Genomic DNA, 132,237 nt, shown 5'->3' with positions numbered 1-132,237 from the left:
TTTTAATCACTCTAATTTATTTTATAATTAATTTTTGTGACATGACATTTATTATTATTATTATTATATATATATAATTAAAAATAAAATAAATAAATTTGAAAACTAGAGTGATTAAATTAGGATTAATTTAAAAATTAACTAATTAAGTAAAAAAAATAAACTTTAGTGACAAAAATAAGAGTGAGAAGATAGATGAGTGAATAATGATATAAATTTGTTCATAAAAAAATATGTCACATGCAAATCATCCGTTAAGTTTGTAACAACGAGGTACTAAAAAAAACTAAATATTAGATACGATTTTGAAAAAAAATAAATTTTAGATATTAAAACGAACTAAAATTAATAGTTTACAAAGTAAAAGTGTAATTTACCCTTATTTAATTCAGAGAAAACATAAACTTAGGGTCAGTTTAGCAAGGCTTTTGAAAAGTGACTTTTAAAAGTGTAGTAAAAAATAACTTTTAAAAGTGTTGTTTAAAAGTGCAGTTTAAAATTTGACCGTTTAGGATTGTTGTTAAAAAGTGAATTTGAAAAGATAAAATGTCCATTATATACATTATTTTGTAAATTAAAAATATAGAATTTAAACTATATTTACACATATATAAAATATATCAACTTAAACTATAATAAAAATATAAAAAATATTTTAAGGTAACTCATTAATAATATTTTTATAAAAACGAAAACACAACATATGGAGGAGTCATTAGAGAATGATAACCCCGTAAAAAGGCTATAATTCAGGCATGCCATTGCATTTAGGTTCATATAGTTATGTGGTGGTTATGTTTTACAGTAGCATTTTAATGACAAAACTGATATTGCTTGAAGGGAAATGTCTCGTTTCGCTGATGATGTGCAGGTGAACGTAGCTAAAGGAGATGTGGAGAACTGCTGAAGCTGATGGAGATGGAGAAATGCTATAATATTTTGGAGATAATTATGGGCTCAGAAAAAGACAAAAAGACTTATATTTTGCTGCTATGTTATCCAAGCCACACGTGAATGTCTTGCCAAGCTGTCCTTTTTGGGACCACATGCCAGCCTAACCTACCCCTCACGTGAAGGAAGTGATATCATAAGGTATAAAGGGAATTTTTAGGTAAAAAACCCTAAAAAATTCCCTAGTATAAATAGTTAAAGAAACCTTAAATGAAGAGAGCTTTTGGAAATATGAGATAAAGGAGAAAAGAAAAGGTGGTTGCACAAAACTTTTATTTTTCCCTTTTCTTCCTTCTTTCGTGGTGACCTCCATAGTCAATATTTAAAGGGCTAGCAAGCTAGGTCTTTGAGAGAAGCTAGCTTGCTAAGGCAATTCACAGTGGTTCAAGGAAGCTCACCATAGCTCACGTTTTTTTGGAGTTTCCTCTTGTTTTAAAATATTGTTATATTTATTTAAAAACTCTCATTTTTTCTAAAATTAAAAAAAGTCGCAATCCCTAAAAATCTTTAAAATCAACCTCAAATCCCTAATATACAACATCTTCAATATTGGGTTAGTGACCAAAGTGTTAGATTTTAAATTTCAGTGACTAAATTAGATAAATTAAAAAATTCAATGATTTAACTGAAATATTTGGTGTAGGATGAATTAGCAAATGAAGGAAGAAGAAGGGGTAAAGGAGTCATTGAATAAGGAAAATAATTAAATATTATTTGGGATTATTTTATAACCCATGTGGAGCATGTTTTGGGAAACAAAGGTTTCCAGACAATTCTCTCATCTTCTTTTTCTTCTCCAACGTGAAGCACCCAAGCCAAGGTAAGTTGGATTTCTTTTGGTTAATCCTTAAAATTCAAGTGTGGTTTTGGTTAAGGAAGACTTAGGAAACATGATGGAGATGAAAAAGGTCATAAAAATTCAAAGATTTGTAAGTTATGAAGGATTAAAGATAAAAATGGATAAGTGAAATTTTGAATAAAGATGTATAAATGAATGTAGAAGCTGAAATTGACTTGTCATAGGTGTGAATAAGAAGTTATAAGTGTTAAATCAAAGTTTGGATTACATGAAAAATTTAATAAGATTCCTAGTTTTAAGAATTTGGATGAGTTATGGGAGATAATAAGGTGTTGGAATGATATACGTTAATAAAAATGGTTGTAGTTGAGTTTGGTGGTATGACAGGAGATTATATGATGAATTTTCGGGTGAAAAAAGTATGTTTGTGGCAGGGTGTATCGATACACTATGAATAGGTACTGATACACTAAGATCAAATTTGAAGAACAACTTCATAGTGTATCGATACATTAAGGAGTGTACATATACCTGTGAATTTTGAAGCTAATTTGGGTACCGATACACCCGTAGTGTACTGATACACTCCTAAAGGGAAAAATTAATTTTGGTTTATTAAGTTAGGCCAAGTTATTAGTATTGAATTATATGGTTAAGGCTTCTTATAATTGCCTTGAAAATTATATTTATGTATATTTTGAGCCTAAACAAGTTCCGGAACAATTGATGAGGAGGATCGATTCGGGAAAAGACAAAGAGATCTAGGTGAGTGCAAATCTAATTTGTACTTATTTTTATAGAACAAACATTGGCTTGCGATGAGCCAGTGACAGAGTAACTATAGTAAGAAGTGACTCCTAAAATGTTTTATACGGACTAGCAAGGCGTGCCTACGCCTTAAATGAAGACCTCTTCTGCGATAGCTCAGAATGAATAAGTCATGCCCACACCTTATGCGAAAACCTCTTCTGGTCTTGTCAACTTCTTGAATTCCGATTTTTCTTCCTTAATTTGGGAATTTTGTGAAGATCGTTCTATTCATTGGATTTTTAACTTGTTTAATCCAAATCTTTAACCTAATCCACAAAATACGAAATATAATCAAAATCCATTATTTAATCAATCTTAGTTATTCAAATATGAGGAAAATATCATAGAATATATGACTAAAATGCATTTTATCATATGAGTACATGAAAATGAGAATATGTGTCACATGGTATTTTATGTGATCATGATTGGTGTGAATACATTCATATGTGGCAAGATATGTGGAAATGAACTACATGATTACATGTTTATATGATACAAGTGGTGTGAACTATTATAAATTATAATGCCCATGTTATGTGATATGAGATCTAGTGGTATAGTTGGCATGTCAAGAGTTGAGAGATTATCAGTGGTCATTCAGGACATAGTGGTCTTCCGGGACAAATATTCAGTGCCCCTAGTAGAAATTTATTCGAGCTGTGGTGACAACATTGTGCACAACCTCAGTGTACTCACATACCTCCTATTCTCAATAATGTACATGAGCATTCAAAGATAAATAAAATGAATTTTTTTTATAAGAAGTTAAAGTTCATTTATGCATATCATATTTATATATATTACAGTGTGGTACATACACGTACATTGCAATGTCATAATAGATTGATGGTAGTACATGTTCATGATTTTATTATTATGTGTTTATTATTATGCCTCATTAAGTTTATGACTTAGCGTGTAAGTGATTTACACATAGGTACCAAGAAACAAAAAGAGCAGAAATAAGAGTGGCAAGGACAGCTTCACTACTAGAAGATCAGATCAGAAGTAACGGATAAAGTATGTATTTTGTTGTATATAGTGTGTTGGCATGTAAGAAATGTGTTGGTTACGAATGCTCTGATCAAGTTTGTATTGTTTTGGTCAACTTATGTAAGTTAACAACTTTTATTTAACGAAAGTTTTAAAATTTCCTTGATTTTCTTTAAGAGTCAAAGTTTGAAAAGTCAATGTGACACCTCAGACTCGTATCCGGGTCGGGTACGGGTTGCGGGTGTTACATAATCTTAATCCTAAATCCCCAAATCCTAACCACGATCGATGTCGTTGAAGGCATCGATGTCGCTGCCACCACCACCTCAACTAACGTCGTCCTTGTCGTCGCTCACGCAGTCGGATCGCACAAATGTCGTGATTATTTCCCCAAATGTCATGTTGTTAATTGATTTAAATCGCGCCATCGGTGGTTGTTCGTTGCGTGAGTGGTCGTTAGTGGAGGCGTAGTTGGGGGTAGGTTCAATTGACGGCAACAACGACGGTAAAGGGCAGTGGTGGTGTGGCTATAGAAATTAAATTTAGGGTTTTCAATGTTTGGGGAGTTTTTTAAAGATTTTTGAAGATGTTGGGGTTTTTGTAAAATATAATTTTAAGATTTTTTTTATTTTAAATAAAATTTTCAAAAGTACCTAAACGTGACATATGTCTTTTAATGATAGAATTTAACGGTTGTTATGTCCTAGACACCTAAAATGATAACATGTGTAACGTTAGGTATCAGGATGAATCTAAAACAATTTTAGGTATCTATTAGGGAATAGTGGTATAGTTTAATCACTTATTTTCTAATTAATTCTTTTAAAATGTGATTTTAAAAAAGTAAATATAATTAGTTTTATAACTAATAAGTTAATACCCTAAACTAAAATAAAAAACGCTTATTTTTGTCTCATCAATATTAAATTTAAAATTTAAAAAAAAAAATAACAATGTTAACCTAAACAAGCAAAATTAAGTAAAAAAAATTGAAATTTTATTTACAAGTCGTGTATTGTTAAACTTCAGAAATTCACACCCAATTCTATGACTATTTTATAAATTGGAGAACTTAACTTGTGTGAGAGTTTGCTCCTTGAGACATGTATGAATGCAACTTGACTCTCAAGCAACAAGCATGTTGAAGTTCAAGGGATAGGAGAAAAGCAGATATAATTGCTTGATTATATACGCACACTTACATTAATCAAAATGTTTTGCCCATGCTACACCCGATATTGCTTCTGTTGTCATAAGTAAACCAAACTACAACGGTCCAAAGCACGGTCCCGACTATTACAAACAATCCTTGTTCATTGCTTCACATTCTCCATCAGGCGACCCTTTCCGGTGATGGACATCTAACTGTAAACCAGTAATATCGGACATAGCGTCAAACTAGACCCTTTCAACTGGCGAAACGGGTTGATGTTGGACGTATCTAGCAGCAGTCTCAGCTTCTATAGGGTTAGGAGTGTTTATTCTTTCATGTAGTATGGTTTCCCCCAAAGTTCTTTCTTCAGAGGTGGCAACTGGTTCTGATTCTGAAAGCTCAGTGTGTTTCCTACTATCCCAAACTGCTATACAAATGGAGAATGCTTGCATAAGAGAAAGCGAAGAATCAAACTCAACTGAATAGATCCCGTCCTTGAAAGGGGCCAAGCTGAAAAAGGCTTCTTGTCATGAGCTCCTCCCTGTTAGTTATAATTAGAACACAGAGAGAATCCGGTAAAACATTTTCAATATAATGCAGTGGACATGTCAGTTTAATTAGCATAAGATCAAAAAACATTACCTGTGAGAAAAGTTCGAAACTAGACCGCTGACTGAATTGGCTCTTATTAGAAAGAACCCCAAGTTTGCAACCTAAATCCCAACCACCACAATCACATGCTCCACCTGATTTCCATCGTTGGATCAGTGATGAAGGTTCGCCTTTATTTGGCAAGCTATGTACACCACTTGGAAGTATGACTGTACCACTAATGTCTTGACTGCCCGCAGAAGGGCCATTTTTCCCAGAGTCAAATTGAAGTTTCATCCCTGGTTGAAGCTCTTTCAATGTAGCCTCACTCAAGTTGTTACGCTTATCGATCAGATACCTGTCTCGGATTGAAATTTTTCTGTTCCTCTTTGGGATCTTGACAACAATAGCTGCCTGCTCATCACTTGACTGGAAATCGGATGCTTGTGGATTTGCCTGTCCTACATCAAAGGCAAGAAGAACAAATTCTCTGATGCTAAATTGATCCACATAGTTTGGCCTGGACATATGAGAAAACTGAGAACCAGAGACCTTCATCTGGGCAACAACATTAGGGACATAATCCTGACCTTTTCCCTGATTTATCCACCTTCCATTCTTTTTTCTGACTTCGTGAATAGCAAAGAACGTGTAAATGCATCCATAATCACCCTTCCCTGAGGCACTTAACATTTTCACCGTAGCTGCGAGAATATTACTCTCGTTATCAACAGCGAATGTGAACAGAGGCAACCCATTCTTAACTTGAACTCTGAAAAGTGCTTGAACTGCTGAAGATCCACACTTTTTGTTCTGTGCTGAATCATTTGCATTGCTTGTGCAATGACTTGACGTATCTGATTTCACCTTGGTAGACTGCACAGGGAAAGCTGAATGTCTAAGCTGTTCAGATGACTTAAAGGTACCATCTGGTAATATTGAATCCTGTAATTGATAGGTAAAACTGCGACAATTAACTGCCTTCGGTTTCAGAAGTGGGTCTAATAATCTTCTCAAAGGGCTGGACCTGCCTCTGCTTTTAGCATCGAGTTTGTCACCACAAGAAGTATCAACACCAGAAGAAGCAGGATTCTGATGATTTTGTAAACCAGTTTTGCCAGAACTACATGTTAAGCCTGCCTGAGATATTGAAGAACCCTCTTTGGACCCAGAAACTTTGTCTGCCTTACCCTTGCTGAAGCTAAAACGACGGAAAGGTGAAGTGCTTCGTACTTTTTCATATGCAAGCTTGCTTCCTTTTGGGTCTGATCCTTTGCCTGCCTCACTTGCAGATGGCTTTGCGGGTGTTACATTTGACTTTCTCTCCTCAAGATTTCTGCTTCTGGAAGAATTAGTTTCAATCCTTGTCACACAAGGTATAGAACCAGATCTGTCTGATAGAATGTTGCTACCACTTGCATCCAAACCCATCACTTTATTCTGTAAATGTCTACCGCCATCAAGCTCACAAGGCAATGGACCCGGACAATGCAAATTGGAGCTGACTGCTGCATGTTGAACCTCTTTAGATGTTTCAAGGAAGGTCCTCTGACTAGGTTCTGTTTCTTTTTTTGTTGACTTTGTTTTCAAATTAGAAAGGTCACCTGCTCCTGAATGATTCATTTTGGGAAAATCTCTTGGCAAAAGGACAACTGTGTTTCTTTTTTCAGTGACATTTAGTTTATCCCCGTTTGGAATAACTTCTTGAAACTCCTCAGCTTTCTTCATAAGTTCACCAACTTGGTTCTTCATTTTCACCTTGTCATATGATGCAGCATTATATTTTGCCCCATTTGACACCATTACACTTGCTGGACTGATCCTTGGGACAATTTCTCTTCTGTTGCATTTTTCGAGCTTCATTCGTGGATTAGTTTTGCAAAACGATATATCTTCACTCATGAACTTTCCCTGAGCTGCAAAGCCGATGCTCTCAGAAGCCTTGATTTGTTGAAACTTTCCAACACTTTCCCTGGAAATTTTGTCAAATGGCAAATGGCCTTCTACAGTGACTGACATCGGATGAGATTGTAGGGAAGAATGTTGTAAGCTTTGACGGGCAGGAGACCAACTATGACCTCTGCTTGAATGTGCCGGTGATTCATCTGTTGAAAACGATGAAGACGTGTTGCTGCTGGGTGATGAGATACTACTTCTATATAACATCTGTTTATGGCTACACTGCCATTTTTCAAGGCGCCCCCACTGAAGGACACCAACATTTAAAACTTTTTCTTGGGGGCTTGCTCCACTCTCCAGGTAACTTGGTCGATTTGGCATATACTTCACAAGCTTATCTTCTTCATTTGCCTTGATATCATCATGTTGTTTTTTGTGGTTCGACGAACAATCAACTGACACCTCTTTTCCACGTTTCAGAATCTCATTCTGAAGATCAGCATATGACAACCTGCCTTGCATATTTCCCCTATGGCTTGCTTGGGGTAACATGGTCTTTACAGAAATTCCAAAGGATTAATCTCTTGAATTCTTCCTAAGCTCTAAATGACATTCCATGGACTGGACTGGATAGGTCTTAATCACTTCAAGTCCTTTTAGACGCTCTGTTCAAATTGAAGCAGACCACTGTGGAGATGAAACAAACATTGGGAAAAAAATATATATTACAATCATATCATAAAATTGAAAACAATTAGTGTATTACAATCGGTTCTCGAAACAAGCGAGACTTTTAAAGTTTGGCAACTGCAGCAACCAATGGAACATAATTCCTAAAGCAGCAAGCATTGATTCATTCAAGTCTTAACATTAATTTACCAGATTATCTAGTGAGTACTAATTCTCGGTAAAATACACTTCCAAACAAACAAAATTTACAGTAAAATACACCCCAACTGAGAATTTCCACCAAAGGATTCCCAAAATAGTTAGTCTTAAAGAACGAAGATTCTCAACTTTTTCTGAGCTCAAAGTTGACAAACTAATAGAAGATGATGAAGACAAGAATGAAAACGAAACCATAGAATCTTGATAGATGTAGTTTGCAAAGAAATCGAGAGTGAGTGGTCCATGAGAACAAATAAAACAAAAGATAAAGCAATTCTTCAGATAAGGTACATATGAAGAGTCATCATCAATTCCACTTAAGTTTAATAGAAACGACAAGTTCGCCTAAAGCTCAAGCAAAAGAACAGGCACAATCATTCTTCAATTCAAATTTCGAAACACCAAGAGCCTCTTTCACTGCATTAAATTATTAGAAACAAATTCTTCTGTTTGAGGAAAAGTACAATTCACTCTACGAGTACAACAGTTCTTGCAAATATTAGATTTAATTCGTGGAAAAGGAAAAATAAAAAGGGAAGAAATCCATGTTTAATGTGTAAAGCATTCAAAACTTTCAGTCCGAGTGACTGGGAGGAAGACAAATACCAGTCCGAGTACAGGAAATGCATAACGAAACGGCGGTCAGTAACGGAACACGTGAACACCTTGATGATGAAGAAGAAGAAGAAGAACGTCGTGTCGGCGGCGAATTGGACAGTGAGAACTACAAAGAAAACTGGCGAAATAACAGGAGATCAGCGGCACAAAAGAGAGATATTAAAACCTGAAGCTCAAAGCAATGGTGAATCTTCTCGTAAAAAAAAGTAAATTTTCAGAACTAAAAGAAAAATCCCAAGTTCCTAATCCCTCTTTTAGCTTTTTTACAAAAAAAGAATCCAAAAGCTCAAGGCCGAAGCATGGAGAGAGGCCTGCAAACTGCGAAGGAAAGCTAAAAGGAAATACTTTTTTTTTTTCATGCAGGAGAAATTAGAAGTCAAAGTGACAGGGGATAGCTCGGTGCGACAGATTAAAAAAAATTAAAATAAGATGTTATTGATTTTGTTATTGTGTTAAATAATAAAATCAGTAAAAATTATCGAAAATATTATTAGGCGTTATCGATTTTATTATTATTAGATGTTTTTTATTAAATTTTTAAAAAAAATATCAAAAATATTATTAGACTTAAAAAATAACCGAATTAACATAATATTTTAGACAATTATCGAAAAATTTTAAATAATTTTTATTGATTTTATTATTTAAACGATAACAAAATCGATAACAATTTAATTTAATTATTTTCAAGTCTGCCCTACTATATAACTTTTCAAAGTGACAAGGAAGTGGAGTTAGGGAGGGAAATTTTGTATTAGTGTTTACGGAAAAATAATTATTTTCTTGATCGGACGGTTGAAATTAAAGATTTCAATAAGAAAATGGTCACATCAGATGATTAGATCGGAAAGACGCGGGACGAGGATCTGTTCAAGTGGTCCCCAGTCTGCAGAGTGTATAAACTCAAATATATTATCCTTCTTCTTTTTTTCCAACAACGGATACTTAATTTGATATAATGATAAAAGAAGGTGTTTAATTTGATAAAATAAATTAGTGGTCCCAATCTAATACATTATATATGTTATAAATAGGGTCCACGACTGATAGTGTGAACGGTCTGATGGATTGATGTTGAGAATCAGGAGCAGGATATGGCGATATGCTGTGACATCTTTTACGATTCTAATTATCTCCCTGTACACTTGAAATGTTCAATTTATTTATTTTAAGAGTTCAAGTGTATCTAAATAAAATTCCAACTTAAACCACTAAATTCCATCATGAAGAACCATACGTGAGAATTAGTAGATCTCCCTTCGGGGATTAAACCACTAAATTCTAAATGAATTTAAAACGGAAAATAAAACCAGATGAAACAATTGATAAGTACAAGGATATATTAGTAATAAAATGATACCGACAAAAAAAGGCCTTGACTATTTTGGTACATACTCTCCTGTATCAAGAATAGCATACATAAGAATGATACCGGCAATTGTCGTTTTATAAAATCTATAAGTACATCAAATGGATGTTAAAATAACTTTCTTGAATGGGGACATTGACGAAGAAATTTACATGGAACAATCTGAGGGTCGTGTAGTTCTAGGTCAATAAAGGAAAGTCTGTAGGTTGGTAAAGTCTTTGTATGGACTTAAACAAGCACCAAAACAATGGTATGAGAAGTTCGATAGTGTCATGATGACAAACGACTTCAAGATAAATGAGTGTGACAAATGTGTATATGGCAAAACTACAAACATAAGATATGTGATTTTATGTTTATATGTTGATGACATACTTATTGTTGGGAGTAGCAATTAAATGGTAAAACGTACCAAAGACATGTTAAATTCGAGATTTAACATGAAAGATATGGGATTGGTCGATACGATTCTAGGCATCCAAATTAAAAAGTCATCTGAAGGCCTTACTCTAACATAGTCACGCTATGTGGACAATATCCTTGATATATTTAACAAGGATAATTTTGATATTGTCATAACTCCAATAGACTAATGTGTATATTTGTCTAAAAATCAAGGTGAAAGTGTTCACTAGGTGGAATATGCAAGGGTCATAGGCAACTTAATGTATCTCATGAACTATATGAGACCAGACATTGCTTTTATTGTGAGTAGTCTAAGCAAATTCACAAGCAATCCATGTGAAAATCACTGGAAAGCAATAAAAAAGATATTGAGATATCTTAGATATACTCGGGATTATGGGTTGCATTATTCCAGAGATTATGCGGTCTTAGAAGGATACTTCGATGCTAGTTGGATATATGATATTGAATATACCAAAAGTACAAGTGGATATGTATTCACTTTAGGATGAGGGGTAGTATATTGGAAATCCTCAAGACAAACGATTATAACTATATTCACAATGGAATCTGAGTTTGTAGCTCTAAATAAATCCGGAGAAGAAGCATATTGGCTTCGAAAATTTCTTGAGGATATTCTAGAATGGGCAAAACATGTGCCTACAATATGTATATACTGTGACAACCAAGCAACAATTGCTAGAGCACATAATTTTATGTATAATGGTCAATCGAGAAATATGCATCGTCGACACAACACCATTAGGCAACTGATCTCAAATAGAGTTATCTCTATTGATTATGTAATATTAAAAAATAACATCACGGATCCGCTAACCAAATGGTTAAATCGATATCAATTTGAGAAAACATCTAAAGAAATGGGACTAAAGCCCACGAAATTTAACGAGGTTATGTGAAGGAAAACCCTACCTTGTTGACTAGATATCCCAAGATCTAGGTTCAAAGGGACAACCTAATTGCATAAACCGTGTACGGTCACTGTTGGGGTTTCTTATCACAAGTCTATTCATATGATGTAAACAGTGATCAAAGTGGTATAGGCTAAGCTAAGCTTTTAATTACCATTGTGTACCGTGGTAAGTCGAGCAACATAAGTCATCTATGTGAGAGTGAAGTGGAGCCGCTTCAAGGATAATATCGGGCATAATTCTTTCAAACTCTTATAGAACCAGGTGATGCCCATGACTTTAGGGACATACCCATGAGAACTAATTTTTTGTCAGATGGTAGTTATGTGAAGTATGTCATCGTTTTCACAAACGACAAAACAGTTAAAGGACATCGCGTCTATTGCTTAACTAGTAAAGCAAATATACTTTCACAAGGGAATGTTCAAAGGAAGAAACATACCTATCCTATACAACTATCGATCATAAAGGCTATCACCATATCGAGTCAATTTTTTTTTGATTAAATCATCAATTTCATTCATGTGGGGGATTGTCGAAAAAATGGTGAATTGCATTGATAGATTTAATATTCATATTAAATTCGGGAAATATATGTTTAATATTTATATTTAAACAATATTATTATCTATTTAAATTTTGATATAAAAAGAGTTTTAGTTGGAGTAAAACTCTCAGGTTTAATATTATAAATTTAAAAAATATTATTATCTATTTTTAGATATTAAATAAGTTTTAGTTAGAGTAAAACTCTATCAAATTCCCTATAAATGTTGAGCAATTCTCTCAGTTTTTCATATCTCATAATTCAAGAAGTATTCTTTTCTTGAAAAATATTTTCTCTCAATCTTATAAAATATTATTTTTATCCTTTAGTTTTCCGGTGATAGTTAAAAGCAAGAAAAGTTTGTGATCTCTACTGTTGTGTCATTGTAGTTGATCATTAAGTTGTTTTATCTTGGGAGACAGACGACCAAAAGATCTCAAGCACTTAGAAGTGGCCGAAAATGTAACACCCCAATTTAGGGGCTAAATTTAAGAAATTATACAGTAGTGAATTTAATTGGTATTTTTGGAAGAAATTGAGGATTAAATTGTAAGATTTCAAAGTTAGCATACCGTTTTAAGAAATATAGGAAATTCAGTGGCTAAACTCATGATTTGACCATTTTTCTTTAGGAGTTAATATAAACCCCCACTTCCTCGTGTATTTCTGTAGAAATACACTCATAATTCCTCTCCCGGTCAACAACTTTCAACTCCGACCTACTTGCCGTCCGACCTCCGATCGACGAACCAAAACCACCATCGTGTTCGTTATCGACCGAGAAACAAAACCCCTCAAACCTTTCATCGTGAATCATCGCCGTTCGTCGTTAATTTCAGTCGGAAGTGTCATCGGTAATAACTCGATTTTAGTTGGTTTTTCGTCGATTCACGACGATCCGGTCATTCGTTTACGACACCTCCCGCACCATCGTGTTCCTTGCATCGTTTCGAGTCCACCGGTGTTCTCCGTTTCTCTGTCGTCACCGGCGCGTGGAGGGGTGAGACCGTCAAAGTTTCTGACGTTTCGAAATCGAGCTTTCCGCCGTTCAAAATTGTGAACCGAGCTTGGTAAGTGTATCAAAATCTCTTAAAATAACTTTTAGGAATTTTTCCGGGAATTTGCCGACACTGTAGCACTGTTCACGCGCCGCACAAGCCACCCCTGAGAGTGGGCATCGTCTGGGTGATAATTTTGTAATTAAATTGTGTTTGGGTGCTATTTGTGTAAAATTCGAGTGTTAGTTTCGTAAATATTTGTAGAATGTGGTTAATTTGGTAATTGATTTCTGTTAGGGTGATATTTGTGTAAAATGGTTGATTGTTGACCGTTGACTGGTGTTGACCAGAAGTTTGACCGGCTTTGACCGGGCATTAAACGACCTTTGACTTTGACCGATTATACCTATCCTGATAAATTTCGACGTTCCAAATCCGATTCCGCAGTCAGTTTTTCAAAATTCAGACCCGAAGGCCTCGAAAATACCACTCAAACCCGTTGACTTTGACAAAAAATTCAACATTTTTAAAAAGTCATATTTTATGTTTTGGACGTCCTGAATCTGAATCCGAAGTCCGTTTCACCAAATTCATAACCGGTAAGCTGTTTTCACTGATTTATCATCCGATTCGATCCATTTTTCAGAATTAAGCTCCGTTTTTATGTAATTTCTATTCATATGGATTCGCGGAAATATTGGAAGATGATTTTAAGATCGAGGGCGTTCGAATAGAATTTTTAAGGTCGATCAGTATGGCACAGAAATCGAGGAAATACTTTACTACCTCTTTATACTTTATGGAACATGTGAATAATGGTAAATGCATGAATAAGATAATGTTGGTCTCATTTATGTAGTTAATTAATTTATACACTCGATCCGAATACAGTAGAGATTTGGTAACTGATTATGGTTCAGAGGACTTTTATAAGAAATTGAGGAATTGTTAGAATTAAATTTCAAGTTATGTGTTTGGTAATAAAGAAATCAATCTAGATCTGTATCTTATAATTTATTTCATCAAAGGTCAAATGTTAAATGTACTTGGATGGAAAATTATGATAATACTCCGGTAAGGTAAAAATTATGAAAATACCCTTATATTATAAAAAGACAAGATTTGACCATGGAAGTTGGATAAGAGATTTTTGATCTGATGAAACTATTGATGTGCATAAGAAATACTAGTTTTGGTTGGAAAATATAGATAATCGATTTTTAACTATGAGGATTTGAGCAAGAATCTAGGAGTCTGTTAAGGGAATCATTTCAAGATCAGAGAATGTCCGGGAGAGCAATTAATCATAGGATCTCTAAATTATAATTATTTTCGTTAAGAACTAATATCGAAATTATCTGGTTAAGAAATTATGAAAATGCCCTTGAGATGTAAAATAGTTTGAGTTGACCCTGAATGAGAAAGTACTTTGAGTATTTGCACTTAACTCAATAAATTACAGATTTAATTGTTAAGATACTATATTTGTACAGAAAAATTCATGATATTCCGTTTGTAAAATCTGAGAAGGCACTTGACCCGAAAATATCTGAGTAAAGAGTAAATACCTGAAGAATAATTTATCGAGGGTATTTTGTTGTCAGGATTATTCGAAAGGACTGAAATAAATTATAAGATTGAATTTAATAATAAGATCGGACGTAAGGAAATGATGGAAATACATTGGATCTATAAAATGGCCAAAATACCCCTGGAATGAAAATGACTCAAGAATGTCACGAAGCTCAGGAATGAATGGATATACTCAAGCTCTGAAATGAATAGAAAAACGTTGAGCACCAAAATGACCAAAATGCCCTTATGACCTAGAATAAGTAAATGTCTTTGATTAATTAAGAAATCCAAATAAGCATGGATGTTGTGCTACCAGTAAAAGTTATGGAACACAGCTTAAGTGATCAACTAACACTAGTGCTATATCATTACCTAAATGATATTAGTACGACTTGAATGTTTGTTCATCTTCTCAAATTTGGATCGATGATAATTCTGGAAGTACTTGGCTCAGTTCAACTCTAGAGCGTATACAGTACTAATAAGTGGGTATTCGTAAGTCAAATCAACCATAAATTCCAGAATAACTTTATTATATGAATAAATTGAACTGAAAGGAAGTACAACATGTATTTGAAATTCAGAAACGTCTGAATTATTCTGGAAAACTCTAAAGTAACCGGGATAGACTTGCTTACTTAACGAACTAAGTATCCTCAATAACTGAGGAATAAATAGGTGATTGGATGAGTTTGGAAACACTGTTGAACTTACATGATGAATTGTCCTTATGGGTTATGAACCATGAATCAAGTACGTTCATATTTCTTGATATCGTTGAAACGTGGAAATGAAATAAAGACCGTTGGAAAATCTATTCAGCGATGATTATGGGGGATGATCTATGGATCTGCATTATGGTATTAAATAGTGAATACACTTGAAGGATAATGAATTAACTTGTTGACATGTATCAATTTGGGAGTTGTGTAACTCGAGTTGTTTGATAACACGATCGATAGTCATAGATTGTAAATGACTTTCATCTTCGATTCAATATTTTCATCTAAAATCACTTCGGTCATGTTTGAAAACGCAAGTAACACAGAAGGAAAAGATTCTGAATACCTCATTTGGTTCAATTAGGCTGAAATCCTATGAATTCAAAGTATATTCCTGAATACCCCTGATTGTTTGGGTAATGGAATCACTCGTAATAAATTGGAATTTAGAATTATTATGTATAAAGGTTCCTGAACGTTTTCCTGATGCACATGGAAACTTAGTGGAATTCTAAAGTATCAATCTGAAATGTCTGTTTAGATCGATTAGTAATCAATTCTCTTCAATAGGACCTCGTTCCTGGAATATGATCAAATTGCATAAGTTTTCTTCTATCCAAACTGATGACTACAAAATGCCTCTGATAAATATTGGTATTTCTCTACTGTGTTCCTTATATTTTAATAAATTATTTTATTGTTTTAACATGTGGTATACTGAAATCTATGGTTACTGTTTTATGGATGCACCGACTTAACGGTGATGGCTTATGGATTTGTATCATTGTATGAACTGTATCTTAGAGATACATATTTGTAAAGTACAACTCTGATCAAGCTGGAAAAATTTTATGGACCTAATGTGACTCTTAGGTAGGCTCTGCGGCCCTGAGATCATTCTCGGGTAGGCCCTACGGCCCTAAGATGTGTTCTTAGATAGGCCCTACAGCCCCGAAATCTATCTTGGGTAGGCTCTCAGGCCCTAAGATGTTCCCTTAGGTTAACTCTTTGTAAGATGGTTTTAAAATACGAGTTTAAAAAGCTCCACTACAGTTTGGTTTATGGGATTTTACTGAACTATCTTTTGATTAGTGTACCTATTATGATTTTATCGTACTGATGGAACACACTAGACATCCTATTCGACCTCATGAAAACATGACTGTATGAAAGGTTTCTTATGAACTGACATGACTTCTATTCGTTGAACTACCAGTGGAACTCCAGATTATTCCGAAAACCGGTATATGTTTGATTAAATAAGAAATGATATGGCTTTCCATTTATTGGCATGTCTTGCAGCAGCATATGGTAATTCTGTATTACTGAATTTTCCGAAGCTCACTCTATTACTCACCATTACAGGTTAAAAGAATTGTACCAGTGCGTCTATCGAATTCAGTAAGGGAGCTCTTCCGGCGTTGTTTACAGAGTATGGTACATGTGATTAGGGGGCATGTAGATTGTATTTTATTTTTATATCAGAGTCTGATAAACCCGTTTTATTTCTGAAAAATAATAAATCATTGTATGATTTTACATGTTTTAAGAAAAATTTTAAAGTTTTTTCTATTTCTACGGTGGGTCGCTCCGGTGGCCCAAATGTGATGCTCCAGATCGGATCTGGCTATCTGCATCGGTCTTAGGGGGTTACAGAAAATTTGTCTTAAGGAAACTGTGCGATAGACCTCAAACTGATTCTGATCACAAGATCAAATATAAAAGAGTTTTTTTTTACTTTTTAATTCTCTTTTACTTTAAAGAATTTGATTTCTTTCTTTAACTTTTTCTCAGGTTCCATTTTGTCTCAGATCGTTACTCTAGTTAACATAATCTTCATATCAAATATAAGAAAGGCTGTGAAAATCTAGTTGATGACCATCTAAGTTGACTTCATATCTCTTAATTCAATGCACCAGTTCAATAAGAATTACCCGAGGAACACCTATTTTTGACGTACAGATTCTATGGTATGTCGATATGGTTAATTACTTGGTCACTGAGGTACTTTTATCCGATTTAAACAGTTTTGAGGTAAGCCGTATCAAACGAGAATCTCAATTTTCTATTTGGAATGATCTATATATTTGGAACATTGCCTCGATTAGGTAATTTGTTGTTGCGTTGCCGAAAGCGAGGTAAATTATATCCTTAATGTATGTCATTCTTATTCTTGTGGATGACTTTGGAACGAAAAGAATCGTGCATAAAATTCTTGAATATGAATTTTACTGGCCTAATATTTTTCGTGATGCATATGTGTTTTGTAAATCTTGTGAAAAATATAAGCATGTTGGTAAGTTAAGTCGTTGTAATGAAATACCTCTTAATCCGATTCATGTTTATAAGATATTAGATGTATGAGGTATTGATTACATGGGTCATTTTGTTTCATCCTTTAGTAATTGTTATATTACTCTTATTGTTGATTATATATCGAAGTGGGTGAAAGCTAAAGCTACTCGCAATAATGATGCTAAAACTACAACAGATTTTCTAAAATATTTTATATTTTCCAAGTTTGATACTCTGAGAGCGATAATTAGTGACCAAGGAACGCATTTTGTTAATCGTGTCATCGAGACACTTAAAAAGAAATATGGAGTCACTCAACGAATCGCCACGGCTTAACACACTCAAACTAATGAACAAGCGAAAGTTTCAAACCAAGAAATCAAGTCGATTCTTGACAATATGGAGTCGCTCAACGATGCCCTGTCGCTCAACGATGCCCTGTGGGCATACGTACCGCATATAAAGTTCTCATCGGCATGTCCCCATATCGCCTTGTTTTGGGTAAATCGTGTCACTTACCGGTTGAATTAGAACATAGAGCATACTGGGTTGGTTAAAGAATGTAATATGGAGATGGATGTAATAGGCGAAGAAAGAAAATTGCACATTCAAGAGTTTGAAGAAATTCGTCGCAATGCTTACGACAAAGCTCTAATATATTAGGATAAAACTAAAGATTTTTATTATCGTCGTATTTCATTTAAATCTTTCAATGTTGGTGAAAAAGTGTTGCTTTTTAATTCTAAATTGAAAATCTTTACAGGTAAGTTGTGAACGAAGTGGTCAAGACCCTTTACCGTGACTCAAGTATTTTCCCATGACATAGTTGAAATTCAAGACTATTCAAGAATTTGTTTCAAAGTAAATGTTCAACGGTTGAAGCTGTATTAAGAAAATAATCAAGCGTGTATGATCGAGGAAACTATTTTAAAATAGCATGAATCAATTCGTCGAACTATAAGACGTTAAATAAAGCGCTTGATGGGAGACGATCCATTTCATTTTCTGTTTGCTTATTTTCTATTTATGTTCAATTTTATTTTGTTTATTTGATTTTTCTATGCGTTCGTTTTATTTTATTTTGAATTTTTAAGTACACTAGGAAATTTGATCGAGCTTAGAACCATGACCATGGAAGTTGTCGAACATAAAACCATCGTGCGCCACAACCAAAGCCAAAAGCTCAACATTAGCACATTAGCAAATCCCTTAGGACTCCACTTGTTTTTCTCAACTCACTATTCATCTTTTATTTCTTTTCCTAAAAATCGAATTCCCATCGATTAATATACCACATGCATGTATTAAGTAGCTAATTTTCTTATTGTTAAAGAAAATATATTTATTATGGGTTTAATTAATCATTATAATTGTAAATTTTTATTATAATTTAAATTTTTTTATTTTTTAACAAAATTAATTGCATCTGTAAAAAGAAATGATTAACGAGTAATGAGGTGGGAAGTGGGAAAGAAAGTAAAAGTTTGACAACTAAAGAGATGAATTTGGGTTGGGATTGATGGTGATCGTGCATTTTTCTGATTGCAGATGCCATGGTGATCATCATCAGGTGAATCCCTAAATTACAATATATATATATATATATAGGCCAGTCAGTGAGTGCGGCCACCATTGAAAAGAAAAATCACCGACAGTGGCCCATGTGTTGTCCGAATATCGAAGCACCATCATCCTTTCTTTCTTTCTTTCACCACTCCTATTATGTATTTTCTTTTCCTGCATAAAGACAGCGTGGAAAAAGAATAAAAAAGGCAGGCCAGGGATCGTCAACATTTTCAACCTCACACATAGCTGTATGTATGATTCTTTGTTGACCAAACACACACACACGGAGACGAGGAAATGCGTTGCAAGAGGGGAAATAAAGGGTTACCTTACCTTCTCTAAATATCGTTGTGTGGGAATTAATGGGCTTTTGAATTTTATTTTTAATGTAATTGAAAATTGATTTCTAAAAAAAACACGTGAATATGTGGGGGTATAAACATTTCGAAGTTCAAAGAGCAGGTTTGCTCTGCACTTTGATTATGTTCTTTGTCTGTCTGTCTGTCTTTTTTATCAACGAAACCGCCTCATTTCAGGTGGAGACCTAAGTTTCATGCCGTTGATTTATCATTAAAAAAATTAATACCTTTTCTATTCGGCTTCAAATATTTTCACGAGAAAACTCTGACACATTGTATTGACTGAAAACGGACACCGGAAGCCCATGTGTTAGGTCTGACTTCCCCGTGAGGACAAAATAATGCAAGCGGCATTACTGGAGTGGACAAGTGGTATGTTCTCGGAGAGTTTTAGGTTTTGCTTATTCGGGGAAGCAGATCAATAGATATATGTTCCGTCTTCCTGCGAATATGTAATGAATGAAGAAATCCATCCTACTGGTGTTCTTTCTGGGCTTTAATTATTGCAGGATTGGATTGTCCTCGTTTAGTTTAGGGATTCGAGGATATCAGAGGAGATGTGCCAAGCCCAGCCACATGAAAGCCATACTCGTGGAAGAACATAGTTATGGGTTCAATTTTCTCTTTTTTCAAGTCTTCGGCTTGTCTGTGTATAAAGCCCATATGGAATAACGAATATTGAGGAATGTACCAGAAATAAAGTGACGTGGCAGGCTTGTCTATAATGTTCTAGAGAATGATTTAATCCTAAAACAGATTAATCTTCTCTACACTAGAATGCTTGAGAAGGCAACCACAAAGATGATCTTCTGAAGACTAGAATTCTCTTCAAGCCCTATAAAACCCTCATCGCAGCTGCTTCAACGACTCAGACAAGCAAAGCAAGACTAATCAAGACAGACTCAATTTTCCCCGATAATCTCGGTTTTATCTCCTGAAAATGTCACTGATTCCAAGCTTCTTTGGCAACCGACGCAGCAACGTCTTTGATCCATTCTCTCAGGACATATGGGATCCCTTAAGGGACTTTCCTATGTCTACTTCGTTCATCACACAAACCCCAGAGACCTCGGCTTTTGTGAACACCCGAATCGACTGGAAAGAAACCCCGGAAGCGCACGTGTTCAAGGCTGATGTCCCTGGGCTCAAGAAAGAAGAAGTGAAAGTGGAGGTTGAAGATGATAGGGTGCTTCAGATTAGCGGAGAGAGGAAGGTGGAGAGGGAAGACAAGAACAACACATGGCATCGCGTGGAACGTAGCAGCGGCAAGTTCATGAGGAGGTTCAGGTTGCCCGAGGATGCTAAGATGGATCAGATCAAGGCTGCCATGGAGAACGGTGTGCTTACTGTCACTGTTCCTAAACTGCAAGTGACGAAGCCCGATGTTAAAGCTATTGACATTTCTGGCTAAGTTTAATGTCTTCGCCACGATGCATTACTCTAGTTACTTTCACAAGTTGAGTGTCTTTAACTCTGTCGGATCAGAGTTTAGTTCCCCACGTGTGATATATATATATATAAAGAGTAATCGGAATAAATTTCGGAATTTTAACTAGAAAATGCTCCACTTTGCATTATTAGTTACGTTTTCTCAACGTGTAAAGTTCTATCCATTATCTTTTATATAAGCTTTCCTCGAGACTTCTTCCCCTTTGATCACCGAAACATTGCTGATAATTAAATCCCGATTGAAGCACAAATACTTTCCGGGGTTGAGCTCCATCGGCAATGGCTCCAGCAAATCTGCTAAAGCCTTATGGGCCAACACTTTCTTTGAGGTTGGCCATTTCTTCAATAATTTCCTTGAAATCTTCAGGTAACGATGAACCTGCCCTGAGCCCTCTACAAGAAAGGCTCTTTACTGTTCCTCGGCCCCTTAGCCGTTTGCCACGACACAACTCCTGATTCACGGAAGCTTTTATTTGATTTGTGTAATTGAGGTTTGTGGCAGCAGTGATGGTTCTCACATGATGCTTGTAAAGTATCTTGCTCTTGTCACATGATGCTTGAAATTAATAACGTATTTTTTTAGCTGTATATTAAGATTGCTGTATAATAGAATATAACTGCTTGTTACAATCATCTTCATCTCTAAGAGATTTTTTGGAGAGGGATTTTGCTGCTGATGTTGACTCAATATGACATTTTATATCCATGAAAATATACTTGCCAAGTTATAAGCTGGAAGTTCTATAAGCAGTTTTAATATACGATTAAATATATATGTTATCTATTTTGTTATTATTTTTTTTTAATAAAATCAGTAAAAATTATTTAAAATATTATTATTTTTATCTAAAAATATTAATGTTTTTTTAACATTTTCGATAAAGTGTAATAATAACAAAATCGATAATATTTTATTGGATATATTAATAAAATCGATAAAGTGTTCTATAAAAATAAAATTGATAGAAATAATAATATTTTTGATAATTTTTACTGATTTTATTAAAATAATAATAATAAAATAATAATATCTTTCTTTAGACGTATATTAAAATTTTCGGTCAGTCAAACTTTCCCGTTATAAGCGTATCTGGTGTCATATGCTTTCCGATAAAACATAAAACTATAAAATCAGAAAAAGATTTGCTAAAATCCAGGCGGAATTGTTCAAATTGAATTAAGATCAACTGTTTACATTTATCAATGAAACAATATATTATCATTTTGCTTATAAAATAATTTAGCTAACCCTATTCCCTTATGTAATGGGGTGAGAGGGAGGTAAGGTAGTAGACTGTCCCCAACGTCAGATTGAGAGTAGCTTCCGTGGAAGACCTGCGACAGTCAGAATTATAAATTTTGCTTATAAAAAATTCTCTCAAATAAATTCATCCAAATATTGTGTAAGTATAATTTTTAATAGGGTAAAGTATAAAAATAGTCATTTTAATTATAAAATATTATTTTATTATATTTTCCTACTATTAAAAGTTACAAAATAATCCTCTAACTATAAGACGTTTTTCTAAATTTTCGATTATTAAAAGTTATAAAATTGTCACTCATTGCGTATTTTTTTGTAAAAAAAATGATGACAATTTGAACAAGACATCAACTTATTAACTAAGATATGATAGTATTTTAAGATTTTAAGATCATGTTATATCAAGTCTTAATCAATAGTTAACTTCGTACAGTCAGAAGACTCGATAAAACAATATTCGAAGATTATTTATATACTTTACCTTTTTTAATATTATGCAAATACTTTCTTTTAATATTATTTTATGTTTTTTTTATAACCATTAATATTTGATTTATTAATCAACTAATTTGAATTTTACAGTAAAGTCGATCATTTCATCCCAGTTACTCTGTTTGTAATCACCAAAATTCGAACTCATGATTTTACTTAAGAGATTCAGTGTCTCATCTTATTAGATTAACTCGTTGGTAAAATACTTTATGTTGGATAATTATTTTTAATAGTGACCACTCACATAATAATTAAAATTATATATATATAACTTGATTAAGAAGGAATAATTAAATAAGCAAAGCCAGAGAGACTGTGGACTAAGGCAGGAAACCATGAGAAAACTTGCATTTGGTAGTTGGGTTACATTCACTTCTGCTAGGGATGAAGTGAGAGAGATAAAACAAGACAGTCGTTATTTTAAAAATTATAAACTATTATATATATTAAAATATTATTTATGTTTATTAACAATATAATTTAGTTCTTTAATCTTCTATAAATTTTTGAAAAATAGATAAACACCTAAATTATTAATTTTTGATATATTTCAATTCTTTAATTTTTATTTTTTAAAATTTATATCTAACATATAATTTTTTTATTTAAATTTAAAAATTTAACAAGCTTAATACTTATATAATTTTTTCATTTAAATTTAAAAATTTAACACATTTAATATTTAAATTATAAATTTTGACATATTTCAATATATAAATTTTAAAAATTTTAACGAGATACTAAAATAACCTTATTTAAAGTATAAATAATTATACCAACAGAAATTAATTCAAATGATACTAGAGATTTACCTATTAAAATTAAATGTGCGACCTATCAGTCTAAATTAATCAAAATAAAATTTTAAAATTAGAGGATAATAAAATAAATGTGAATAATTATTGATTTACATTGACAAAAATTATTCACTGGGGCTTGATATTTGCAACTTAATTAGAGGGATAACCCATAGAATTTGACCTACTATGAACAACAATCTCCCTAAGTTATAAGCTGTGGATTTCCGATAGGTAAGAAGCAAGGCCGATTCTGATTATTTTTTTTAGGCTCGGGGCGAAAATAAAAAATAAGCCCCTAATATAAAAATTTAAAAAAAATATATAATATAAAAATTTTATTAGATTTTTTTATTAAATTAAAAAAGTAATTCATTACAATATAAAAGATGTCAAAAATATATTTAAGAATACAAATACTTATAAAAAAATATTACATTCGATCATTTTATGCAAAACCATTGATGATAGTATCAACATCAATGCTTTCCAATATATTTTTCTCAATACATAACATATCATTTGAAAAATAAAAGAACGGTCTTACCTAAAATTTGAAAATATATAAAATTAAAAGAAAGAATTTGAAAATGTGGTCTACCTAGAATTTTAAGAACAATCTTCAATAGGATTTAAGCATCATAATTGATAATAAACAATTGTGACTTTACGTGTGAGAGAAATATGATGAATTAAAAAATGAGAATAATAATTTTCAGATGAATCAACATGAAAGAGAAAAGAAGCATGCTAATTATATTTAAATTTTTCTTCTCGTCAAGTTTTGAAAAAAATAATGTTAATAATTTTTTTTATTTATATGATAATCGAGAAAGAGATTTGGTGAATTGATATTGAGAATTTGAAAAGACCAAAATTAAAGAGTTCAATTGAATTTTTTTTTTTGAATTTTAAGAAAGAAATATTAAATTATAATTTTATGGAAGAATAATTTATTAACGTTAATATAAAATTCAATAAAGATAATTGACACCTTAATAAAATTCATGGGCCCTATTATTTTATTGGGTAAATTACGTGTTTAGTACTTAAATTATCAGTTTTGGTCTGTTTTATTACTTAAACTTTCAATTTTTTCAAAATCATACGTAAAGTTTAGTTTTTGTTTCGTTTTAGTATTCGCCGTTAAAAAACTTTAGTCTTTTTATTTCATTTTAGAACATATTCAAAATTTAATGTTAAGTTTTAAATTTTTTAAAATTTTAGATACTAAAACAAACAAAAACTGATAGTTAGATACCTAACCCGTTAAGTACGGATACTAAAATAAAATGAAAACTAAACGTTAGATATGATTTTAAAAAAATTAAAAGTTTAAGTACCAAAATGGATTAGAGCTAATAGTTTAGGTACTAAATTTATAGATTAATCTATTTTAATTTTTAATTTTTTTTAATTTATTATAAAAAATAAAAAAATTATACTAAAAAAATTTTATTTTCTAGGCTCTAGGCAGGCGCCCCTCCTGCCCTGACTAAGGCTGTAAATGGGACGAGATAGATCGCGAGCTACTTGAGATCGACTGGATCATGGCTAGATAAATACTCGGATCAAATGGACTCGACTCGAGCTAGAGCTTGACTTGAGTTCTTAACAAGCCGAAACGAGCTACTCGATATTCGACTCAAAAAGCTCGTGAGCAGCTCGAAAAAATGTTATATTATAATTTTAGATTTTTTAAAATTACATTATTAAAAATATATTAAAAATGCATTATTGATAATTATAAAATTTTAAAAATATATTTAAAATTCTTTATCTAATGACAAATATTTAATATATTTCTAATGATAATATTTTTAATAGAGAAAATAACATCAGTGACAAAAAATGTCTTATAATATACGATTTTAACAATGTTTTTTTGGATTTGCCAAAATGACCAACTAAATCGCAATGCGATCGATAATTCGCAATGCGATCTCCGGTCGTGGTCGTGGTAATACGTGTCTTCGACACGTCCGCGCGAATACTATCTTTTTAGAGAAAATTCTTAAGAAACAAATGCAATACCGTCGTTGCGATTTTGGACTATCGCAAAGAATTTAGAATAAATCGCAACGCGAACTTCGACTATCGCAACGAATTTGGAATAAATCGCAACGAATTTAGAATAAATCGCAACGCGAACTTCGACTATCGCAACGAACTTGGAATAAATCGCAACGTGAACTTGGACTATCGCAACGAATTTGGAATAAATTTGGACTAAATCGCAACGAATTTGGAATAAATCGCAACGCGAACTTCTACTATCGCAACGAACTTGGAATAAATCTCAACGCGAACTTGGACTATCGCAACGAATTTAGAATAAATCGCAATGAATTTGGAATAAATCGTAACGAATTTGGAATAAATCGTAACGAATTTGGAATAAATCGCAACGCGAACTTCGACTATCGCAACGCGAACTTGGACTATCGCAATGCGAATATGTAAATCGCAATACGATAGTCGAAGTTCGCGTTGCGAATCTGGAAACTGATTTGCGATACCGGAGATCGCGTTGCGAATTATCTATCGCATTGCAATTTAGTTGGTCATTTTGGCAAATCCAAAAAAAGTTGGTTAAAATCGTATATTATAAGCATTTTTGGTCACTGAGGTTATTTTCTCTTTTTAATAACTAATTTTTTAAATTATTGTTATATTTTGAGGTTTTGATTTAAATATCATAAATATCAAGGGTTTGAGTATTTAATATCAAGATACTATATTGTACTTACCTCATAAATCGTTACCAAGTCGATTAATTAATGTATTTGAAATGAACCCTAAACCCTTAATCTAATTATGTGATAGGGGTTAAGTTATGCATATGAAGGTAATATACAAATTATGCAAAATGATGTTATGTGACTTCTAAATAAATCATTCACATACTTATACATAAACATATCAACATGCAAAATAAATATACACAACTTGCTAACTGATACATGATTTTATCATATCTTAATGATGACTATCGACACCGTCATTGCTTTTAAGCAGTGACTCACCAACATAATATTTCAAGAACTGATTCGACGATATAATGTAAACGGAGATTTGATGTACAAATACAACTAAAACGATGGGATCATAGTGTTCCATAGGAAGAAATACATCTAGAACAACCATATTGGCTAATTGTTGTCGTGTTGGGGCCTTTATGTCGAACTCCCGAAAATGTCGATTTCAATTTACATATATTTGGAGTTTGTTAACAAAGATTCAATAAATTAATTACTAAAAAAAAACTAATTGATATGTCATATCTTTGTCTACATGAAATAGACAATTCGGTTGCTTCATAATTTCTTGTCTCCTTAGTTTTAATATTCGAACTGGAAAAAAAAAATTTCTCATACAGACTGCAATCTGCAGGGCAGAGCAGATTAGGAGAATCTGAATGATTTTTTTGTTGTTGGCAATCATATGATTTCAGTTATCAAAATATGAGTTTAGTTTTGGTTTGAGCCAACAAAACATGTATTAAGATTCCTTAATTACATGCTATAACTGTTGGTCTTAAACTTTAGTTATTGGAACAATCTTAATTGTTCCATTGATAAAAGAACTCGATCCTTTGGCTTTCAGCTCTGTACCTAGTACAAAAATGGAAGCTTTTTGGTTAAAAGAAGGGGGGGGAACAAATTGAAATGCATGGACTGAGTATTGACCTTAGCCAAAATCAGCATGTTACAATGGTTACTAGCCAGGTAATTGTGATCCTTCACGTCTGTTCTTCTGGTTGCATCATGGCATTCAGCGAAGTTTAATATACCCCGAGTTATATATTTGAAAATTCTTCAAACAACACCACTATGGCCCATTTCCAAGGCTCATGTAAGTGCCCTACACTCGTTTGGCTACTGCGGTTCCTTGCGACAAACTGCCAGCCTCACAAAAGCAATCATGCTCCCTAAAGATCGATGATATTCTTTTCTTCAAAGCTTGATAATGTGACCATTTTATGTGCACAGGCAATGATGTTCTGTTGGTTGTAATTAAGATGTTGGAATCAACAAAAACAAGCTGCAGTGATATCAAGGCTTGATGAACGGTGCACATATACTGTATAATGGTATCTTTGAGTCATGATGAGTGCTGTGATTAAATAGATGTTTTTTTCCCTAAAAAAACAAGAGATTGTTTTGCATATACAATGAACACGATACAAAAATTGCATGCAGAATCAAAGTTTGTTTGAGCATTTTCATGTTTATATTTTCTTCCTGAAATCGAGATGAATTTGTAAAACTGAATAGTTGTTGATATTTGCACATATATTCATCTTTCATTAAGAATATATGAAGGTTACCTGTGTGGATGTGAAGGGATTAATATTCCATATGTTGGAAGGTTTGACAGTATTTTACAGTTATGAGTCGATGCGACTGAAAGAAGAAAGAGAATATATATATATGCGTGTGGGTTAAAGGATTGTTATTGACAAGAAAAGAATTGAATTTTTTTTTCTTGTGATTATTTATCTTCCTTAACCCATGAAGTTATAGCAGGAAAAAAATAGAGAAAAGTCAATCTTCAACCGGCTGTTTTCTATTTCAGGGCCATCAAGTTAAAATTTGTTGGCTGCCTAATATCCACATCATAAAGATTTAAAGAAACAAGACGAGAAGCAGCTTATAAAAGAAGCAGGATTGAACGTGGAAAAGCATACTTTTTGAGCTCAAAATGGGGCTTCATTGAGCTTGAGTTTTAAGCTTTAATTCAATTCTTGAATTTTTTTTTTTTTTTTGAGTTTGAGCTTTTTTAAGTTTAATAATTTTTAGTTTGCGATTTTAAACCCTAGACCCGGGGCCAGCCCTGGTAAGAAGGTTCCAGAAAGTTAATGAAAATGAAGGAACCACTTGCATTAATTAATTCAAATTTGACAGTTTTAAATGCGAGACCCTAATTCGACATCATTCAGCAACAAGAAAATGAAATTCATGCTTGTTCATCTCAAACAAAACACAAGAAAAACGTAAAGTCAAAACAGAAACTTGAAGCAGCAAACAACTTTTTACAAAAACCCTTCAAACAATTGAGTTATTAACCAGAAATGACAATGGATTTGACATCAGGTTTCTTCACTTCCACCTTAGGAACAGTGACTGTGAGAACCCCATTCTCCATGGAAGCCTTAACTTGATCCATCTTCACATTCTCCGGCAGCCTAAACCTCCTCGAGAACTTCCCACTGCTCCTCTCCACGCGGTGCCAGGTGTCGTTCTTGTCTTCCTTTTCAATCTTCCTCTCACCACTGATTTGAAGCACCCTGTCATCTTCAACCTCAACTTTCACTTCCTCTTTCTTAAGCCCCGGAAGATCAACCTTAAAGACGTGAGCTTCAGGGGTCTCCTTCCAGTCGATGCGGGTGTTCGCAAATGCAGAGGTTTCAGAGGAACTTGTTATCGCGAGGGAAGAAGGGAAAGGGAATTCCTTGAAAGGATCCCAAACATCAAGAGAGAACGGATCGAAGACGCTGCTCCTTCTGTTAACAAAGAAACTTGGGATCATCGCCATTTTCTCTTGCACTATCGAAACAAGGATAGACACGAAAGCTGAACAAATGGAAAATCTAAAGTTTTCGACGCTTATTATTTCTTGTTGCAGATTAGCTACGACATGTTGGGTATTTATAACCAGCTGGAGAGGGATCTAGTAATTTCTCCAATTTTCCTTTGGATTTTTTTTATTTTTTGCCTTTCTGGACCTAAAATCTAGTAAGTTCGCGGACATTAGAGAATGGCCTTGAGTGGTCTGGATTCTTCGTTATTCAAATGGGCTTTCCTAGATTAAATAAAATTATAGATACAAAAATTATATTATTTTTTATTGAATTTACTCTCTCTCTTATTTTATTTATAATATTTTTAATTATTTTTATTTACTCATTAAATTTTTAAATCGGTCATATTTTGATCATTTTAAATTATTTTATTATTACTTTTTATATGATGTGGTATTTTTTATTATTATTAAATATAAAAATAGTTTAAAATAAATAATAAAATAATATTTATTATTATTAACTTTAAAAAGACTTAAAATAATTATCGTCCATCATCGATCACTGTCCACCATCGTCGATCTTCAAAATTATTTTTAAATTAAATACTAATAAAAAAATAAAATATTATACAAAATTTGTAACATCTCCAACCCGTATCCGACCCAATACGAATATGAGGTGTCACATTGACTTTTCAAACTTTGACACTTGACCAAATTCAAAGAAAATTTAAAACTTTCATTAACATAAAAGCGGTTTATTTACATGAAATGACCAAAACAACAAAAAATTGATCAGAGCATTCATAACTGACACTTTTCTTACATGTCAACAATATACACGACAAAATACATACTTTATCAGTTACTCCTGATCTGATCTTCTGGCAGTGCTGCTGTTCTTGCTACTCATATTTTTGTTCTTCCCGATTCTTGGTACCTACGTGTAAATCATTTACACACTAAGTCATAGACTTAGTGAGGCAATAAATAAACATGTAAATATGACAATAAGTTCATGAACATGCATTCTTTCCATATGATCATGACAACTTTATTTGCATGCATCTATTTCACTATAATATATATATAATGATATCATGTACACATAACACATATATTCTCATGCTAATTTCACTTTAATTTATCTTTGGATTGCCCATGTACATTATTGAGAACAAAGGTATGCGAGTACATAGAGGTTGTGCACTATGCTGTCACCACAGCTCGTATAATTCCCTCAAGGGGCACTGAATATTTGTCCCGAAGGACCATTATGTCCCGAAGGACCACTATGTCCCGAAGGACCACTGATAATCCCTCGACTCTTAGTATGCCAATTATACCTACAACTATCATATTAAATAACATGGGCTTAATTATAAATACATTTATCATTTCATCTCTTTCATCACTGTCCATATAACCACATAAGTCACTTCATCTGATCATTTCCATTATTTCATATACCTGGAAGAATTCTCTGATAATAACATTCATTCATATAATTTCATGTTAATCATGAATGAAGAATGCATGGAATCACTATAACATTAACACATATGTATGTATGAGTGTATATGACTATGGAATCATAAATTCAATGATAAGAGATAGACTTATCGCAAGTCTTATCTCAATTCCATTTCATCTAGGATATACACTCACCTTAGCCTTGCTTTGGCTCGATTCTAATCCTTCGATTGTTCTGGAACGAGATTACGTTCTAAATCTATATAGTAGTACATTGATACATATCAGTATACTAATTGATATATTCTAAACTATCACTCCTTAGGCTAAAAAGAAAGCCATTTTTATCTTTTAATGAAGGTATGCATCGATGCATCCCTTGACGGGTGCATCGATGCACTATTTATGCATCGATGCATAATTCTCATTCGATGTTTGTATTTTAAGCAGGTGCATCGATGCACTCCTTATGCATCGATGCACTCCCTATGCATCGATGTTCATTTAATTGAGAGTGCATCGATACACATTGAATGTGCATCGATACACACAACCCAGAAATGACACTTTGAGCACGAAAATCCCTTCCTGATCCTCTCAACTCTTCATATATCACCCCTTTTTATATTCTTAACTTTTATACACCTATTTAAACTAATTAATACTCATTCAAAATCTCTTAACCTTCAAAATCCATTTCTCCCCATAGAATTTAAGAATTTCACTCAAATTCTCACATGTTCTAAATCTGATTCTACCACTTCATATTTCTTAATCAAGTTGGTGGCAAGTCAAATTCAACTCTCAATTCTCATTATGAGCTTTATTTCGAAATTTCATTCAAGAACTCTTAATCTTTAATTCTTCCTACGTCATTCATCTTGTTGTTTTAAAGCAAATTAAGCTTTCCTTAAGCTTAATTATCATCTCAGGAGCAAAACCAAACTTAAATCTCAACTAATAAACAACTAATAAGAATTCTTACCTTTGCCTTGGTTCATACGCACAAAGAAGAAAGGAGGAGAAGAGTTATTTGGAAGCTTGGATATTTGCTTCCTCACATACACGTGGCCTCCATATATATATATATAACCAAATAATTATTTTCCTTGCAAATGACCATTTTGTCCTTCTATTCTTTCTTCCTTGCAAATTAATCTTATACCAAATTACATACTGCTCAATTATTCTGCTTTAGTCACCACATTCTGAAGTTTTACAATTTAGTCAATAACCCGTATTTTGGGATGTTACAAAATTAATAGTAAAATAATTCAGAATGATCAAAACATAAATAATTAAAAAATTATGTGAATACATTAGAAAATTTGAAAATAGAATTAGTCAAATAAGAGAGAAGATAAAATTCAATCGGAAAAAATATATTTTACCGAGATGTTTCATAGATTGTCAATCCGTGGGAAGGGTTTGGCAGAACAGTTAAAGTTATTATTTTGAATATATAATTTTTTATATTAATTATAATATTTTGTATAATTAACTTTAAGTAAAATGCATATTTTATTTCACAGAATGACATATTTTCAACAATGTCCCATTACATATTTCCTGAGCAACTGCTAAATCTGTTACAAATAGAACATACAATATCAATATTTGGCCAGTTCTAAAATTCTAATGAACTTCTCCATACCTATATTCGTAGTCTTCGTTTTGAACCAACGTAATATGTAGTGGTGTAATCTTTGGAAATTACACGCACAGAATAAAACTCTAGTGCAGATTTAGTCAAGGTAGTTGGGATGCCACTTTTCAGTTTCCTATAACAACTGAACTTTGATTTGTTATAACATAATACAGAGAAAAAGGAAAAATCTAGAATTGAACTTTGATCGTCAGAACTTGCAACATAATATTAAACCTTGATATCGTATTCCTGGTTGCTGCACCGATGGCTATGGTGTTATTCAGGTTCTTACTAGTTTAGTCTAAAAGTTCTTTAGGGATATCAGCACCCTCAAGAACAACCTCCATCTGAATCTCAATTTGACAATGAAATTAGATAACAATTAGCTTTCATTTGACCAATTCTTAAATCATTGTTAATGGGAAATGCTTTCTTACCCCTTCGCAAGCGCAATATTAGGGATCGCCAATAGATGCGCATTCATCTTCTACATGAAAATGACAGAAAAACAGATAAAAAATACATAATAGGATAATGATAGAATAAATATATATTTTGATATCTCAACTCACCTTCAAATTTTAATTTGGTGCTTTAAACTTTTTTTTTTTAATTTAATTAGATACTTTTTAAAATTTAATTTATACTCAAAGTCAAACTTTCCCGAGTCGAATTAGATATCTGAGCATAACTTTTATGTTCAAATTTACTCAAAAAGATTTTAGATGCCGAATTGTAAGTTGAAGCCAACCTCGGGTTCCAAAAAATATATATATTTACTCATGAAAATTTGAGAAAACAAGCGAACTATTCCTAACATGCATGGATCAACACGATGAACGAATTGGAAATGACGAGACAATCGACAGCCCAACGAACGGCGTGAGCTATTCTTGTGTTTGTCAATGGCCACAGCTGTCTGTTGATTGGTGGTGCATAGTCGTCCGATGAAAAGCAAGGAACCATATCTGTAGACACTAAATTTTTGTCTCGTTTTTATTTTTATTATTTTATTATTATAATTATTATAAATATTATTATTATTATTATATTTTTATTATTAATAATAAATAATTTTATTACATTTCATGCCCAAAATACAACCAAATCCGGAGGCCCAACAGAATCCCAACTCGAGCCAGTCCAAAGAAAACCCTAAACCCAACAAGAGTTTCATCATCTCAGCCTCAGTCGCCAATGATCTCAGCCGTTGGATTTGAGAGATCCAACGATCCACAGATGGTTCCAACAAATGAAGCCCTAGGGTTTCATAACCCTAGGTTATCATCTCGCCGCCGCCGCTTTCAGAAGCCCACCGCCGCTCCACTGCTAGATGGTTCAACCACCCACTGTCGACATTTCAGCAGCCCCACGTCTACTCCTTCACTGCCACAATGCCTCCGACGAAGCCTCTAGAAGCACCACGACGCCCCCACGTTGAAGCCCTATGGTGAGTTACCACCATAGCTATGGTGACTCACCAAGCTTCCACCCTTGTGACCGGTCCGAGAGCCACATCGACGAGGCTATAAAAGCTATCGCCGAACCTGCAAAACAAAAAAAAAACACAACACCAATAGCCACGACAAGAGAGGAACCCACAACAACCACCGATAGAAAACAAAAAACGGAGAGAAACAGGAAGCCAGAGAACCAACAACAACCAAAGACCAAACAAAAAAATCGAAGAAAAGAGTGAAAATCTTACCACGGAGGAGAGCAAACGTCACCTGAAACCACCAAAACCTGAAGGTATTATCGTAGATCTACTCCGATTAGGAGCTTTTTAGGAGAAAATAAGGTTTGATTCGGTATTGGGGTCTTTAGCGCTTCATTTTGGTATAAGGTTGTATAGCTCACGGTGGTCGGCGGCGGCGTAAGACGATCGATCGTCGATCGGTTTCCCTCCGATGAGGGAAATCTATATTCTCTCTCAATTAGAGAGAGAATGAAAAGAGAAGAAATGAGAAGAATGGCCTGAAGGGCCGGCCATTCGAGGTTTATATACCCCTCCCAAACGGTGTCGTTTTGGGTAGGGGGTATATGTGTAATTTACGCTTATAGGCAAACCTTTTATGTAATACCCATAGCTTTGTAACTTTCTATTTCAGTCACTAAAATCAATTATTGAGCATTTCAATTCGGTATTTGAATTTTATTTTCTTTACATTTTAGTCCTTACCCGTAATTATATATCTTTAAGGTAAAATACCAGATTTAGTCCCTTAAGTTTTAAATAAATTATATTTATTTCCCGAATTAATTAATATAAGTTAAATCACGCTGTAAATTTTAATATTTTACGTTTTAATCCCATAGTTTTAATTTCTTTTATTTTAGTCATTATTTAATGATAAATTTTATTTTTTTACCATTTTAATTTCAATATGTTCAAATTATTAATTATTGTTTTATTCATATAAATATATATATTTGATTAAATGATAATGTTTATTTATTTTTAAATATTAACTAGATGTCATATTCTGGTATTTTAAAAAAATAAAAAAATATCTTATTTATAAAAATATATATTTACTTCATTTTTATTATTTTTAATTATTATATTATTCTTAATATTTATTTATTTTTGATATCAAAGAAATGGGCTGTCTTATTATATTTTTTAAATAAATAAATATTGTATTTAAACAAATGTATAAATAGTTATTTTAATTTTATTCAAATTATTATATTTTCTTCATTTTATATTTATTTAATTTTAGTCATATTAATATATGTATATATATATATATATATGAAAGATTAATAAGTATTATTTAATTAATTTCACAAATTAATTAAAAAAATAATATTTGTTTATTTTTTTAATATTAAGAAAGAACGATCTTAAATAACTAGATGTCCTATTCTGGTATTTTAAAAATAAATAAATATTCTGCTTAGAAATTTATATATTACTTTATTTTATTATTTTAAGAAAAATTATTATATTCTTATTAATATCTATTTATTTATTAATATTAAAGAAATGAACTATATTAAAGCAACTAGAAGTCATTTTCTAATATTTTTTAAATAAATAAATATTTTATTTATAATTTATAAAAAATATTTTAATATTTTCTTCCTTATTATTAATTGAATATGAAAAGATCATAAATTAAATTAAATTCGAATTCTTAAATTTCCAATAATAGATATAATTTATAATTAATGGGTACCAATTTTGAGCGTTATAGGGGTGCTAATCATTCCCTAAACGTAACCGACCACGAATCCTGTTTTACTAATTTTTTTTGATTATACGCACATCAATTTATCTTTTAAATTATGTTTTCTTAAAAACTATTTTAATAGATTGTTTCTAGGTATTTGACCTACCAAACCCAAAAAGGTTAATGACGACTCCCAAAATATTTTTTTAATCAAAATCATTTATTTATTCATTTTATTTTTTTCCGTCAAATAAAAATTTATACCCGAACAAAAACCGATTACGACAATATAAAATATGAATACTAAGGCATGAGAGCACTTTCCATTCACTGCTGCGAATAACCGCACTCAACGATTTCAAATTCATACAATGGAGTTAAATAATTACAGATTTGCAACGACAAAAAGTTACTCACTGGGACTATATCTTTGAAGCTTTAGTTACTTACAGGGATCACCCGTAGAATTTGACCTTACAGGAACAACAATCTCCCATGGTTATAAGTTTTAGAATTTCAATAGGGAAGAAGACTACAGAAAGAGAAAGAGAAAGGTAATGAAAATGAAAAAACCATTTACATTTGTTAATTCAAACTTATAGTTTTACAGCCAGACCCTAATTCTAACATCATTCACCAACAAGCAACAATAATAGTAAGCTCTTGCTTATTCATCTCAAACCAGACACAGGAAAAACGTAAAGACACGACACGCCAAACTTGAAGAAGCGAACAGACTTCCGCAATATTAACAACAAAACCCTTCAAACACTTTTGAGTTATTAACCAGAAATGTCAATGGATTTGACATCAGGTTTCTTGACTTCCACCTTAGGAACAGTGACTGAGAGTAACCCATTCTCCATGGATGCCTTAACTTGATCCATCTTCACATTCTCCGGCAGCCTAAACCTCCTCGAGAACTTCCCACTGCTCCTCTCCACGCGGTGCCAGGTGTCGTTCTTGTCTTTCTTTTCAATCTTCCTCTCACCACTGATTTGAAGCACCCTGTCATCTTCAACCTCAACTTTCACTTCCTCTTTCTTAAGCCCTGGGAGATCAGCCTTAAAGACGTGAGCTTCAGGGGTCTCCTTCCAGTCGACGCGGGTGTTCACAAAAGCAGAGGTTTCAGGTGAACGTGTCGCGAGGGAAGAAGGGAAAGGGAAATCCTTGAAATGATCCCAAACATCAAGAGAGAAAGGATCGAAGACGCTGATCCCTCTGTTGCCAGAGAAACTTGGGATCATCGCCATTTCTCTTGCACTATCTGAACAAGGATGGACACAAAAGCTGAACAAATGGAAAATCTAAAGTTTTCGACGCTTATTATTTCTTGTTGCAGATTAGCTACGACATGTTGGGTATTTATAACCAGCTGGAGAGGGATCTAGTAATTTCTCCAACTTCCCTTTGGATTTTTTTGCCTTTTGGACCTAAAAATCTAGCAAGTTCACGAACATTAGAAAATGGGCTTGAAAGGTCTGGATTCTAATGTTGTTCAAATTGGGGCCCAGACTAATTTCCTATATTAGATAAAATTAGAGATATTTCATTGATTGTCCAGACTTGAATTTTTAGGGTAAATTACACAAGTAATCCCTTAATTATAGGAAGTTATTTTATTATTTTTTATTATTAAAATTTACAAAATAACCCTCTTATAGAGTATTGTTTTGTTGAGCTCCTTGATATTAAAAATTATAAAATGATCATTTGACTATTCATATATTCCAAACTTATCTTTTTTCGTTAAAAAATTAACGACGTTATAAGTTGAACATTAACCTACTGATTGAGATATGATAAAATATGATTTTAAAATCTCAAACGACTATTATATCTTAGTCAACATGTTAACGACTAATTAAGAAGATCGTTAAAATTTTCACAAAAAATGACAGGTTTGAAAACATGAATAGTTGAGTGATTATTTTGTCACTTTTAATAGTTGATTAACTCAACAAAATAATGTCTTACAATCTAAGATCATTTTATAACTTTTAATAGTCAGACGACTCAACAAAACAATACTTTATGACTAAAGGATCATTTGTATAATTTATCTTTTTTTATTTAAATCATTTTGGAACATCAAGTTTGACATCTGCCTAAATAGTTGCAATTATTGTTTTACACATATATATTTATGTTAATTTTAATATTTTGTATAGCTAATTTTTAATATTTTTTTAATCATTAACAATAACAAAAGAGTATATTTACTAAAAAAATTAAGAAGATAATCTTAAGTTTATTTTCAACCATCTAACAATTCTAAATCATAATAATTTTTTTTAAAAATCACATTATATAAGTGAACCTTAACTCTCGCTATATATATAAAATATAAATTTAATTGAAATTATATCGAAGTAAATTTTATTATACCATGTTCTCCAAATTAAATTTGACTTGATTATGTTAGGTCATATACATACATGCATATGAATGATCCTCTTAAACAATATAAAATTATTTTTGTTTTACATAGATTTATGATTGTTAGATTTACTGGAATATGTCAATCTCAACCATCAGTTTTCACTCATCTAATAATCCTAAATCCGTGTAAAACTAAAGAGTTTTACATTATGTAAGTGAATTATAACTCATATACATAAAAGCATAATTTACTTACATTATGTAAAACTAATAAATATTACACTAATTTATAACCATCATATTTAAATAAATAAATGACTTAAATTTAATTAAAATTTATAACTCATAAATAAATATCTTTTAACTCAGAGTAAAACAATATCTCCTTTTACCTCAATCTCAAACTTCAAATCCAACCCTAAAATCCACACCTCAAACTTAAATCATTAACCCTAAAACTTAAATATTAAACCCTAAACACCAAATTTTTTTATTATAAATTTTAATTAAATCTAAGTCATTTGTTTATTTAAACATAATGACTTAGTGTAAAGCTTATTAAATTTATATTGCGTAAGTAAATAATATATATATATATATACCAAAAATAATATAATTGAAAGATAAAATTAAGCTTATTTTTATTGTAGATGAATCAGTGTGTTAAAGTAAAATCATCATAATTAGTGGTATCTTTAAAATAAACGTTTCATAGAAATTGACAAAATCTTTTAAATTTTTGTACACTCAAAATGGCTGTCATTTTTTCCTATATATATGGGGTAAGGGGAAGTAAGATAGTAGGCTACCCCCAACACCAGGTTAAGAGCAGCTTCCGTAAGAGACCTCCGAATTATGAAATGCCCTCTACCAACTGAGCTGGATGGTCATTTTGTACACTCAAAATCTAAAGTGAAAATGAAGAAAAAAAATGCGTTTGCAATATATGTCAAATACAAATTATAAATATAGATAAAATTGATCATCAACAACAGCTAGTCAAAGTAAGATATATATCCATCAATATTCAACAAAGAAAGAAATATATATTTATATCAATTATTCATTCATCTATTATTTAAACTATTAATTTTATCTATTTTAATATTTAAACTTTTAATTTTTTAAATCATACTTAAAATTTAATTTTTATTTTATTTTAATATCTTTTTAAAATATAAAAAAAATTAAATATTAAAATATACCAAAATTTATAATTTAAATACTAAACGATATATTAAAATAAAACAAAAACTTACATCATATATAATCATCACCACTTTAAAATCAATAATTTAAATACTAAATACATAATTTACCCTAAGCATCACCATTTTTTTTTCAGTTTCCAAGATTCAACTTCGTGTATTTTGATTTTTGGGCAATTCTAGTAATAGATTTTCCCTTAAAATTCTGACCAGATCACGATGACATTTCTTTCTACCCTTTTCCAGGTTTGTGAAAATTATATGTTTTTTGTCCATACTTTCAAGACAAGAATCAAAACGATCATCAACGCAAAAACATTCTAAAACCCATTGTAGTTTAACATGTACAAAGATTTTTCATCAACTTGAAAACTTTCTACTATTGATACTTCGTCTTATTTAGCACAACAATCTGGACTTTGTGGATCTTGTTCTGCGTGTTGTTCATCAAGTGGCTGCATCATTAGTTATATGGGAAAAATATATGGAGTTTGCTGATTGCGTAGGGGGTCTGTAATCGAACTTGATCTTCCAAGTTTCATCTTCTTCGAAAATAATTTGGCTATGAGCAGACTGGATATGTAATTTAAAATCCGAACGGTATAGAGATAATTTTGCACGGAAAACATAAGTAGTTCTGCCATTATTTGGAAGACGAAACTGAATCCAAAAACAGAGCAATGAAAATAGATGCTTACTTTTTACTGATAAGAACTCACAAACCAAATTTCAATGATAACACCAACCCATTCACGAAAAGGGAATGTAGACTCCACTTTATTTACCCAAACACAGACATGTCAACCTTACAGACAAGCAAACGTAGAGAGAGTATCATATAATTAGAACGTTAACAAAAAAAACCCTTGCAAGTTTTAACTCTTAACCGGAAATGTCAATGGATTTGACATCAGGTTTCTTCACTTCCACCTTAGGAACAGTGACTGTGAGGACCCCATTCTCCATGGAAGCCTTAACTTGATCCATCTTCACATTCTCCGGCAGCCTAAACCTCCTCGAGAACTTCCCACTGCTCCTCTCCACGCGGTGCCAGGTGTCGTTCTTGTCTTCCTTTTCAATCTTCCTCTCACCACTGATTTGAAGCATCCTGTCATCTTCAACCTCAACTTTCACTTCCTCTTTCTTAAGCCCCGGAAGATCAGCCTTAAAGACGTGAGCTTCAGGGGTCTCCTTCCAGTCGATGCGGGTGTTCACAAAAGAAGAAGTTTCCGGTGAACGTGTCGCGAGTGATGAAGGGAAAGGGAAGTCCTTGAATGGATCCCAAACGTCGAGAGAGAAAGGATCGAAGACGCTGCTCCTTCTGTTGCCAAAGAAACTTGGGATCATCGCCATTTCTCTTGCAATTTCGAAACAAGGTTAGAAACAACACACAAGAACTGAGCAAATGAAAACCTTAAAAGTTTTTGCGAATTGTTCAGAGAATACAAATCTACCTTCCTGGTGTTGAGTAACTAGGATATGTTGGGTATTTATAAAAAAACCTGAAGATGAATCTAGTATTTTCCCCAACTTTCCATTTTTGTCTATATATTTCACGAGCGTCACAGAATTCTCTTGAATTATCCAGATTCTACCGCTATTCAAATTGGGCCCAAGTCCAATTTCTTAGCTTAGATTAAATATATAAAGGTGTTCGGGTAAAGTATACAAATAATTTTTTAATTATATGATATTATTTTATTAAATTTTTTATTATTAAATATTATAAAATGATCTGTTAATTAGAAGAAATTATTTTGTTAAATTTTTTAATTATTAGAAGTTACAAAATAATCTTATTATTTTTTATATATTTCAAACTCATTATTTTCTGTTAAATAACTATTATATCTCAATTAATAAGTTAAAGTTTAGTTTAGAACGCCGTCAAATTATTTTAATAAAAAAATAAATTTAAAATATATGAATAATTGAAATATTGTTTTTTATTTTTAATAATTAAAAAATTCAAGAAAGCAACTATATATATAATTAGGGATAATTTTATAATTTTTTCATGAATTTTTTTTGTACCAACATCCCCTTCTTAAGGCCATCGAATTTTCGCTGCTTGTAAAAGGAATATTCAGCCATCTCCAAATCAGTCAACTCCCTTCTAAGCATCTTCTCGCAAACAAAACCATTCAAAACCCCACCAGTGAGATTCAAAAGCTGTTGTCTTTCAAGCTGCCCTCTTTTTGCTTAACCTTCTTAGAGATTTCAGCAAAATGCACTCTATTTAGCACCTTAAACTCGCCCTTATGCCTCTTCAATTTAAGGAAGAGAGTCTCCATCGGATTCCGACTCAGAGACAAGGACTGGCACAAGTCACTAACAATCTACTTGAAATTCGGATGCGAGGCCGTGAAGTTGAAGAACTTGAAAGGCGTAGGCTTATTGGTCGATAAATCCTTGTCCAACCAAACTAAAGCAGGACACACCCGAAACTAAGAACTTAATATGTGAGGCTGGAAAAACAGTCAGCCAATTTATGTTAACCATAACACTATCCAGCTTTCGGGTCAAAAAACCATCAGATTGGAGATTAGACCAAGTGAAAGTCGGTCCTATATAAGGGTGATCTTCCAAACCTAATATCTAAATCCACTCTCGGCGTCTATCCGCTTCTGATAAGTTCAATCGTTTCAATATCTTTCTATCTGTTCTTTGTTTGGCTTTATTTTCTTTGGAATTGATTGATTTTTGGATCTTCTAAATCCGGGCTTGAGAGAGAAGAGATAAAGAATATAGAGAAAAAGAGGGTAAAATGGCGCATAAAGTAGATCATGAGTACGATTACCTTTTCAAGATTGTGTTGATCGGAGAGTCTGGAGTTGGGAAATCAAATATTCTCTCTAGGTTCACTAGAAACGAGTTTTGTTTGGAATCTAAATCCACTATCGGCGTCGAGTTCGCTACTAGAACCCTCCAGGTTTTTCATCTTTTCATTCGACTCATCTTTTAATCATTTTCATGTATGTTTCTTAGTTTCATTTCTTTTATTCCTCTAAAAATGATTTGTTTTACGAAAATTCTGTTCACCTTTGATGTTTTGAGGTGTGTGTATACTTCTGATCTGATTTAGTTCCGGAAATTTTTGCATGTTTAAGTTGATTGTTATTAGTGAATAGAAAGTCATCTTAATAGATACTGTCTGACGAATCCGATTGCCGTCTCTACTCTCTCTTCCTATTATTGTAACTTGGTATTTTTCATTTTGAATGATTTGTACTAAGGTCAGAGAAAAGGTTACTGGATAGTGGTGATTGCCGAAGGTGATTTAAGTTGTACCTTGGAAGTTCATTCTGAATGATTTGTAGTAATTTAAGAGAAAAGATTACTGGATAGTGATGATCATCAAATGTAATTTAAGTTGTACTTTTACACTGAAAGCCTGAAATCAAATGGTTGAGTCAAGGATTGTCGCGTTTTTGTTTTTAGGAACTGATTGCATGTAAGATGTGTTTGGAAGTTGATCAATTTAAGGTGTTCTTTAGATCACTCTTTGGATTTGCTTGGCGGTATGAAGGATGGAAATTTTGTTAATCAAATTGTTATGATTCATAACAGATTCTCCATCCTTTAAAGTTAATATATTATCAAAGTAACAAATATTGTATTTAATGAAGTGGTTGTCGACTTTAATCACCATTTCAAATATATTGGGTTAGATACTACATCTAGTAAGCTTAAATGGTGCCCTCTCTTGCAAAATCTTGGATTAGCAAAGCAACCTCAGCCGGAAGGACGAGAAGGTTTTTTTATTAGTGAGAAAACATCTTGTCTGCTATCTTTCTTTGTCTCCATTATTGTACTCATCCAAGTGATTCTTATGCTGTTTTATTCTCATTTGTAATAATAGGAAGTTGGTGTAGATATATATTATGGTCATGACATAATTGAGCATTTGGCTCTGAAAACCACAACAGTTTCTTGTGTTTTCCAGCCTGTCATATTAGATTCATTAGAACCTTCTTTGGGTTCTTTGTTAATTAGCAAGCATGGTGATGTAGTGTAGTAATTGATTGATGGTTCATATGTTGCTATTGTTTTCCTTTATACAGGTCGATGGAAAGACTGTTAAGGCACAGATTTGGGATACGGTAGGTCAGGAGAGATAAAGAGCTATCACTAGTGCTTACTACAGAGGAGCTGTTGGTGCAATTCTGATATATGACATAGCGAAGAGGCAAACCTTTGATAATGTTCAAAGGTGGCTTCGCGAATTGAGGGACCATGCAGATTCTAACATTGTTATCATGCTGGCTGGAAATAAATCTGATTTGAATCATCTCAGAGCTGTTTCTGAGGAGGATGGTCGTGCTAAGGCCCAGAGGGAAATCATTCTTTTCTCGAGACGTCGGCACTGGAAGCAACCAACATTGAAAAGGCATTCCATGCTATATTGAATGACATCCACCATATCTTAAGCAAAAAGGCGTTGGCAGCGCAGGAAGCAGCAGCTAGTACCGCAATTCCCGGCCAAGGAACTACCATTAACATCAAAGATACATCGGGAAACATAAGAAAGGATGCTATTCTACTGAAAAAGGGTGACTGACATATTTGAGAAGGTAAAAAAAATATTTTCTAGGAAGTAGACCGTTAATTGTTTTTTGTCAATTTTTGGCTTTGAGAGACGCTTTTAGAATACATATTCATTTACTTAATTGTGATAAGAAAGCTTGTGATGTTTTGGACAACCACACAGTTGTTAGTAGCAATAGAATGGAAAGGCCTGGTTTTACCTTGCACTTGTTCTCAACATGTGCTCTCTGAAAAATGGTGACTTGGAATTATAGGTGGGAAGTTGATATTAGAAGTAAAGAACCCTGAGTGGTCAGGAATTCGAATCCTGACGTTTGCGAATGGAGCAAACTGGGTTGGAAGAGTTGCCCTCGCCTCTGCAATACCCGATCTGGATTAGTCGGTCAATATATCAGATACTAGTGATTAATTAAAAAAATCGAATTTGAAATTCAAACATAGAATATAAAATGATCAGAGATGATAATCAAAATGAGTGGTAATCAATGGAATGTCTACCACTAAACTTTTAGATTTTTTAATAAAGTATGCCAAATTTAATGGAACAAAACATATTTTAAAGATCACACCTTAATTAGATAAGATCAAACAAAGCTTTGCTATATTCACTCAAAATATTGTTTGATTGTTGTCAATGCCGTTTTTAATTGGATGGCTTAGATTCATTTTATGGTTTAATTAGTTATTTGTTTGCCAGTTAAATTGCCATAAAATATTACCAAACATTTTTCAAAACAAATTTGCGATTAGTGTATTGAAATTATATACAATTACAAAGCAAAATTAATTAATTTATATGATTATATTCTATACTTGGTTGGCATTAATAAATAATAAATCGGCCAAATATGAAGTTACTAAAAGAACTTCAACAAACTAACGATAACAAAAGAAGAGAGGGGTCTTTTCGAAATTTTATCATAAATAAAAACTGCTTTTAGTTTTACCTGAGGCCTAACGAAGTGCGGATTTATGGACTCCGACGAAAATATTTTCGAACATATAAAATTTTAGGCTTCTCCGCCACATCGGAGTTTCAGTCAGTCAGCCACTCGCCGCCGCCCTTATTTTAATTTATTTTTTGCATATATTGTATTAGCAGTAAAAAGGCATTAATTAAGAAAGAAAAGCCAGGCGTCCGACTCTTTCCTTTTCTAAGAATTCCTAAAACAAAATCAAAATTCAGGAGAGAAGAGTAGGGAATTTGGAAATTTTGTTGTTATTGGAGATTTTTTTTTATCATTATTATTTTCCCCAAATTATGGGATCTGTTTCAATGGAACCTGCGGTTTTGGATGATATAATACATCGCTTATTGGATTTAAAACAAACGGGGTCAGGGAAGCAGGTGCAGCTGTTGGAAGGTGAGATCCGTCAGCTTTGCACTGTTGCAAGAGAAATCTTTCTTCAACAGCCTAATCTTCTTGAACTTGAAGCTCCCATCAAGGTCTGTGGTGCGCCTTTATTTAATTATTGTTGTCTTTTTCAGTTGAAAAATCGTGAAAATTGATGGTTTGGGTCTATGTATGTTTAATGTTAGGGTTGGGATATTCTGAATTTTTAATGTGTGAGGCAAAAGTTAAAAACTTATACGAAACGTTCCTCCTTTTATATGGAAATTTGATTAGATTAGGGAAAAGTTTAAAAGATTTCGGGGGAAATGTTTTCTTAGCTTTTCGAACGATTATGTTTGTCCATCGGGCTGCATTGAGGATATACTTGATATCTTTGCTTGAATTGTATTAATCCAGAATTGATGTTCTGGGTGCTGTTCTTGGTATGATTGGTTCTTATCCAGATTTTTTTTCTCTTAATATGAGGTAAGATGGAAGTATGGGCTCAATTTTAGCTTAGAATAAGGTTGAAAACGGGGTTGAGTACGTAGTTTCTTAGCTATTGATCAACTCTGTGACACATAACTGCATATGATCTGAATTTGATGACAGATTGAAGGTGTGAATTGTAACCGCTTTTTATGAATCGTTTAGATTTTCGTAGGATTTTAATGCTACAGGTGGGGTGGGGTCTGTCGTTAGCTACAGTTTAAATACAAGAATGTTTTAGACTGGCTGAGTTGCTTCCTTATATCCTGGTAACTTGAGGAGGCTTTGGGTTGTTTCTGCATAGTATGGATGGGGAAACCAGATTATTTATGTTAATCATCAATGAATGCTCTAAATATTATTGATTGTTGAAAGTGGAAACTATTTTTTAGTATGCTTTCACATGATGAACGAATAGAGGATCATGAAAACGATAAACCACATAAAGAAGAAAGGAGATCTATCATTTATTGAAGCCTCCTTCATTTTAAATATCCATTTTAATTTTTAAGGTCTTAGTGTTTGTTATTCTCTTTGAATTCATTTAAAATGTAACTTCCTTTAAGTATTGAAAACTGATGAAGTAATATTTGTTTGGTACTAGGTTGTTCCAATTATGCATAGATAAAGAAACTCAAAAGAAATGTTGGAATTCACATTCATTTCATGTGGAAGTCACAACTACATTGAAATACTATAGTGGAGAATTCACATTCTATTTTGAATATTAATTCTGGAAATCTGGCTTCCTAAGTTTGACAATTGGCCTAAACTTTTTGAAAGAAATTTGAGTAGTCTACGATCTTTTGTTTTCTTTTTCCAGGTGACATTCATGGGCAGTACTCTGATCTTCTGAGGCTTTTTGAATATGGGGGTTTCCCCCCTAATGCTAATTATTTATTCCTGGGGGACTACGTTGATCGTGGCAAGCAGAGTCTAGAAACAATATGCCTTTTGCTTGCCTTTAAGATCAAATATCCTGAGAACTTTTTTCTTTTGAGAGGGAATCATGAATGTGCTTCTATTAACCGGATTTATGGCTTTTATGATGAATGCAAACGAAGGTTCAATGTAAGACTTTGGAAGTTTACCGAGTGTTTTAATTGTCTTCCAGTGGCTGCTGTAATAGATGACAAGATATGTGCATGCATGGCGGCCTTTCCCCGATTTAACACATTTGGATCAAGTTAGGAGTTTAACGTCCAACTGATGTTCCCGATTCTGGTCTGCTTTGCGATTTACTTTGGTCAGATCCCGGTAGTGGCATAAAAGGCTGGGGTATGAGTGATCGAGGGGTGTCATTTACTTTTGGCCCAGATAGAGTCTCTGAGTTCTTAATGAAAAATGACATGGACCTTGTTTGCCGTGCCCATCAGGTTAGGGAAATTTGCTCCGTTCTTCTTTATGTGTGTGGATTGTGTAAGCAAAGCAACGAACCATGATGCTTCTCTTTCAGGTTGTTGAAGATGGATACGAGTTCTTTTCTGACAGACAGCTTGTGACAATATTTTCCGCTCCCAATTATTGTGGCGAATTTGATAATGCTGGTGCAATGATGAGCGTGATGAAAGCCTAACGTGCTCTTTCCAAATTCTTAAGCCTGCAGATAAAAAGTCCAGTCTCGTTTGAGGGACACTACTGCTGTCTCTGTTCCTGCATTGAACAGACGATGTAAGTTTCATCTCACTTTTATTAAAAAGTGTATCATGTAATTCTACCCACAAATATTTTTCACATTGATCGTCCAGTTGACATATACATGTTTGCAGACTGTGCGCTTTGATTTGTTATCTTTAGCCACCATTTCTTTATGCATTTACATTGTTTATAAGATTTTTCCATGTATTTGACCTTCTGAGATTCTCATTTGAGAACCTAATCAGTGTTTTGTTTGTTGACTCTGACACATCTGCTGCAGTTTTGGTTGTGATTTGAGGAAGAAATGTTCAAAGTTTAGGATGCTGGTGATGATATTGCAGGTCCTTGAAGATAATGTCATAATGAAATATTAAAGGGGTACAGGCTATCTGTTTAAAGCTATTTTATAACCATATGAAATCAAAAAGATAAAACATGGTTGACAATGAATTCGACCAGTGAAATCCTTTGGCATTTTTGTTTCATTTTCAATATTTTCTTCTTTTCATTGGAAAGGGAGCAAAATTGGAGGAACTGATGCTGATTTGGGGGGACGGAAGAAGCTAAAACGTTGAAAAAGATTGTCAACTATTTCATGTCTTTGATTGTACTTAAAAAAAATTCTACGATTCAATTTTGTATTCAAATAAGCCTTTATTTTCATTGAAATGCTTTTTTTTTTTCAAGATGTGTCTCGTTATTTTCATTGAAATGTTATTTTTTTGTTAAAGGGTATATGTTGATGTCATTACGGGTCCGATTTAGTTGTTTTATTAAAAAATTAAAAAATATTATAATACAAAAATGTTACCAGAACTAGGGATGGGCATGGGTCGAGTTTGGGTCCCGACCCGAAAAATATATACCTTTTACCCGATCCGAATCCAATCGAATTTTTGATATAAAATTCGACCTGATTCCACACGAAATAATAAAAAATATTATTTTTATTCAATAAAAACAATGATTTAATTGAAAAAAATAATATATAGAGGGATATTATTGTAATTATTCCTAAATATATGTAAGGTTGTAACACCCCCAACCCGTACCCGACCCGGATATGAGTCAGAGATACTACATTGACTTTAAAACACAACTCTTAACAAATAATAGCAAAATATTTGAACTTATATTAAGAAAATACGATAATATACATATTGTAATATAAGTTTACCAAAATATTCATAGCATACACAACTTAACCCTTTAATTACATGCCAACTGCCATTTACATAACAAAATGACCTACTGATTAAGTTGCTTCTGATCTGATGGTTGCAGGAGTAATGTTGTCAAGTTGCTTCACCTGTCTCGTCTATTTTCTCAGATCCTACGTGTGAAACACTCACACGCTAAGTCATCGACTTAGTGAGGCAATAATAATAACAAGGCAATGTAATGAAAATGTCATGATCATATGAAATAAGATGCAAACATGTACTTAATCAATGTAGTCTACATCATCAATATCCATACCTGTAAGCGTATGACTTTAACATTCATGAATTTGTATTAATAAGTTTATTGGCCCATGATAGCATATTGAGAACCTAAGGTATCTGAGTAATATGAGGTTGTGCACTATGCTGTCACCACAGCTCGTATAAATGCACCGAAGTGCCGCGTAGAATTGCACCGTAGTGCCATATAATGATGTCCATAAGGACCACATAGAATTCCTTAAGAATCATATACATATACTAGGGATCAGTATGTGTCTTTCCAAGACTTCACACATGTTCCAAAGAAATACATATATCCCGAAGGACCGCGTAGACCCTCTACCCTTGGCATGCCAACTATACCTATAGTTCTCATCTACATAACATGGGCTTTACATTTCACGTAGTCTATATCGCGTAGACATGTAAATTCTTACCTTTTCACATAGCTCATAACTTTTCCCACATATTCATGTCATATAATGCATTTTATATGAACTCATGTCATGTCTCATAATACAGAATATGCTCATGTACCAAGATATAAAATCTAGACTTATCACAAGTCTAAAATGGAGTATATTTATATAATTATGCTATGCATATGCACTCACCTATATTTCTTTGCCTTTTCCTCGATCGATCCTACTTGTAGATTGTTCCCGAACTCGTGTAGGCTCGGTATCTACATAAACATAATTTCCAAGATGATTATCAGATGTCTATGTCTTGAAATTAATCTTTAATAGCTTACCAATTTAAGGAATTAATAGTTTAGTCTTTCTTTCTTTTCTCTTTTCTTTTTTTTTATACATGGGGGAATCGGTTCCCCCCTGGGGGTATCGATTCCCCTCTAGCATTCTAGAAATTTATATTCGTTGAGGGGGTATCGGTTCCCCTTGAATGGGTACCGATTCCCCTAGCCCAGAAATCCTATTTTGAGCTCGGAAATCATCTCATTTCAGCTCAAACATACATATTTCACTCTCTTTAATACTCTTAGCTTTCATACACTTACTTAAACTAATTATTATCCATTCAATACCTCTAAACTAAAAAAAACTAATCATCCATATAGAATTGAAGAATCTTACTCAAATTCCAACTTGTTCTAATTTCAATTCTATTACCTCATACTTCTTAATTAACTTATTGACAAGTCAAAAATCTTATTCAAACTTCAAAAACTCATCCATATCAAAATTTCATCTAAAAACTCATTTTCCAAATCTATCTCTAAAACACTTATCTTGTTGTCTTAATGTCATATAAGCTTTCCTTTAGCTTATATAACATCCAAACTTCAATTTCCAAGCTAAAAATCAAAGAAACTACCAAGGTTCAGATTCTTACCTTTACTTGCAAGCTTCACGGTTGGAGAAGGAAGAGAAGAAGAGAAAAGTCTGGAATGCTTATCTCAAATGCCCACGTGATTTATAATATCACCCTAAGGAATATTTAATTATTTCATTTACTCAATTACTCTTTTGCCCTCTTAATTCTCCTTCTTTATAATTCAATCCTACACCAAATAACTCAAATAGATCATTAAACTCTTCCATCATTTTACTTAAATCACCAAATGTTGAAACTTTGCAAATTAATCACTAACCCGGCATGGAGGATGTTACAAATCTCTCCCCCTTAAGAAAATTCGTCCTCGAATTTTCATTGCACGAACAAATGAGGGTATTGATGTTGCATATCTTCTTCACGCTCCCACGTTGCTTCTTCTACTTTGTGATTTCTCCACAACACTTTGACCAAAGGAGTAGTCTTGTTCCTCAATTGCTTAACTTCATGTGCTAAAATTTGAATCGGTTCTTCCTCATAAGTCATATCCGGTTGTACCTCGATCTCTTCTGGATTTACGATATGGGAAGGATCAGATCTATATCTTCGAAGCATTGAAACGTGAAAGACATCATGTATATTTTCCATCTCAGGTGGTAAAGTTAGCTGATATGCTACATGTCCTACTCTCTTTACAATCTCATATGGTCCAATAAACCGAGGACTCAATTTTCCTTTTCGACCAAATCTCAACACCTTCTTCCATGGAGACACTTTTAAAAACACTTTATCTCCAACTTGAAATTCAATTTCTTTCCTTTTTAGATCTGCATATGATTTCTGTCTGTCTGCTGCAGCTTTGAGATTACTCTGAATTATCTGGACCTTTTCTTCTACTTCCTGAATCAACTCAGGACCAAGCACTTCTTTATCTTTGAGCTCATACCAGTTCAAAGGCGTACGACATTTCCTTCCATAAAGAGCTTCATAGGGAGCCATTTTAATACTCGACTGATAACTATTGTTGTAAGCGAACTCTGCCAGCGGTAAATACTTTTCCCATGATCCTTTAAATTCCATTACGCATGCTCAACATATCTTCCAATATCTGAATAGTTCTCTCTGATTGCCCATCAGTCTGAGGATGAAAAGCCGTACTAAAGTTTAAACGAGTTCCCAACGCTTCATGCAAAGATTTCCAGAATCTATAAGTGAATCGAGGGTCTCGATCAGAGACTATGGAAACAGGTACTCCATGCAATCTAATAACTTCTCTAATATACAGCTCTGCATACTTTTCCATAGAGAAATCCGTTCTAACCGGAAGAAAATGCGCTGACTTAGTTAATCGATCAACAATTACCCAGATTGATTCTCTTTTGTTCGGAGTCAAGGGTAACCCCGAAACAAAATCCATCGTAACATTTTCCCATTTCCATTGAGGAATGAAAAGCGGTTGCAATAATCCTGATGGAACTTGATGCTCGGCTTTGACTTGTTAACATATCAAACACTTAGACACAAATTCGGTGATGCTTCGCTTCATCCCTGACCACCAAAATCGATCCTTCAAATCCATATACATCTTGGTTCCACCCGGGTGCATCGTTAACAGACTGCAATGAGCCTCTGATAAAATTTCTTTCTTCAAGACGTCATTGTCGGGTATTACAATTCTTCCTTTACAATATAGATTTCCATCTGACTTAATCTCAAAGTCTTTAATCTCTTTGTTCTTTACTTGTTCAATTCTTTTCAAACACATTTCATCTTTACTTTGCAATTCTCCTATTCGTTCCAACTATGCTGGTTTAAGGGTTAATTCTGCACAAAGACCACCATCTCCCGTTAAAGATAATCTTGCATCCATAGCTCGTAAAGCTGCAAACGTCTTTCTACTCAGAGCATCTGCTACCATATTAGCCTTTCCGGGATGATAGTCAATTATCACATCATAATCCTTTAAGAACTCTACCCATCTACGTTGCCTCAAATTCAATTCTTTTTGAGTCATCAGGTACTTCAGGCTCTTATGATCCGTATATAAGTAACAACGCTCCCCATAAAGATAATGACGCCAAATCCTGAGAGTGAATACTACAGCAGCCATTTCTAAATCATGAGTGGGGTAATTCCTTTCATGTGGTTTCAACTGTCTCGATGCGTACGCTACCACCTTTTCTTCTTGCATTAATACACACCCCAACCCGTTATGGGATGCGTCACTGTATACTACAAAATTCTTGCCAGATTCCGGTTGAACCAATATCGGAGTTTCTGTCAGAATTCTCTTTAAAGTTTCGAAACTTTCTAGACATTCAGAAGTCCAAACAAATGGTACATTCTTTCTCATTAGCTTTGTTAGAGGCAGCACAATCATCGAAAAATTCTTAACGAATCTTCGATAGTAACCAGCAAGTCCAAGAAAACTCCGAACTTCAGACACATTCTTAGGAACTTCCCAATCCATTATAGCTTTAACCTTCTGAGGGTCTACTCTAATCCCAACTGCCGAGATCACATGCCCTAAGAAAATTACTTCGTCTAGCCAAAATTCACATTTAGACAATTTCGCATAGAGATTTTTATCCCTGAGAATTTGCAAAACTAGCCTCAAATGTGTGCTGTGCTCTTCAATGGACTTCGAGTAAACCAGTATGTCATCAATGAAGACAACAACAAACTGGTCCAGATAGGGCTGAAAAATCCTGTTCATGAGATCCATGAAAGCAGCAGGTGTATTCGTTACTCCGAATGGCATTACGATGAATTCATAATGACCATATCTCGTTCTGAAAGCTGTCTTCGGAATATCTTTCTCCTGGATCTTCAATTGATGATAACCTGAACGTAGATCGATCTTCGAAAATACCGAAGCTCCTTTTAGTTGATCAAACAAGTCATCAATGCGCGGAAGTGGATACTTGTTCTTAATGGTCACCTTATTAAGCTGTCGATAATCAATACAGAGACGCATTGATCCATCCTTCTTCTTAACAATAACACCGGAGCTCCCAAGGTGACACACTTGGTCGAATAAATCCTTTTTCTAACAAATCTCGCAATTGATTCTTTAACTCTTGCAATTCTTTCGGAGCCATCCGATAAGGTGCCATTGCAATTGGAGCGGTTCCTGGCATTACTTCAATTTGAAATTCTACCTCTCTATCCGGAGGTAATCCTGGCAATTCAGCAGGAAAAACATCAGGGAACTCTCGAACTATTGAAATTTCCTCTAACCTTTTCTCTTGAGCTCTTGAATCAATCACATTTGCAAGAAAACCCTGACATCCTTGTAGCAATAATTTCTTGGCAGAAATCACTGATATTACCCTTGCTAAAGGATTACACATTTCACTGATCACATTAACTTCTATTCCTTCTGGACTCTTCAGGGTTACCTTTTTCAATCTACAGTCGACATTCCCATAATAATGAAACAACCAATCCATTCCCAGAATCACTTCAAACTCGTCAAAGGGTAATTCCATCAGATTAGCAGGGAATTCAATTCCCTGAACCTTTATGGGACACCCCTTACAGACTTTGTCCACCTGAGTACTATGCCCTAACGGATTAGTTACTATCATTACATTACTCGTAGCTTCTATAGGAATCCTCAACTCCTTTACTAACTTACTTGTAATATAAGAATAATTAGAACCCGGATCAATCAGCACCAATACTAATTTATCATACAACTGAAAAGTACCTGCTATAATATCAGGGTCATCAAGGTCTTCACTTGTCTTTAGATTGTATACCGAGCAGTGGATCGAACTTCAGGTTGAGCAGAGAATTCAGACGGGTTCCTTCCTCTGCCTCTTCCTCGTCCTCTTTGTGAGGAAGAACCAACTCTTCCAGATGGTGCAGGCTCACCAACAATCAATGGACAATATCGGATAAAATGTCCGGCATCTCCGCATCGAAAACAAGACCCAACAGCCATACGACAAGCCCCATAATGGTTTTTCCCACAGTGTTGACACTGTCTCCCTTGACTCGGAGTAGATCTCCCAGCACCAGATTCCACTGACTGCGTCTGTCTAGGTCTTGCCTGACTTGCTCCCCTAGCAGACGATGCAACTGATTCTGATCTAGTTTGTGAACGAAATCCCGAGTCTCTTCCCCTTTTTGTTGGTACTGAGCTAGAAGAAGTAGTCATCCTCTTTGATGTCTGAACTCTTGAGTCCCCAAATCTTTCATTCTGAGCCCTTTCAAGAGCTTTTGCACGATTGATCACCTCCTGGAACGAGGACAAATTTAATACTATCAACATTTCTTTAAGTCTAGGGCGCAAGCCCTCCACGAACCATTCGCAAGCATCTTTTTCAGTAGGCACAAGCTCAACTGTAAACCTGCTCAGCTTATTAAACTCACATTTGTACTCATATACAGAGCGGCTCATCTGCTTCAAATTCATAAACTCCTGCTTCATTTGTCGGATAAACTGATCTCCAATATACTTGTTTTTAAATTCTTCTAAAAACAAAGACCAAGTCAACTGGTCGGTTGACATCCTCATGGTGATGTTCGTCCACCATATCCTCACCTGACCCCTCAATAAAGACACAGCTCCATCTAATTTCTCCACTTCGGAACATTGGAGACCATCTAACATGATTTTCAAATCATTCAACCAAAGATCCGCTGACACTGGACCTTCCTCAGCTTCTCCCTTAAATTCGGGAGCTCCTAAACCTCTCAACTCTTTTGCTACATTAATTCTTTGAGTTAGTGGAGCAGAAGGTTGAAGACGCGTCAGAATAGCGTCTAACGTTCTGAAGAACGTATCTTGATCTTGCACAGGCACTCATTGAGATGCCTGTTCTTCACCTTGCCTGGCTAGGGCAGGTGAATTACTGCTTTCAGCATGCCTATCTTCTCCCGCTTCACTTCGGGAGCTATTATGTCCGTACATCTAATAAGAATAAACACATTGTTCTATTAGCAAAACAACATACTCATACTATACCAGATCAGAAGTTCTCATTATTTGTTGGCATGTATTCCATTTAAAGACTCTATAGACTCTGGTTTATGCCTAGAATCGGCTAAACCATAGCTCTGATACCATTAAATGTAACACCCCCAACCCGTACCCGACCCGGATATGAGTCAGAGATACTACATTGACTTTAAAACACAACTCTTAACAAATAATAGCAAAATATTTGAACTTATATTAAGAAAATACGATAATATACATATTGTAATATAAGTTTACCAAAATATTCAGAGCATACACAACTTAACCCTTTAATTACATGCCAACTGCCATTTACATAACAAAATGACCTACTGATTAAGTTGCTTCTGGTATGATGGTTGCAGGAGTAATGTTGTCAAGCTGCTTCACCTGTCTCGTCTATTTTCTCGGATCCTACGTGTGAAACACTCACACGCTAAGTCATCGACTTAGTGAGGCAATAATAATAACAAGGCAATGTAATGAAAATGTCATGATCATATGAAATAAGATGCAAACATGTACTTAATCAATGTAGTCTACATCATCAATATCCATACCTGTAAGCGTATGACTTTAACATTCATGAATTTGTATTAATAAGTTTATTGGCCCATGATAGCATATTGAGAACCTAAGGTATCTGAGTAATGTGAGGTTGTGCACTATGTTGTCACCACAGCTCGTATAAATGCACCGAAGTGCCGCGTAGAATTGCACCGTAGTGCCATATAATGATGTCCATAAGGACCACATAGAATTCCTTAAGAATCATATACATATACTAGGGATCAAGTATGTGTCTTTCCAAGACTTCACACATGTTCCAAAGAATATACATATATCCCGAAGGACCGCGTAGACCCTCTACCCTGGCATGCCAACTATACCTATAGTTCTCATCTACATAACATGGGCTTTACATTTCACGTAGTCTATATCGCGTAGACATGTAAATTCTTACCTTTTCACATAGCTCATAACTTTTCCCACATATTCATGTCATATAATGCATTTTATATGAACTCATGTCATGTCTCATAATACATAATATGCTCATGTACCAAGATATAAAATCTAGACTTATCACAAGTCTAAAATGGAGTATATTTCTATAATTATGCTATGCATATGCACTCACCTATATTCTTTGCCTTTTCCTCGATCGATCCTATTGTAGATTGTTCCCGAACTCGTGTAGGCTCGGTATCTACATAAACATAATTTCCAAGATGATTATCAGATGTCTATGTCTTGAAATTAATCTTTAATAGCTTACCAATTTAAGGAATTAATAGTTTAGTCTTTCTTTCTTTTCTCTTTTTTTTTTTATACATGGGGGAATCGGTTTCCCCCCTGGGGGTATCGATTCCCCTCTAGCATTCTGGAAATTCATATTCGTTGAGGGGGTATCGGTTCCCCTTGAATGGGTACCGATTCCCCTAGCCCAGAAATCCTATTTTGAGCTCGGAAATCATCTCATTTCAGCTCAAACATACATATTTCACTCTCTTTAATACTCTTAGCTTTCATACACTTACTTAAACTAATTATTATACATTCAATACCTCTAAACTAAAAAAAACTAATCATCCATATAGAATTGAAGAATCTTACTCAAATTCCAACTTGTTCTAATTTCAATTCTATTACCTCATACTTCTTAATTAACTTATTGACAAGTCAAAAATCTTATTCAAACTTCAAAAACTCATCCATATCAAAATTTCATCTAAAAACTCATTTTCCAAATCTATCTCTAAAACACTTATCTTGTTGTCTTAATGTCATATAAGCTTTCCTTTAGCTTATATAACATCCAAACTTCAATTTCCAAGCTAAAAATCAAAGAAACTACCAAGGTTCAGATTCTTACCTTTACTTGCAAGCTTCACGGTTGGAGAAGGAAGAGAAGAAGAGAAAAGTCTGGAATGCTTATCTCAAATGCCCACGTGATTTATAATATCACCCTAAGGAATATTTAATTATTTCATTTACTCAATTACTCTTTTGCCCTCTTAATTCTCCTTCTTTATAATTCAAGCCTACACCAAATAACTCAAATAGATCATTAAACTCTTCCATCATTTTACTTAAATCACCAAATGTTGAAACTTTGCAAATTAATCACTAACCCGGCATGGAGGATGTTACAAAGGTAAAATTATATTTTTTTCGGGTTGAGTCGATAGGATATTTTCACCATAAACCCGAATTCGACCCGACCCGAACATCGCCTATAAAAAACTTACCCGACTTGAACCCGATTTTTTTTTTTTAAAAAATATGACCAGATTGGGTCAGGTCGGGTCGGAACCCGTCGGCATCGGATCTCACGCCCATCCCTAACCAGAACAGTATTTATTATTATTTCAAAATATAATTTTCAGTTTTTATGTTTTCAAATTGAATCCACATCTATTGATGTGGCATTAACAACCTCAATTCAACCAATATCTTAACATAAATACAAACGGATACAATGGGTTGAATAGATTTTTGTGAACAATAGATTTAAATACCTTAATTTAAATTTAAATGATTTTTAAACATCACTTATGGTATCCAAAAATAGATCCATGTAGCGAAATAAGAAAATTTAAGCACTAACGGGGGGAAAAGGGTCAAATGCCGTTGTTTCTGGAATCTGAATGAAAAGTTTGGTAGGGTTAGATCCATACACTTAAACAAGTAGCTCTGTTAATGGCAATACTCTTATGATAATGAGTTAAGCCAATCAAGTAAAACAAGCGCAACTCTCTTATACAAGTTTTCTTAGAGCTAGATGAACGTGTATCTTTTAATCAAGGCAAAAAAAACCATAAACTAGTACAAGGGCATTGGACCCCAATAATTAAGAGTTTTAAAAAAGGAAAATGGCGAAAGACAACTCATTCCCTGTTTGTATCTTGACAGTACTTGTCAGACAAGGAACCCAAAGCTAAATGAACAAATGATTGGGTCCTTTGCCACTTCTTGCAGCCATGAAATTCATAAGCTTTTGTTTTTGTGTCCCAGAATCAAAGAACGAAGAAGCCAAGCGAGAAGATTCAGATGCTTCTTTTAACAACAACAAATCCCATGGAAGTGGGAAAAAGGCATGAGATGTCGATAATAATGAGCATGGGGTTGTCACGTTGATTCCATCGTAAGCTCTCTTTCATATTGAATGTAATTTTTTAATAATAAAAAAAAGTAATGATAATAAAAATGTAACAGAAAAAGGTTTATCCATAAATAAAGTGAGAAATAAACTACAATACATTAGAATAATGGAATATTAAACATATTTGAAATATTTAAAAAATTATATAAATATCAACAATTTCTATAACATATAGTTAAAATCTCTCAGTCAATACACACTAAGAGCAAAATCTTTCTCCTCTATATAAAAAACTGTACAAACAATACATGGGGCGAAGCCGGGCAAAAAATTAGAGCTAACAGTGAATTTTAATTTTTAGAGGGACCAAAGAGTAATATCTACTTATTGTTTTTAAAATTTTGAAGGATCCTTACGGTTATTTTATCACTTCTCGAGTCTCTCCCATTTTCACTAGCAAGTGGGAATGTAGAGATGTTTGTGCTTGGTAGGTTCGTTTTTATACAAGCATATGGGTTAATTATATACATATGTCAAGATTAGTTCAGAATTGGGGTATGGGAACTCTTTCATATGACCCTAAACATGAAACTACATTGTTTTGAAAAATATTTATTGTTCTCTAGCATCTTTAAAGACATTTTGCAATCATCTTCTATTCGCTCACTGCACTCTAATCTCTTGTCCAATCAGACTTGGAAAGAGCTCATTAAATGTAGAGAAAATAACCAACCCTTTCCTTCAGGTTTCACTCCCGATGAACCAAAATCACGTGAATAGGGGGGAGAAAAACACTGAATTTTCTTTTTATTTTCCTTTTTTAGTAAGAAAAACAGTGAAATTTCAAACGACCATTACGTGGCTCTCCTTAGATCCACCACGACTACGCTAACATTGTCCGTACTATGCCTAGCCAACGCCAGCTTTGTCAACAGCATGGACGCGTCAGCGCAGGCCTTATCCGAGATCTCTCCTCCCATCACTGACCCTCCAACCGCCTCCCCTTCCACTCTTCCCGCCGACAACAGCAGGGCGTTTAAATCACAGTTTCCCCCCCTTAAACACATGCGCGTCACCCTGCATGCAGTATCATTCGACACGACGTCCCATAAACCGTCACTAGCCAGAATTAAAAATTCGTCCTCCGCCGTCCGCTCAGCAACCGTAACCTCCGGCTCACAAATCACGTACGGTTTCAAGTAGTTATCACCTGTGGTGTAGACAATGCTTCAAGTGAGCAGGGTCGGATTTTAAAAGAGAATGAAAGCCTACTTTAGTGTTCTAAATTTTACCTATGGCTCTGGACATAGCGAGGACTCCCAGAACTCGAGGACCATCCCAGAAAATGACCCGACCTCCCGCTTCTTCGATCCGGTTCAGCTCATCCGGGCGATCTGGCTGTTTACATGCAAGAGAGAAAAATGAGCTTTATTTAGTTATTTATCATGGTACAATAAAAGATACTCCCAATTCAAAATATTTTTTTTCTTCAAAATTTAGTTGTTGAAACAGCCGGAAAAAATCCCACCATCGGATTCAGATTATCTTGTTCCCGCATGATAAGCATAGAGGACGGTGCACTTAATACATGCTCTACATAAAGCTGCTCCGCTGCCTAGAGATTAGATGGAATAAAAACCATTTTCCAAGAAAATCTTATTTCTTAAAGCAATTTGTTTGGCTAACTAGAAATATGGTGAAAGCCAAGAAACATTTTCTTGCAGAATTTCTTAAGTTCTAAGCTGCTAACTACCGTGCGAGTTAACCTTGTGATCAGACGATAAAGGAACAGGCTTTCCGTTACGACACAAAACAGCTCTCGAATCACCACAGTTGGCAAGAACTACTTTATCAGGCGTTAGGATAGCGACAACGGCAGTAGATCCAACGGCATCACACTCGGGAGACTGTAACTCGCATCGGCAATTAGCGCCATCCATGCTCTCGTTCCAGTTTATCACTTCCTTATCCATGCGCATGAAGCTACGTTCCATTGCTCCTTTCCATTCCTTCTCACTGGCCAGCTCCAGCTCTTCTTTCACCAGCTCGTGTAACCGCTCTTTGCACCTCATTGCCACCTTACAACCAAGACCGCCAAACGATACTCAATTTTATCTTAAAAGAAAGAAACATTTGATTATTTTAAAATTTTAAGGTTCCTACGTGAGAGCAACCGTGACCGTCATAGACTCCAAAATAGTGGAAGCCACTGCCGGCGTAGTCCTGGCCTTGGCGGTGGAAAGACGGACAAATTGCGACGGCGTCTTCCATGTCTCTTCTCCTTCCACAAACCGAAGCGACGCCAAACTTAGGATGCAAATCGGAATCGGTCACAGCATTCAGTAGCGAGGGACTCGAGTGACTTTTAATTATCGTTCCGTTCGTTTCCGATCTTCCATTTGTAGGTTTAACCGTTCGTTTTTTCCTCTCCTCATTGGAAGCAGGAATTCCATTAGCGTTTTCACAGTCTAGAAAAAATGATGTCGCGTAAGCTTGCATCTTCTTGCGTTTCCTGCTGTTTTCAGCTTCCGATGCAGCCACGTCCACGATTTTAATTCGTCTAAGCTCCATTCGACGTCTCCTTGCTGCGCGTGAACTCGACTCGTACAGTATTGTTGCTTCCCCTTCGCTCGCCACACTGCAACAGATCTCCGCCATAAGAATAACTAAGACCACATCATCATTGATGTCAAAACAATCAAATTTTATTCCTTAATACTCTTCTTTCTATTTTTCAAAAACGAAATCAACGTAAAAATGAATACGAAAAATGAAATGTTCCGATATATTCACAGAGAAGCATTTAAATTAAACAGAAGAAGCTTTCGGTTCAGAAAGAAGCTGTTTCTTTGGGCTGCCACTGCCAGACTGCCCGATGTATTCTCGGGCAGACCAGAAAACAGGCAGTACTCTAATTTGGAAAGGAGCTCATCTCCACCGCTGATCTCACATCCGTATCCACCACGTGTTCCCCTAATCCAATCACATCTCAACAGCGCTCTACAAAGCAACTTCCTTGCCTGACACGCATGTGGTCCTACCCCAAACACTTTTTTATTTTCTTCTTCCTTCAAATATATTTTTTTGGTTAATCACGCGAGTATGTAGAATAAATTACTATTATTCTAACTCAATTTATTTTATTCATAATTATTAAAGAACAATTAATTTTATTTAAATTACCTAATATCTCATCTCACTAAATTATTTTATTGATCAATTTTAACTTTTTTAGAGATATGAAAAGAAAATAAAAAAATGTTTATTTTTAATAAATTGGAGATGCTATCCACGTGTCCCCATCGTGAATTACGAGATTGAGCATGATTTTTTATCTCTCTCTCAAAATTCCAATTTTATTCCAGTAACGGCGTCGTGGCCCAATCAAATTCATTCACGTACCAGTTGCTGATTTTGACTTATGGGTCCCAGTGTCCATATTTGACGCCTAAAATCTTTTGGGTCCTTAAATAGAACACGTGTTTATACCCGACCCGGATTTTGAAAAGAATTCCCTGGGAAATGACCCTTTACCTTACACAAGTTTCAAAAGTAGAAGCATATTTTCAAGTAGGCAGGCGGCAGCAACAAAATCACAGAAGCTGGATTCTGCAGGAAACGTGGGAAACGATGATTGGACAACGTGTTATGCGAAGAGGAAAGTAAGGTAGAGCGGGGACCACAAGTGAGGGAGAAACCCTTTGGAGAGGGGTACACGCGTAAAATGATACAACCGAAGTGAGTTGCAGTTTGAGTTGCCAAGTGATTGTTGGGGGGTGTGGAAAAAAATTAGGTAAATAGCGAGCCGGTTTAACTAGAGTTGAGTTAAATAGAAGCAAGAGTAGGATTGTTGGGTTTGGTTTGGTTTCATGGCTTTAACGTCTTGTTTGGAATTCAAAGTTGAAACTCCACAAGCACTTTCTTCAAGGGATGCAAAAAATACCTGCCACCAAAGAGGCCAGAGAGCATGAGTTATGAGAAGAGTTGTTTCGTCTTTCTTTCGGGAAAGTTTAAAGAACCACGCTTCAGTTTAACACACGATGAAAAATATTATAAAAAATATTATATTTTTATTTTGATTGGACGAACTCGGTTGAAAAACGATCGAAAATATTATAAAAAATATAATATTTTTAATTGAATTAAATCTAAAATGTTAATTTCTTCTTAATATTTTTTAGTTGAAAATCTTTTTTATAATATTTTTATTGATAATTAAAATATTATTTTATATAATCAAAAATATTAAAAAGTTAACATTTTTTAGATTACATTCAATAAAATTTTACATTCAATAAAATTTTACATTTTATAATATTTTTAATAATATTTATTTATTTTTCTTATTTGTTAATCTTAAATTAAATTATCATAAGACACTACTATTATTTTCGTATTTTCTCTTTGGGAGGACAAATGGTGGTGACGTGTGGGTAAAAGCGTTTGAAATGGGAATGGATACTTGGAAAGAAGATGATGACACGTATGGGGAGAAGTAGGAATAGGTAAAAGTGGGGAAAATTGAGGAAGGAAACGAGGGTTACGTGGTGATGGTAATAGCGCTTTTTCTTACGTTTGGCTTTAACTATAGTTTTTAGAATCGGATCGGTTAACGAATCGATCATGTTACCGATTCACTAGTTTAATCGGTTGAATCGGTCTGATCGGTCGGAAAAATCAGACGACGTCATAATTATTTAAAAAATTAAATAAAAATAACAAAAATATTTAATAAAAAATAATTTTTTTATATCACAAGTCATATTCAAAACAAGTCATAACATATATAAGTTAAAAACCATAAAATCAAGTGAAACAAAATGATTCAAATTAACTACAACGTAATATTTAAGGTAAAACATATTAAATAATAAATATAATTATATAACTATAATTAAAAAATAAATTTTGGGTTAAAAAAATCATAATAAAATGATATTGTTTGGTTTAATTTTTTTAAAAACAATCCCACATGGCTAAGAAACATAGAAGAGCATCCCAAAAGTCTAAAGAGTAAAAATGTTAGAACAAAACAATCTCACATTGCTAAGAAACATAGAAACGCATCACAACTAACTTCTATAAATAATAGAGGTAATTTGACATTTAAAATCATGGAGCCTTTTGGTGAGCATTGAGTGAACTATTCTTTCACTTCAATCAAGCTTCTAATTTTTTTTTTTAAGTTCAAGCCTTTTTGAGTTCAAGTTTCAATATTATATTTCGAGTTTGAGTTGAACTTGATAATTTTTAGCTTGTGAGTTTAAGTTGAGTTGAGCTTACTTTTAAAGTTTTCAAGTTCGAGTCGAGCTCAGCAATACTCGAGTTCGACTTGGCTCGTTTAACAAACGACGTTGTTTGGTTTAATTTAAAAAAAACAAAAATCTAGGTTTTTCCCAGTTTTTTTCGGTTTTCAACCGGTCCGGTTCGAACGGTTTAGCGGTTCTGGCCGGTTCACTAATAGCGGTTCAATCGGTTTAGATTGAACCGGACTAAGCAACGGTTCCCGGTTGAACCGGCCGATCCGGTCCGATTTTCAAAACAGAGGCCTTAACCACAAGATGATTAAAAAATCGGTGAGAACTGGGGATTTTATGGATCTTGCATTGCATGTTATAAGGGGTTTTCATTTCAAGGTATGGGAGGGATTATATTAATTCATAAATTAACAATGGAACTTAAAATGTGTTGAATTTTGATTTTTAATAAATGTCTATCTTCTTCATTTCTCAAATACCACATATATATGATTTTACAATACCTGTTAGAATATTCTTATGCTGGCAACAATTACACCAGACTTGTCTTGCTGGCACATCCTTCCTAACAACCAAATAACAACCTACTTGTTATACATTGCTATTCACTAAATAGTTAACATTCTCCCTACAGTCTATGGACTCCAGAACTTCACAATAGACTTTGAGATTGCAGCGAAACAAAGAAAAATAAGCACAAGACAAAGACTTAGTGAATCCATAAGCTTTTTGATGTTGAGCAAGAATATAATTGACCCGAACTTTATCACAACAACCTTTTCCCGAATGAAATGGAGGTCTAATTCAACATGTTTTGACCGAGAATGCAGAACAGGATTGACACTCATCGCTATCGCACTCGTATTATCACTCCAAACGACGGGAGTGCTTGAGGGCGAAATTCCCATATCTGTCAACAAAGCTTGAATCCAAACAACATCCGCCAATGCACGATATTCAGCCTCATTAGTTGATGAGTGTTCAAAATCATTAATCTTTGCTCGTTATTTCTTCGATTTTATGGAATTATTGCTGCTGAATTGGTCGTGTTATGCTTGTTTTTGTGCATTTCCTTACTTTCTAGAATTAGTGACAAAACGTGTTCATTATGTATATTTTTTTATTTGGTCACGGCTGGAGACATGGGCACGACTCTAGGCACGACGCGGTCTGACGTGACAATTTCTAGAAGGTTCAGTCAGCGACGGTTTCTAGAAGACTTCCTCTGCACGCCTTCTGGAAGATGGACGATCAGAGTTGCATTAGGAGACTAGTTTTAAGTTTGAATTTAAATTAAAGAAAACAATTATATTAGGATTATTTTATTTTATTTTCTTATTTATCCTTAGGCTTTGAGAGGCTATAAATTCCCACTTGAGGTAAGCCTAAACTCATAACTCAAATTACAATATTCTTTTCTCTCTAGTTTTTATAAAAGCTTTCTCTTTTTCTTTTCAAGTTTTTTTCATTTTTATTTTATTTTCAAGCTTTGTTTTTAATAGGCTAAGTATGACTTTGGTCATGCTTAACTAAATTTTTCATAAGCCGAGAGTTGAAGCGATGACTCAATTCCAACGGGAGAATTGAAGCATACCCCTAATATCTTCGGAATATCTATTTCAATCTCTGCACTTATTTTTCAAAATCAAAGCAGTTTTCAAAATCAAAGATTGACTTTGGTCAAGAGGTTGCTGCGATTAAATGTGTGGGAGGAAGATTCAACTTATAGAAAGCAAATTCGACTTCCTGGGAACATATTTGGCGAGATGGCTTTGCCAATAGGGAATTGAGATCATAATTGACAGTTATTGAAGTAACAATCCGAGTCGGTCGCCACGAACTTAAACGGTAATTGATCTACGACAATTGATATTGATAGAATCAATTCCCGAAGCTGGAATCAAAGATTGCCTTGGGTATTCGGTATACAAGATAGAGTCACGGGGATTACCCTTGTAGACAAAGTAACCGACGTGAATCCCAGAGGAAAAATCTTATTCGATGATCTAAAGGAAATTGAGTCAAAGTGAAGCTTGAGGTTATTTTTACCGTATTTATCCACAATATTATCTTATTTTTATTTAAATTTCTTTTATTTATTTAAATATCTTTTTACCAAAACCCCCATTTTTACTATTTTCGCCTGGTTAGAACCATTTAAACATAAATTTGTGATTTTTTTAAGTCCTTAAGGATTCGACCCTTATTTCTCTATACTATATATTTCCTTATTTATTAATTGAGAAAAAGTAATTTATTTTGACATCGAAAATGACAGTTGTCAGTAGTCGACTGAGAGATTGACCGTTGACGCTTGGAACCCCAAGACACGAGATTATCTCCAAGAAAAACATAAAACCCGGATATCGAACGACGATCATCAACATTGCTTGCCCAACCGGCATCCGCAAAAGCTTCTAAGTGTAGACCCAATCTTGTCTTTTGAAACTCTAGACAATAATCAATTGTCCCACACAAATAACGCAAAATGCGTTTCACAACCACTCAATGTTGAGTGCGAGGCACATGCATGTACTGAGCTACACGGTTAAAACTATACGCAATTACGGGTCGCATATGATTTAAATATAGAAGGGCTCCAACAACGCTCCTATATAGTTAAACATCTTGTAATGGGCTCCCTCCATCTTTACTTAGCTTCGGAGATACGACCATCGGTGTTGGAACTGGATGAGCATCACGCATGCCAATACGTTCTAATAATTCGAGAATAAACTTATTTTGTTGTAAAATAAGAGAATGAGTCGTCCTCTGAACTTTAATCCCCAGAAAATAATTTAAGTCCCCCAAATCTTTTAGAGATAATTCTTGACTCAATTGCGATATAACGCTTTCAACTTCAGTCTCATCTTGCCCCGTAACTATGATATCATTGACATAAACGAGAACATTGGTGAAAGACTTCCTTAAGCAATGAATGAACAAAGAGGCATCAGTTTGTGTCCCATAAAACCCAATTCGACCAAGAAAAACACATAGTTTCGCATACCAACTTCGTGGTGCTTTTTAAGTCCATACAATGCCTTTTCAAGTTTGCAAACAAGTCGTGTGCCATAAGCAACAAGCTGTTCAAACCCGGGAGGTTGCACCATGAACACCTCCTCTCAGTCCCCATTAAGAAACACATTATTCACGTCAACTTGTCATAATTTCTACCCATTCATGACAGCTAATGACAAACTAACCTTTATTATAGAAGGTCTGATAAATGGGCTGAACGTATCATTAAACTCTTGCCCCAGAATTTGAGCGAAACCTTTCGCTACTAAACGAGCCTTATACCATGCAACAGGCCCATCAACATTTTTCTTGATCCGAAACATCCACTTACATCCTATTTCCATTCAACCAGGAGGTAGAGACATCAACCGCCATGTACCCTTATCAATTAGAGTATTATATTCAGCCATGACAACATATTTCCACACAGGGGACATCAAAGCTTGTTCAATAGAAACTGGTTCTTCATCATCAATTACAACTTGAACCGAGAAGACTTTGGGTTTAAAGATCCCATCATTGCTTCTCGTAACCATAGAATGAACATTTGAAGAAGAGGGACAAGAAACAATACCAGGAAGAGCAGTTGAAACAACCATGTTTGAATTATTATCGTGGGAAGTCATTTGAAGAATTGAATCTGCAGCAACAGTTAAATGCTCAGGAACACGTAAATCACCAGAACCGTCAGTTCGTCTAGGAGAGATTGTGTGTCTCGCGGACCCATCCAAATTATCACTGGACGCAACTTCAGCAGGATTCAGCGGTTCGTTCACTCTATGACATGTGATACTGGTACAAGAAGTAGATGACTCATTTTCGCAATGGTGCAACGTTGAGAACTGTGGGACTGCTTGATTACTTAGCACCTTGTTGATGCCATATACGACATCAATACTGGCAGGCAGTTGGAAATCATTTGTATGAGATAGATGAATAGTAGTAGCTTGACCTGCAAACCAGAAAACATTCTCATCAAACTGCACATGCCGAAAAATATATATTCGACCTCCAAGTGCAAGACAAAGATAACCCTCTTGTTGAACACTATATCCAAGAAAAGTACATGCTTGTGATCGATACTCAAATTTGTGAGATTGAAACAAACGAAGGCACGAAAAATATCTACAACCAAAAACACGTAAATGTTCATACTTGGGGCGACTACCAAACAACTTATTAAACATTGTTGTCTCGAGAAGCACCTTCGTAGGTAGCCTATTAATGAGATACACCGTAGTGGTTATAACATAAAACCAATATTTTATGGGTAATGAAGCTTGAGCAAGCAACGTTAGCGATGTATCAACGATATGTCAATGTTTTCGCTCAACAACACCATTCTGTTGAGATGTGTGAGGACACGTGAGTCGGAGTCGTACCCCATCCTCTTAAAGAGCCTTGGTATACGGACGCAACTCACCACCCCAATCACTTTGAACTGCTTTAATCTCTCGGTCTAATTGAACCCGAATCATGCGTTGAAACAAGCGAAACGTATACAAAGCTTGAGACTTCTCCTTCAACAGATACACATACATAAACCTTGTTGAAACATTTTAATATTTCGATATAACAAATTAAGTTAAATGGATTTTAAGATTTTCAAATTAAGTTAAAGTAATTTTAAGATTTTCCAAACGATTTTCTAAGTATATTCGATATAACTATTCGAATATCAAAACATTACTCCAAATATTTCAAAAATCATTTTTGATCCTTACTTAAGTGTAAAATTAAGTTTTAATCATAAAACAATTTCAAAATAATCTTACAAAGTATTTCGAACCAATTCAAAGCCAAAAATTCCAGATTGCTCAGAGGGAACCGATTCCCCCCCATAGGAGGAACCGATTCCCCCCTGAATGGTTTGGCTCCGAGATTTCCAGAATGCTCGGAGGGAACCGATTCCCCCCCAAGGGGGTACCGATTCCCCCCTGTTCAACGGTCGAAATATTTGAATTTTACACTTAGGGAACCGATTCCCCCCACACTCCAAGCTGTTTTATTAAATGTTTTCACACTAAAACGGCTATAATATCTTCTCTAATTATCCCCAACGTTCAGAAGTGATCCAAGGTGTATTTAAGCAAGCTTAGAAGCCATTGATCAACAACAAGAAACATCAAGCAACTAGAATCAAGAGAGAATCAAAGAGAAAGCATCAAACCTCAAGTTTGAGCATTTCAAGCCCATTTTCATTCAATATTCATTTTGCTTTCAAGAACACTTTTTGTGCTCAGTTGTATTCATCTTTGAGTGTTCTTTTCTTTGTTCTAGAATTGTGCAAACATCTTACCTTGTGAGGTTTTCTTGTAAGTTTGCAAATTTGTAATCTTCTCTTTGAGAAAAGAGTGTTCTCAAGAGTTGGGGTATACTCTTGAGGGAATTGTAAGGTTATCTCTTTGGCCTCAAAAGAAAGAACAAATTAGTGAATTTGTTGGAAAATCCTTAGTGTGGATAGCTAAGGTAGTGGACGTAGACTTTGTTTGAGAAAGTCGAACCACTGTAAATCGCTGTGCAATTACTTTCAATTTTCTGCAAAAGCTTCCACAAAATTTTTATTGCCAATTCACCCCCCTCTTGGCCAATTTCGTCATTCGATTAACTCAACAATTGGTATCAGAGCCTAACTCATTTGAAGGTTTAATCGCCTCTTGAGTCGATCCGGGAAGAGTTACATCGATTACAAAGTCATCAATGGCCTCCACTTCAAACTTCGACTCCGGTCTCGATTCGATGCCCGTCAACAAGCCTCCTTTCTTCAATGGAGCTAACTATGCCTATTGGAAGAATAGAATGATGTACTTCATTCAAGCAAGTGACATGGGAGCATGGAATGCTGTAGAAGAAGGATACATCAAACCTCTCACTCATCCAAGGTTGTGGAGTGAAGGAGAGACAAGAATATTCCAGCTCAACTCCAAAGCCATCCATATTATTTTTTGTGCTCTTGGACCAGATGAATACGGAAGAGTTTCATCGTGTACAACCGCCAAAGAAATATGGGACAACTTCAAGTCACACATGAAGGTACAGATGAGGTAAAGAAATCAAAAATTAGTATTCTAACGCATAGCTATGAAAATTTCAGGATGAAACCAAATGAAGACATCAAAGCTATGACGGATAGATTTTCAACGATTGTCAATGGTCTCAAATCATATGGAGAGATCATCTCAAATGAAAAGCTTGTGAGGAAGTTAGTCTACTCCCTCCCAAAATCATGGCAATCAAAGAAGACGGCAATCATCGAGTCTAAGGACCTATCGTCCTTAACTCTTGAAGAACTTATCGGTTCACTCCTCACTCATGAGATGATGCTTGAAGATGAGGTGGACCTTGATAAAGTTGAAGAGACACCAAAGGAGAAGGAAAAGAAGAAAAACATTGGAGTTGCTCTCAAATCCACAAAGATGAGAGTGATTCTAATGATGATGATGACGAGGAAATGGCATTGTTTGCCAAACGGTTCAGAAAAATGATGAGACCTTACCAAGGAAGAAAATTCAAACGAAACGAAGGCCTCAAAATGAACCAAAAGAGAAGGACCCAATCATTTGCTATGAATGCAAAAAGCCGGGGCATGTCAAATATGATTGCCCACAATTGAAGAAAAAGGGTCAATCAAAGAATAAGCACAAGGCTCATGTGGCTACATGGAGCGATGAAGAAGGTTCCGATGAAGAGGAACAAGAAGTAGCAAACTTGTGCTTGATGGCATTCGGGGAAGATTCTAAGGTAACCTCTAACTCATCTGATTTTGATGATTTATCTTATGATGAGTTATTTGAGGAGTACAATGGGTTGGCTTCGGATTATGAGAAATTGTTTTTAAAATATAAAAATGATGTTTCAAAATTGAAAAATGAAAACAAACTCATATCCAAAACCAACAACGATCTTGAAAGTAAAATCAAAAATTTGCAAATCAAACTAGAAGAGTTTGAAAAGAAAAATTTAGATTTGCAAAATTTACTTTCAAAGATCAATGATGATCATCAAAAGAAAATTGATGATCTTAAAACTTCTTTTGATAAAGTTGGAACAAAACATTTTGAAAAAGGTGAAAATTCAAAATCCAACTTTGTTAGAAAAAGTTTTAGAAACTACAATCATAGAGGTCCCCAAAGAACCTCTAATGGAAAAATCATTAGAAGTGTGTGGGTTCCTAAGAACTCATTACTACTAAAGATAAAAATATCCTACACAAATGGATACCTAAAGGGACTAGGATTTTGGAAACTAATGAATATGGACCCAAAAGAATTTGGGTACCAAAAATCAAAAATTATTCTATGTTTGTAGGGAAAGGAGCATTGCTACAAGGCACGGGAAACAAATTCAAACTCATGGTACCTTGATAGTGGATGCTCAAGACATATGACCGGAGACAAAAGCCGGTTCATTGAGCTTAACGCCAAAAATGGAGGAGAAGTGACTTTTGGAGACAATTCAAAAGGTCACATTGAAGGTATTGGTACAATAGGTAATACCTCTTCCATACAAATTAAGAATGTTTTATATGTGAATGGATTAAAGCATAATCTATTGAGTATTAGTCAATTATGCGATAAAGGATTCAATGTCTTATTTGAAATTAATGGTTGTAAAGTCATTGACATTGCATCTAATCGGATTATGCTTGTTGGTCATAGAATAGGAAACATTTACATGGTGCATTTAGATTCTATTGATATGACTAATTTATGCCTAGTTGCTAAGGATGAGCATGATAGTTGGTTATGGCATAGGAGACTAGGTCATGCTAGTATGAGTGTTTTGCAATGGCTAATTCAAGGTGATTTAGTTCGAGGGTTGCCTAAGCTTAAATTTGATAATGATAAAATCTGTGATGCTTGTGCTAAAGGAAAACAAAAACGAGTTTCTTTTAAATCTATTAATGATGTATCAACTAGTAGAGTATTACATTGATCCATTTAGATCTTTTTGGGCCAACTAGAACTACTAGCTTGGGAGGAAAACAATATGCATTTGTCTTGGTAGATGACTATTCTAGATACACTTGGGTTCTATTCTTAAGTACTAAAGATGAAGCATTAGAAAATTTCATCACATTTTCAAAAATAATCCAAAATGAAAAAGGATACTCTATCACTAGTGTTAGAAGTGATCATGGAACTGAATTTGAAAATATTGGATTTATTGAGTTTTGTAATTCTAATGGTATTAGCCACAATTTTTCAGCACCTAGAACCCCTCAACAAAATGGAGTTGTTGAGAGGAAAAATCGAACTTTAGAAGAAATGGCTAGAACCATGCTTTGTGAAAATAATTTGCAAAAATATTTTTGGGCGGAAGCCACAAATACCGCTTGTTATGTTATAAATCGAGTAATGATTAGGCCAATTTTAAAGAAAACTCCATATGAAATTCTCAAAAATAAAAAGCCTAACATTAGCTATTTTCATCCTTTTGGATGTAAATGTTTTGTTTTAAACAACGGTAAAGAAAATCTTGGTAAATTTGATGCTAAAAGTGATGAAGGAATTTTTCTGGGTTATTCCTTAAACTCTAAAGCTTATCGTGTATTTAATAAAAGAACTTTAGTTGTAGAAGAGTCTATACATGTTGTTTTCGATGATAATCCCCTTCCGAGGAAGGATTCTTCTGTTAATGATGATGTAGGTATTGTACAAGCAAATGACGTTAGATATGACGTTGGAGAATCATCATCAAAGGAAGAAACAAAAGATGAGGAAACTCATGATCCCCTCGAGAATCCAACCATTGAAGAAAGGGAAGTATCTTTTCCAAGAGTACAACTATGTCAAAGATGGTGAAATTATAGGTGATCCATCAAAAGGGGTAACTACTCGATCTTCTCTTAGAAATATCTGTAATTATGTTGCATTTATTTCATGCATAGAGCCTAAGAACATCAAAGAAGCAATTAGAATGTTATTAGCATTTGCATGTTTCAATGAATTTAAATTATATCAAATGGATGTTAAAAGTGCATTTTTAAATGGTTTTATAAAAGAAGAAGTGTACGTGGAACAACCTCCAGGTTTTGAAGATTCAAATTTTCCGGATCATGTTTTAAAATTGACAAAAGCTCTTTATGGTTTAAAACAAGCTCCTAGAGCTTGGTATGAAAGATTGTCAAATTTTTTAATTGAAAAAGATTTTTTAAAAGGAAAGGTTGACACTACATTGTTTTTAAAGAGAAAAGGTAAAGATTTATTAGTAGTTCAAATTTATGTTGATGATATAATATTTGGTTCTACTAATGATGTTCTTTGCCAAGAATTTTCTAAGCTAATGCAAAGTGAGTTTGAGATGAGCATGATGGGGGAGCTCTCATTTTTCTTGGGACTCCAAATCAAGCAAAGAAAAGATGGCATCTTCATTAATCAAGCTAAGTACGTCAAAGATATGCTCAAGAAGTTTGGACTGGAAAATGGGAAACCTCATAACACTCCAATGAGCTCTTCAACAAGCTTGACTTAGATGAAGGAGGTAAATGTGTAGATGTTAATTATATAGGTCAATGATTGGCTCTTTGCTTTATCTAACTGCAAGTAGACCGGACATTATGTTTAGTGTTGCTTATGTGCTAGATTTCAATCATGTCCTAAGGAATCACATTTACTAGCTGTTAAGAGAATCTTTAGATACCTTAAGGACACTCCTAGTTTAGGACTTTGGTATCCTAGAGACTCTAGTTTTAGCTTGCATGCTTTTTCTGATGCGGATTATGGAGGATGCAAATTAGATAGGAAAAGCACCTCCGGTAATTGCCAATTCCTTGGAAATATGCTGATTTCTTGGTTTTCAAAGAAACAAAATTGTGTTGCATTATCTACCACTGAAGCGGAATACATTTCAGCCGGTAGTTGCTGTGCACAAGTTTTATGGATGAAACAACAACTTTTTGATTATGGAATTGAAGTAGGTACTATTCCTATCAAGTGTGACAATACTAGTGCTATTTGTCTCACTAAAAATCCCATCCAACACTCTAGAACTAAGCACATTGAAATAAGACATCACTTCATTAGAGACCATGTCACTAAGGAAGATGTAGTTCTAGAATTTGTTGATACTTTGCACCAATTAGCAGATATCTTTACAAAACCCTTAGACAAGGAAAGATTTTGGACACTTAGGAGAGAATTAGGTTTGACCAACCTATCTTCACTTAGTGTTTAAAATAATTTTAGCACTTTTAATAAAGCTTAAAAAATGCTTATAATAATAATATTGATTGCATTCTTGCTATTAGTTAGGGGGAGTTTGTGATTCTTAATGAAAATTAATTTTATGTTCAAAAATCAATTAAAGATTAATTTAATTATTTGAACATAATTAATGTTTGATATATGAGTTGCCAATACCACTAGAAAAGATTAATTTAGCATTTTGTGCTTAAAAATTCGGATTTTAGCATTTTGGTGCAGAGGGAATCGATCCCCCCCATGAGGGAACCGATTCCCCCTTTGAAGGGGAACCGATTCCCCCCACAGGGGAATCGATACCCCCCCTGGGGTTCTGCTAAAATCGGGCAGAATAACCCCAAACTCTCCAAAAACCCTCTTCCTCTCTCTCTCTTCGCCGTTCTCACCCTCTAAACCCCTCAAATCTCCATTTTTGCCTCAAATCAACCATATTAATCGGAATTTGCTTCATAAATCATCTTCCAAACCTGTTGGAATCATTAAAATCGTGCAAACAACATCTAAATCCCCTCAATCTTCATATTTCAAGGTAATTTTTTCTAAACTCTTTATTTCATTATTTTTGAACATAGGATTAGTTTCAATTAGTTCTATGTTGAAATAGTGATCGGGCATTGATTATTTAGTGATTAGAAACTAGATGTTACAACTAATTTCATCAAAAACACAAGAATTTTTCAAATTTTTTTTAAAAAAAAATTTCGAAATAATAAAAAAAAAAATTGTTATTTTTCAAATTATTGTGTTTTGATCAAAATTATATTGTTGTTATGAAAAACCATACATATATTGTTTCTCAAAACCATATTTTTCAAAAGTTTTTCAAAAACTTTGCCCATTAGGATTGATTTAGAGAATCTTGAAATATTGAGGACTCATTGAGTTTTGGGATTAATTGAATTGCATACACTTGTTTTAAAATTGCAGGTTATTATATCTATTCCGATTTCCTTCACCATGTCAAATCCTAAACGTCCTAGGTCTTCATCTAGTCGTTCCAGTCGTCAACCAAATCCACCTCCAAATCCTCATTCTATTCCAATTTCTAATCCCAATCCCACTGATCCTAACTTGACTATCCAAAATTCGTGTTTCAATCATCCTGGGTCTAGAAATCACCGATATTGGTATTATCAGTATTTCGATTCTTACAAAATCCGGGAAGAACGTATTCCTTCTCGTCAAGCTATGTTAGCTATCAATTTTAAATATCTTCCCATTTTACAAGAATGGAAATTTGATAAACTATTTGATCTTGAACCCATCGTTTACCATCAACTTGTTCGTATATTCTACTCTAATGCCGTATGTGTTAAAAACCAAGCTGAAACCGAAACCATAGGAATTCGTTCCTACCTTCTAGGACAATTCTTATATATTGACCCGGCATATATAGCCAATACTTTTGGATTAGATAATGATGGTATTTCGAATGAAAAACAAATCTTAGGTTCTCGTTATAAAAGAAGAGATAGTGCGAGTGTCTTAGACCTACATGAGCGTTTTCTTCATCTAATGATTTCTTGGTGGTTTCGACCATCCGGAGGTCGTTATTCTACTCTTAGAGCTTTGGATCTTTGGTGGTTACATTGTTTCGAAAACCGTATTAAAATTAACCTACCTCAGATTATTTTTGCTGAAATTGTTGAAACCGTAAATCTTGTTCCTAACAAGAAACACTGTTCATCTCTAGTTTACGGTTGCTTTTTGAGTAATCGTTTTCCAAAGCTGGGCTTAGAGTCGGTCTAGATGCCGTTTTTCCTCTTAAGAAACAAATAAATCTTCTTTCCTTAACGAGAGCGGGATGGGTAAAGGACAAAGAAATCGGTGAATGGGTTCGTTCTTCTACTCCGGGAGCTAGCTCTTCACAAGCTCCACCCGAAGCTGACGAAGATCCCAAGTTTGACCAATTAATGAGGGATATTGATGAAGCTGAAGAAGAACCTGAACTACCCGAAGAGCAGCCCGAGGAGCAAGCACAACAAACGCATCAAATGCCTCCATATTTTCAATCCTTTATGGAGACATTCGATTTCCGATACGCTACCATGGACTCGCGTTTTTCCTTTATAGAGTCTCATTTATCCACAATGGGAGCTCAACAATTAGAGATTCTTCGGGAGATGCGTGCAAACAATGAATCAACCAACGCTCGTATAAATGAACTCACACACGAGATGGCCGCTATGCGAGCCCGTTTTCCTCCTACCGATCCGGATGCTTGATTTTATGTTTAGCTTTAAAACTTTGAACAAAATGAATATTGTTTCAACATTTTGAATTGTTTGATTTTGTGGATTGTTGGATTTTGGATTTATGAATGGTGTGAACTTATATGTTTGGTGTGTTTAATTCATTTCTGCATTATTTACATTATCATTAGCAATATGACCAATTTTGCCATATCACATTATTTATGAATATTGATTTATGAAACTAATGGCTAACCTCTCTTTTGATTGTGATCTTAGCAGCTTAAGCTTATAATTAATAAATCAATTGGCTAAATGATTTTCAAAACCTTGTTTTACAATGTCTTTTTGATTTAACAAAAAGGGGGAGAAGAATAAGTGTTTAATGTTTTACATGATAAATTTGAAGAAGTGTTAAAGTAAGGGGGAGTAATTTCAAAACTTGATTTCAAAAATCTTAAAATTACTAAAATGTTTTTGTTATATCAAAAAGGGGGAGATTGTTGAAACATTTTAATATTTCGATATAACAAATTAAGTTAAATGGATTTTAAGATTTTCAAATTAAGTTAAAGTAATTTTAAGATTTTCCAAACGATTTTCTAAGTATATTCGATATAACTATTCGAATATCAAAACATTACTCCAAATATTTCAAAAATCATTTTTGATCCTTACTTAAGTGTAAAATTAAGTTTTAATCATAAAACAATTTCAAAATAATCTTACAAAGTATTTCGAACCAATTCAAAGCCAAAAATTCCAGATTGCTCAGAGGGAACCGATTCCCCCCATAGGAGGAACCGATTCCCCCCTGAATGGTTTGGCTCCGAGATTTCCAGAATGCTCGGAGGGAACCGATTCCCCCCCAAGGGGGTACCGATTCCCCCCTGTTCAACGGTCGAAATATTTGAATTTTACACTTAGGGAACCGATTCCCTATGAGAGGGAACCGATTCCCCCCACACTCCAAGCTGTTTTATTAAATGTTTTCACACTAAAACGGCTATAATATCTTCTCTAATTATCCCCAACGTTCAGAAGTGATCCAAGGTGTATTTAAGCAAGCTTAGAAGCCATTGATCAACAACAAGAAACATCAAGCAACTAGAATCAAGAGAGAATCAAAGAGAAAGCATCAAACCTCAAGTTTGAGCATTTCAAGCCCATTTTCATTCAATATTCATTTTGCTTTCAAGAACACTTTTTGTGCTCAGTTGTATTCATCTTTGAGTGTTCTTTTCTTTGTTCTAGAATTGTGCAAACATCTTACCTTGTGAGGTTTTCTTGTAAGTTTGCAAATTTGTAATCTTCTCTTTGAGAAAAGAGTGTTCTCAAGAGTTGGGGTATACTCTTGAGGGAATTGTAAGGTTATCTCTTTGGCCTCAAAAGAAAGAACAAATTAGTGAATTTGTTGGAAAATCCTTAGTGTGGATAGCTAAGGTAGTGGACGTAGACTTTGTTTGAGAAAGTCGAACCACTGTAAATCGCTGTGCAATTACTTTCAATTTTCTGCAAAAGCTTCCACAAAATTTTTATTGCCAATTCACCCCCCTCTTGGCCAATTTCGTCATTCGATTAACTCAACAAACCTCAAATAAGCATCGACAAAGGATATATAATATCGATATCCATTTGAGACCACATGAGGTGGTCCCCATAGATCGACATAAACCAATTAAAACTGTTCAGTATATACTGTTTGAAAAGCAGAAAACGGTAGAGAGTGAGATTTCCCAACTTGGCAAGCAGTGCAAATTTTATTATTAACCAACGATAGATTAACATTACAATCTTTACAAACTTGTTATAACGTATTACAGGAAGGGTGACCTAATCGTCTATGCCATAAATCAAAATCAACTACGCCATGAACAACATTACATTGAGCTGACACATTATTATGAAACAAAGTAGAATTAAACTCATAAAGTCAATCTTTCTTTCGGCCTTCAAGTAACACCGCCTTCGTGTCCTCATCACGCATCACGCATCTACGAGCAAGAAATTCAAGAAACACCTTATTATCACGAGTAAGTTTGGAGACGGAAACCATGTTTTTGGATATACTAGGAACAAGGAGCAAGTCATTTAATCGTAAAGAGTGAGTAGAAGTAACCAAGATAGATTGACCGACCTTAGATATTGATAAACTACTACCATTACCCACAAGGAGCTTACTCGTGCCGATATACTTTTCACCCGGAACAATATTAGCCATATCCGAGGTTACATGATGAGAAGCCCCGGAATCTACAAACCATTTCCCGGATAGGCGAGAGCTCGCAGAACCTCCAATACTAGATTGTTGTCCACATTCAGCCATCATAGTAGAAATAATACCATCCCAAGATCCTTAGTGAACACAACCACACCTATGAGTAGACGCAACCATACACACGGTAGCAAATAGAGAATTGTTCGGTGCCATGGCCTTGTGAGTAGTAGAAATCCCACGAAAGCTTTGGTCAAACCTATACCAACATCGGTCCACTAAGTGGCCAACTTTTCCACACAATTGGCATTGAACTCGGGGTTTAACACGACCACAACCTCCCTAATACGAACCAGAGGAACCCAGATTATGCCCAGGTGCTTTGACCAACCCCGACCCTGAAGAATCATTCATCATCAATTTTGCCATATTAGCACTAATAGAGAAACTGTCAGCTTCCTCAAAACCACGTTGTTAAACCTCTGCATCAATTAGAACTGAAACTACTCCATCTAAAGTGAACGGCTCCCTGTTGGGAGTGATGACAACAACAACAAAAGGACGATATTCAGACTACAATCCATTCAAGATCGTCGCCACTTGTTCATACTCGGACACCGGACTTCCACAAGCCGCAAGAGCATCACACAGCTCTTTAACCTGAGAGATGAAGTTACGCACACTCATCTCCCTTTTTTATATAGCTTTCAACCGATAATGCAGGTTCATTATTGTTGTCGTATAACTGCTTGCAAAGAACTTGGTAACAGTGGACCAAACTTACACGGCGGTGTAATCACCAACCATGTGCGGTAGAATCGAGGGTGATATCGTGGATAACAGCCAAGAGGCAAGCGCACTGTCCTGAGCAACAAACACTTCATAATCTTCATTCTCAACAAATGTCCCATCTTCTAAAACCACCTTCTCCGACATAGGAGTAACCGTACCGATAAGAAACTTCTCGAGTCTATGGCTCCTCACAGCTAGAAGCATTTGTTGTTTCCATAACAAGAAGCTACGATCATCCAAGACTACACTAAGTCTTTTGTTAGTGAACGCCTTTTGAAGACCCGCCGATGAAGTTTCCTTATTAGCCATGGCACGAGGAAGAGACGACGAGAAAACCCAACAAAGAATTAGCTACTGGAATGAAACCCTCCAGACCTCAAGGCTACTGATACCATGTTGAATTTTGATCTTAATAAATGCCACATCTTCTTCATTTCCCAAATACCACATATATATGGTTTTACAATACCTGCTAGAATATTCTTATACTGACAGCAGTTACACCAGACTTGCCTTGCTGGCACATCCTTCCTAACAACCAAATAACAACATATTTTCTATTCATTGCTATTCACTAAATAATTAGCAAAATGTTATTTTTATTATAAAACATTATAATAGGTTATATATATAATACGTCATACAAAACAATGTTATATTAAAAGTATTTCAGTTATAAAAAATATTAAATAATAATTGAAAATCAATATTATAATAATTGAATAAAAATATTATATTATGAAACTATCTTTAATTATATAAAAAATCAATTACACGGAATCTGAATATTTAAGTCATCCCCGCCAACTGCAATTCCACTGAAACTAATGCGGGCGACAAGAAAACGTTAGCTTTAGCTAATCTTCACCTTTAACAATCTAGAAAGGATGGTAGTTAACTACCTTAATTATGATGCTTTGAACCTGATAGATTATATATCAACCACATTATATATCAATTTTTAAATAGAAAATGCAGTGCATTTGTCTTTCATTTGCGTGTAAAGTAAAATTGAGTCAGTGAAATAATACAGAAAGTAAATGGTTTAAAAGTTGACAAAATCCATCGTAAATTGTTTTTATTTTTCAACGGATGGGAGACCATTAACAACACCCTGCAACCCGATCGGTGTTTAAATTATCTTGTTTAGTTTTCAAAGGTTTGTTATTGGGAAGAAAAACCCATTTGCTGACACCATCAGCACAAATAATTTGTCCGGCCCGCCCGTTATGTAAGATGATGCTGGAAGGCAAAGGAATGCTACCAAATGGGCAACCTCTTCCGGCTCTCCAAGTCTCCCCAGCGGTGTTCGAGAGATGACAGCTTCCATGAACTTGCTGCTACTCAGAACCTGCAAACAAACACTGCCATTCAATATCGACGGCATATATATATATATATATATATATATATATATATATATATATATATATATATATATATATATACACACACAACGGCAGATGCAAGTAGGGTTTAAAGTAGATAAATGCTCATTCTCAAATTCTAATTTATTTTGTTAATTATATTGTATCTACTTTAAGATTTTATCTGTGTTTATCCGTAAATAAAAATTTTAATATCTTAATATATATATATATATATTCAATTTCAAAAATATTTCTGTCACCGCATATATATGTATGCTGAATAAATCAAGACATTACTGGTTCGGTAAGTGGGGTTCTAATGAACCATGAAGCAACACAATTGGTCCTGATGTTGTCTTTTGCCCACTCACATGCCAGTTCAATTGTCAATTCGTTCATTGCCCCTCTTCAAACATATTCCTAGTTACAGATACAGGGTTTAACTTCAACTAATATAATATATATATATATATATATATATATATATCAATCTATAATACATGATCTATTTACCTTTAGTTGATCCATGGATAGATCCAGAATTGAGTGAGAATACACCAGCAACAGAAGAAACAAAAACAATGGTTCCAGATCCCGATGCTCTGAGAAGAGGATGAGCAAGTTGGCAGAAGTGGAATGCCGACTCGAAATTGGTACTCAACAGAGCCGACAGTTCTTCACTTGTATATTTCTCCGTTGGTTTTCAAACGTTGGTCCCAACATTATTTATCTGCAAATCTCCAGCTCATGAAAAACTTGTTTCTTGAAGGGGGAAAAAAACGAAATTTAGCTTACAAGGATGTTAAGCTTGGCATTAAACATGGAGGAAACATTGTTCATCAGAGTTTCCTTTTCAGCTGGAGAGGTTGCATTACAGACCGAACCAAAAACTTGTAAACCCTTCATCTTCCACTGTTGCAAGCATTGATTCAGCTGACCTTGGTTGCGGCAGCAGGTGTAAACTGTCGCCCCCAGCGCTCCCAGTTCTTCCACAATAGCCAACCTATAACGCCATTTACCATTGTTGCGGAAACACAAATATTTCTACTGATAAAACAGGCGACAAGGATCTCATCATATCTTTATATATATAGAGAGAGTGAGGGTTAAAAATTCCTTTAGTGCCACCGGTGACAAGAGCAGTTGTTCCTTTGAGAGACCATTGGCCTAAACATGTTGAATCCTTTACCATGAATCGTTGTCTGTCTGTCTGTCTCTGTCAACAGCTTGATGAGCACTACCGAGGATGAGTAGTTGAGTACTATGCTTTACATTTTAATTTTTGCAAAACCATTACGAGGCTCGTTGACTTAACTCTTGATATATCTAACACTACGAAGATTATATATAAGACCAATAAATTTTGGCAAAAATTTAAAAGTTTGTATACATTTCTGTTAACCATTCATGATAGATGATTTATTTAAAATCAAATTTAAAAAATAATGATTTAATTGACAACTTTTTTAATAGTTAAAATAAAATTGACACCATAGTGTAGTGATTATATAGATACATTAATTATACTTTAAATATATGTATTTATTTCCTTTTATGTGCATTGGAGTCAAACCTGCCAAAATAAAATCAAGGTGCATGATTAAATCTATTAACTAACAAATGATCTGTAAACTAATGGCTAAAATTGATAGACACCTTCAATGGTAGTTATCAAGGCCATAATACAAATAATAAATGATTGAAGTTCAATGGGAGGAGAAAACGACCAAAACAGTAGCATCTAAGCTCAGACTCTATCTGTTAGACAACTAAGCATAACTCTCTCAAAGATACTTGATGCCGAGTAAGTTGACTGACAAAATACATATAAAACAGGGGAAACGAGCATCTAAGCTATTATGTTGGCGAATGAAGTCAATGCCGATCATTACGATAATCAGTAGCATCATTGTGAAAATATAATCAGGATATTACTTGTTCCACCTGTGCAACAGTACAGTATTACCCCTTTTGTCCACTTACAACCCAAGTTCTTTGTGAAATTAAAATTTTTCAGAAGATCAACAATAAAAAAAATATATAGAAAACATCTAAATTATATAAGAATTTGAAATTTATTGTTCCATTGATGCTTTCAGTCATCATCGATATTTATGGTTTCTTGCTGAAAGAGTCCACCAAAAGCCTTCCTCATGTAACACCCCCAACTCGTATCCGACCCGGATCCGAGTCCGAGGTGTCGCATTGACTTTTCAAACGTTTTTCTTTACAAATTAACTCAAATTTAACTTCACATTTCAAGAAAATGAATATTTTACATTAATTAAAATCAATTGGTTTTACAAAACATATCAGAGCATATATAATTCAAAACATTAATTACATGCCAACCACTTTCAATAAAACAACATGCATATGTTTCAAAACTCTTCCTGATATGATCTTCGGAAAGAAGAGGCTAACCTGTCTTGCTCCTCTGTGCTCCTTAATCTTCTTGAAACCTATGTGTGAAACATTCACACGCTAAGTCTATGACTTAATGAGGCAAAATAAAACTTATAACGAAACTCTAACTAATTAACAATGCATGAAAATTTCATATCAATGATATCACACAAAATAATATCACATCAACATAGAGTCAATTGTATACATCTACATATCTTATCTTTATTATATTCATTCATATTTATGGGTCATATATTTTTGTACTTAAATGTAACACCCCCAACTCATATCCGACCCGGATACGAGTCCGAGGTATCGCATTGACTTTTCAAACGTTTTTCTTTACAAATTAGCTTTAATTTAACTTCACATTTCAAGAAAATGAATATTTTACATTAATTAAAATCAATTGGTTTTACAAAACATATTAGATCATATATAATTCAAAACATTAATTACATAACATATTTTATATTCTCATATTATCACATAATAGTATTTTTTACATAAATTATATAGCTCATACAAGAACATACCAACACCTATAATCATGCATACATACAAATCATGTCATTTACATATCTATATTCAGGACTTCATGCACTATAATTATATGAAATAGACTTACCGCAAGTCCAATTTTCATATAATCCTATATCAAAATAATATCAAAATAAGATGTACTTACCTGGCCTCACTAGTCAATATCGATCTCTTATCTCTTTCTCGATAACTACTAATTGGTCAACTCGTCCGAACTTTGCTCTCGATCGATCTCTACACGAATACACAATCCAATAATTGTCGGGATTCAAATTACTCTAAAATATTCTTACGAATATAAACTAACCAAATCATTACTTCTTAATCCCAACTTAAGTAGTATCAGTACTACTGTTACAGTACCGATACCCTCATGCTTGTAGTATTGATACCCATTTTCGATTATGTAATTTTCATATCAAGAATGGTGTGGATACCTCCACCTTATTATCAATACCTCATCAACCAGTACCAATACCACCCCTTTATGTATCGATACTTCTTAAAAGATTTCATCCAACAGTATTGATACCCCAAGCTCAATTTCTAATCATCTTTTCTTTAAAGTATCGGTACTGGATGAACAATACCGATACCCCATGCCCAAAGTACACTTCTTTAACCCGAAAATTCATCAAGACTTATCTAACTCCTTACTTTAAACTCCTCTAATTACTTTAAACTCAAATATACTTCCTCAAACCATCTTATATCACTTTAAAACATCTAAACATTCAATATCTTATTAGAATTCTTGAAACTAAAAATCTTGCCAATTATTCAACTTTGTAATTCATCTCATTTAACCTATTTAATCTCTTACTATAACTGATGACAAGTCAAATATGACCTCTGAATTCATTAACAAGCTTTATTTCAACAACTCACTTAAAAACCATTTTTCTTCAATCACCCATAATTTGAAATTCTTTTAGCGTTAAATCACCCTAAGTTTCCCTTAAGCTTTCCTAACATCTCAAGAATAAAACCAACTCAAAAATTACAAGAATTAATCAACTGAAAGCATTCTCAACTTTGAAAATGAACTCACGTTGGAGAGGAGGAAGAAGAAGCTCTTATTCTCCATACTTTTTCTTTTCATTTCTCATTTCCACGTGTTATATCCCTTAAAAAAAGAAAATAAAAAAAATCTTCTCTTAGAAAAGACCATAATATTCTTATTACTTTCTAATTTTACTATTAAATCCAACATCAAAATTTTCCAGTTAAGTCCCTGAACTTTTCAATTTTTTGAAATTGAACACAAAGTTTTCAAAATTTCTATTTTAGTCACTAGCCCTGATTTTGGGATGTTACACCTCACTTCTGTCTTCTGATCTGCCTCTTTTTGCTTGGGGAAAAACGATAATGGAGCTTACTTGACAACAGCTTTGTTGGACGACAACGTTTCAGCCTTTGCTCGTCCCCTGACAGTGGCAACCTGCCCTTCATCAGAAGGCTTTTGAACAGCAGTTGATATCTGGGAACTGAAAATTTCCCAAGAAAACCCAGCGCTAATGTATTTTGCTTTACTCAAGATGCCTTCCATGGATATCCCTGCACCCTATGCTTTCTCCTCAACTTCTTCAGCTCTACTAGCAGCCCTGCTTTGTTTCTCCAAAAGCTTTTTCGCTTCTTCTTTCAGCCTCTTTTCCGCATCGGCCTCATCGCGAGCTTTCTCAACAAATTCTTTTGCCTCTTCTTCAGCGTTAGCCTTTGCATAGGCCTTCCTTCTTCCATCCTCAGGAATAGCACTTAAAAACAAGACGATAAATAATGCAAATCAGGACATGTTTCTTTCCCATGCAAGCTCATATACTCCCTAGCTATATATTTACCTGAAAAGCTCATATACTCCCTTCAATGGCGCTGATGGGCTCGCGAAAACAACAACAACCTATCTCATTTAGCAAACCACCAAGATATATATGTGTAGAGTACAAATGTTTACGTATAAATCACAATTAAATTTACATCTCATATACCTTGTTTTCTGCCACGGATGTGTTGGAGAAAACATCCACCACCAGGGATGCTATCTGAGATTTCGCGACCTGACCATAATTTTTAGTAGATATTGAGCAGTAAGACAATACAAAAACTGTGACCAAAGAAAGATAGTTTTGCAATGAAACATATGAAACTGTATACATTACATTATATCACATACTTTGTAGTCATTTGCACCAATGCTTCCTTCAGCCAACACAACAACATTGTAAGAACTCTCTGCTGTGTAATCTTCTGTCAGGGTTATCTTTAAGAACGTGTAGCTAACGTCGGTTTCGATTACTTTTTGCAATAACTCGAGCAGATTCGGAGGTTGAGATTGAGAGAATAGGTTGTTGAAGAACGATGTGAGGCTGTCAAGCACATTATAAGTCGAAGCAGCGGCTCGGTTACCATCGTAAACTATTGCCACATGGCCAACGCCGGCTAGTTGAGCAGCTTGGATCACTTGTAAGGCATCTGATCTGCATCTTGGAAGCTGGATTCTACACCATTGAGCCGCTTTGATTCTTGGTTGGATATGATCTGTAGTGACAAAAGATTAAGTGTACAGAGAATTAAAGTTCAAGTCTTTGCATGTTTACTGTTGCGAACCTTGTATTCGACTGCAAGACGAGCCAGTTCTTGAGAATCACCAAGCTGCGACACCCCAGCCCGGACAGTGAAACCCTGGCGCAACAACGTTTGTGAAATCCGAATACCAGCCTGTCCGGTTGCTCCCGCAACGAATACGGTGACGGGATCTTTTCTTCTCAGGTTCCCAAATGATAAACCCGTGGAAGGTTTGCTCACAATTGGAACCAAAGTTTTCACATCAGGGACCTTCCCGAAATTGAAACGAAAAGGACTAGAATCGCCTGAATCTTCAGCTTCGTCTTGTTGATCAGGATTGTCTTTATCTTTTGCAAGCTGAAATGGAGACCTTTTGGCGAACACTGTGAACCTGGGGTTGTTAAGTGTTAGCCTTGGCCGAGGCGTGGTGGTTAAGAGAAATGAAATATATAAATTTTATCTGATGAAATAAATTCGACACCAATTGTTGAGTCGCACTTGAGATATTATAGGTTGAAAACAACCACTCGAAGTTGACACGTGCATCACCAGTTTTTTTCGATTTAAGCTTTCACTAAACAGATAAAGCACAAATTATCGAGAGAGGTGGGTAAGGATGGTTACTCTTCTAAATTTTTTTATTTTTTTTTATATATTTTTATATATTTTTTTGTTTTCTGTTGAAAATTTATTTTTATTTCTTTAAAAATTAAAAAATTACGTTTTCCACCTAAAATTTTATATGTTCTCCATCTCTAACATAAAACTTTAAGTTCGTTCATGAGATAAAACATAGGCCACTGCATTTACGACATTAAGAAAAGATAAAAAAATGGATGATAAAAAAAATAAGAAACCATTGATGTATGCCTGTTTGGGGAAAATTTAGAGATGATATAAAATTAATTAAGGAAAGGAAGATATTTTTATAATGACTGGCATTTATGATTTTGTTTTAATCTTTTACATTTTGATATCAAATTGTTAAAATAAAGGATTAAAATGTTTTTTTTAATAAATCAACATATAAATTTTATTTGGTCTGTGTATTTTTAAGTTTTTTAATTTAGTGTTGAAAATATAAAAAAATCATATCAAAGTTATTTCCATATGTAGTTAATTTTATCAAGAATTATATAATAAATAAGTACGTAAAGTATATCATCTTTTTATTTAAATATCTAACATATTTTTTTTTCAAAATACGTATATAAAGTTATATTTCGGTCAAAATAGGTAATTAAAGTATTTTTTGATTAAAATAAGTACTTAAATTATTTATTTTTTCAACTAAATACCTAAAATATTATTTAATTAATCTCACATATCAACTTTTAAGAACTTCAATGAAAAAGTTTAGATAACTACTTTTGAAATAAAATACTTTAATACTGATTTTGTCCAAAAAGATAATTTCAAATATTTATTTTGGTCAATAAATACTTAAATAACAAAATATTTACATTAAGTAATTATATATGATATAAACCTTGTATTAATTACTGTAAAAATATTTATATTTCTTTAATTAAATTTATGAAAGTAACAAAACCAAAAGTATATATGTAAAAGTTCTTTATTTGATCATAAGCGCCGGTACTGAGTTTGAGCGTCTTTATAGACAAAGCGCGTGCCCACAGAAACATTAAAAGAAAAAAAGAAATAAAAACAACACTGAGCGAGCTCTTGAGTTGCGCCACGTGTGCACACTCCTTATAAACGGATGCAAACCTATTTATATTGCACTCTTTTAATCTCCTTTTCTCATCCGTCCCTCTACCCAGTCCCCCTTTCTGTTAATCTCCGATTCACCAAAGTCCAAACCCTAGCTTCCCTTTCTCTAATTTCACCCCGTTGATCGATTTTTCAACCCCTCACTTCCCATGATTCTTTTCTCTTTCTCCTAAAAGATTTTACCAGAAATAAGAGAGAGAATCCAATAATTTATTTCTTTGTTAGAAAAAAGAAGAATCCGAGCTAGATAGACGATTCGGCAAAAAATGACGTCGTCAACGACGAGCTCGGTTTACATCAACGTCATCGAAGACGTCATGAACAAGGTTCGCGATGAGTTTATCAACAACGGTGGACCAGGCGAAAGTGTCCTCAATGAACTCCAAGGAGTAAAAAGCCTTCTACATTTGCGATTTATTTGATTTATTTATTTTTAAAATTCTAGGGTTAGATTCGTTGTTTTAGAAATTAGTAGGCTCGGGACTCGTTATGTGGATAGATTTGATCTGATTGAAAACGTTAGGGTTTGTTAATAATCTTTTCTGAAGGAAACTGATCTAGTTGAATTGATTGTGTTGGATATTGGGTTTTAGCTTTGGGAGATGAAGATGATGCAAGCGGGAGCAATCGTTGGTCCAATAGAGAGATCTTCAGGTCAGAAGCAACCTGCTCCCGGCGGCCCAATTACTCCGGTGCACGATCTCAATGTTCCTTACGAGGGGACTGAGGAGTACGAAACTCCTACAGCTGATATGCTTTTTCCTCCGGTAACGGGCTCTATCTTGACTGCTTTTATGAGTTTTAGTTGCGGTGATAATTTTATGTTGTGATTTTCTTATAAGGATTTTTTAATTACGTAGACTCCTTTACAAACACCTCTGCCTACACCACTGCCTACTCCACTGCCGGGAAGTGCAGATGGTTCTATGTATAACATACCTACTGGAGGTAGTGATTATCCCACACCTTTGAATGATAGAGGAACTAATGCTGATGTAAAAGGTGGAAGGCCAAGCACTTATATGGTATGAAATGCTCTTTAACCGCCACTTTCCTTTAGGAAACCTTGTGCTATGGTAATTTTCTACTTGCCACTAAAGAAAAAAGTAGCTGTTTGGCTTGTTTTAGATTTATAACTGATATTTTCTTTTTGTTTTTCTTTCCACAGCAATCTCCTTCTCCTTGGTCAAATCAAAGGACCTCACTAAGTGTTGATGTTAGTGTTGGTTAGTATGACGTTTACCAGCAATCAGTTTGAATGCACATGGGTTGTTAACAACAAATTCTATTTTCTTGTAGCTTACGTGGAAGGACGGGATGAGGCGGACAGAGGAACCTCAGATCAACCCCTGACACAGGTAACTCCTGTTTTGAGTAACTTTACAACTGCATAATGACATTTGAATAATCTGGAAACTACGTCCCTCAACAATCCTTGTTCCCATGTTGAAACGTATTGGTGATTAATTTTAATACTGGAGGAAATACCAGGACTTCTTTATGATGCCTCCTGGAAAGAGAAAACGTGAGGATTTTTCTACACGGTATAATAATGGTGGTGGATATATACCACAGCAAGATGGAGCTGGAGATTCTACATCTGAAATTGCAAAGACAGAGGTTAGTTCTGTAGTTTATTTACAAATCTATGTTCATTTTTCACTGTTATATCTGTATGTTATATCTGGTGAAAATAGTAATATTGAAACGAGAATTGTAAGATTAATCTGATTCATTTGTACTGCTCATTGTTCTTCTGTGCGGTGGCTTTACGATCTTTTGGTCTAATACTGGTTCTTTGGTATTTGACTAGTATCTTTTATCTAAACGGAGAATGACAGAGTGATAATTTGATAACCAATGCTTGACACAGATCAAGATCTTCCTGGAAGTTCTGTTTCTGGATGGTATTGGGGTTATGACTATTCTGTTTAGGTACATGTTTTCCATTATCACTTAACAGTCATTAAATGTTTTCTGAACAGTAAAGAACGTTCTCAAAGATTGAATGGATGAGTTCTTTAGTGTCTTTTGGTTGACCCAGAACGCTCTCAAACGTGGGTATGGGATGGGTCTCTGAGATATTGTAATAAGATGTAGTGGCATTTCTCCACTTGTAATGATTTCCTGACCTTTTAGTCTAAATTGTCTTATCCATTATTGCTAGATATGCTTCAGACAATTTATTACATTTTGTCTCCACATTCTGTTCTCGTTTGATTACCTTTATCTTATTAAAAATGGAAAAGCCAACTTAGTTCTGGCTCCGAGCTGTAAAATGAATATTTATAAGGTAATTTTATCATTCTAATTGAGGTCATTATGATAAGATGAGGTTGGTTTCCTTTGCTTATAATGATCCTGCTGCATGTTAGCCTAATTTATTTCCTTCATTATTGTTGGATCTGGTTGAGGCACACTGTCCTTTTTTCTATTCTTTTTTTTTTTGATCCCTCATTCTTTTATTTTTTTTCCTTACATTCTCTCTTCATAAAAAATGCAAAAGCAAATGTAGTTCAAGCTCTGAGCTATAATTTGGTAAATATTTATGATGAGAATTTGTTATTCCAGAAGGGTACTTTTATACCAAACCGTTGTTGGAATGTGTGAGTTTGGATTTGTTGTGCACCTTTCTTAATAATGTAGTTCTAAGCTTTCAGGGAAACAAGGCTTGTAATTTCTTGGGTAGACATGACTCAGCAACCAATGCAAAAAGCAAGATCTTAGCACACTTAGCTACATCATCATCAAAGATTCCGCAACTAGATGGACCAATTCCTGATCCGTTTGATGATATGCTTTCTACTCCCATTGTAAGTATCATATGCTTTCTTAGGTCAATTCCTAATCTTGTCGTGCATTCTGCAACTTAGTGTTACTTTTACGTGTATGGTTTGGAATGGACATTTTCTCTTCGTTTCTTATATATGTATATTAGTGGAGAATTCACTAACTTACAGCTCTCGCCTTTCTATTTTCTTCTCTTACCTTGAAGATTTACAATTATCAAGGAGTTGTCAATGAAGATTACAACGTAGCGAACACACCGGCTCCAAACGGTAAACTGAGAATGGATGGGCTGCTTGTGCTTCTTTTGGCTGTACCTCACCCTTCCAACCCCTTCTCTCTCTCATCTAGACACCTTGTGTATTGGATGACCAGCTTTCCTTGTTTCCTTGACAGACCTTCAGGCTGCCACTCCTGCTCCTGTTGCCCAAAATGATACAGTTGATGATGATGATGATGAACCTTTGAATGAAGATGACGATGACGATGATTTGGATGATGTAGACCAGGAGGAGCTGAATACACAGCATCTAGTTTTGGCTCAATTCGACAAGGTGCATTTTAGCTTTTGTTGCTGCATCCATCATCCCATCATCTTTGTATTTATACAAGTTATGGCAGTCTCATTTGTCTTCTATGCAGACGATGAATAAACAAAGATGTTATATATTTTTATTTTTAGGTGACTCGTACCAAGAGCAGATGGAAATGCACACTGAAGGATGGCATCATGCATATAAACAATAAGGACATCCTCTTTAACAAGGTGTGCTTCGTATATGTGACATGTTATTACACTTTGATGCTTTCTGGTTTTTGGTCACTGTTCCTAAATCCAACCTTTTTCTTTTTTCTCTTTTTGCAGGCAACAGGGGAATTTGACTTCTGATTTTGTTAGCGAAATTCCTTTCACCATTATATCGTAGCAGTTACTTTTAAAGAGCAAGTCAAAGGGTGTTTCGTAAATTTTTCTTTAATTAATATCAAAGTGAGAGGTTAATGGTGGAATGACATGTGGTTCTTTATATTTAATGCCTTCCTTTGGTTGGATGGTTGGCATATTGTACATACAACGTAGAGCCTTTTCAGCCTAAGAATGTTAGTATATGAGATGCATGATGCATCATCAAGTTCTAAAAATATTTCTGCAATGAAACCCCCAATTTCGCTTATCCTATAATGCTTCTTGCTTTTGGCTGATAAAAAATACAGATGATGCTTGTAGTGGTGGTAGGGCATGGAGATTACATTGATTGAAACAATCACAGATTGTTTATTTGTTTGGGGTGGTGGCATTTACCGAAAGCTGAAACACCATAGAAGTGCAGGGCATAATCTGCTTGCATGTTATTGCTAAGCAACAACATAGGAAAATGGAGATGGTTAAAACTCCAATCAAGTGAAAAATCAATAATGATCTCACTGTGATGGAAAACAAATCTGATGATAATATTTCTTACAAATAAAAAAAGGCAACAGCAAATCACTCATCACAGTATTTGACTATGAAGAAAGATCCCCATCCATCAAGACATTATCATTTAAGACAAAACTAGCAAAATCAAGCTTTAAAGTTTGGGAGAAAAACACAAATGTACATATATATGGTGTATAAATGCAAAACAAAAACATCACTGTGCATCATTGACAAGAACACATCTGTTTTGAAACAAAGCAAACAAGGCGGAAACCTCCACATGTGCCGCCCCAGCTGGTTCTTTCCAGGCAAATACCGTTGGGACTGGTATTGCAGCAGCTTTCCTGTGGCTATCATCGATTGGAAACATGAAATCATCGGTCTGTGGGAATAGATTGGGTGAAGCGAGCGGTGTCAGCAAGGGAATTGGAGTCGCAGCAGAAGCAGCGGCAGCGGCTTTAGCAGTCCCAAAATTAGCTTCAACCTGATCAAGCTGGAGTGATGCAGGCGCATGCATCTGTAGCCTGGTGGGCGGCTTCCCTTCTTTGCTCTTTTCCATTCCTATAACTTGTTTCTTACACTCCTCCATAGTTGATACTTTCCACAGAGTTTGAGAGAATGGCAACTTGGAGAGAAACAATGAAAAAGGAGAAGATATGGGATTGACTGAGTGAATCAATGGCCTTAACTTGGGAACCGGGAAACATGGGCTCGTTTTTATAGGGTAATCTCAGGAACATGCAGTTACGAACTGATGGGCAACGGTCACTTACTCATAATTATTTATTTATGGGTCGGATTATTTATTTTAGCGGCTAATATTTTTTTTTCCCATAAAAAAAGGATTGGTCCTGGTCAAATCTGACACTCGATCGTCGTCCCCATAGGAAAGGTGAAAAATACTAGTTTTCCCTTCTGACCGCAACAAACAAACAAGTAGCTTTCGTTCCTAAACTGAAACCACAGTTAAAATGAAAATCGGATACAGCTAATAGTAGAGTTAAACAACTTTTTTAATTTATGTATTGGTATTAAACAAAGATGAATTACATTAACAAATTTGCTGTGGAAATGTTAGCTAATTTAAATTCAAAAGTCGTTTCATTCCAAAGCCAAATTGTTTTATAGAAGATCCTTTGTCACTTTGGGAATAGAAAACTCGTTGTTCGTGTAATTTTTTTATAGGCCAAATCAGATAATTAGTGAGATTCAAATATGGATTCTCATTTAGTTACTAATGAATACTCAACCAAGTAAATCAATTTATGTTAATTATTTATTTAACTTTATCTTTTATAAGTCAAATGGGTCGTCGGTGAGATTTGAATCTTATTCTCGTGCTAATGAATTCTCAATTAACAGAATCAACTCATGTTGGTGATCATAAATTTTGTGCCTTAATTTTTGACAAACACAGAAAACATTACTTTAAGATGATTTATTGATGGGGTATTTATCATTAAGTTAAATGTACAAGAGGTTTCTAAATTGTGATATTTGTTTTAAATTGATCCTTAAACTTTAAAATATTATATATTAATCCTTAAATTATTATTCTCATTCTAAATTTGTCCATAAATTTTAAAACATTTTGTATCAATTCTCAAACTATTATTATCATTCTATTTTGATTACTTCATTAACTATATTAGTTTTTGAATGTCTTGAAAATTGAACATATGACCTATAAAAATTACTTTTTTTTAAAGTCTTGAGATTTTTATTAAAAGTTTCCATGCTCAACTCATGGGACCTTAAAAACGTATTAGTTTTTTTTATAACTAATAGAGTCAATGACATGTTAATGAAAGATTAACATGGAATGATACTGATACTTTAAGGATTAATATAAAATATTCTAAAATTTAAGGACTAATTTAAAATAAGATCATAATTTAAGAATTAATATAAAATGTTTTAAAATTTATAAACCATTATGAAATGGAGGTCATAGTTTGAGGGTATATTAGCTCATACCATTGCCAGTGCTCAAACCTAGTGTTATAGTATCAGAACGATTATTGGTAAAGAAATAAATACGATCGAAAAAGAAAAAACAAAGAAAATCAAGATTTACGTGGAAAACCCAATAGGAAAAAACCACATATAGAGGAGAAGATTTTCATTAATATGAAGGAAAAAAATATAAGAGGATTTTGGTGAAAGATAAAAAAACTTGATTTCTAACCTTTTACCCTTAGTATCTATTTATAGGGATAAATACTTGATTACAAAGGAGAACTAAATAAAGTAGAAATCTACTTTAATAAAGTTATCTACTTTTAATCAAACTAGGATTATTACTTTTCCAAATTTAAATATGAATTAATTTATAGCACTTTGAATTCGAGTCAAACTCTAACAAATCTCCACCTTGATGTGAATTCTGAAAGTGCGAAGGTTTCGAGACAATACATCCAAATTCAATGAGGCACCCAAACTCAACAAAAAAAAATCTTTACTTCAACGAACACGTTCTCCACCTCTTCCACAACACCCGTAAAGGGGTTATCTTCAATAATACACATCGACCGAATCTAAGCTTTTTCTAAGATTGGATTTAGCCTTCAGATCAACATGGTTATCATAAGTGCCAACTTTGCTCACAAATGTATTACCACGATCAATGTCATGCATAACACGATCCCAATAATCAATGATAATTCCTATCTTCAAATTTGTTACGCCCACGAAATTGAACTATTTTTTGCTTCACATAATTGTTCTGCCCACGGTTATCTTGTTTAACAAAAAATCTTCTTTTGCTAAATTTAGTCAAGACATTTTTATCAATAACAACGTTATTTGACAAGGGGGAGAAAACATCACCTGCATTATCTAAAACTATTGAACCTTGTTGAGCATAAAACTTAGAAGTCTTTCTATGCCTTTTCATCATAACAAGAGAGCCCTTGCAAATCTTCATAGCTCCACCTTCATTGAAGAATTTGCACCTTTTTGAAGATAGGGTACCTAAAGAAATTAGATTTATACTCAAATTTGGAACATGTCTCACATTACCAAGTGTTCGAGTAATCTCATTGAACATCTTAATCTTGATTGTGCCAATACCTGCAACTTTACAAGAGACATTGTTTCCCAAAAATACATCACTTGTAAATACATCTTTTACGTCGCAAACCAATCACAATTATGACTCATATGAAAACTGCTACCAGAGTAAAGTATCCACTCATCACTTGTTATAGAGTTGTCGTCAACCGTAACTAGGAGTTCTCTGTTATCGCACTCCTCTACTACACCGACCTCACCAGATTTTCTAGAGTTTTGCACTTTAGCTTCTCTCTTAATTTTATTCTGTAACTTATAACACTCTGATTTAGCATGACATTTCTTTTTACAAAAGTGACAAGTTTTTCCTCAGTTTTAAGATTTTGATCTGCCCTTCCTTCATTTATAGAATACTCGCCTTTTCTTTCATGGTTTGAGCTAGTTGATCCATGCACCATGAGACCCTCTACTTGGGGCTCGAAACCAGATACAAGATGCTTCATCTTGTCAAACGAGTGCAAGTCATTGTACACTTCTTCAAAAGTGAGTGTTTCACGAATGTACAAAATTGTGTCTCTGAAATATGAGTAGGAAGGAGGTAGTGAACACAAGAGGATCAATATGAAATCTTCTTGATCATACTTGACATTTTCCTTGAATGCGGTAAGATACTCTTCAAGAGACGAACCTTCTGCCAACTTGAGCGAATAAAGACGTTGCTTTAAGTGCAACTTACTGGTCAACGATTTTTGCATTTATAGTTGCTCTAATTTCGCCTACAAAAAAGCAACTGTTTTTTCTTTCAACACATACTGCAATATTTGATTTGATAAGTGTAAAGGGATTTGAGATAGAGCTTTATGATCCTTATGCTTTTCTTCGTTCATCCAATCTGACAATGTTTTTTTTATCAAACTCTTTCAAAGTATTACCTAAGTCCAATTGTGCAAGGACATCCCGAATCTTCATATGCCACAACGAGAACCTAATGTTTTGATCCAACAACAGAATATCATATTTTATTATTGCTATAATCTTAAACCCAAAGCTCTCATACCAATTTGTTATAATATCGGAACGATTATTGGCAAACAAAATTAGCTTTATCGATCAACCGAAATAGCCAAGAGGAGGGGTAAATTGGCCTTTAAAAACTTTATGGTGGAAGCTATCAAAAATTAAACTTTTGCACAAGGAATTTAGAGTGGTTCAAATTTCTAAACCAAAGTCTACATCCACTACCTTAGCATCCACACTAAGGATTTCTCAAATCCGTTAGATTTGCAAACCTTTAAGGATAAGACATAACCTTACAAACACTTCAAGGTTTATACCCAAAACCTTGAATACACACTCTCTTAAAGAGTAATTACAAATTTAGCAAACAAAAGAAAAAAACCTCACAAAGGCAAATGTGTTTGCACAAATTAAACACTCACAAAAAATCACACTTAGCAAATTTAGCAGTGTGGCTCAAGAGTGTGTTACAAAGAATTTGACAATTTTTGTTCTAAAACTCTATTGATGTTGGTTTGATCTTGCAATTGACTTTCTTGTTATTCTCCATTTGAATCTTGGTCCCTTTTATGTAAAAGAATTTGACAATTTTTGCTCTAAAACTCTATTGATGTTGCTTTGATCTTGCAATTGACTTTCTTGTTATTCTCCATTTGAATCTTGGTCCCTTTTATGTCTTCTAACATCAATCTAGCCGTTTGGAGCCTTTGAGGATTGATTAGAGCCGTTGGAATAATTAATTTTGAGCATTTAATGTTCACCTGCACATTTGGTATCGATACCAGGATGTTGGCATCGAGACCGAGCATCCTAACAGTCAAGTTTATAGCCGTTGAACCTATGGTATTTTTACTGTGTGAATCGATACTTTACCACCGATCTTGATATTAGGACCATGGTCTCGAGACTATAAAGCCTTCTGGGATTTTGGTTTCGAGACTGGCATACTGGTCTCGAGACTGACATATTGGTCTCGAGACTGGGAGAGGTTTTGGTTAAAATAAAAGTGTTTTGAGCTTTAAAACAATACTATAATTTGTGAAATTTCAAGAACACGTATGATTATTTTTCACACTTAAAAACACTTTAAAATAATTTATGACAAATTATTTACAAAATTGTGAAATGCAATTTTTAACAAAAATCATTTAAAAATTCATGTTATATCAAAAATAAAAAGTTGGTTCAACACAAATAAATACAATCAAAAAGAAAAAAAAAATAAAGAACACCAAAATTTACGTAGAAAATCCAAAAGGAAAAAACTACGGGCATAAGAGAAGAATTTCACTAATATAAAGAAATAAAATATAAGAGGATTTTGGTTAAAGAAAAAAAAACTTAATCTCTAACCCTTTACTCCTACTATCTATTTATAGGGATATAAACTTGTTTACAAAAGAAAACTAAATAAAGTATAAATTTACTTTAATAAAGTTACTTATTTTTAATCAAACTAGGATTCTTACTTTTTCAAATTTAAATATTAATTAATTTGTGTCACTTTGAATTCAAGTCAAACTCTAATAAATATCCACCTTGATGTGAATTCTGAAAGTACGAAGGTTTCGAGACAATACACTCAAATTCGATGAGGCACCCAAACTCAACAAAAAAACAATTCTTCACTTCATCGAACATATTCTCCACCTCTTCCACAACACCCTTAAAGAGTTTTGAAGTTCTGAAGGAATTTGTTGATGCAGATTTCATTAGCGATTTTAGAGACATACAAGATAAATTTACTATAATGAGTTTTCAATTGCAGTGACAATTATTTCAGTGTTACTTTAATGTATATTGAGTAAGAATTGAAGTTGTTGAAGATTTTGACAGCGATGCTTCAATGGATATACGACTTACATAAAGATTGAAATTGTTGAAGATTTGAATACCAATTTTTGATGGAATTTAAGTAAGTGGAGAGATTTGTTATATTTTGACCTAAATTATAATTGATAATTGAGTTAGATTTTATTGTAATTATACTGATTGAATATTTCTTGGTAATTGACTTTATTTAATAAAATAAATATTTATTTTAGATAAGAATTATTATTCCTTCTTGGTGATTAAGTATTTGACTCTATAAATAAAGATTATGTTTAAAAATGGAGAAATATAATCATTTTGAGATCTCTGCAACTTTTGAGATTTATGTTGCAAAGATAATTTTATAGGGATATTAGAAGAATATTTGGGATATATCGAGTTTTGATATTTATACTTAGTTAATTAATTGTCGCTCCTCGAATTTACCAATATAGTTAATTAATTCCCTATAAATCATCAGCTGCCTGTATTGACTATTGAATTCAATAAATTTCTAGCTTTTATTTTCTTGAAAACATCAAATCAGCTACGAAAATTGAAAAAGAAGAAGAACAAATTATGATTATGTACAAACATTTACATTAAAACACCTCAGCGACCTATATGAAGAACTGAATCTGTACTGGACAAGGAATTCAGAGAAAGACCCTTTCCTACTGATGAAGAAAACGAAAATACACTATCAGATGCTAAGTTATTTGCTGTGGATATGTTAATTTCTGTATTTTGAGGTACGATTTCAAGGATAGAAGATGATATGTTTTGGGGTATACTATCCAGTGGTATAACAGGCAACGTAGCATCTCCTTCGAGATACTGAACCACTTGTTTAATGGTGGGTCTCAAATCTGATTTGGTGTTGGAACAAAGCATGCCTAGTTTCACAACTCTCTCCATCTCCTCCACCACGTAATTGCCGTGTAACCTTGGATCAACAGCATCAACAATGGCGTCTCTTTTAAAGGACCTATTGACTACATCAACTAGAAAAAGGTCTTCCGGTGGCTTATTAGGATCAAATGGCTTCCTCCCGCAAGCCACCTCTAGCATAAATGCCCCGAAAGAAAACACATCGGCTGCTTTAGTAGCCCTTCCGATTCGGGTGAGTTCGGGATCCATATATCCTAAAGTTCCTACTAGACGAGTTGTTTGCGGATCACCATTGCGATCATACAATCTGGCAAGACCGAAATCTCCAAGCCGACCGTTTAGATCGGAATCTAAAAGAACATTACTGGCTTTTATGTCTCGATGAAGAACAACTTGTTCCCCTTCTTCATGGAGATAAAGAAGAGCCGATGCCACCCCTTTGATGATTTGAAACCTCTGAAACCAATTAAGGGTCGGTTTGTGAACGCTGAAAAGGAACTTGTCTAGGCTGCCATTTTTCATATGCTCATAGACCAAAAGGAGCTCTTTCTTACGCCTGCAGTAGCCGAGAAGCGGCACCAATTTCTTATGCCTTAGCTTTCCCATGCTAACAATCTCTGACACAAACTCCTTCATCCCTTGATTTGATTCATGTGATACTTTCTTCACTGCAATTCCTTCATTTGTATAAGGAAGTGTACCTTTATAAACTTTCCCGAAACCTCCGAATCCAAGAAGTTGCTTGTCTTTGAAGCCTTTGGTTGCTATATACAGTGTCTTGTAGGAGAACCTATGAGGTCCATATTCCTTTTCCCAATCTTCATGCACTTCCTCATATTTTTTCCTCCTGTAAACATACGTTGCTCCAATGATTACTAACAGCAACAAAACAGCCGCGATGATTGAAATCAATCGAACCGTATTGCTTCGTCCACCATTTTTGGGAAGCTTCGGCATCTCGGACACCTCAAGGCTTTGTGCTTCTCCACTTCTGTTGAAGCTCCATCCCAGAATATAATGGCTACTGCTGGTGCTTTGAATTGAACCCGTTGCAGCAGAGAAACCAACATACATGGTATCCATTAGGATATCAGAAAGATCGATTGATGTCGACAAGAGAGGCGGGTTCGGTTTCGGGACGTTGTCTGGTGCCAAAGTTACATTGAGTAGTTGTTGATGGCCATTGTAGTCTATCCACACCTGAATAGGATGTCCACTTTTGAGGTTCAAGCTTATATTCCTCCTTTCTTCATTGGAAAAATATCGTGCTGTAACTTGCTTGTTCGATTTCACGCCATTCAAATCGATTCCTACATGATTGTCATCTATATCACCCATGTCAATGCTGTTGATGGTATCAAACTCGACCGCAAAGAAGTGGTTGGAGGAATTCCCATTGGTTGACTCATCAACCAGTCCTAGATATTGGATTGGAGCAGCATGGCTGAAATCCGTAGATTGGGAGATGACAAAGGCAATGCCATGGCCAGTAGCATCTCGTGGACCAGGGACGATGGCAAGCACGAAGTTGGTGGAGAAGGAAAGAGATGGAAGTGAAGTTGAAGAAGAAGAAGAAGTGTTGAAGTTTATAGGAGAAGGGTAGAAAGCATGGCCAATTTGCATTACAGAAGAAGTGGTTAGCCGCAATAGACCATTGGAGCGGATTTCGGCACTCCCATCACGATGGAGATTAGCATGTCGGAAGCCATGATTATAAATGAAATGGTGAGGCTGTTGAGCCATGGCCAAGGAAACCAGAGCCAGGCATGAAAACAGCCACAAACGAAACGATATGAAAGCAGCAACCATCGTTCCAAGAATGAATGCTGAACCTTTATGACATGGTTACCTTTTTATTTATTTCCGTGGGGCAACAACGGGAAGCAATGTCTAAATAATCATTTTGTCTTCGGCATCGAGTGATTTAATAAGAACAATATTATAGAAATACCCAAAACACAATGTGAAAATCATGCACATCATGCATACGCCAGACGTCATCTTCATCTAAAACACCGGGTCAAACTGGCCATATACTTTTAAAATTTCAGAGTTATTGAATTTTATAAGATTCTCTCTCTTTTTTTTTTTTTAAAGAAAGTCAGCTGATTATTAAATTTTCTCTCTCTAAAAGTTTTTCTTTGGTGGTTGGGAAAAATATGATAAACTACGTCATCTAACTATTCATGTGATTATATATTGGTCCCACAACTATTTTTTAAATCATATATAGTAGTATATTTTAGTTTCATTTTGATCATCGGTCGTAAAAAAATTAACTGAATTACTAACGTGACAATGTTTTTCAATGATGATGACATTATCTTATGATTACACATCAACATCATCGTTAAGTTTTTAACAGTGAGTAACCAAAATAGAACTAAAACGTAACGATATATATGATTTTGAAAAAAATAGTTGAGTAACCAAAACAGAACCATACAAATAACGGAGTGACTAGGTACATAGTTGTTAGCCTTTGTTCAAGTAGTGGTCATTTATATTTTATTATAACTCTAATAATTTTTTTATATATTTAAATTTTTATATTATTTTTTATGGAAGAGTTTACATAAGATAAGATTATCATTTCTTTAATATTCACGTAATTTTATTAGAAAAAAAATATTAATAATCTGTCAAACAAATATGTCTTGCCAACTTTTAGTCCAACAATTTGCAAGTAGCATTTTCATACAATTTCCTCAAGCGCGTGACCATCGTTGCCGTGACTATCGAAAGTTTCCACCAATCCGCGTATGGGGAACTTACATTTTCGCTTTAATTTATATAGACAAAATAACTCGTGATGTTGACTATGGGGTAATGAAGTTTTTGGGTACTCGCATATTTAGTAGGTATTTGGTTGAATATAGTAGAAATTATAATTTGCCTTAGCAAAATTATATGATGTTTGAAGGGTATCGATGAATACTACTAACGATAAATATCATTAATTTAATTAATAAAATTTTAAAATTATAAAATACTCAATATGTAATTATAAATTAATTAAACATCTTAATGTAAATTATTTAAAATAAAAATATTAATTATATATTTATAAGGTAAACTATGCATTTAATATTTAAAATTTCACTTTTAATACGTTTCAGTACCTGAACTTTCATTTTTTTATAAAATTATACATAACATTTAATTTTTGTTTCATTTTGATATCTGTCATTAAAAATTTAACGACATGATGTGGCATAATATGATAATTTTTATTATTTTTAAATTGTCACGTCAACAATTAAATAATATTTTTATTATTTTTATTCAGACAATAGAGTGATGACACGTGTCACCTCTTATTGAAATAATTGTGCTTAGAGTGAGAATTTAACCCACACCCTCTTGGAGGAAAAGAAAAGGCTTGGCCACTAGGTTAAGCAAGGTACTTTTTACTTATTCACCACAAAATATATTTAATTTACACTCTATTACCATCACAAAACAATATATTTTAATTAAAATTAAGACTCAAACTCGGGACTTCTCCCCCAAGAAAAAATAGTGTACAAATCATTAAACTAGTCTATAAAATTAATTATATAATATCAATTTTATATTTAATTTATATAATTATTTAATCAAAGACCAAATTATTTAAAAATATAAAACATTTTTAATATAAACTATATAAAATATTATATCATTAAAATAAACGCTATTTTTGAACGTAAATAGCTAAACATATAATTTGCCCTAAACTTTAAACAGTACACGATTGTACTCTTCTTTTATTAATTTGGGGTAAGTACAAGATAATATATGTTCAAAGATAACTTCTCAACCATTTGACATTAAACGCTCACACCCCTGACATTCCTAGTGCTTAAACTTGAACCTCAAAGAATAACAATTCATTTACCACTTACATTGAGAGACACACATATATATATATATATATCCAACCATTTTCTTTTACTTTTTATAAAAATATTTAAAGCTCTTATGATTTTTTAATTCTCAAACTTTTAAATAATTTAATTTTAAAAAGTCGTCTCTTTTAGCCGTTAAAATTTTAATTTAACTTTAATTAATTAATAGAAAAAATGAAGAAAATGTTATTAAACCAAATTTTATTTTATCAATCCTTATTAAGAAAATGTTGAAGAGTGGACTAGTAGCTTGCATGCCATTAATTGGCTTCTTTACACTTTTCTTATGACAATAAATACTTGGAGGAGATGTTTTGCAACCTTGATTGGGAAATGCAAATGGATATTCATAAATTTACCCATATTCATAAATTTACGGATAGCATCAACGGCCTTTGTTTACACGCTTTTTATAGGTCAACAAATGGTAAACATATATATTAGGTCCCTAAATCATATAGATTGTAACAATCCAGTCCATCTATTATTAAACAAATCAATTTAGTTTCTTCATTACGAGACTGGCTCAAATCCCCCCCCCCTCTATCATCAATTTAGGCCCTGGTATATCTAAAAAGAATAAAATAAGACCAACTTTTTATAGATTTAACATTATTGTTTAAAAATTGATATTAAAATTATTCCATTCATAATTAAACTTTTAAAAAAGGTTTTATTCGTATAACCATAAAAATTATAAAAAAAATATTAACTATATGAAACAGTAAATGTTAACTCTACAAGAAATGCCCTTATTTTTTTTACTAATACAAGAATTAAATTGATCAATCTAATATTATAGGGATTAATTTGAACCAATCTTTGGAATAAGAAGAATAATTTGAACCGACCTCTATAATAAGAAGAATAATTTGAGTTCTTATTTGGTTGGTCAAAACCTTATTAGATTAAGTCAAATAGTGGATAAAATGATCATTATACATGGTAAATTGATTAATCATGTGATTTTTAATTAGAGAAAATTAATTAATCTTAAACTCTACACATATCTATTAAAATCAGTTGTAAAAAATGGAAGAAAAGGAACAAATTATAACTATGTATAACATTTCCCATTACAACACCTCAGTGACCTATGTGAAGAACAGAATCCGTACTCCGCGAGGAATTCAGAGAAAGACCCTTCCCTATAGATGAAGAAAACGAAATTACACTATCAGATGTTATGCTATTTTCAAGGATAGAAGATGGTATGCTTTGGGCTCTACTGTCAACTGGTACGTCTGGCAAACTAACATTGCCTTCCAGATACTGCACCACTTCTACAATGGTGGGTCTCAAATCTGGTTCGGTGTTGGAACAAAGCAGCCCCAGTTTCAAAACTCTCTCCATCTCCTCCACCACGTGATGGCCTTGTAATCTTGGATCAACAGCATCAACAATGGCTCCTCTTATGAAACACTTCTTGACTAAATCAACTAGAGAAATCTCTCCGGGTGGTGCATGATGATCAAATGGCTTCCTCCCGCAAGCCACCTCTAGCAGAAAAGCCCCCAAAGCAAACACATCGGCAGCTTTAGTAGCCCTTCCGGTTCGGGTGAGTTCGGGATCCATATACCCTAAAGTTCCTACTAGACGAGTCGTTTGCGGAACACTGTCGTGATCGTATAATCTGGCCAGACCGAAATCACCGAGCCGTCCATTTAGATTGGAATCTAATAGAACATTGCTGGATTTGATGTCTCGATGAAGAACAACTTGTTCCCCTTCTTCATGGAGATAAAGAAGAGCCGATGCCACCCCTCTGATGATTTGAAACCTTTGAAACCAATTAAGGGTCGATTTCTCGTCGCTGAAAAGGAACTTGTCGAGGCTACCATTCTCCATACATTCATAGACCAAAAGGAGCTCTTTCTTACGTCTGCAGTACCCCAGAAGCCGCACCAAATTCTTATGCCTTAGCCTTCCCATGCTGACAATCTCTGACACAAACTCCTTCATCCCTTGATCTGATTCATGGGATACTTTCTTCACTGCAATTTGTTCATTGAAATAAGGAAGTGTACCTTTATAAACTTTCCCGAAACCTCCGGATCCCAGAAGTTGCTTGTCTTTGAAACCTTCGGTTGCTATATACAGTGTCTTGTAGGGGAATCTATGAGGTCCATATTCATTTTCCCAATCTTCATTTAATTCCTCATATTTCTTCCTCCTGTAAACATATGCTGCTCCCATAATTACTAACAGCAACAAAACAGCCGCAATGATTGAAATCAATATAACCGTATTTCTTCGTCCACCATTTTTGGGAAGCTTTGGGAGGTCCGATATCTCAAGGCTCTGTGCTTCTCCACTTCTGTTGAAGCTCCATCCCAGAATATAATGGCTACAGCTTCCAATTGAACCTGTTGAAGCAGAGAAACCAACATACATGGTATCCAATAGGATAACTGAGAGATTGATTGATGTGGACAAGAGAGGCTGGTTTGGTTTCAGACTATTCTCTGGTGCCAAAGTTACATTGAGTAGTTGTTGTTGGCCATCGTAGTCTATCCACACCTGTATAGGATGTCCATTTTTGAGGTCCAAGCTTATATTCTTCCCTTCTTCATTGGAAAAATAAGCTGATGAAATGGACTGATTGGATTTAACGCCATTCAGATCGATTCCTACATGATTGCCATCTATAGTATCTGTGCCAAGACTGAAGATAGTATCAAACTCGACCGCAAAGAAGTGGTTAGAGGAATTCCCGTTGGTAGACTGATGAACCAGTCCTAGATATTGTACTGCATCGGCATGGGTGAAATCCGTTGATTCTGCTATGACAAAGGCAGCGCCATGACCGCTAGCATCTTCCGATTCAGGAACAATAGCGAATACGAAGTTTGTGGAGAAGGAAAGAGATTGAGGCGAAGTGGAAGAAGCGTTGAAGTTTATAGGGGAAGGGTAGAAAGCATGGGCGATCAGCAGTCTTGAAGTGTTGGTGAGCTGCAATAGACCGTTGGAGAGGATTTTGGCACTCCCATCAACATGGAGATTAGCGTTACGGAAGCCTTGATTATAAATGAATTGGTGTGCATGTTGAGCCTTGGACATGGAAACCAGAGCCAGGCATGAAAGCAGCCATAAACCAACCCATGTAAATGCAGCAGCCATTATTAAAATTGAAAAGCCTCCTCGGTTGTCAAATAAAAAAAAAAGATTCAAGAGGCTATATTCATTTCTATTTGCAAAAATTCTCAACAATTTATCAAACAAACGATGACGTTTAGAAACTTCTAAAGGAAGAATTCCAACAATGGGCAGTTAACATTTTCATGCAACTTGGCTGTCACATGTTCGATTTTCAACACATTGTCATCGTTATAAAAGTAGCATCGACTTGGCCTGCCTGCCACATTACCTTTGAAAGTTTCCACAAATCCGCCGATGGAAATTTTACGACTTTCACTTAATTTTTTTTTTTATATTTTTAATGATCTTATATATAACCTAACACAAATTTTTGATATGATATTTCTTTAATATATAAATATATATATATATATATATATTAACAATTTATTTAAACATTTTAAAAAATAAACAAAATATTTAAATATTTGAAAGGGCCTAATTATAATGTTTAAATATTTAAATATAGACCCACTACCAAACAGGCCTCCCTAATTATAATGAATCCATGCTAATTATTAGAACACATAAAAAAGTTCAAAAGACAAAGGGTGGAAGAAAAGAAAGGAGAATCAAATGAGAATTAGTCGTCACGTGTAGTTTAAATTTTGTTTTAGTCATTAAACAGTATTTTTTTAAGGGAAAAAAACACAAGTTTGAGCTTAGTAGGTAGGCAGACATCCAATAATTTCTATGGAGTAGCCATCAAGATATTGATAAATTCATCCATTGTTTACAAATTCTTCTAAGCCAACTCATTTGGGAACATTGCGGTCTAATTTCGTTTAAATAAAATTTGACCTCACTGTCTTGTGAATTCAAATAGAAAAAGAATTGAATTACTGAAATAGGATATTCTTAATTTTACTAATTTTATTTGAAAATTTATGAGTTGATTACATTTATTTATTCTAATGGAAATAGAATTTAATTATATTTAATTTCGTTCTTTCACCACTCAAGACTTTGATATCTTCTACTAGGGTGTTCGAAAGATGAATATTTAAAATGACATGTGCATCATAGCAGAGTGAAGAAGAGATGATAAACCTTCAGCACAGATGAGGAACATATAGAGACTCAGAGGATCTCCATGGCGAAGACCCCTGGACGACTCAAAGACCTTACCAATGTGGCCATTAATTACCACCGAGTACGTGACTGATTGGATACAATCCATCATCCAATCAATCCAAATTGAGTTAAAACCCGTTCTCATCATGACATCCTCAAAAAATCTCATTCGACTCGATCATATGATTTACTCATGTTCAACTTGAGAGCGAATGAACCCTTTCTGTTAGTGCGTTTGTTTTTAAGGGAATGTAAAACTTTATGATGTAATCTTAAATTAGTCTCCCCGGGACAAATGCACTATGAGCCTCGTCAATGCATAAAGGCAAAACCTGCTACAAACGATTAGCTAGCATCTTCGAAATAATTTTATAAATCGCGTTACACAAGCTAATTGGGCGAAATTGCCTCATGTTCGAAAGGTTGGACACTTTAGGAATTAATACAATGTGGGTTCGATTTACCTCGCTCAAAGGCTGAATTCTAGAAAGAACTTGCAGAGAATAATATGAAACATCTTCCCCCACAATGTGCCAAAATTTCTGATAAAACACTACTCCCAACCAGTCTTCCCTGGAGGCTTTCATCGGTGCCATGGACTTCAGCGTCATCAAAACTTCTTTCTTTTCAAACGATCTGGTGAGATTAGTGTTTGTCTCTTCTGAAATTGACGAATGAATTCCTGCAAGAATTTCCAACGTAGAAGCCATCTCTTGAGAAGTGAACATATTTGCAAAACAATCCACTGCCACTCAGTTGATTTCAGTTTGATCATCATGATAAGAGCCATCAGCATCTCTGAGGCCCGAAATTTTGTTTCTTCATCTTCTGCTGGATGTCGTTTTGAGGAAAAATGCAGTGTTTCTATCACCGTGTTTCAACCAATTAGTTCAAGCCCTTCGCTCCCAATAGAGCTCCTCACGATCAACCTTCATATTGAGTGCAAGTTGTTGATAATGCTCATTGAATATTGGAAAATTAGGTAATGCCCATATTGGAAAATTAGGTAGGTATTTCCACTAGTATCGGAAATTACCATTTTGCCCTCACTATTTAGCATATAAATAGTGAGCAATTTCATTCATTTTAATCATCCCAAGCAAACATTTGCTTTGAAATACTCCTATCTTTTGAGTGTTGTTTGAGTTAAGAGAAGAGCAATACCACCAAGTTCACTCCAGTTTTCGGGTGTATGAATTCTTGGAGAGCCGTGTTAACCTCGGGGGAACGGTCCGCCTATTGCAGCGATTACACACATCGGGGCGAATTCGTTTCTAAGGCAGTGATTTTTACCACGACACGGTTATCATTCTGATTGATTATTTTATTTAATATTTTTCAGTCAGTGCTAACGCCTCGTTTTGCAGCAGTTATTTTTCCAACAATTTAGAAACGAATTTTACTGCTGTTGAAAGAATATTTGTCATGTTTGATCATTGATACAAGGAGTTCAGGTTTGATCTATCTTGTTACTGGAAGCTAAATTGTTTATATGTTTTACATGGCTACAAAATTGCGTAATTGGTATTGTTCGACTAATTTTGAATGATCGCATGTTTAATAAAAACAAACGGTTTTTCCTCTAAACCATTTCAACTAAAAGCTTTAAATCTTTGCAAATAGCTTTTGAAAAAATTATTAGAATATTTCTAAACATTTGTGAGGAATGCAACGTGGAATAATGCATGATTGGAAATAATTGTTAAGTATTATTTAATAGCTATACAAGTTTTTGGGTAATAAAACGTTTACTGTAAAGTAAATGTACGTATGGGTAAGAGAATATCGTTCGATTCCTTGATAGTAGGAGGAAGCATAAAAATGTTTATTTATTCAAAGGAAAAATATTTTATCATTAAATATTTTATAATAGAACCGTTTTATTTATAGCTTTTAATGATTTTTATAATGGCCATGAAAACATTGGTTTTAATATGGTTTATTGAATTGAAGAACAATTTTTAATGGTTAGATTAATCAAAGATTAATAACCATTTATAATTGTAAAAGATCAAATGGTTATGGAAAATATTTATTAAAAGCTCATAAATATTTTGGGATATGTTATTCAAAACATTGGAACGGTCGAATGACAAAAGTTTTAATTTGTATGTATGATAGTTGATATGTGGAGAAGATTAACTATTTATTTTCATATGAGGTAAGATTATTTAGTTTCAGAATATTAAGTTGAAAAATAAATATCTACTATTTTATCATACTAATAATTTCCTTTGAGAAATTTATAAAGACAACAGGATGATTGCAATTTTAGAGAATCATAAAGATGATGATGTTGAACGAGAAGATTCTTCAAACCGAATAGTTGTTAAATTCGGGTTTGATTTTCACAATCTACTGAAGATAGGGAACCAAAATCTTAAAGATATGGATCTTATTACTATCAGTAAATTATTTTTATTACTATTAGTAAAATATTATTGTGACTAACCATGCATATTCTTCATTTGACTTCAGGAGATTTAAAAGAGATGATGGTTCAGATGAAGAGATTGTCACGATGGATTTTGGGTTCATGCTGATTAAAAATGATGATGCAAAGGCTGAAGTAGCATTCATGGTGAGGATGAATAAGTCTATTTGGAAATTATGACATTACCTGCGAGGTCAGATTATTTAGACTTGTTATTTGTTAATTCATGTTCTTTTAAATACATGAATTAGATTGCATGAGCCTTTAAGATAGTCTTTAAAACTTATCAATTAGGGGTGGTGTAACACCCCCAACCCGTATCCGACCCGGATACGAGTCCGAAGTGACACATTGACTTTTTAAACATTTATTCGTATAAAATAGTGGGTAATTTAAAAACTTTGATAACATTTAAATTATTTCCAAACGTTTACGACAGATATCAGAGTTCATACCATTTATATCTTTAGACTACATGCCAACTACACTCTGTAAACAGTACATACATTTTCTGATCTGACATTTGGTAAGGAAAACTGACCTGTCTTGCTCCGCATTACTCTTTACTCTTCTCGAAACCTACGTGTGAAACAATCACACGCTAAGTCGAAGACTTAGTGAGGCATAACGACTTATAATGCACTTCATAACATATATCAATACATGCATGTTCTGTTCTATCATGTTATACCAATTTCATGCATTCTTCGTATCATATAAGATCATATCAGATTAATTACAGTAAATACATACAGACACATAATTCATCATTAACAGTTTATCATGTAATCACATACTCTTATTGTTAACAATTTTCAATCAAACACTATACACACACAACATCATATGATTCACGTAACACATTTCAAACCACTTATAAACCCATCGTATACATATCACATTCAGTATGCTTGTTTAATCACTTTATTAGCCCATGTACACTAATGAGAACTTAAGGTATGTGAGTACATTGAGGTTGTGCACACATATGCTGTCACCACAGCTCGATCAATGTCCCGAAGGACCAGTCCATAGATTCCGAAGAACCTAGGTAATCAGTCCATATGTCCCGAAGGACATAGGTAAACAGTCCATATGTTCCGAAGAACATAGGTAAACAGTCCATATGTTCCGAAGAACATAGGTAAACAGTCCATATGTTCCGAAGAACATAGGTAAACCCTCGACCCTTGGCATGCCAACTATACCCCTAGCTCTCATATCACATAACATGGGCATTATCATTTATAACAGTTCACATTACTTATTCATATTCTTTCTCTTATAACCACATATCTTTTCTTTTCAGTCACGTATCACATGTATGTGTAATCATTGATCTCATAACATATACTTGTTTTCACATATATATTTCATATCATTTCACATATACACTTTCATATCACAGGCCATATAAGCTCATATCTTTCTCATGCAGTCACATAGTTCAATTTCACATATGTTCATATATATACATTACATAGCACATACTTCTCATAACATTACATTCAAAAGCATGTTAACACATATAATCATGCATACATACAATTCATGTCATTCATATACGTATAATCATATATTCATGCATTCTAACAGAGGAAAAAGACTTGTCGCAAGTCTTGTTTCCATTTAGCACCATAAACTAATTAATATGCACTCACCTGGCCTCACTAGTCAATTCCAATCTCTTATCTTTCCCTTTGATCGATCTTACTTGCCAAACGTTCCGGAATTCTTTATGCGTAGAATCTACATAAATGTACATTTCGGGACAATCATTAGATACCTACACCTTGTAATTGGATACTAGCAACTTAAACGAACTTATTAAACCCATATTCCCAATTTTTCCTTTAGGGGGAATCGGTTCCCCCCTATGGGGTATCGATTCCCTCCAGACATTCTGGAATTCTGTCGTTTGAAGGGGTATCGGTTCCCCTTGAATGGGTACCGATTCCCCTTACCCAGAAATCATATTTTCAACCCGAAAATTACTTCATTTCCACTCAAACCCTTCATATATCATCCCCTTTTCATTCTTAACTCTAGTATACATACTTAAACCAATCTATATTCATTTATTTCATCTTAAACCTCAAAATCCTATCTTCCATATGAGATTCAAAAATCATACCAAATTTTCAATGTGTTCTAATTCCAATTCTAACACTCCAAATCTCTTAATTTAACCATTGACAAGTCAAATTTAACTTCAAATTCTACTTATCAATTCTTTTCCAAAGTTTCATATAAAAACTCCAAATCTTTAATCTCTCATAACCCCTCCCTCATTTGTTTTTAAGATGATTTAAGCTTTCCTTAAGCTTAGTTATCATCTAATAATCAAAACCCAACCTTAAAATCAACAATTCATTTACAAACAAAGAAACTTACCTTTGGCTTGCTCCCCCACGTATGAAGAAGAAGAAAGGAGAAGAGCACTCTGGAGAGTTCTCTCCCCTTTTCACGTGTATATCATTCCTTGAATGATCAAATGACCATTTAACCCTTAATTTCCTTTAATAATTACTAAATAACCTTCAATATATTCAAATAATCATTAATTATTTCATTCTTCTACTTTAGTCATCAAATTCTGAAACTTTACAATTTGATCACTAACCCGGTATTGAGGATGTTACAAATCTCCCCTCCTTATAAGAAAATTCGTCCTCGAATTTTCACTGCACATCTTAATAGGAACATATCTTCTAATGTTCTTATGTTGCTTCCCTGACTTACTCTTTCTTGTCATCATCAGAAACTTACTTTTCAATCACTTAGTTTTTCGACTATCTTTTTCGTTTATACCTTCATCTTCTGTTGTTTATCATATAAACAATAACCCATAATACCAATCCATTGTTGTCTTTTCTCTCATTCGATTATGCATTTTTCCTTTGACCTTTCTAAAATTCCATATAATGTCACTCATCACGTTGACCATAACATTCATCTCATCACTCTATATCAAAACTGTCCTCTGTACTTCCATATTTATCGTATCTGATTCTTTTAAATCAATCCCTTTCATTTCTTATACTTGTATTTTCCTTCCTGAAGGTTCCATTCAAATACTTATCTCTGTTTCTACATCATAGCTATCTGCTCAGAATATACAATTATATTCAAATTCATATCATAATCAATTAACTCAACTTTATCTTTCCTCCAATCTTATAACTCTAGCACCTTTACTCTGACAGCTAGATAATAACTTTGGTTCAGTCTAGGGCACAAGCCCTCTTATACCAATCATATACATTCTTTCCAATCTAAATTATCTTAACATTCGCTTACTCAACTTATCAATTTCACCTCTATTCTCATACATCCTGAAATTTCTTTTACTCAAACTCAACATTCTGACTTCCTGTGTCCTATAATCTGATCATCGATATACATATTCTCAAACTCTTCTTATCAATCCTCAGCTTTACTTAAATATACAAATTCTTACTTTCTTTTCCTTTACTATACCACATTACTATGATCCAAATATGCAACTGTATCCAGATCCATTACGGATTTGGTTCTCATATCCTAGCAATATCTTATAATCTTATAATTCCAGTACATTTTTATCACATACTCTAGTTAGCCCATACTAACTCTTTTCATCTTAACTGTAAACCCTTATCATAAACATACTCTTGTTTATGCGCAATACTATCACTTCGTTCCAAACTCATAAGCTCTGACATATACATCTTATACGCTTGTCACTGATGCACTTATCCTTGATTTCTTCTATACGTACTCATCACGTCAGTAGATCTTTTGAACATTCTTATGGTGATACCCGTTCACCATATTCTATCTTATCCACATAATAACTCTATATCGTTTTTCCGATTCCAAACGATGAAAACTTTCTATCATTATTCAGATATGATTTCAGCTTTCTGAAATCAACTTTTGATCTTACTAGGCATTTCCTGAGGTGTCCACTCTTCATCCTGCCTGGCCAGGGCAAGTGAATAGCTATCACAATCAGGAATATCACCTTTCACTTACTTCGAAATTATCACGATCGGATTTTCTACTGTATTAAACTATTCTTATTCTATTAGCAAGACAACATACTCCTTACACAATCAGATCATAAATTTTTCAATCTATGTTGGCATGTACACCTTTTATGACACTTTGGACTTCGGTTTATGCCGAGAATCGGCTAAACCTTAGCTCTGATACCATTAAATGTAACACCCCCAACCCGTATCCGACCCGGATACGAGTCCGAAGTGACACATTGACTTTTTAAACATTTATTCGTATAAAATAGTGGGTAATTTAAAAACTTTGATAACATTTAAATTATTTCCAAACGTTTACGACAGATATCAGAGTTCATACCATTTATATCTTTAGACTACATGCCAACTACACTCTGTAAACAGTACATACATTTTCTGATCTGACATTTGGTAAGGAAAACTGACCTGTCTTGCTCCGCATTACTCTTTACTCTTCTCGAAACCTACGTGTGAAACAATCACACGCTAAGTCGAAGACTTAGTGAGGCATAACGACTTATAATGCACTTCATAACATATATCAATACATGCATGTTCTGTTCTATCATGTTATACCAATTTCATGCATTCTTCGTATCATATAAGATCATATCAGATTAATTACAGTAAATACATACAGACACATAATTCATCATTAACAGTTTATCATGTAATCACATACTCTTATTGTTAACAATTTTCAATCAAACACTATACACACACACACATATGATTCACGTAACACATTTCAAACCACTTATAAACCCATCGTATACATATCACATTCAGTATGCTTGTTTAATCACTTTATTAGCCCATGTACACTAATGAGAACTTAAGGTATGTGAGTACATTGAGGTTGTGCACACATATGCTGTCACCACAGCTCGATCAATGTCCCGAAGGACCAGTCCATAGATTCCGAAGAACCTAGGTAATCAGTCCATATGTCCCAAAGGACATAGGTAAACAGTCCATATGTTCCGAAGAACATAGGTAAACAGTCCATATGTTCCGAAGAACATAGGTAAACAGTCCATATGTTCCGAAGAACATAGGTAAACCTTCGACCCTTGGCATGCCAACTATACCCCTAGCTCTCATATCACATAACATGGGCATTATCATTTATAACAGTTCACATTACTTATTCATATTCTTTCTCTTATAACCACATATCTTTTCTTTTCAGTCACGTATCACATGTACGTGTAATCATTGATCTCATAACATATACTTGTTTTCACATATATATTTCATATCATTTCACATATACACTTTCATATCACAGGCCATATAAGCTCATATCTTTCTCATGCAGTCATAGTTCAGTTTCACATATGTTCATATATATACATTACATAGCACATACTTCTCATAACATTACATTCAAAGCATGTTAACACATATAATCATGCATACATACAATTCATTCATATACGTATAATCATATATTCATGCATTCTAACAGAGGAAAAAGACTTGTCGCAAGTCTTGTTTCCATTTAGCACCATAAACTAATTAATATGCACTCACCTGGCCTCACTAGTCAATTCCAATCTCTTATCTTTCCCTTTGATCGATCTTACTTGCCAAACGTTCCGGAATTCTTTATGCGTAGAATCTACATAAATGTACATTTCGGGACAATCATTAGATACCTAACCTTGTAATTGGATACTAGCAACTTAAACGAACTTATTAAACCCATATTCCCAATTTTTCCTTTAGGGGGAATCGGTTCCCCCCTATGGGGTATCGATTCCCTCCAGACATTCTGGAATTCTGTCGTTTGAAGGGGTATCGGTTCCCCTTGAATGGGTACCGATTCCCCTTACCCAGAAATCATATTTTCAACCCGAAAATTACTTCATTTCCACTCAAACCCTTCATATATCATCCCCTTTTCATTCTTAACTCTAGTATACATACTTAAACCAATCTATATTCATTTATTTCATCTTAAACCTCAAAATCCTATCTTCCATATGAGATTCAAAAATCATACCAAATTTTCAATGTGTTCTAATTCCAATTCTAACACTCCAAATCTCTTAATTTAACCATTGACAAGTCAAATTTAACTTCAAATTCTACTTATCAATTCTTTTCCAAAGTTTCATATAAAAACTCCAAATCTTTAATCTCTCATAACCCCTCCCTCATTTGTTTTTAAGATGATTTAAGCTTTCCTTAAGCTTAGTTATCATCTAATAATCAAAACCCAACCTTAAAATCAACAATTCATTTACAAACAAAGAAACTTACCTTTGGCTTGCTCCCCCACGTATGAAGAAGAAGAAAGGAGAAGAGCACTCTGGAGAGTTCTCTCCCCTTTTCACGTGTATATCATTCCTTGAATGATCAAATGACCATTTAACCCTTAATTTCCTTTAATAATTACTAAATAACCTTCAATATATATTCAAATAATCATTAAATTATTTCATTCTTCTACTTTAGTCATCAAATTCTGAAACTTTACAATTTGATCACTAACCCGGTATTGAGGATGTTACAGGTGGACAAAAAATCCGATCTGACACTAGCATATATCTCGAAGCATATAATTTAGCATATAATTTAGCATGCCTAGTTTCACAACTCTCACCCATATCAATTAGGGGTGGACAAAAAATCCGATCTGAATGATCTAATCCATTTATCCGATCAGTATAATTGGATATCCGATCCAGAAAAAAATTCAGATAATTTGGAAAATATCTGATAATCAGATTAGATACGAATTGAAAAAATCTTGATCAGGGATTTAAATAGCGTTTGCGGTCACGTTTTTTGTTACGTCGCATTTATCGCGGTTGCAGACATAATGGATGCCATCGCGGTCACTGCGGGTGTCGCGGTCGTTAAAATAAAAATAAAAGTTTACATTTTAAACCAAGGATTGAATTATAAATTCTAAAAGATGAGAGGGATGCCAAATTAATATATCCTTTAAATTATATTTTAAGAATTATTTTTAAAAAAAATAAAAAACTCATCTCTTCGAATAATTTTAAAAAGAGAAAATAACCTCAGTGACAAAAAATCCCAGATAATATACGATTTTGACCAACTTTTTTTGAATTTGCGAAAATGACCAACAAAATCGCAATGCGATCTCTAATTCGCATTGCGATCTCCAGTATCGCAAATTTGTGTTCCATTTCGCGTTGCGATAGTTGAAAATCGCGTTGCGATAGTCTACAGTTGTCGTTGCGATTTTCTAAATTTGTTGCGATAGTCTACGGTTGTCGTTGCGATAGTTAAAAAAAGATTTTGTTTCTTAAGAATTTTCTCTAAAAGGATAGTATCCGCGCGGATGTGCATGACCACGACCACGACCACGACCACGACCACGACCACGACCCGACCCGAGACGAGACGAGACGGCGGCGGCGGCGGCGCGCGAGAGTCCCCCTTGTTCTCTTTCACTCAACAAGGAAGTGCAAAATCCAAGCCTTAAATACCATTCCCAATAGTGTTTTCAATACTATGTGGGATTGAGCATTACCCCACTTTTTCTAATTTTTTACTTTTAACAATGTTTTGAAACAAGTAAAAGTAGTCCTTTAATTTGATGACTTTGCTTGCATATATAGCAACTTACATTCTTAAGAGTAATATACGTAGATATCATGTGTTTAATTTAAGTAGCATAGGTTATCATCATTTCTTCAAGTATAAGAATACAAACCCGACAGAACCTCCACCAGAACCAATCATGCAACGCTTGTGGCAATGAACGTTATTCAACTCTTCAAGCAACAATCTTCACAATAGGATTGGTAATGCTCAATCCCACATAGTATTGGAAATACTATTGGGAATGGTATTTAAGGCTTGGATTTTGCACTTCCTTGTTGAGTGAAAGAGAACAAGGGGGACTCTCGCGCGCCGCCGCCTCCGCCATCTCGTCTCGGGTCAGGTCGTGGTCGTGGTCGTGGTCGTGGTAATACGTGTCTTCGACACGTCCGCGCGGATACTATCTTTTTAGAGAAAATTCTTAAGAAACAAAATCTTTTTTTTAACTATCGCAACAAATTTGGAAAATCGCAACGCGAAATGGAAAATCGCAACGCGATTTTCAACTATCGCAACGCGAAATGAAACGCGAATTTGCGATACTGGAGATCGCAATGCGAATTAGAGATCGCATTGCGATTTTGTTGGTCATTTTCGAAAATCCAAAAAAATTTGGTCAAAATCGTATATTATCTGGGATTTTTGGTCACTGAAGTTATTTTCTCTTTTAAAAATTATTAAAAAATATTATCTCTAATTTGAAATGGAAGACAACTCATAACCCACCATACTCTTTCTTAAATTATAATTTAATGATTTAAAATTAAAATTAATTCCATCTACCCAAACCCATTCCCACGCAAATCAACTCTCAACTCCCTACCCCTCTCACGACAGAGCTCTCTCTGTCTCTTAAGTCTCTCATCTCTCCTCAATATATTAGCTAAAATCAATTGAACCCCCATTCATCAAGCTACTGTAGTTAAAGGAATTAACAGATCTCAAACAAAAGCAAGAAATTCAGAAAGTATAATCCATAAATATGCAAATTAGAGCTTCAAACAAATAGAGGAAAGTGATAGTACATACCATCTTCAGCAAGTGAAGAAGAATATGAATGAGCAAATATGAGCATAAAAACGAATACCCATTTGCTTATCGACCAGCTCTCAACCAGGTACAACGATTACTCACTTTCTCTGGCGTTGCTTGTTTTTCTCTCTCTATTTAATGTTTGCTCTATTTTGATGATGAGAGCAAGCTAGGGCAGTGGATTTCTTTTGTGCGAAAACTTGTGAATAATGGGAATAACGTCCCGTTATCGACTCTATTTACCGTTAAACGTTAAATTGCGGTCGCGACAGTTATTGTTGTGATTTCGTTATCCACTGTAATTTTTTTGAATCTCGATTTCGGACGACGGCGCTATCGCGAAATATCGCGAAATAACGGTCGATATTGCGGTTGCGTTCTGCTATTTAAATATACTATGTATATGCATATTTATACAACTAGATTATGTATAAAAAATTATGTTTATTAGCATTTATTAAATAAACAATTAAAATTTTTAACCAAAATATATACTACATAGAAAGAAGAAAATTAAGCCAATTAACAATCTTCAATGGCCTCTGGAGCACCACGCCTCTGCTCAGCTTGGGGAATGCTAATGCAGATTGCAGGCAAGATTTGGGAGAGTTTCACGTGAATGATAGCTGGGCCTAGGGCTAAAGGTCCAATTATTTTCATATATTCGGATAATCCAAAATAAAGACCAAATTAGGTGAACTAAAGTTCGAGTAAAAACATTAGGAAGGTACTCTAAGAAGCCAGGTTTCAATCCTGGGACTTTGGGGTTATGGGCCCATCACGTTTTCATTGCGCCACTATGATTAGTAACAAAAGCTACTTAAACCATGTATTGCTCTTAATCAAAGTTCCTCTGCCTTTACGCTTTGATTAACTGATTTCGTTAACACAGACTGCATTGCATCATCTATATATATTGTTTGAAGATCTCATTTTATAAGGAGCAAGTTCTGACGGAAGTGATGAACTAAGATATTATTATCTACTCAGTACTAGTGATTCACATAATGTTTTGTAGGCAGATGTTTCACACAGCTGCAATAATACGGAAAAGAAGGCGCCCAACAAAATAAAATCTAGAGTAGATTTCTCCAAACCTATTGTTAATGATGCTTTCTACAAAGCTTGGATAAAATCTAGAGTGGAAAGCAGCAGGCAGAAGCATGACAGAAGAAGTAAAATATATTAAATTGGCTTGGCTCATCTGCAACTGGACAGAAGAGGGATATTCTTGGACGTGTAGATTTCTCCATGCTGCATTGGATTTCCAGTTAAGAGGTCCAAGCTTTTATTTTCCCCGAAGTATGCTGGTGGAGCTGATTCCAAGGATCTCAAGTTGTTTACATCAATGCCGACATGGTAGAAGAATTAGAAAGCCCCAAGTATTGGGTTGGAGCAGCCTGGAAGCTCCATGGTAGGGTAGGTGAGATAGTGAATGCAAAACCATGGCCACCCCTAGGATTGGTCTCTTCTGCTGGAATAATATCAAACACGAAGTAGCTCGAAAATGAAAGGGAATCAGAGATGTTAGTTGAACATCTGTTGAACTTGAGAGGAAATGGGAAGAAGTGCAGTTGCAGCCATAGGCAGAAGAAGGTAAAATCGAAAAATATATAACAATCTGTCTTTTGCTTAGATAAAAAAACTAAAAAGTTAAAAATACCATACATTGTTTTTTCGAGTTGTTGAGATTTCGTGTTTAACATCCAGAAGTTTACTTCGATTTATTAAGAACTCGAGTTGAATTCATTCGAATAAAGTGTTGAACGAGCTTTAACCAAGTCGAACTCAAATGATTTATGATATGTTTCATCTCACTTACAATTTCAGTCATATCATTGTAAAATGACAACCATGTGTGCTAATGTAGATTATTTTTTATTGACATGAAATTCATTTGACATCAACATCTTTATCTTTCTTTTATCTTCTTCCTTCAAATATGAAAATTTTATGATTTTATCCTCATGTTGTTGCAATTATATATCATTCTCCAATGTATTCTCCAACCACTCAACGTATCGACGAGCTTGTACTGTTGACTCCTACCACTCTATCAATTTAAATTTACTTGAATTATTTTAAAAACTCAACACTAAACCCAAACCATTTGAATTAGTCATACCCACCGTTTGATCAATATAAAATCAATGTATACAATTCGTTTTTTCCTTCTATACTTTCATGAAATTTAGACCAAAATATAAAGTTTGAATATCAATTTGAATAAATGAATTAAGTTCATGTTCACGTACATGACTAAACAAAAAATAAAATATCATATTAAATTTTAAATTTAAATATTTAATTAAAAATTAAATACCAATTTATACTTTCAAAATATATATTTAAGTTTTTATTTATTTATTTAACCACTTAAAGTTACCTTGGACTATTCAAACTAAAACATTTGTATCCGTTTAAAACTAAATTTGGCCGTAAAAGTCGATTAATCCATCAGATTTGGCTAAAAGGGGGGGAAATAGGTGTGGCAATGCCATATTGTGACAACTGGAAACATTGTAGTTTTCGCCCAATCCCAATGATCCCAGAGGGTTCAGTTCATCCATGATTCATAATGGCTATTCACTACGTGAAGACTGAAGCTGGGCACTTCAGTTAACCACATCCATCAACCGCTCTCGCAAAACCAAAAGATATCGCTTCATACTTGACGATTTCCTCCTCTTCAAACCTTGCAAAGGAAATGCATTCTTTGGCTGCCCATTCCCACCTCCTTCCCTCTTCCACCCGCCGGCAATGGCCTTCCTCACTCGCTTCCCCACGCCCCACTACCATAAAATGCCTCCTCCCTTCTCAAAACCCTGAACCCCGAAAGTCCACTTCCCTCTCCAAGCCTCTCGCGCTCGCCTCCGCTTACGCTGCCACTCTCCTTATCCGCATCACTCCCGTTTCCACCCTTCTCGGTGGAAGCGGTGGAGGCAATTCTGGCGGTGGCGGAGGTTGTAGTTCAGGTGGTGGTGATGGGAGCAGTGGAGACTTTTGGGAAAAGCTCTTTGCTCCTTTGCCTGCAGTTGCGGACGATAATAACCAGACCCAAGAATGGGATTCACATGGATTACCTGCCAACATAGTTGTTCAACTCAACAAGCTGAGTGGGTTCAAAAAGTACAAGCTTTCAGATATTTTATTCTTCGACCAACGACGATGGATCACGGTAGGAACTGAAGATTCATTCTTTGAAATGGTTTCGTTGAGACCAGGAGGGATCTACACAAAAACCCAGTTACAAAAGGAGCTTGAAACTTTGGCCACTTGCGGAATGTTTGAGAAAGTTGATATGGAAGGAAAAACTAATCCAGATGGAACATTGGCACTAACCGTTTCTTTTACGGAAAGCACTTGGCAGTCAGCTGATAGGTTTAGGTGTATAAATGTAGGGCTAATGGCTCAATCCAAGCCTACTGAAATGGATCCTGATATGACAGACAGGGAGAGATTGGAGTATTATAAGAGCCAAGAGAAGGATTATAAGAGAAGGATTGAGAGAGCTAGGCCTTGTCTGTTGCCAATGCAAGTGCATAGAGAGGTGTTGCAGATGTTGAGGGATCAGGGTAAAGTGAGCGCTAGGTTATTGCAGAAGATAAGGGATAGGGTTCAGAAATGGTATCATGATGAAGGGTATGCTTGTGCTCAGGTTGTCAACTTTGGGAACTTGAATACTAAGGAAGTGGTCTGTGAGGTTGTAGAAGGAGATATTACGCAGCTTGTGATTCAGTTCCAGGATAAGCTTGGCAATATTGTCGAAGGGAACACCCAGCTTCCTGTGGTCAGGAGAGAGTTGCCTAGACAGGTAGAGTTGCTGGGGATTTGATCTTTGCTTCAATAGTAAAACTCTTGAAGCATTATATTTGATTGTTTTCTATATTCAGAAATAGCTGCAAATAATCAGATAAGAAAAATTGTGGATTGTTTTCTATATCTGATTGAAATGTCTGGTTTCATATATTCAGTTCCTGAAATATTTAATTTTTGGTTCCTGGGTTAAGTACTAGTTTCATTCTTAATGGTGATTGGTTGTTATTTATTCCGTGCTTTGATTTACAGCTTCGACAAGGAAATGTTTTTAATATTGAAGCTGGGAAACAAGCCCTGAGGAACATAAACTCGCTGGATTTGTTTTCAAATATCGAAGTGAACCCACGACCTGATGAGAAGAATGAGGGAGGCATCATTGTTGAGATAAAGCTCAAAGAGCTGGATCAAAAATCAGCTGAAGTTAGTACCGAGTGGAGTATTGTACCTGGACATGGGGGGCGCCCAACATTGGTATGTGAATCTTGTTATATTTTCTGTACTCTTGAGATTCTTCATGTAGATGATAAGATATTGTGGCTTAACTTGAAATTTCTGACTTATATTGTTGCATATTATGTTTTCTGTTATTTTGTTCAGGCTACGGTCCAACCTGGTGGAACTGTCTTTTGAGCACCGAAATCTCAAAGGTCTTAACAGATCCATTCTCGGTTCATTGACCACTAGTAACTTTTTAAATCCTCAGGTGATCTTTCCTAACCATGCATGTTGCGCGCTCTCATTCATGGTTCTTTCGATGACTATATCACCGGTGATTATCATAAAAATTTCATCCTAAGATGTTCCTGTTATTCTTTCCTTCAGGACGATCTTTCTTTCAAGCTAGAATATGTGCATCCTTATAGATGGTGTTCATAGTCTACGGAACCGAACTCTTCGTGCAAGCTGCTTCAACAGCCGGAAAACTAAGCCCAGTTTCACTGGTGGTCCGGAAGTTGATGAAGTCCCACCAATATGGGTTGACAGAGCCGGTCTCAAAGCTAACATTACCGAGGTAATTTGCTATATTTATGACAGTTGCTGCAGTGAGTTTTGGATTTTTTGTAGCAGAGAATCTATTGTAATTGATATACCTGTGGCAGAATTTCACCCGTCAAAGTAAATTCACATATGGACTTGTGATGGAAGAGATAACAACGCGAGATGAAAGCAGTCATATCGCTCTAAATGGTCAGAGAGTGCTGCCAAGTGGTGGCATCAGCACAGATGGACCTCCGACTACTCTCAGTGGTACTGGTGTTGATCAAATGGCATTTCTACAGGCAAATATCACACGTGATAACACTAAGTTCATAAATGGAGCTATAGTTGGTGAGAGGAATGTGTTTCAGGTTAGCCCATATCTTTACACAGTAAATTTTTTGAGTGAACTAGCTAGTCTGTCTTGGCTGATACTATTCAATATTGGGAATTAGGTAACAACTTTGATAGTGTAACATTTACTTGAAACATTCTGGTAAACGGGCCTTAATATGTAAGATTTATTCTAAGATAGATAACAAATCCATTCTCATTATCTTTCTAGCATTTTAGCCTTCCCTTGTTGAATAACCAAAATTAAGTGCATCAGGTCCAGAACAATAGCCATCTTCTTCTTGGGTAGTCGAATATCTTGTTCTCTGCACTGTTGAAATAGCTGAAATGGATAAGTTTAAGCTTACTTAGAGATGCTCTATTCTGAACTATAACCTACCTTTAGTTACAAAAGTGGTTTATTCATAAATATATTTGGAGTTTGCTTAAATTTTTGTTTCCTATCTAATGGCCGGCATTTATTTACTCAATGCAGGTAGACCAAGGACTTGGCATTGGCAGCAAGTTCCCATTCTTTAACCGCCACCAACTAACACTTACTAGATTTCTCCAACTAAAGCAGGTGGAGGAAGGTGCTGATAAACCCCCACCACCTGTTCTAGTCCTTCATGGCCATTATGGAGGCTGCGTGGGTGACCTCCCAAGTTATGATGCTTTTACTCTCGGGGGGCCCTATTCCGTGAGAGGCTATAACATGGGCGAGTTGGGTGCAGCCAGAAACATTCTTGAGGTAATAATGCTTTCCTAATCTTTTAATTCATCATTTATGTTGTATTTCATTTCATGAGAAGTGGGAGCTAAAGGGGGGAGGATTCTCATTTTACAATTACATGAAATGGCTAAATTTATCTGATTTCATTTGTCCTGGTGTTACCTGCAGCTTGGAGCCGAAATAAGAATACCTGTGAGAAATACACATGTATTTGCATTTGCAGAGCATGGGAATGATCTAGGAAGTTCAAAGGATGTAAAAGGGAACCCAACTGAGGTATACAGGCGAATGGGTCGCGGTTCATCATATGGTGTTGGTGTGAAGCTAGGTCAAGTGAGAGCCGAGTATGCTGTTGACCATAACACCGGAGCTGGTGCAGTGTTCTTCAGATTTGGAGAACGGTATTAAAATGAGATTCAGGGTCAAGTTTTGGTTTGAGAGGTATACCATTTTAATCGGTTTCTTGTTTGAAATAATAATTTCTAGTCCAGTTATGTAAAAGCGGAGAGATGACGAGGAAACTGTTGATAAATACTTTCTGCTCCTCTTTGCCTATTATATGTATATATATTCCTCAGTACTAGTTGTCCTACGTTTTGTCTCGATCGAGTTTGATTGGATTTGTGAACTCCAATATCTTTTCATGTAATAAGCAAGTCACAAGTTAGTCTGAAATACCGCTTCCTGTTTTATTGAATTGCTTCACATTTCTGTTTGCCTCGGCTTGTTCATCTCTGGAAATTCCTCTCCAATAGCCTGCCAAGGCTGCATTCAACTAGTTGAGCAACCAACACATATTTTGCTCGTACGAGTTTGTAATCCACATGATTCCCTGTTCCAAAATTCTTCTCACGTCATTTGGCTATTCTTTTATCTCCTAATCAATTTATTTTGAAATAAAAGCAAATAACAAGGACAAAGAAACTCATCGGTTTATACCCTACTCTTCACATGATCCCATTTGTTTGTACATTACCATTTTAGAAATTTTGTCCACCTTGAAGAAACTTGTATAAAATCATTCATCTCCTCTGGCAGGGGCATTATCAGTTGTATTCCAATACCTGAAACTCTCAGCTTTTGCTCGATTTATATATATAATAAGCCTTAAGAGCTACACAATGTACAGGATTTTCGATACAAGCTAAGCAACAACATTATTTTCCTACAGTTCTTAACGTTCTAAGAAGATAGGTACAAGAACGATGGCCCTTATACTCTTTGCAAGAAGAAAGGACGAGGTAAAAGCTTCACACAGATCTGTTAGCTGCAGAAACATGTTTCTTTCCCTACACCGACTTAAGACAACGGGTGCAGAGACTGAGCAGCAATTCTCCTCTCTGAAAGTAATGCAAAATCACGAGTTAATAGACTTCGGCATACGCAAGCCAACTTTGGAACAATGAGTGTTGATAATTTTTGTACTGAAACTATTCTAAGAAGCTCCTTTATAAATAGACTGATAAAATAAAAACTGATAAGCAACCACGAAAGACAAGAATCAGTACCTCCAGCGGCAACAAGTTTCTCTACCCGTGCAACAATATGCTTCCCATAAGTGTACTTCTTCAATGCGTTTAAATGGACCCTAATTCGAGAAAGGATCAGCTCTCTTTGCTGGTCATCACAGGTCTCTAGCACTTTCTGTACAACGTAGTTTGCAAACTGATCTTTCATCATTGCCTGGGATGGACAAAAACAGCTATCAACCCACACGAAATTATGTAAAATTTAAAGTGTTCTCATAAACCTTACATGAAAAGTAATCCCACTAGCAGAATACACACATAGATTATGAATATGTATGCACGGCCATAATCAGTCCAACCAAAATTACAAATGAAGGCATTGTGGTTCGTGGCTTTTCTCCAATGATTTACAACCTAGGTGAAGTTATTTAGGGCATTTTTTCCGAGTGCATGGACTTAAAACCAGAGTATTTCTATTCAAAAATATATCCACGGAAAACACAAACCTGAAGAGGCTCATTCTCATCAGTAGAACCAAGCATTTCATTCACCAATAGCTGACGTTCAGCAGAACCACCAAAAGTTAAGCATTTCTCGACAACATTAGATGCAAACTTCTGCTGACTCATCTGGACGATCTTCCCAGCTAGCTCTTTAATTATGATTGAGCGCTCATGAGGTTTTCCATGCTCCAGTACATGCTGTAGACGTTGGTTAACGCATCAATCAGTACATTTAGATATGCTTAATAATAAAAATAAAAAATCGAGGGACATACTCGTAAAAAATAAACAAATACAACAATTGTGGGCAGTATTTTAATAGACATGACTGCAAAAGAGTGAAAACCCCCGGGCGGATTCGGTAAGTTGCTTTTGCCCCAACAGGTTCTATAAAATATGAACTATAAGTTCAAAAAAAGAATGACAAACCTGGATGACATAATTGCCGTACTGGTCTTGGGCCAACAGACTAACAGATCCTAAAATCTCATCCATCACCTTACTTTGAGTTTTTGGGTCCATGCAGTGCTCTAATATTCTCTGCATCAGATGTAGCAGTAGTCATGATAATAATACAGAACATGGATTGCGCATTTACATGGAACAGTTCTAGTCTTCTAAATTTTATAATATATATATATAAAAGGTCCTTGAACCTGTATAACTCGGCACCCATATGGATGAGTGGAAAGCGTCACAACTTGATCAAAAAATGTTGTGACTATAAATTGGATGTTTTCCTCAGGAACATTCAATACATTTCTGGATCACATGGTTTCCATTCTGGTCTCGTACACAACGCATAACGCTATCATCAAGCTCATGAACCATGCTGATCTTCTGATCCAGATCTACAACCTCTATGGCCTAGAATGATAAACAAAGCATATACATAATTGTCAGAATGCCGGGCGGTATTCTTCGTGTAGCTATTCAATAGCATGAGTGCTTTTAGCAAATCTATATAAAAAACCAATATAAGGTGAGAGCAAAGTTAAGCATTACCATGATTGAAGCATTGTTAGCAGATATATTACAAAAAATAAAATTAAAAGGATTTATAGAATTTTTATATAAAATGGAAAGCACCAATGTGAACTTTTTCATTTAATCAAGTATAAAATTGGGCTGTTCTTATTAGAATGAAAACTGCGAAACAATTGAGGAAGCTTGATCAGTAAAAAGAATCAACAAGAGAAGTTCAACATGCAACTCAATGATTATGAAATGAAGTGTAGAACATTGGAAACTATATACCTTCTGAATCACTCGACAACCGTACATTTGAAGATGAGTGTTAAAACATGACCTAAAAGCTTGCAAGCAAGTTCTCTCTCTGAGCTGGAAGTCCATGTTTAAAAAACTGTAGGCAGATACAGATTACTATGTAACCCCCTTAAAATATACAACTAAGCGGTGTAATGGATTAAAAAGTGGATACCTTTTGAATGACATAATTACCAAACACATCAGTCATCAAAACAAGAGCTTGAGGCATGATTTCCTCATAAACCATATTTTTTTCTTCAGTTGTAGCCGTTTTCAAGTTTTTGCTGAATAAAACGCTGCCATACTGATCCGCACTATTCATAAGATGAATAAAATGTCAGGGCGACAATATGCAAATAAAAATGATGTAGGATAAATCATACCTGAACTCAACAACATGACCAGCAATTTCTAAAAGTTCAAAGCACTTTGTTTTATTGCTCTTAAACTCTTCAAGTAGGGAGGAGGCAAAGCTCTCAGCCGGGTTATATCCCGCATATCCTGTGACGCTCCCTGCAATATTCCTCGCCCCATAAGGAAACCGCATATTCAGGTCAGTGTGTCTGATAGGACTGCCCAGTCCAATTGGAGAGTTTGGAATAGCAGAATTGCTAAGGGCTTCCAGGATACGACATGCCAGCTCCAAAGGTGGAATTTGCATGAAAACCATGAAGATTAGAAGTACCAGATTTAGCACCCAATGGAACCATACTGAGATTCTGAGGTGATAGCAGAGCCCCAAATATGTTTTTTGCAGCTCAAGCAAGCTCATGTAGGAATCACCAAGAAAATTCCTATCCATAGAGGGCATAAACCCTGCAAGCTGCGCTGAAGCATAATCATGTCCTCAAATACTGAAGATACATAGGATCAACATAAGTGCCGGAAGACATTCCCAGCTATTTGGCCTCCAACTCTACCAAGATTAAATGACTCAGATGCAGCAATTGAAATGTTCTGTCCAGAACCCAAGCCTCCCCCAAACACTCTGGAGTCCATTCCAGGGGCTGGTATAGCTGATGCACCTGGTAGATTGCCTGTTCCAAGTTCGTTAGGCATCATAGAGGCCAAACCAGGGTTTAAAGAATAACCACTTAATCCATAGTTTGGAAATGATGAATTTGCAATACCACCATGCTGAAACTGAGTAGTTAAGCTGCCTCCCCCGTTGAGAATGGAATTAGGAGATCCTTTCAATAAATTGTTTGAGGAAACAGAAGATTTTGCAACTCAGCTTGCCTGCTACTCTTGGCAGAATGCATTTCTAAATGACCAGATTCCACCTTCTTCAAGTACGCCTGCTGTTTGATATAATTCTGACCATCTTGCAAACCAAACAAATAATTTTGGTGAGTTTCAGCATCTTGCTCAGTCTGAGATGGTAACTGATTATCTTCATCCGGTGCACCATTTGATGACAAGATCATGCCTGACAAAGCAACTGCCAGATCGGCAGGCTCATTGACACCAGATATAACACCACCAAACGTGCTTGGACTATTCATGTTTCTTTTATCCAAGTCACCAATTCTGCCTCCTCCAATCGGTGTCAAACAAGGACTAGGTGCCCTAGCAACAACTTGGGGATCAGGAGTTGTACTCCTAGACAAGGAAGCGCCTACTGCAGCAGCATAAGTGTATGAAGGTGCAGCAACAGTGTGGACAGCAGAAGAACCTTGGATACTCACAGTTGACCTTAAAGCATCTGCAGAAGCCAAATCACGCGCAAATGAGCTAGATCAGATTCAGCAGAACCTAAATTCTCAAAGTCTCATCAAAAGCATTTCGACTAGCGGGACGAGATGGTCCTTGAGACAGGAGCAGAGTCCAATCAGCCTGCAAAGATGATAATTATTAAGTCACTGCAGCAGCCAAATAAAATGAAGTTCAAGAAATTTTGAGTTACGAATTGTAGTCATGATATTAAATCAAGGGAAGATTAAAATCCATATGAATAGATTTTGAGAAGCGTTCTGAAGTCTTTGATACACTATAAACAAGCTACAATTGTAAACACGAAATGTTGATAAAAGAACATGCCTACTCAGTTTAACACAGTAATATAACTACCTTAGGAATCAGTAGAATGGAAAATAATTGTATGCCATACATATGATCATTTTGCGACTACATGAAATACAAATCTCAAGAACACTAGCTCTAGCATAACCACAGACTTAAATAATTGACCATGAAAATATAAGATCAACCACATTGACTGCTGAAACTTAGATGGCTAAAGAATGCATGCTCTACACATTATACCTGAAAAATTTCAGCAAGGCTTTTCTGTTTGCTTCCTAGTCCTACACCGGACAAACAATCAGTCCATCACCACCCCAGTTTGCTGAGCTATGCACTTTCTCAGCATCTACTTCATTCTCTTGTTTCCTGGTATCAAACCCTGGTGGCATTGAAAGCAACGACCTACTACCATTATCGGCCCTATTCACTTTCCTCCTGTCTCCAATCCCACCAATCACTGAACTCCCTCCTTTCAGCCTTTGCGCAAATTTCCAATCCTCTTGGAAAGCAAAGGAGGTGGGAGCCTCGGGTGAGATTCACATTTGAGTAATAGTATGAATGATAAGCGGGATCAGACCTTAGCTCTTCCTCAGATGCAAAACCATGTCCTTTTTTAGCTCCTACAAGAGTGAAAAAGCAGCAGCCCCACTGCCAACTCCAGTACCAGCAGCAATAGTGGCTCCACCCCCAAACAATCCGCCAACTGCACTCAGTGAACCCTCCACGGTAGGAGGTGCAGAGCCACTTCTGTACAAGTTTAGCTCTCGTTCGAGATCATCGGCTTCTTGCTTATCCTGTTCGCAGAGCAATAGTCCCATCTGACTCCATATCATCGGCAAATGTTCCTTCACCAGTTCCTATCATTGGTCCTACCCAATTCAGATAACATTCTTAAAATCCTAAATGATCGTTAAGCTTTATCGAAACTCTCAAAAATGATCACAACCCAAAAAATAAATATGCTGAACCCAAAATACTAAATCTTTTCTACGCTAATACACCAAACACCATATTTACAAACTCCGAAGATGCAAGCTTTAAGCTACCAAACGGGACAAAGGTCAAAACTTTGATCACCCCTAACTCACAAACAGCAAAAACTCATTCCCCCAAAACAATCAGAGCTAAGAAACAAAATTAAAAGCGCCGCAAATTTAGATTTTCTTCAGTTTTAGCTATCATGAATCAACAGGAAACAGAATAGCACCACGAGTAAAACAAAAAAAAACAGGATTTAAAAGTAAAGTAACATAGCTAGGGAAGGAGGAAGCTTTCTTTTTGAAGCAGAAATCAACGAAGAGGGTGAAGAGAAGCTTGAAATAGAGAGAGAGAGAGAGTTAAACGGTTGAGATCAAATTATGCGGCGTCTATTGGTTCTTACAATAACCCTTAGGGTTTTTACACAATCTAGGGAGGCAGGAATTAAATACAGTGAGAGAGTAACAAGGAAAAAAAAAAAAGACTTTATTTTGCTTTGGGCTATAGTATTTTTGGAGATTAATGATACTACTGTTATATGTCCTGAAAATCGGGATAATTGACCAAGTGAAAACCGACTGATGTAGGTGAAAACCTTTTATTTGTGTTTATCTTGTGTTCCAACAGCAATCTGCAACTGACACCTCAACACTTTAGATTCGATGCCACTTTAAGTTTTTTGTCTTAAAGTTTTGACATTTATGATTTATGTCTGTAAACTCTTTTTTTTAATATCTGTAAATTCTACTCTTGGTTAAATATCTGAACTTTACTCCTTTTAATTAATTTTATTTTTTTGGTTTAAGAAAACCAAAGAAAAATTACTTCTCCCACGTTATTAACTAGCTGTGTTGACTATTCGATTTTAACTAAATTAATCGATCTAATCGAATTAGTTCGGTTAATTCGATCGGCCATCGAAATAATTCGATCGAAAAATAGTTAATAATTTTTTTAAAATTCGGTTAACGGTTAATTCGGTTCGAAATCGATTAATTAACTGAATTAATCAAAATTATTAGATATTATAAAGATATTATAAAATTCGGTTAACGGTTAATTCGGTTCGAAATCGATTAATGGTGGTCAGCGGGTGTGTGGTTCGACCGTGATGGTGGCCGGCAGCTTGTCGATTCAATGGAGACGTGAGGGAGGGAGGCTGGGTGTGGAGTGGGGAATTGCAGAGGGATGGGGAATGGAGGTAGGGGATGACGGGGGATTAGATTTAGAGTTTTTAAAGTTTGGGGAAGGTTTTTAAGATTTTTAAAATTTTTAGGGTTTTTAAAAAACATACATGTTTTTAAAAAATTTAAAGAAAATTTTCAAAATTAACATATTGGGACACATGTCACTTAACGGAATAAATTAACGTTGTTGACGGTCAGAGTACTTAAAATGGTAACGTCTGTAACTTTAGATACCGAAATAAGTCAAAAAATAATTTAGTCACATATTTAAAATTAACGATATAGTTTAAAAACTTATTTTGATATTAAACCTTTTAAATATCCATTAATTAACACATGATAATCACATTGGGTACATAATAACAGTAGGAATCAGTACCTCACACTGAGAATAGTTATCTAAACATATGATTGATCGATCAGCTAATTACGAATTTAGAAACTAAAAAATAATTGTTTAAAATTTTAATATTATTGTATTAAGAAAAAATAAATATACAAATTTTCTTCTTCTTCTTTTATTTATTAAATTAAACTAAATTTAATATTTTTTGAAAATTTGATATGCAATTGATTCTTATAAGGCAGCATACGTCCCCTGAGATCAGCCAATGGGAAAGGGGTTGGGGTCCTCAAAATGAAGCCTAATTCCATTCATTACTAATTGCCGGTCAATTGGCGTTCATTACTAATTGTCCGCACTTTTGGCGGCAGAGTCTCCCCTTATTTATATAGATGGAACGAAAGTTTTATCTTCTTAGGCACACAGTCTCCCCTTACATCGAGTGCTGAAGGAAACGTTAGAGTGCAAGTGGAAGAAGGAAGAACAACTGATGAAGAGCATTCCAAAGATACAGGAATTGACTCGAATAATCTAGTTTTCTAAAGGGCAACGTCCTTTGCAGATACTTTGCTGCTTATTCTCGCCTTGTGTTTTCACTCACTTTTCGAGGGCATTGCCGTTGGTGTTGCTGGTAAGTTATATATGCCTTTCAATCAACAAAGAAGCAATGATGCTACCTATTGGGATAACTTTGTATTTTTGCAGGTACCAAGGGAGATCCATGGAGGACTCTTTGGACAATTTCACTGCACAAAATTTTTGCAGATATTTCTATGGGGATTGCGCTGCTGAGGATGTTACCAAAGCGGCCATTTTGTTGACCTGTGCTTACTCTTTGCCTTCGCTGTTCTAGTCCCATAGGTGTAGGGATCGACATTGCCATTGATGTCACTACTCAAGGTCATGTGGCCGATTGGATTTACGCAATCTCAACGGGACTGCTTGCGGGGGTTTCATTTATGTTTCAACAATCATCTCATTGCTAAGGGCTTTAAACCACAAGTTAAATGTTACTTTGACTCCTTCCTTCAAGTTTCTTTTGTGCTTCTTGATTTGCAGTTATTGCAGTTGTTATAACCTGGGACTGACACTGCACCCTATTTCTCTATAAACTGTTCCTTTGTGACATCAATAATATTTGCAGGAGTGTATTTGTTATTTTATCGTATGCGGAATTAGATAATGTATATAACACAGGGTTGTTCATCAACAAGATGATATACAATGACTGCGAATCGGAAAAAAAATACCAACCAATCAATTACAAGGAAATAAAGGTTGGCATTGGCAATAAGAATGACACATCTAGGCATGACGCAGAAATTTATGCGAGTGTACGAACTTAAGAACTTATATTAAAAATTATAAGAGTGCAAAGTTATAAAATTTTAGGGAGTACAAAATTAGATAATAGAAAATATAAAAAATTTTATAAAAGAATTTAAAAATTAAAGGGTGAGACTGCACCAGCACCTTCTGTT

General features: G+C 34.6%; 10 protein-coding genes and 7 pseudogenes across 13 annotated transcripts; 6 read left to right on the top strand and 11 right to left on the bottom strand.

Moving 5' to 3' along the window:
• Nucleotides 1-4,692: 4,692 nt before the first annotated feature.
• Nucleotides 4,693-7,868, bottom strand: LOC120148246. The gene is made up of 2 exons (XM_039161413.1): nucleotides 5,352-7,868; nucleotides 4,693-5,250 (listed from the first exon to the last, which is right to left on the bottom strand). Exons 1-2 carry the CDS (start codon nucleotides 7,749-7,751, stop codon nucleotides 5,137-5,139), a joined length of 2,514 nt encoding a protein of 837 aa, XP_039017344.1. The 5' UTR covers nucleotides 7,752-7,868; the 3' UTR covers nucleotides 4,693-5,136.
• Nucleotides 7,869-16,977: 9,109 nt separating this feature from the next.
• Nucleotides 16,978-39,105, bottom strand: LOC120148331 (17.3 kDa class I heat shock protein-like). 3 transcript variants are annotated; one of them, XM_039161484.1, is made up of 4 exons: nucleotides 39,102-39,105; nucleotides 28,545-29,018; nucleotides 21,373-21,374; nucleotides 16,978-16,990 (listed from the first exon to the last, which is right to left on the bottom strand). In XM_039161484.1, exons 2-4 carry the CDS (start codon nucleotides 29,011-29,013, stop codon nucleotides 16,988-16,990), a joined length of 474 nt encoding a protein of 157 aa, XP_039017415.1. In that variant the 5' UTR covers nucleotides 29,014-29,018; nucleotides 39,102-39,105; the 3' UTR covers nucleotides 16,978-16,987. The 3 variants fall into 3 exon arrangements, with proteins under 3 accessions (XP_039017415.1, XP_039017414.1, XP_039017417.1); XM_039161483.1 differs by lacking the exon at nucleotides 39,102-39,105 and having other exon boundaries at nucleotides 28,545-29,090; XM_039161486.1 differs by lacking the exons at nucleotides 16,978-16,990; nucleotides 21,373-21,374; nucleotides 39,102-39,105 and having other exon boundaries at nucleotides 28,413-29,090.
• LOC120148334 (17.3 kDa class I heat shock protein-like) lies at nucleotides 20,330-20,884 on the top strand. The gene has a single exon (XM_039161489.1). The coding sequence runs from the start codon at nucleotides 20,414-20,416 to the stop codon at nucleotides 20,882-20,884; it is 471 nt and encodes a 156-aa protein (XP_039017420.1). The 5' UTR covers nucleotides 20,330-20,413.
• On the bottom strand, nucleotides 35,987-36,616 carry LOC120148333 (17.3 kDa class I heat shock protein-like). Its single transcript, XM_039161488.1, has one exon. The coding sequence runs from the start codon at nucleotides 36,552-36,554 to the stop codon at nucleotides 36,084-36,086; it is 471 nt and encodes a 156-aa protein (XP_039017419.1). The 5' UTR covers nucleotides 36,555-36,616; the 3' UTR covers nucleotides 35,987-36,083.
• A 504-nt stretch (nucleotides 39,106-39,609) lies between the features above and the next one.
• Nucleotides 39,610-40,248, bottom strand: LOC120148332 (17.3 kDa class I heat shock protein). Its single transcript, XM_039161487.1, has one exon. It carries the CDS (start codon nucleotides 40,242-40,244, stop codon nucleotides 39,774-39,776), a length of 471 nt encoding a protein of 156 aa, XP_039017418.1. The 5' UTR covers nucleotides 40,245-40,248; the 3' UTR covers nucleotides 39,610-39,773.
• A 741-nt stretch (nucleotides 40,249-40,989) lies between these two features.
• On the top strand, nucleotides 40,990-43,626 carry LOC120148330 (annotated as a pseudogene).
• A 797-nt stretch (nucleotides 43,627-44,423) lies between these two features.
• Nucleotides 44,424-47,379, top strand: LOC120148267 (annotated as a pseudogene).
• A 10,930-nt stretch (nucleotides 47,380-58,309) lies between these two features.
• LOC120148414 (probable protein phosphatase 2C 24) lies at nucleotides 58,310-60,508 on the bottom strand. Its single transcript, XM_039161540.1, has 4 exons — nucleotides 59,877-60,508; nucleotides 59,480-59,791; nucleotides 59,006-59,111; nucleotides 58,310-58,923 (listed from the first exon to the last, which is right to left on the bottom strand). Exons 1-4 carry the CDS (start codon nucleotides 60,369-60,371, stop codon nucleotides 58,568-58,570), a joined length of 1,269 nt encoding a protein of 422 aa, XP_039017471.1. The 5' UTR covers nucleotides 60,372-60,508; the 3' UTR covers nucleotides 58,310-58,567.
• A 19,038-nt stretch (nucleotides 60,509-79,546) lies between these two features.
• Nucleotides 79,547-80,980, bottom strand: LOC120148416 (annotated as a pseudogene).
• Nucleotides 79,813-91,980, bottom strand: LOC120148417. The gene is made up of 2 exons (XM_039161544.1): nucleotides 91,394-91,980; nucleotides 79,813-79,843 (listed from the first exon to the last, which is right to left on the bottom strand). The coding sequence occupies exon 1, from the start codon at nucleotides 91,802-91,804 to the stop codon at nucleotides 91,430-91,432; it is 375 nt and encodes a 124-aa protein (XP_039017475.1). The 5' UTR covers nucleotides 91,805-91,980; the 3' UTR covers nucleotides 79,813-79,843; nucleotides 91,394-91,429.
• On the bottom strand, nucleotides 84,039-85,712 carry LOC120148357 (annotated as a pseudogene).
• On the top strand, nucleotides 87,039-90,785 carry LOC120148415 (transcription initiation factor IIA large subunit-like). Of its 2 annotated transcripts, none has more exons than XM_039161541.1 (11): nucleotides 87,039-87,400; nucleotides 87,605-87,778; nucleotides 87,872-88,036; nucleotides 88,180-88,237; nucleotides 88,311-88,369; nucleotides 88,503-88,631; nucleotides 89,672-89,824; nucleotides 90,007-90,070; nucleotides 90,195-90,352; nucleotides 90,481-90,564; nucleotides 90,664-90,785. In XM_039161541.1, the coding sequence occupies exons 1-11, from the start codon at nucleotides 87,278-87,280 to the stop codon at nucleotides 90,685-90,687; spliced, it is 1,191 nt and encodes a 396-aa protein (XP_039017472.1). In that variant the 5' UTR covers nucleotides 87,039-87,277; the 3' UTR covers nucleotides 90,688-90,785. The 2 variants fall into 2 exon arrangements, with proteins under 2 accessions (XP_039017472.1, XP_039017473.1); XM_039161542.1 differs by having other exon boundaries at nucleotides 90,441-90,564.
• Nucleotides 91,981-97,595: 5,615 nt separating the features above from the next.
• Nucleotides 97,596-99,771, bottom strand: LOC120148306 (L-type lectin-domain containing receptor kinase SIT1-like). The gene has a single exon (XM_039161465.1). The coding sequence runs from the start codon at nucleotides 99,754-99,756 to the stop codon at nucleotides 97,669-97,671; it is 2,088 nt and encodes a 695-aa protein (XP_039017396.1). The 5' UTR covers nucleotides 99,757-99,771; the 3' UTR covers nucleotides 97,596-97,668.
• Nucleotides 99,772-102,923: 3,152 nt separating this feature from the next.
• Nucleotides 102,924-104,957, bottom strand: LOC120148356 (L-type lectin-domain containing receptor kinase SIT2-like). Its single transcript, XM_039161508.1, has one exon. It carries the CDS (start codon nucleotides 104,955-104,957, stop codon nucleotides 102,924-102,926), a length of 2,034 nt encoding a protein of 677 aa, XP_039017439.1.
• A 14,851-nt stretch (nucleotides 104,958-119,808) lies between these two features.
• On the top strand, nucleotides 119,809-123,460 carry LOC120148340 (annotated as a pseudogene).
• A 516-nt stretch (nucleotides 123,461-123,976) lies between these two features.
• On the bottom strand, nucleotides 123,977-129,137 carry LOC120148339 (annotated as a pseudogene).
• Nucleotides 129,138-130,337: 1,200 nt separating this feature from the next.
• Nucleotides 130,338-131,844, top strand: LOC120148355 (annotated as a pseudogene).
• The last annotated feature ends 393 nt before the right edge of the window (nucleotides 131,845-132,237 follow it).

Source organism: Hibiscus syriacus, unplaced genomic scaffold (genome assembly GCF_006381635.1).
Source record: "Hibiscus syriacus cultivar Baekdansim isolate YM2019G1 unplaced genomic scaffold, ASM638163v2 tig00110956_pilon, whole genome shotgun sequence".
NCBI lineage: Eukaryota > Viridiplantae > Streptophyta > Magnoliopsida > Malvales > Malvaceae > Hibiscus > Hibiscus syriacus.
This window is presented reverse-complemented; position numbering and strand designations above follow the sequence as displayed.

What these genes read in the sequence shown, in the direction of transcription:
- LOC120148332 (XM_039161487.1), bottom strand. Translation starts at nt 40,244, where the DNA reads ATGGCGATGATCCCAAGTTTCTTTGGCAACAGAAGGAGCAGCGTCTTC.
- LOC120148417 (XM_039161544.1), bottom strand. Translation starts at nt 91,804, where the DNA reads ATGGAGGAGTGTAAGAAACAAGTTATAGGAATGGAAAAGAGCAAAGAA.
- LOC120148333 (XM_039161488.1), bottom strand. Translation starts at nt 36,554, where the DNA reads ATGGCGATGATCCCAAGTTTCTCTGGCAACAGAGGGATCAGCGTCTTC.
- LOC120148331 (XM_039161484.1), bottom strand. Translation starts at nt 29,013, where the DNA reads ATGGCGATGATCCCAAGTTTCTTTGTTAACAGAAGGAGCAGCGTCTTC.
- LOC120148334 (XM_039161489.1), top strand. Translation starts at nt 20,414, where the DNA reads ATGTCACTGATTCCAAGCTTCTTTGGCAACCGACGCAGCAACGTCTTT.
- LOC120148415 (XM_039161541.1), top strand. Translation starts at nt 87,278, where the DNA reads ATGACGTCGTCAACGACGAGCTCGGTTTACATCAACGTCATCGAAGAC. An exon ending in CTGATATGCTTTTTCCTCCG is followed by an intron (nt 87,779 to 87,871) that starts GTAACGGGCTCT and finishes TTAATTACGTAG; the next exon opens with ACTCCTTTACAAACACCTCT. An exon ending in CTGAAATTGCAAAGACAGAG is followed by an intron (nt 88,632 to 89,671) that starts GTTAGTTCTGTA and finishes CTAAGCTTTCAG; the next exon opens with GGAAACAAGGCTTGTAATTT.
- LOC120148246 (XM_039161413.1), bottom strand. Translation starts at nt 7,751, where the DNA reads ATGTTACCCCAAGCAAGCCATAGGGGAAATATGCAAGGCAGGTTGTCA. An exon ending in GTTTCGAACTTTTCTCACAG is followed by an intron (nt 5,251 to 5,351) that starts GTAATGTTTTTT and finishes TATAACTAACAG; the next exon opens with GGAGGAGCTCATGACAAGAA.
- LOC120148306 (XM_039161465.1), bottom strand. Translation starts at nt 99,756, where the DNA reads ATGGTTGCTGCTTTCATATCGTTTCGTTTGTGGCTGTTTTCATGCCTG.
- LOC120148414 (XM_039161540.1), bottom strand. Translation starts at nt 60,371, where the DNA reads ATGGCGGAGATCTGTTGCAGTGTGGCGAGCGAAGGGGAAGCAACAATA. An exon ending in CTTTATCGTCTGATCACAAG is followed by an intron (nt 59,112 to 59,479) that starts GTTAACTCGCAC and finishes GCATGTAAACAG; the next exon opens with CCAGATCGCCCGGATGAGCT. An exon ending in CGCTATGTCCAGAGCCATAG is followed by an intron (nt 58,924 to 59,005) that starts GTAAAATTTAGA and finishes TCTACACCACAG; the next exon opens with GTGATAACTACTTGAAACCG.
- LOC120148356 (XM_039161508.1), bottom strand. Translation starts at nt 104,957, where the DNA reads ATGGCTGCTGCATTTACATGGGTTGGTTTATGGCTGCTTTCATGCCTG.